The sequence below is a fragment of the Empidonax traillii genome, unplaced genomic scaffold, assembly GCF_003031625.1.
Source record: "Empidonax traillii isolate 1590-97213 ecotype Southwest subspecies unplaced genomic scaffold, ASM303162v1 scaffold72:size2462915, whole genome shotgun sequence".
In the NCBI taxonomy this organism is placed as follows: domain Eukaryota; kingdom Metazoa; phylum Chordata; class Aves; order Passeriformes; family Tyrannidae; genus Empidonax; species Empidonax traillii.
In genome coordinates this window covers 1,663,322-1,807,500 of record NW_020955265.1, presented here as the reverse complement: position 1 = coordinate 1,807,500, position 144,179 = coordinate 1,663,322, and the positions used below count along the sequence as shown (strand labels likewise).

Genomic DNA, 144,179 nt, shown 5'->3' with positions numbered 1-144,179 from the left:
GGCAATAAACACCACTTCACTGGACACAGACTTAGTGAAACTGGAGGGAACTGCACAGCTGTTCAGTCAGCTCAGTGGACCTACTATACTTTTTCTCAGGAACTGGATTAAAGCAAATCTTTTTAGCCTGAACCTTGCTTGAGGTACTGACGTGTCCTAAACCCTCTGCCTATTTTTAAAAACTGTCAATTTGCTACACCAATAGAAATTAAATCAGAATTCCAATTTTATTTTTGATGGTATACCACCAGTAAACTAGTGTTAAAAAGAAATCACAAGTCTGAATCGCCAGCCTATTTTCATAAGAAAATGACAGTACAACTGCCAATCCTTTGTCTTTAAGAACTGTTAAATCTCAAAAAAGACAATTCACAAAATATCATCGGTGAAGACTCAGATTTCAAATAAAAACTGATCAAGATGGGTACCAACATCAGTTAATGACACAGCAAGGGCATAACATTTAGGTATACATTTATATATATGTACATCTGAAATGTAAGAAAGTAAAATAAAGCAAGAAAGATAGTTTTTGGCTAACTCTTGGTTTTAAAAGGGATCTCTGTTTCTGACAGTTGATGTCAGACCAATGAACAATAGAGAAGTATACTAACAGACACAAGGCCTATGCCAATTGTTTTTAATGTAGGATCACAAAAACATTTTCTTGAATTATGATAACAACAATGAAGTGATACTGGTGTGAAACTCATCAAAATAAGATCTTGAGTGTGTTGATGTGTTAATGAGTTTTTATAAGTGACCACAAAGAGCACTTGTGAATGGAAATGTGCAGCATCTACTTAGAAAAGTCAGCCACTATTACAATATTGTGAGGGAAAAAGAAAGGATAATACTATAAGAGGTCCTGCCCCTAGATGAGGCTCTGTGTGAACTGATGGATGCAAAATTCTCAAAATTGAAGATTTGTAGCACATGAAGGATTGGGCATTGTAAAATGTGCTCATTCACACAGGTCCTGTACAACTGGGCACATATAAAAAGGGATTTTTATTTTCAAGTCTCCTTTGTCTCTGTCAGTATGTGCCAATCAATATCTCTTGAGTCCCATGGAATATACCTGGTACCTAAAACTGAATGATGGGCTTGAACTCTTGCATTTTGCCTGTGTGATGTGAAGTTAAATGGCTTAGTACAACACACTTGATTTAAACAATCAAACAGAAACAAATATGATATTTACTTACTGTAGGCGCTTTCAGTACATAAGGTTAAAGAGCCATCTGTTTCTCTGGTGTAATTCCACTGGTTTTAACGGAATCAGGGCAGGATAAATTTGATGCAATACGTTCACCTGGTCACCTAGCACACAGCAGAGATGTTCCCTTTGTGTGGAAGGCTGCACACAATCAGTTTGCCATCTAGTGGCAACTATTTTGAACACAGACAGCAATTTAAACCAGTACGTGATTATTTTAAATAGCCGGGTGTATTAAATCAGCTGAGGTGTATGAAAACTCACACTGTCAGGGAAAAAATGTTTTGAAACCTCAAAGGATAACTGCATGTATACCCAGCATTGTGCATTCAGACAGGAAAAATGTCATTACTCAAGCTGTCTAACAAAAACATTTCCAGTTGTGCTAATACTTTCTGTATAGCATGACTGAATATGTATCACCTGGAGTGTTTTAGATAAAAGAAGATGTAACAACATACTGATGATTAGATGCCTTCTAATTCACCCATCTCCTGCTCCTGTCAGTCTCTCTCTGGGATAAAAAGAAATGCTATTACTGAAAATTTTACATAGCCAAACTGTGGCCCTACCTGAGTAATCTCAGTGACTGGAACTGCAACTGTTCATGTGGAAAAGCAGTGACACAGCCAAGTCAGATTGTTTGTGTTAAGGTTATGAGTTACTAATAGAAAGGCTAGTCACAGCTAGAGATCACAAGCCATACCTACCTAAATCATCTACCAGAGTCTGTTCAGGAAATGCAAAAAAGGTGTACTTTTTGTTTCTGGGTGGCCTGGTAGTACTTATGCACTTATGTGAGTGGGTTTATTTTCCCTATTTTTCATGTTCATTTGGCTGTTCTTAAAAGTAACTGGACATTTATCTGCTTGTAATACTTAAATGATCTTTTTTACTATGCTATTCCTGGCTTGACTAATATTACCATATTTATCATGACACAGGAAATGTACCTGACATAGAAAAATGCTATTAGCATTTTATAATTGATTCAAACTTGAACTGGCAAAGACTTCTGCCCTTCCTTCTGCACAAGGATTTCCATAATTTTTATAAGAACCTCAAAACCCCATCAAAACCAGTGTCAGATTACAATGTCCCTAGACCTGATTTTAAGATAGCAAAAAAAGTATGAGTCCTGCATGTCTAAATTCTACTGTGAACCATTTCCATAATGATGGACATGAAATATTTGAGAGCCAACTGAGTTCAGTCAGTCTAGAAGACGTGCCAATAGCTAGCAGTAGCTAACATCAGTGAATGACAGGAACCAGAGAATGACAAAAGCTCGGCTATGAACACAGGTCCTTCAGTTTTAGAGTATCCTGAATTGGAAAGGGAATCCCCCAAATGCTGGAAACTTGAGCAATGGGATGAGACAAATTGGATTTACAGAAAATTTTAGGCTGTTGAAATTTATATTAGGATGTCATTAGCTATCATCCTGCAGAAAACCATTTAATAATGAAATCTATTAAACTGGAGCTGTACTAAAGAGCTGTTGAAATGCATTTTGGAGATGTCATAAATACAATTTTGTTAGTTTGTTTTCTGACAAATATCAGCTGGATCTGATGTCAGAGGAGCAGTAAAATTTAGTGAAAATTCTTTAGATGACAAAATTTATCAGATTTTAGAGCTTAATGATATGTCTTCTTACACTGTAGTAGTCAAAAATATAAATATACACACTGAGTATATAAATATAACTCACTGAGTTACTGAATGCATCTGTACTCATCCTCCTATTCAGTGATCACAGACAATTGCTCAATTTATTGAAAATATACTTTACCTCCCTTTGTGAACCTAGTTATGATAAAGTGACTTGCATTCTGTTCTGGGCCATGGATCATAGTCACAAGAGTTAATTAAAGTTCTAATGGTAGGGTCAACAAGGTCAAGTGAATGAGTTTGTCTATATGTAATTAGGGCAGAATGGAAGATAATGAAGTTCAACAGGTGTAACCGAGAGAAGAAGCTGTCTATTGTATTACAGTGCTTGACTTGAAGATTCAAAATTAGTTTTGAGTAAAAAGTTGGAAAAAATATCTTTTTACCTGTAAATAGAAGAAATTTTTCTCTAGAAATGACAGGTCTGAAAACAGACAATGTCCCAGTGCCATCTTTATTCTCATTTTCAAACCTGCTGAACAAAAGCACGTGAATAACACAACCGTTTCAACACAACACATTTTTATTTTCTAGGCAAATGCAGTGTGCCTATGACTGCAGAAAAATCAAAATAAATGAGAAAATTTTGTAGGTGGAAATTCACCCTGCATGTGGTTTATTCCACATCAGAATAGTTTTAGAATTCTTGTATTTTCCTGTATTAGAAGGATGAGTTCAAACTAAAGATGGCAAATAACTAAAATCATGAATTTGTGTGCTTTTCAGTCTAATAAGAAAATACATAATTTATCCTGACTCCTCTATACAGGCATCTCTTGCTGATGAGCTTGCTCTTCCTAAAACAATCACTTTCCTTAAGTACAGATAAACAGAAAAAGCATACTCCATGAACAGGACAAAATGTATGCAGAATAATTTACTACATAATCCTAAGGACCTAGTGAAAAAGCACTGAGGCAGGTTTATTTAAACTCCTTGTTTAGATAGCAAAGGGAAACGTGTGAACATCTAAGTGTCCCAATAGTTGTTCCCCAGCAATCCCCCAGCTGTATATTAACACATTTATGATAGCTATTGGCAGTGCAAATTTCTTTCTGCTACTTTGCCCACGCTGGAATCAGCCCTTCAATCAGAAGGGCCACTTCTGCAAATGAAAAAGGAGTTTAGTTTCCACGCCCAATCAATCCTGGTATCTCTCCTAAGAGCACCAGAAAGAGATGGTTAATTAGTGCCATGTATGACTGTGCTGGGGACACCTGCCTGCAATGAACAAAAATGAGAGCATTAGGTCATTTTGTAGAGGCTTTACAGCTACAACTATACGAGTAAATTAAAACAGTGACTGGGAACATTCCTGGGAAGAGAAATGGGGTTGCACATTGAATAAGATGGTGTCAGGAAAGGTTCTTGCCTGTGCTGGCTCGCACAGCCGGGGAGGGTGGCACAGGCCTTGGTCATGCTCCTCAGGCAGCTTGTGGGCAACCACTCTGTCTGCTGGAGTGAGGACACATCAGCCATGCCACGCCACATGGCCCAGGAGCATCCAGGGCATTTGTATGTTACCAGCACGCACATAGCGTGTGATTACTTGTTAAAGCTTTCACATACCATATAATACTTATAGCTGAATCAATTTTAAAATAGATAATCCCAGGCCCATCAAGGAAAATCACTGATCCATCTCTGCAAGACCAGAGGAGCACTGACATATAGTCACAGGCAGAAACACAAATTGCAGCCTCCTGAAAAGCAAACGCCTTCCAGGTTTTTATCAGGAAAGCCTCAGCTCCTTTGCTCCTTTGTGAAACCCATCAAGATGAGTCACTGGGAGCTTCTCTCTGGATCACCTTTCAGGCTGAGGGGGTCGGACAGAGGATGGGATGCAGGGAAGGAGCATTTTTGGGGATTTCCCAGTATTTTTTGTGAGATGTTTAGAGACAGAACCAAAGGAGGGATTTCATTCATGGCTAGGCTTCGCGAACGCAGATCTGAGAAGGGCTCTACCCATGCTTGCTACAAGCGCGCTGATGGCTAAAGAGGCCAATGCAAGATAGACAAGTCTGGCTGCAGAAGGTACAGCAGAAAGACTCCCCAGGTGGTATAGATGAGACGCGATTCTTTCTGTGTTGTCTTTTCTCCTCGAGAGTGATCCTGCGTGTGTTCTCAAAAGCAGCAGCAGTGTTATAGATGGTGTGTCTCCAGGCCTCTCGATTGGAGGCCAGGGTAGACCAATGGTGGTGATCAACATGGCCAGGGCTGAGGGATTGTTTCAGGGCTGAGGGATTGTTTCAGGAAAGGAGGGATTTAGGTGACTGGTGAAGGAACAAGTGTGGAAAAGTGTGTTTGTGTGTGACAGTCTAAGCCTCTCCAGTCTGTGCGAACTGGAGTGGGTTCGCAGCATGTCCTGGCCTCAGCAGTTGGGACCCAGAGGCCAACTACTGGGCAGACTGAGTGCTGACCCAGCTGCCTTGTCCTTGTGCATAAATGTGTCTTCTCTCTAATGGGCCTTCAACCCACTCAATGAGGGGGGCAGAGTGAGACCACTGGTGTTGTTTGTGTTTATGTAAGTGGTTCGTGGCCCTGTCTGTGATCTGTGTGGCATACATGTATGTATGTACATATATATGCATATGTATGATGTTGCACATATATGTGTGCTATGTGTGCATGTGCTGACTGGGAATACATTTCAATGTTGCTACAGTCTCGTCCTGGGGGCATGGAGCTGCAGCAGCCTTTCCTATCTCCAATTGTTTGATCCAGCATGATGTATTTTCCTCTAAATGTAGCAGTGATTTTTACAGCCCATTCCTCTGTTTTTGTGGGCCTAGTCCTAAAAACATTTTTCAGTGCTTCACTGCACTTACCAAAAATTCCCACTAACAATAGTGGAAATGTCAGAATATCTTCAAAATGTAGGCTTGTGCTAATCAGCACATTAGGCTTCTCAGCAGAAAGGCCAAATATTGATTTTTTTTTAAATACAGGCAATTAAACTTGCTTCTTAGACATACAGTGGGGCCAGGGTGGAAAGTTTACATTGCTGCAATTGTGTTATAGCTTCTCTCTGGATAAACAGAAGACTTCATTTTCAGTTCTATCAATCCACACCATTCACAAACAATAAAATTAATTTCTAGTTTGAATAAATAAAGCCCACTAAATTGGTTTCTTTGCCAATACTTTCAAGCTGTATATTGAACTTGTTCACAAAGCCAACAGTGTCAGTTAACAAAACAAAAGATGTTGTTTACTATTTTTGCTATTAATTAAGCCAGCTCCTTAGATACAAGTAGCTCATTGGGGTTAATTATCTCTAGAAAGAATCCAATTCATTTGCAGTTTGCTAATCAGAAAGAATTATACCAATTTTTGAGTTGAATTCTTTTAGTGCTATGAACATTTTAAATTTGTGAGCTTTTACACAGAATTCAAGGAGACAACTTTTCAGAAGCTGAAAGTCCCTAAAATTTACTCTTCTTTAATCAAGTATATTGAAAGTTCTTTTACAGTATAATATCAGGAATAAGGACATTGTTAAAAGCAATTGAACAAAATTTGGAACTAAGAATAGACTGATACATTCAAAGCACATTTCTGCTTCCAATGAATCTCTGATTTCCCATCCCTCAAAATTTATCCATCTACAAGAGAGGTTAAAGAAGGAAATAACCTAATTTCTTTAATCCTCATGGAGGTAGAGACTAGACCTCACATAATTCTGGCTCCTCTCATATGGGAGCCAAGCTGTCACATTAAGGCTGTATAATGCATATGTGACCAATACCAAACTCTACGGGCAGCTTTCCTAGGATACAACTAATCTATACTTGCTGAAGTTGTAATACTTTCTAAGTCAAATTGGTTACTTTCACTGCACTGATTGATTCATCCAGTCACTGCAGTATAAGAACAAAAACAGAGGCCACCATTTATTTTTCTAAGTTCTTCTACCCTTGTACACAATGTAAATGTAGTTCCTCCCTATCAGCAGATGGAGACAGAGTACACATGTTTTGATGTCATCATCCAGTTAATTAAAAATTTCTCACCATACAACCCAGTCAGCATCCATTTGGTTTTCTTTGTATTTTTTTTAAAGATTGCAGGATAATGAATGTAAGCTTGGGGTTAAGTAATTTCTCTGATTTAAAAGCTGTTTTTCAGGTTTTGAAATGACCTAAGAAATATGATTCTGGGTCTAGCCAAGTTTTAAGGCACAGAGTTCTAGTGCAAACAATCAGCATAACGAGCAACACAAATTCTGTGTTCTCTTACATGAGAGATATTCCTGTAATTTTGCTGTATGATATAGTTCTTCAAATTGTTGTTAATTATTTTTACATTGCTATTTGACAGCATGATAAATTGTGGGTGTAAATGGTAACATTCTAAAAAAAACCCAGATCCAAAAAACAAACCCAAAGTAATAAGCTTAAGCAGTAAATTTAGCTGTAAGATTTATAAAAATTTCCTCACAGTTCATTATTACATTTGACTTTTTGTTTTGGCCCAGGCAGCAGATAGGAACTAGGTATTGCCTTGGTGCTATTAGATGCCATGATCATATTCTTAAAAAGAGTTACTACCCTAGAGAAGTATTCTTAATTTTACTTTTAAAGGATGTTCTCCATTCTGCAATTTTCTGCAGTTAAGGTTTTTTGAATCTCTTGCATCTTATCTATTACATATCACTACAAAAGAAGTATATGTGTACAGCCAAATGTCAAATAACAGTTTTTATAAACTGTTCTCAAATATATGAGCTTCAGATATTGATATCCTACCAACATAACTGTTTCCTGTGTGTTTCTGTAAAGCCAACTAGCACAAACTCCTGGGGTTCAAAAGTAATGGAGTACTACTTTTCCTAATAGCCCTAATAAAATTCTATAGTGTAATGCTTCAAAAAATAGTGTGTATTTAAAAGTAGGGATTGTTGAAACCAAATTAGATAATTTATTTTAACTTTTATTGAAAGTTGTCTTCTGTCGCTCCGCTGAATAGTTGCCATTTTTCCTATAGCTAGCCCAGTAAATTTTGAGAAAATAAAAAAAAAATACAAAAAGTGATTATTCCATTATCTCAAGATGTTGTTAACAGCAATACAACATCTTTATGGTTAACATTAACTACTGAGTGATTCAGTCAGTACTTTGGGTCACACACAGTTTCTGCCACTTCCAAGTTTGATTTGCTCCTATTCACTGGGTTACCAGGTGTTTCCAATCTTGAATTGGAATTCAGATGTTTCCAATCTTGAAGCAAGGATGCAACAGAAATATTATCCATTCTGTCAGAGTATTTAAAGTTTTCAACTGTGCAATAGGAATGGAAGGAACTTCTTAGTCTCCCCAGCAAATCTGTGCCTACAGTTTCCATTACATTTCAGTCAAAGTTGGTGACTGCTACAGTCATCAGCCTGGCTACATTGACTCTTTGTGAAGAAGTCAGTGAATGTAAACTCTTGTTAGGTTTAAAAATGGTTTTAGATTAATGCAATCCATTAGTTTTTCAATTATCTTGCTACTTATAACTACTGCAAAAGTTTCTGTGGATTAATTTTAGGTCATGGCTGTTTTCAGATGATACTTTGGGGTAGATAGTATGCTCTTTGAATGAACACTTTTGCTCCTTTTCAAATAGTTTTTAATCATTCAAGCAAATATTTCTTCATTAATTTGCTACTTGTGATTATTTCAACCATTTAGGCAAATTAATTTGCAGGGGTTTATTTTTTTTCACTCTATTTCTTTGTCATCACTTCATCTCTTAAAATAGAACTTAACTGATGTACAGATTTTCATGCTAGTATTTTTGCACAGGAAGGAATTTCACACAATACTACTAGTAATTTCCCTGACAGTATTCACAATCTGGAGCTATCAAATCTATGACTGAAAGCTCTTGTTTGCCGAGCACAGACTGCATTTTAGAGCAGATAGCATTTATTTTGTATGACTAAAAAGGCATAAAAAATTCTAATGAAACTCACACATATTACGTTAGTGTCAGCAGAAAAAGAAGTTTTTCCTTGGTTCAGTTTCAGAAGTATCTCCTTTTTCCAAATAACACAGCATTCTGAATCATAACGTGCCTGTAAAAAGTAAAATTTGAATCCATTAAGGAACTGCTCAGTAGAAGTTGGATGTGCTCTAAAACACACTAAACTTCCTTCTACTTCCTTCACCTGATTATATCTAATTCAGTGTGAATTATACTTGATGTGATAAAGTGATAGTCAGAAGAAAAATATTAGCAAAGAACATTGTGAAGAATGTACCACTCCACATCTATAGTCAATAGAATTAATGCTAGAAAATGTAAAGCTAATTAAAAGTAGGAAGTTATAATAACCCCAAGGAACTGTGATCACATGAATGCTGAAAAAAAAAGCAATTAAAAGGTAGAAAATAATAATAATGTTTGTCTAAATAGCCAAGTTATATTACAGATATGCTTTGGCTGACTGTAGCTACAAAAGTATGAGCATTAAACGAGCTAGTAGGATTTTCTCTTTGCTCTTCAGCGGCTTATGGTTAACTCACAGATGTCTTCTGTCTGAATTCAGTTTAATCCAATCAACTCACCGCACTCTGCCCTATACTTACCTATAAGAATGTTTTTTGGGGTGAAAACCAGCTGCTTCTTCCTGCCGATGCAGGCATACAGAATATAGCAACAGCACTTCCTTTCACTCATCATGTGTCCATGGCTCTCAAGGTCAAAACTGCTGAAACCAAGGTAAAGGGAATTAAGTTTATTTAGTGTTGTATGTCACCAGATAGTATTTAGAGAATTAGAAAACTACTGCGGTGCTTGAACAAGCTGTTACTTTCATTCTTATCAATTGTTCTTTACTGTTCTCTTCTTAAAAAAAAAAAAAACAAATTAAAAGGACACTTTATACTGTAGTGCTGGTAGTAATTACTGCAAAGTGCTTTTTATAAAAAGGATTTCAAAATATGTGATATTGTTCCATTTATGAGATATGATTCTTGGAAGGGTCTAATAAAATTCTACATTTGATGTCACTAATGATTTCCTAAGATTCTTCCTGTAAGTTGTTTTGATATATAATAAATAACCCTATAGTTTTTAACTTGTGGGTTTTTTGCTTTGAAATACCAGAAGATCTAGAAAGGGGGAAATAGTTTGAAAATAGGAAGTATTCTGAGATTTTAAAAATGTATGTTTACATTTCTGAGGCAAGGTCAAATAATAAAATGAAGTAAAATATAATACAACTAGAATATTTTCAAAGTGTTTTCATTTTCATGTTAGTTGCATTTCCTTAGCTTACTCAACTGATCAAAGCATACTATACCTAATACCTCACTACCTCCCTAAGACAGGGACTGAGAGTATTCTGGGTACAAAGAATACAACTCCTGTGCCTTTGATGCCAATGAAAGTTTGTCACTGACTTAAAGGCTAGGAATTCACCTACTGTAATTAGAGGTCAACAGTTCATCGATTGACAGCCATCCTTCAGTCCTGTGATTCTTCCCTTCAGTCCTGTCTCCCCACTTTTATTACAGTAGGAATCTACATCTAGAGCAGATAAGGCTTCACAGAGGCAGTTGCAAGAGGAGGGGCAGTGAGTAAAGGAGAATTACACGAAAAGTACAACTGCTCAGAGCAGTGGAATGAAAATAATTCCCACCAAATATGTGCCAAAGATTAAACTTCCAGTGCTTAAAGTTACCTTCAGGGGAGTAAGAGGTAGCATGGCTGCCAAACTTGCAACTAGCATGTGACAGTGTAGTCAGTTAACATTACTGCAGTGATGGTGTGCTCTGTGGAAAAGAAAGGATCAAAAGGGAATATTTGGACAATTTTCATTCAGACTAAGACTACAGACAGTGAAAAGGAGCTGTATTTAGCCCTCAGACCAACCTGGCTGAAGAGATTAATCATTCTCAGTTTTTGCTTGGCTTTCTTTTGATGAATGGAAAAAAGAAAAGAGTAAGTCTGTCTTGGACGTTTTCTTATTGACAAATATCTGTTTGTACAGGCATGATGGCTTTCTCTCCTATATCATTAGAAAATAGAGCTCTTTACTCTCTCATCTTGTGGGACATAGATGCAGTATTCAATATTTAGCACTTTACAACATTTAGCAATATAAAGATGATTAGTTTGCTAAATTCACAGTATCCCCACTTCTGTCAGTGTTGGATGCTTCTGTAAGTTCATTAACTACCACATAACCACTCAAAAACTAAGGCCACAAGTGAGCGTTAGAGTTGGAGCTTCATCCACAGAGGCATCTTCTTTTGCTTTGTAGGATCTCTTATTTCCAAAGGTGGTTTGTTCATTTGGCTAATTGCCTTTACTGTTCAACATTTCCTTCATGCATCTTTTGAATTTGTCTAGCTAAAACGTGTAGCCGTTTACTTCTTGTGGCTTTTCTGATAGATTAAGGAGCCCTTAAGTACCTGGTATTTTCTGCCTGTGAAGGTACTTATCCATCATAATCAAATCATCCCTCAGAGATAAACAGATTGACCTCTTTAGGGCTGTAGTCCTACTAAAGAAAAAAGCCAAACATTTCTAGCCATCAGCTCCCCTTTGTGTCTCTTTTGTGTAGCTTCTTAATTTTTAAAACTACTTTAAAAATTGCTGGCAGAAAACAAAAACAAACAAAAAACCCCACAAGAAACCAACCAACTCCCCCAAAAAACCAAACCAAAAACCATCCACAAACAAACAAAACAAACAAAAAAAACCCACACACACAAAAAAAAAAAAAAAAAAAAAAAAGAAAAAAAAACACACACACACAAAAACCACAAAAAAAAAAAAAAACCAAAAAACACCCAAAACCCCAAACAAACAAACAAAAAAACAACCCAACAAAAACACCAAAGCCTTCGGGACTTTTTTTGTGTCTCAATATTGCAAGAGAAACTCATAAGTATGAGCTAGTATGAGCTAATGCTCATCTGCAGCCCTTCTCAGAGTCTCTGCCTCCTTAAATAAGGGCTCCACTTACCAGCATAGAACAAACTAAATCAAAATGGAAATTGCACTTTAGAGCTGGCTTATGTTTTACATTTTTCACTGCAATCTCACCTGGCCACTGTGTTTTATTTAAAACTGAAGACTCAAAAATATTTTATACCTTTAATTTTCTTTAAAAAAATTTGAATATAATGTGTCAAGAATATCACCCAACTTTATCCTCAAAAATCCACAGCAATAAAGGCACTCAATAACCAGTTTTGAAAAAAAAAAACTTGAATAAAAGTAAATAAATAAAAAGAGCGAGCCTCTTTCAAGCATTGCAAAGTGGAAATTATTTGTGAAACTTCGCAGTATCTTATACATTTCTTTTTTGGTTTCATTCCTTTAGTCATAGTTGTTCTCCAAATACTCCTTCTTGCTTTTACATGATTATGCAATTCTTGTTTCCCCTGCTTCGGTCCTTAAAACCAACCTACACACATAATTCCTATCACCTTTCTTCAGAGCTGAGTTCTATTCTCTATTAGTTGTTACCTATTTTTTCTAAAATTCATTCCTATTGTAAATATGGTGTCACCATTCAAAGGTAAATATTGTCTTCTTTTGCACTGATCCAATGTTTTATTATCTGCAGTCCACAGTCTTTGCTTGTCATTTTGATACAGTTCCCATTATTTTACTACTTCATTTATGTACAGCCACTTTTCATAGGTTTACTTCTGAATGAATACCTGTATTTGGTGCATTTCATCATCTCAGTCTTCATTGTTCTATTTTAAATTTACTTTTGATCAACATAGAGAAGAAGTTCTATAAAACATTAAAACTTTCAAACTCTTGCTGGTAGCTCAGTTCCATCGATCCCAGGGGAAATTCAGCATGGCATCTTCCAGAGCACACTAAAATATATGGGCTTAGGCCCCACATTTATACATCCAAATGTATTAACTTAATAATGGAATCACTGTAAAAATTATGTTCTCTTTAGATCGTTATTGTTTAATGGTTGATAGCTTGGAGATCTACAGAGGTGTCTTACCAGATGAGTCAGGTAAACACACATTGCTAGTTTCAAATATTTGACAGCCAAACTGGAGAGAGGGCAAGAAGTCTTAACTCATTACATGAGCTGTACCCGGGCTAAGAATTTATGCAATAGTCTACTTCTGAAACAAAACCTGGAATGCTTTAATATAAAAAAGCAAAACGTAGACACCCATCCTTCTGTTGTAAATCATCATGTAGCAAAAGAGTGAAGATGAACTATATGAAATTGGTATCAATTCTATCTACAAACACTGTCTTTCTCATGACCTCTTTCTATCTGTATTTTTTTAGAGGAAAGTAGATCAGAAGATGCTGGATGGAGGGAAAAGGCAGAGAAGAAAATGACCATATAGAAAGAGTGTAATAACTGTCAAGAAATGTGCTCATTTTCTGAAGATGTGTAAATTCAATATATAATGGGTATACAGCAATATATGATTTTAAAAAGCCGTACATTGTAACCACACATAGGAGCTGAACTATACCGAGGAGGTTTTTTGTACTTTTCTGTAATCAGCAACAGCAAACACTCTGCTTAAATATTTCATTTTACAATATTTTTTCGCATTATGAATGATGGAAATCTAGGATTGTTTTCTGACAATACCTGATGTAAACATGGTGTTTAGGTTTCCCTGTCTTATGTTGTCCTGCAGGTTGTTCTGGTGAACCTGTTGATATGCATAGTAGTTTTCTACACTGTGTACTATGTGGTCCTATCTGTGTGCTTCGCAGTATTCAAGTAAGATTTTGTTTTCTTTAGTCTAATATGCTGGCATACAGCAACTGGATATCATGGGTAGAGATATGCCTGTTTAAATGAAGCATCCTGACTGGAGGCATCCAATCCCAGTTATTCTGTGAACATATTTTTCAAATTCCATTAAATTTTTGTACCTGAACCTTCTTCCAAATGCACAGATTTGCAAATAGAGACTCAAAACTAATATAAAGTGTTCATTCTAATATACTTACACCATGTAAATTATTGAACATAAGAGAAAAGATGACATAAAAAAAGGAAAAGAAAGATTTTATAGTCAATAAAAAGACAAATTATATTGCCTTAGGAAGTTATTGATTAGCATGTATAGTGCCAAATGTCATAAATAAAGTGGGTGAGGGCAAAACCACAACTCAGAATGGGACTTGGATAGCTTGCAGAAACCTGGAGTATTCTGTTTGAAATCATATTTAAAACCACCATAATATGCTATATAGTCACTAAGACATTACTAAACTCTCTGGTTAAATTTATTAATTCTGTTTCCACAGGATTAAAATGTTGGATGGTTTGGCACCTTTTGATTTTAAGACAAATCCCTCATGGATTAACCCATATTATTTAGGTAACTGAAATTTGTTTCTCTTCTTTTTCCCTCAGTCGAGAATATATATTGTATCTGGATGTAAAGTTGTCTTCCAATGGACAGTATTTTAAAGCTGTTTTAACAATACCAATTATTTCTGTATTTTAAGTACACTGCAATTCAGTGTTTATGCATCTTGCCAACACTTTTCATTTCTGTACTGCTACTGAACATTCAAGTGATTTTTAGGTTTTTTGTTGAGTTCTTCTTCTGATCTCACATCATCTGAAGGAAACATTGTACTTTGCCAGGATGCTTCATTTTCATTGCAGAAAATTACCTATTCTCCATCAAATTCCTCCACAAAGTTGTTTAATTTTATTTTCTTACTGCAGCAAATTCCTTATGAATCTTTGGATCCAGATCTGAGAAACAGGTCTTGTTCAACAAATTAAAATTTTGCTTTGGTAATGCTTCAATACAGTGGGCATTAAAATATAAGGATTTGATTGTAGCTCAATCCCTAAACATATCTTGATATATTCTAACACAAATTTCTGCAGTTTGTCTGAAGCTCTCAAAATATATTCTTTTTCCTAAACTGTCATTCCTAAAAAATTACATGCATACATAAAATTTTACCAGATTTGTAATCTATTTTACAAAGGCAGACCTCATCATCCATCAGTAAAGTAGGTAAAGCTCAAAAGTAAATTGGTTAGATCACCAGGTTAAAAGAGTAATAAAAATGCATGGATGTTTGTACAGTGTCAATACTAATTTCAGATGAAGAAAGAACATCTCTGTTACAGCAGTGGAAAAGAAAATTAAAGCATATTCCATTAGAATTAATTTTCAGGGCCCTAAAGTAATTACTCTATCTCAATATTATTTTTTCCCCTAAAAATTTTATCAGTTAGTTTGATGCAACATGCCTACATGCCAGAGACAGCAGCTATGTCATGCAAACAGATTTATTTCACCCTTCTTTCTGTCCACCCAATCAAAAAACACGGAAACGCAAAACACAACAGCATCTGTTTAATGTCTAAGGGTATAGAGTCAGAATGAAGATCTCTGAATTATGTTGCAAACTGAGAATTAGTTTACTCAAGAGTTTCTCTCATGCTAGTTAAAAACAGAATTATGTCTTAAGACAACCTCAGAATAAAGATGGGAATCAGCTCATAAGTGAGGTATCCTTGCTGACCCAGTTTTGTAAGAAAGTTTCCAGAGCATTTGTCTACACTAAGCGTAATTTAAAGTAATACTATCTCATGAAATATAATATAGCAAAAAAAAAAAATCTATAGTACATTGTCAAAGATTTTCAAGTGTTATTTCCCACTTTCCACATGAATTTTTCCAGTTAAATTTTTCTTATTTTTTTTTACATTTTTTTAAACTATTAGATGAGAGATCCATAGTACAGTAGGAAGTAATAGACACTATAAATAAAAGAATAAAATTGAAAGGCCCAGAATGCTGTCAAATTAAATTTCACTGTATAAATTAAATATAGTGAAAAGAAGAAATATGGTTTCTCTACTGTCAGCTACAGTAATCATAGGTATTATGTTACTGTAATGGTAAGAAAAATAAATAAATAATTCAAATAAAATGTTGCTTTTATATGCCTGTGTGCTTAAAAAGAATAACAAATTACATTTAGATGGACATTTAAATGGATTACAACCTCGTAATTATGTTCTGTTGTATGGGAAATCAGGACTAGAGCTAGAAGAAACATCATGCATTTTCCATTCAACCCACTACTATCCCAGCATAAAATCAAACTTTGCCCTAGAAGTGATAATTTTTGATCCTGTTACGCACGATAGCAAGTAAACAAGCTGAGAGCTAAGCACCACTCCTTTGATTTGTTGAAGAATACAGGTCACCAAATGTCATGTGAAGTTCCTCTCTGCCTTCCTGCCCATGGGGCAGGCACAGCTTGCCTGTGCCATGACTTCTACAGAGCTACATCCCGTGTCAGAGGAGGTGGTCACCACAGGCTGGTGGCATGGCATGGTTCAACACACTATAGAAAGCATCAGGGGACAGAAATGCACCATTTTGTCACCTAGAGAAGGAATTTTCTTGGTCAGATAACTTTAATAGTCCGTTTTGGCAGCATAATTTTGTTATTATCACTTTGCTGGTAACCCCCATTCACAGTTTAACACAACACAGAGATAGCTGCTGAATGTCAGGCACAGTGACAGCATGATAGCTGTGGCAGCCTTGCTATCAGCACCAAGAGAAGCTAGGCTCCTGGTTGGAGCCTATCCTGGATGGATTGCCTCTGCTTACCTTCTAGGCTCTCTGCTCTCTCTCTCCTTGCAGGTCTTCTCTGTAAATTGTTGTGACATATATATATTCTGGTACATATAATATATAAATATATGATGAAATGAAGTGACAAACTATGAAGTTTCTTACCAAACATAACCCCTTAAGCACATAATTCTTCTTTGGATGAGAAAAATTTTACATATGTCAGTATCAACCAAATCTATTTGGCACCATATAAAAAGAGTGTAGATGGTTCCTAAGGAAAATTTCCATGAAATTTCTCCTCTAGGCTATATAAAGTGTGCTTAATCCTGTCAATAGACATAATCCTGTTAATCCTCATGTTTTTACATAAAATAGGTGACATTTTATAGTCTATAGGCAAATCAGGATACAACCCATGCAGATGTCTGTAGCAAAATTAGAAATTATTTTTGTAATGGAAACATAAGCATAAATTTCACAGAATCATAGAATCATCAAGGCTGGAAAAGACCTTCAGGATCATCAAGTCCAACTATCAACCCAGCGCTACCACCATGTTCACCATTAAACCATATCCTCAAGTGCCATATCCATATGCTTTTTTAAACACTTTCAGAGATGGTTATTCCATCTCAGAATGGAACTTCCCCAGGCAGTTCCAATGCTTTACAGTCCTTTCTGTAAGGAAAAAAAAAAAAAAAAATCCTAATATCTAACCTAAACCTCCCCTGATGCAATTTAAAGCCATTTCCTCTTATCCTGTCACTTGTTACCCGGAAGAAGAGACCAACCCCCACCTGGCTACAACCTCCTTTCAGGTACTTGTAGAGAGCAATAGGGTCCCCTCTGAGCCTCTTTTTCTCCAGACTAAACAACCCCAGGTCCCTCAGCTGCTCCTCATAAGTTCCAGTCCCTTTACCAGCTTTGTTCCTCTTCTCTGGGCATGCTCCAGCACCTTAATGTCTTTCTTGTAGTGAGAGGTCCAAAACTGAACTCAGTGATCCTGTAAGAAAATTTGCATAACTATCTCAGGTATATTAACATTGTATTGCTATTGTTTTATATTGCATTGCTATCATTTATATGAGAAGAAGCCTTTCAAAACTGTGTTTGGTGAAAATGTCCTATTTTCCTTTACAGTTCTTGTGATATCATTGGAAATAACTTTCTTCACTTGTGGTCTGCTGTTTGCTCTGGTTGTGGAAGAATGGGTTTGGGATTATGCTGTAACAGTTACTATTATTCATATCATCATAACTTCAGTTGGTAAGTAAGTTTACTGCTAAATATTTGCATAATATCACAAGAGAAGGACAAATCAACTGGTTAATCTACTGTATTACTGGACTAACTTAATATTCTTTAAAGCTAAATAAATATAGCTTTGTATTTTCCATCCATTTGACTCATGCCTGTATATAGGTCCTCCCACTGAAAATTTTAAAGCACTATTTTGTTATTTAAAAAATCACAGCTTTAGTTCATAGTCTAACACTTCATATGAAACAGGTCCAGCCTAGATACAATTTCAGCATCTGGGATGTGTTTTATTTTTCAAATCAAAAAATTAATGGTTGTTCATGTCCTGACACTTTAAGATCAACTCATTAACATTTTAACTCTAATTCAGAGTAAAAAGGAACTTGGCTTCAGCAAAGTCAATGCAATTGTTTTAAGTTAAATCATTTGAACTAAATCTCACTGAGGAAAATAAAGCATTTTATCATTTAAACTTTTTCCCCCTGAAACTCTTTCCCTCAAAGGAAAGAAAAGGAAAAGAATTAGCTGCTGTAAATGAGAACTCATCATCACTTTTTGCCAGCACCTGGTAACCTGCTCTCTCTTCTCATCCTGTTTAGCAGAATGCCTCTACAGCTAATTAGGAAATATATTTTAACTCTATCCTTGCCAGACCCCATTTGGGGATTCTTTTGTCTTATAAAAATGAGCTTAGTATGTTTACTCTAGAATTTAGAAAAAGGAAAAATATCACTGACAAATTAGGACTCCTTTTCTACTACATAGTAATCAATCTTCTATTTTCTATTGCTTTGTCCATTTGTCTTTTAGCATTTTAGACAGATGGGCATTCCCCAGTTCCTATGACAAATTAAGCCAGAGACCAACAGAGACTTCATCTTAAAAAATTAAGCATAATTTCCCATCTATTGAATTTGATTTTCTGGAATTTAAACAACTGTTATTCCTCATTAATAATTTCTGTATTTCAGTCAAGGAATTTACAAAAATGACAAAAGAATCTGCTTTGTACATAATTTATACGGGAAGATAGCTTCTGCCATTATAAGAGTTGATTAATTTTGATGTCCAAACAGCTGCAGATTTGTTATTGCTTCTTTCAGATGGCCGACCAAACGTCTGCTGGTTGGCCCCGAGCAGCGTGCCTCCCAGCCCACTTTACTACCTCTACAGTCCTGTCAGGTGTTTTTTTTTGGAGGCAATATTGAGACGTACAATGGCCCTGCAGCTGATCATGGAGTGGAGATGTGGGTCAGCCTGCAAGTGGCAAAGGCCAGGCCCAGGAGGGAGCATGCCATGCTATGGTGTTAGCCTGCAGTGTGCAGCCCCAGCTGGTGTGTCACAGCATCACCAACTGCACACAAAGTGTCAGGCTACTGAACTTATCTGGATTGTAACAGTATGCAGGCACTCTAGCAGGGAAATGGTGTCTCTGTAGTGCTAAACTGTGTACAGGTAAGTAATAAAAAAGGCATTTCTTCTGCAGGGTGTCTAAGAGGTTGGTTTAGCACACTTATTAGGTTTAGACTTGCCTTCCAGTGGGACCCTTTACATGGCTAAGCTTAATGGTATGGTCAGGTATCGGAATAATCAGGACCCAAAGCATGTGCCATTTCAATATACATAAAATATATAATCTATGAAACATAACTAAGCACACCTTTGATAACATAGTACACTGTTTACATATCCTGATCCTTGCAGTTTTAAAATTTACATTTCTACTTTTCTTCTTCTTGCAGTTATGTCTGAATTCCCCCTGATGTTACACTGGTGGCTGGCATTAGGTATAATTACATTCTTTAAAGTTTAAGTTGTTATAGTCTGTGTACTATTTATAGTATGAATTGTTTCTATTAACTGTCGCCTCACTAATCTGAGAATTTTTGACATTTAAAGAAGAAATATAGGCTTTTCATTTATATTGCTTTTAATGACACAGATAATTAATGCTGGACTAGCATTTGCCTCATCTTAAAAAAATCTCTATTAAAACCAGGATGTGCTCAGCTTATGTTAATCTTACAAACAAACAACAGACACATAATTTGAAATAAGTCATGATTAAGTCCTGAGTNCCTGAGGTTCATCTGCCGGGGCCAAGCACGCTTGGACGGTGGCAGCGAGGTCCTCAGGACGTAGATGGATTGCCTTACAGGGCTAACGAGCTCCATCTGCCCGGGGAGGGGCCCCGACCGGGAATCGAACCCGGGTCTCTGCAGTGACAGTGCAGTGAATTTTCCCCTGGACCACCGGGGGCTCCCGGGATCCTTTACATGGCTAAGCTTAATGGTATGGTCAGGTATCGGAATAATCAGGACCCAAAGCATGTGCCATTTCAATATACATAAAATATATAATCTATGAAACATAACTAAGCACACCTTTGATAACATAGTGCACTGTTTACATATCCTGATCCTTACAATTTTAAAATTCACATTTCTACTTTTCTTCTTCTTGCAGTTATGTCTGAATTCCCCCTGATGTTACACTGGTGGCTGGCATTAGGTATAATTACATTCTTTAAAGTTTAAGTTGATATAGTCTGTGTACTATTTATAGTATGAATTGTTTCTATTAACTGTGTGTTGCCTCACTAATCTGAGAATTTTTGACATTTAAAGAAGAAATATAGGCTTCTCATTTATATTGCTTTTAATGACACAGGTAATTAATGCTGGACTAGCATTTGCCTCATCTTAAAAAAATCTCTATTAAAACCAGGATGTGCTCAGCTTATGTTAATCTTGCAAACAAACAACAGACACATAATTTGAAATAAGTCATGATTAAGTCCTGACTAATCAAACTATCTCAATTCAGATGTCAAAAAGACAGTTGTCCAAACTAGTCTTCCTTGGTACCCCTTACAATCAATGGAAAAACCCCACACACTTTCAGAAGCAAGTTTTATAAAAACTATGGACAGGTACCTGAGATAGATGAGACAAATTCCAGTCATCACGTTTCTTCAAAGTGAATGGCAAATCTACATTTCTGAATGTTTAGTTTTCTGTAAAATTAAAAGCATAGATTTATACTTGAAAAACAGATTATCTTGAAAAATAGTTTAGGGAAAAGGACTGGCTTCTGTTCTTCTTTCTTATAGGATGGATAACAAAGATTGACAGCTGCAGTAAATTCCTAAATGATGGGGAGAGGCAAATAAATGCCCTGTCCTGCAACTCGTTTTGCATCAGCAGCTGCTGGGTCTGGTATTTTTGTAGGTAGTTAAATCCTTGAAAAAAATATTTAAGTAGATGGGCCATTTTTCAAAAAATTGAAGACAAAAAGAATGCCAGTTTGAATTTTTATCATAAACCTTGTATTCCACTATAAAAATTAATACAAACAGCCATGTCTTTTCTTTCAGGATCTGGAGTAATTTCAATGATTTGTGGAGGACAGATTTTGGCATACTACTTGTTCAAAGACAACTTCATTTACCCCATTCTAGATGATTTTTAGATGGAAAATTAGAACTTGCTTTTACATCTGTGTGATTTCTATGGTTTCATTAACAGTGTAATAAAATGAAACTAGAAACTGTCTTATCTTACCAGACCTCTTGTGTCTTATGTCTTTTTGCAATGTCAGTGTCATCACTTTCAGCTTTTGTATGTACATTTTCCATTAATCAAATAGTTAGATACACTGTCTCTTTTTTAAAAAACAAGCCATAAGGAGGATAAGAGCAATGATGCAACGCTACTGCAAAATTCTACAAGAAAAACATATATTTGAATGTTTTTAGGGTGCCTGTTATCTCTTGTGTTTTATGAAATGCTGACAAATTTAGTCTGCAGTTTGACCACTCATAAGCACTGCAAAACTTTAAAGTCACCTTATCTGGCATAAATCACTGTAGGTTTCAAGCAGTTTTTACTGGCAAACTCCTGGCAAAGAAGAATCAGTGAATGAGATGCATATACCTCTGCATCTCATTCAACCTTTAAGTTAAAGCTCTCACTTAAAAGCTGCCCAATACAACAGGAGGCAAAGGTACAATCCCTAATGTTTGGTTTGACCCTCTTCCTTCCAGGGATGCTACAGACAAATGTTTTCTACAGTTGCTTCAGGCTATTTTCTCTACTGCTAAGGATCCATTTATGATCAGGCTGTGCTGGAAGGAAGAAAAGCAAATGCTACTGAAAGGCACTTTTCTTCATATCCCTTTCTCTCTCCCTCAGCTGCCAGTGGCCAATGCTAAAGTGTGAGTTTATGTGTAGTGGTAATTAAAAGCAACAAACAAACCATAGTAGTGGCTTCAAGTTACTCTTTATGTCTTTAATCATAATAAAATTGTAACAGGAAAATTGCTAGAAGGCAACCTCATCTTAAATGTGAAACCAATGATTGGATTTCAACTGAAGTTTGCTTAGGAGAGCAAGACTAGATTGCTGTTTGCACAAGAGTGCTAAATGTTGGATTTACCTTAATCTCACTCAACAGATAATGCCTCTGAAGAATCAGTCCCCTGTTGATCTAATCAAACATCCTTAAATTTATTGCAAGTTTTAAAATTTTCAATTAGACTTCAGTACTGAAAGTATATATATAATGAGAAGCACATTTCAGAAAACTCCTCATAAAAGGAGTTTGTTTCTCATAAATGATAGACATTTAAGTCATTTTAGAGGCAAACAAGATATGTAAATCCAATGTACTTGATAGATGTAGACTTTAGAAGTTTTTCAGCATAATATCCTGTGTAATGAACTCAGAAGGGATAACTGGATTGTGAATTAACTGACCTTCACTGATCACTGGGCTGAATCATGGAGTTTTTAGTTTGTGGATTTGTATCTCCAGAAACATTAGTATGCAGATAACTGTCTGATACTATATGTTTGGAAAATGTTTGCACATTTCTTCTAGGTTTGTTTAATTTCAGAACTATAGAAATGGATGGGAAGGAAATAAGGTCTAATGTAAATTCATGCCTCTGTCCTCTTCCTCACAGAGTCTGTCTGTGTAGGTAGTGTGCCATGTGGTAAAACATGAGTGGATTAGATATAAAGTTAATCCGCAGGTGGAACATGTTTCTATTTTTAACCTGACAGGATTTTCCTCCACTCGTGTTAGCCCAGCTGCAGCTTGAACCCAGTCTTAACATTTCTAACTTTTATTTTCTATTTAAAATCTTAAATCACCAACAAGAGATACCTTCAGACTAGTATGAAGAGTGCTTCAGTCCAAGTATTTCTCCAAAGCACATACAACCAGGCCAATGCTAGAAAAACAATCGCAGCAAGAATTCTATTGAGGATTAAAAGCCCAAGTCCAGTTATTAAATGGTCATTAGGTTTTTGCATTACTTTCAGATATGGGATGGTGAGACAATTTCAACATGATTTATTTCATATTTTCCATCATTTTTATTGTTGTGCCCAATGATAAATATTACACATAATGTTCAAGTGTAGGCAAATTTTGTATTATACAAATAAATATTCACCCTGTAAGCAACATGAGCTATATCTGTGTGGGCAATACCTGGTTAGAAGCCTTGTTTCACAACGGACCTGTTGAAGATAGCAAGAAAAGACTACTACAGAAACCAAAAGGAAAACAGAGAAAACAACAGGGATACATATTTGGAAAAAAAGGCACAAGAAAGCAAGAAACGAGAAGACAGAAACAGACAAGATCAGTGAAAGAAGAAAAAATCTGCAGACTGAACTTGCAGCACTGGAGTCTCATGACCTAAGACTTGTATGCCTCTTATACGCCTCTTGTACACAGTAATCTGTTTTTCTGCTGATGTATAACTGATCCTAGAACAGGTGGTCTCCACGTCCATAGTTACAGCTATAATCTGTGGTGTAATGCCTGTGGCTCCTGCCCGAGGACTTTCAGAATTCTTTGCTCTCTGACTCAGCCAGTCACAGGAATATTGTCTGATTTAGTTGGTGTAGGTTTGGTGTTTCTTAACTGCTTGTGACAGTCTAATAGTCACAAGTTTACACAGGTATCAGTGGGGGTGTAATCAGTCTAGGAAATGTTACAAGAAGATGGAGACTTTATCCACTTCCTGGCGGAGTTTGCAGGGAAGAGGATTAGAAGTTGCAAACATCAGGTACAGAAATCAGTGGAACAGTACACAAATGACATACCTTAATAATAGCATATCTGGAGTAATTTTAAGATTTCTTTTCAGAGACAAGAAAGTTCCTTTCATCATATCCAACCACCTACTGAGACAGATTACAGTTCTTCTCCATTCAGCCCTCTCTCTAAAGGACTCTGTATTCATCCTTGTTCCAAATGGCAAAGCGTCTTTCTTGTAACAAAGAAAGTGAATGAAATGAGGAGGAGTTTTTTTGAGACTTTAATGCCTAGGAAAGTGTCTAATACCACTGCCTTCAATGTAATGTCAAAGAGCAAACTAATTCAAAAAATTGCTCTGGGTCCCACAAACTAAATAATGTAAAAACTGCCAAATATCAAACTATGGAGTACAGGAAACATAGTGGGTTTTAGTTGGCATTTTAGTAAAAATATAGGTTAAAATCCTTATAATTTCCTAGTGAAGTAAAGAGCTCGTTATTACAAACTAAGCCTGTCATTTTTCCAGCTCTGCAAATTGCTTGATCAACATTTCCATCTCTTTTGTATTCAAACTTTAAAAAGCAAGCAAAACAAAATCCTACAGTACTCATTATTTCTGTATTCCTAAAAATACCAACAACTGCATATCCAATACAGAAAACACAGTATGAATAACACTAGATCACCAGCAAGGTAGATGAGTCACCTGCAGTTTTCTACATTGGATATTCCTGTGGCCCATAGTCTTTTGATCAAGTGAGCTTCATTAAAATGAGAAAAAATGTAAAAGCCTTACACATTCTTTATTCCATCATCTGGTATGTATGTGGACACACCATAAAGTTAGATCCCTGTTAATCTCCACAGGTATTTAAAGTTTTATTTAAATATTTTGTATCTTCCAAATGTGACGTACTTAGAATACTTAGTTCTTAGCTTAGAATCCTGTGTAATGATCCATCTGCTCAGTAACGTCTAATACTCTAATCTCTCTTTATTTTGGTGAGCTAATCGTGGCCCCAGACAGCATGCACTCTCTCATTAGATGGCAGAGAGGATAAAGGTCTTAGGAATGGTTATAAAATTTGATGGTGTAATTAATACCTTTATTACTGGCTTTAAAACTTTTAGTGTGAGACTATGTCCCAACGTCTCCTCTGCTCAAGGAGATTGACATGGAACCCTTTAGACTCCCTCTTCAGATGTATCAGGAGAATTATGCCTGTATTGTAGGGCAGGCATGCACTGTGATGGACTTAAATCCTACTCCATCCATTCTCCGATTCAGGGCACAAAAGGATTACCTTGCAGTCCTCTCCCAGTTCATACATTCAGGTTTCCTCTGCCAGCAATGGTGAAAAAAGGGAAAGATGTGTGCTTAGACATTGTCCTGACATGTAGCATGGCATGGACTTGGACTGGGTATTTGATTTGTGAGGTGACACTATGACAACCATGGACAACCAAAACCCAAGGAAAGGCCTTGGCCAAAATCTTTTCAGGTTGCCAATCCCTTGAAAACAGTGGCAATCAGATAGAAGGATGGTGGTTGAAACTGGAGCCTGTAAGGCGGATGAAAATTACTTTGAGTCCTTGCTGTCCTTGTCCTAAATCAAAGATAGTCACAGCCTGGCCATTTCTGTTACAAATTTTTCAATGAAAATAAATCATAATACAAGAGTATTTGCTGCGCATTTGCAAAGTGATCTGTAAACAACTAGTCGACTCCTGTTTCCAAAGCACAGTTCCCCGTTATCTCTACTGGAACAATACTGTATGAAAGGACCATTTATATATTCCCAGACCCTCTCTCAAAGCAATCTTGTCACCAGATTTGCAGCATTCAAAGGAAAAGTGCTTAAAAACCACACATGGGTGATAGCAAAATGTTCAAACACATTAAGAATTACCAATTTACTAACAGTCTTCAGAGCTTTTCAACTCACATTAAATTTACATCAACAGTGTTAAAAGTACACTGAAATAAAGTGCTTTGATTCACTTTATAAACCTTGACAGGGTTCCACTCAAAGAGATACCATTGAAATTCACAAAAAAGATCAATGCATTTGATATCTCATATGGTATTAAATGAAAAAACTTCTCTGCTTGGGAGCAACTTTCCATTCTAATGGAAGATGCTCTGGCAACTAGTCCTAGCAAAACTTTTCAGTAAATCAACGGTACACAAAAAGCATTTTAAGACACCCAAAATCATCAGTGAACACAGTTTATTAAGTTTTGCTTGAAAAAGAAAAAAAGCGAAGAGTATTAATGCCAACTTGTTTCAGTCCTGTTAGATCTCAGTTGTTCAGGTCAGACTCACAAGGGTACCAACAAGAAGACAAGGTCTGCAATGACAGTGGAGACATTCAGATCTAAAGCAGTAAACTCCCTAGATAGAATTCATCAGTCAATTATTTGGTATGCCATATTTTCCACCACTTTTTTAAGCATTCAACACTTGCTCTAGAAATAAATTTTATTTCCTGAACATTTGCCATTGAAACATTTATAGAACAATGCAATTGAATGTAACTTGAATTGAAAAGCAACTACTGTTTTGCCATTGTCAGGAAACAAAAAATTGGGTCTTTGTGTTTTGAGCAAATAAAAATAAAGTTACATTGAATTAAATTTTTCTCACAAAAATCTGCTTAGACCAGAAGATATTTTTACTGAAAAAAAATATTTTTCACCCAAATGATAATGTTTCAGACCTTATTTGTTGTATGTATTTTTAGAATGTGTTAGTATCACTAGATAACATTTGCAGACTGTTCCAGTTGCCGAGGTAACTATGTTATTTTAATGATCAGCGGAGAGGATCATTATGTAAAACATTATGTTAATTTCAAACACAGAAAATTGATGTCTTGCTGTTACCTTGAAGCTGAACCTTTTTTTTTTTCCCATAAAGTGGCTTTTTCTGTGAAAATTAATGGTATAGCTAAGTGCTCAAGTGTCCTTTTCAAAGATATTCAGGTTGGCTTTGGAGGCAATAAGGCAAAAATTACACCTGACAACCAACTACTGGCAGACAAAAAAATTTCAAACCACCATATTTTTTCAGAAAGAGTATAGGGAAAATTGTTCCATATATTTTTAATATACATGGACAGTGGGTGGAAATTTTAGGAAAGCATATATTTAATTTTTAACTTTCAAATATACTATTGTTTAGTTTAGGAAAGTAAATTATAAAGCACATTTAAGTACTGATTATGATAAAGTGTGTGTATTGTCCATGATACAGATCATCTGATAAAGATATTAAAAAACTGACATTAAATTTTTGCTGCTTTTATTACATTATGTATCTACCAGATTAATAGATTATAGCAACAGTACAAATGCCACGCATTTATGATTCTGTTGCAATCACAAATGCTCTTTCTGAGCCTGAAGTGAGAACCTTGCAGATGTTTGAGGCTGGCAGTGCATTTCTGTTCTCAAACCTGCTATCTCTATAAAGAAAAAATAATTTCAAAATTATGCAAACTAAGTCACACAAATTCTAGAGCACACAATGACAATTGCTGCTATAGCACACTAGCCTCACAAAGGCAAATTGTCTCAGGCTACCAAACGCAACTCAGTTTTGCTACCATAGTCTTCTTTTTCTCTTCTCCAGAGTTCTGCCTGCAGATTGTGTTAAATTATGAACACTTCATTCTCCAGGTGGAACTGGATGCTTTTATGTATCAGAATATGATATGCTCAAGACATCTGAGAGCTCCTATATTCTCCTGACATTTCATCATAATCACCTGATCCATTTTAGAGTCAGTGAACTCTTCTGACAATACTCAAAGTGCATTTTGATGGAGTCTATATTCATATGGACTGTACCTCTTCATTCCACGGAGCTTACTCGAATCCTTTCCCAAGGATTTCCTCTGCAGGCAAAGCTCTGACTTCAAAAGGTGGTTGCTCTTTCTTAGATTCTTTACCCATAATTACGCTTATTACACTGGTCTTCTGTTTCAACCTCACTACCCCGACATGCTTTTCTGACATGCTGAGGTTTGCCAGTTTGTACATCCCTATAAGGACTGCAAGCAGAAATGTAAGAATGTGCAAAAAACAGAATTGTATTAAATGAACTAGGTACTGTAAAAAGAACATACGATGACACAGCTGGGAGTAAGCTGTCTATTAGCTAATAGGATTAGGAATTAATTTCCCCCTTCCAACAGCTTATGCCTCACTTGTCCACTATGGGCGACCAAATACCTTATCCTGAAAAGCTTGGCTTTCATCCCTAGCATAGTGAAAATAGCGGACTAAATTTTCAGTCCTTGGAATTATTTAAAACATTCTGATGGGTAGCTTTCTACTAAAAAATGCTAATTACACAAAATCTAAAATTTCTTTTTATAGAAATGTATTGACAGAATATAAGCAAAACACACGTTACCCTCTTGACTTCTGAAATACACCCAAACATGATACAAAATCCCCTGAAGTTAAACAATGGAATAAAGCAATACTGAAACAAAACACCCAAAGTGTATGTTTTACTCCAAACATTTTGAAAGGCCCTTTTAGAAATTGTAAAACAGACTTTTCAGAATTTTGGTTTCATGGAAAGTTTGAATTCTTGCAGGAGAAAAAAGAAAAAATCGAATAAGATCAGTTTTTAGTCTAGCAAGACAATTCAAATATTTTTGGGAACAAACAGTTTGAGTTATAACAGCATTTAAAGATAACAGCTACACCAGATTGTTATATGAATAAATACAAGCACGGAATTAGCAAGCAAATATTAGTTAAGGAACGCTAATGAGGGATAACCAGTTATAAAAAGAAATATGAAAGGGGGATCACGAAGTACAAAAAAAAAGAAGGCAGCTGTGTTAAACCTGCTAGAGGTAAAACAGTTTACCTCTGCTCCACCGGAGCAGAGCTGTAAATAGTGTAGAGAGCAGCACAGAGCATGAGAACAAGTTAGCAAGTGAAGGGCACATATTTTGGAACTTTAATTGACATGAGCTGAGAAATATAGGAAGTACAGAAAGAATTTATACAGAGTAAAATAATAATATTAATGAGGATGTGGGATGTAAAACCGTATGTACAATGGGACAAAAATATCCGACTTGCAGTATTTATCCGCTATGAAAAAACCCTTATTTTAGTTATTTACACCATCTCCTATATACTTATCAGACAGAATCTGTATTCTATCTGCTTCATTAAAAAATACCCAAAATTAAACGCTCTTTTTTTCACAAGTCTGATACTATTAAGAATGTGCAGACAAAGGGGATTAGAGACTACCACAAACTGTCTTAACATCCTTACTGTTTATGGGGATTTCCAAGCAGTTCTTTCTAGAAAAACTGAAATACAATTTACAGTAGCCAGCTTACTTTAAGAGGGTGTGGTACATGGTACAGCATATGTATAGATATGTACACTGAATATGGGTGTATGTGTGTATATGAATATATATGAATAATTATATCCTGCAGGTACAGCCTTCTAATTTATATCAACTATTTAAACTTCTTAGCTATCCATAGACATCAAATACTCCCTGGTGAACTGGAAATACTTCATGTACCGTGGCTTATCTTTGTTTTTAAGTTTCAGTAGTTTCAATGTTACCAACAAAGTGAAATCATTCAGTAGATTAAGTCATTTATTCAAGCATTCTGAATCATAAAATATGGAATACATTTTTATTTGTAAACTTTCTTCATACAAGCTAACGTATGCATTATGATAGCCTTTGAGTTACACTTAGTACATACAACTTTTTTCAAGACTCTTGTGTAGTTCAGTGCCTAGAGTGGATGCCAAGAAGGGGAGAATAAGGCTGAAGGGATATTCTTAATTTTGAGTGCACCAGAAACTAAATAACTAAAATTCATAGATTTGAAAACCTGAAGTTACTATTCTGATCACGTGCTCTGTGATCATATAGGTCAGCCTTCACAGCAATAAAGACCCCGAAATTTTCTCCATAACCCAAATCAATCAGATATAGAGATGACTTATACGTGGTTTCTATGAGGAGGTCATCCATCGTATCACTGAAATTTCAAGAGATCCAAAATTCAGTAGTAAATGATTTCAGCGTTTAAGTGCCCTTATGGTAACACTAAAGGTGTTCCCAGACTGAATTTTGTCTACGTTCTGCTTCAGTCCTTTATGTCTGATAGATTAAAGAACTATGGCAAATCCTCCCGTGTTAACTGCTTACACGCCACAATCAAATTACCTCCTCATCCCCGTCCTCTGCGTAGCTGAATGGCACGCAGGCACTGGTTTGGTACGGCGAGGTTGCCCAGACCAACACTCATTTCCCTTGCCTCTCGTTTAACTCTTCCCCACCAAGCCGCGTTTGAGGGGCACCCTGCAGGTCTCAGCCGTGCCGTACGCTGGGACGGGACCGGCTTCCCGCTGCCGCGGGGCACTCACATCTCACCTCCCCGCTCGCACTCCCACACACGCTCCCCCACCACTACCGCTTGGCCCGACCCCATTCCCGCCAGGGCGCCCCGACGGCAGCGAGCGGAGCGGGGCTGGACCACCCGCGGCGGGACTCGCGGCGCTCTTCCCCCCGCGAAGAGGCGCCAGGGACGCGGGTGAGCCACCCTCGCCCCTCATTCCGCTCACTCGCCCGCCCTCGCCGGCGGGGGCGGTCGCAGGAGGGGCGGCGGCCCCGCCCCCGGCCGGGCGGGGCGGGCGCGGGCAGGGCACGGCCGGGGGGCGAAGGCGCTGTCGCCCAAGGGCACTGAAGAGGGTGAAGCAGCGGCGAGGCGCAGCCGACTGAGGAGCCCCTGGGAAGCATCGCCCTCCTCGTCGCGTGTCCCTCCCGCGCCCGGGGCGGTGGCGGGGAAGGTGACTCGGGAAGATGGTGACCGTGGTGACGAAGCTTGTGCACTACCTGCACCTGAGGTAAGGGCGGGCGAGCGCGGCCACCGCGCTGCTCCTCCCGCCGGCTGCGGCACCTGGGCTGTGCCGAAGCCCCCGGGAGGGAGAGCGCGGCGCGGTGCGGGAGCGAGTGGCCGTGGCAGTGGCATTGGCGTGGGTGTCGCCGCGCGTGGAGCGTGTCCGCTCCCGTCGGTGCCTGACCCGCCGACCGCTTCCCCGCCCAGGCTCTTCCCAGCGGCTCCCCGAAGCGCGTCCTGCGGCACAACGGGAGAACAAGGCGCGTCTGTGGAAAACACCCGTTATGATTATTTCTAGTTTGAAAAGTTGGTGTCCCTACAGTACTTGTGTAGCGTAATTATAATAGCATGGATTAGACAAATTGAGTATTTTTCTTTTTTTTTCTTTAATATAACTTCTGTCATCCGTTTTTCCCAGTATCGTGCATTCTAAATAGCATTTAGCCGATAAATACGACTATTTTTGAATCGAATGGAGAGAAAGCAAAAAAGTGTGCAGTCCTGGTGATGTTCCACTTGTATTTTGTTGAATCACAGTTTTTCTTATGAGTATGAACGCTTTATGTGCATCAAAATACTTGATGGAAAATTGGCACTGAGCCAGAAATTTAATTTGTGAAAGCAGTGATATTTTGGAGCAGCATTTTCATTAGCTCTGGGAGCTGATTTCATTACCTAATTTTTTCCAAGTTAGCCAGAGGGTGGAAAAAAGGGCAATCAATTGTACTGTAACTTTTTGTTGGTATGATTTACGACTCAAGTCCTAGAATACCTTCAGTCTGTAGTTTTGCACAGGTTTTTGAAACAGTTATTAAGATAATAATGCTTTGACATGAATTACATGAGAGAAGTATGTAATGTAACCAGGTTTTAACCTGTTTTTTTCAATGGGATGTTTAACCACTGTTTAACCTATTCTGCGAGTCTAACCGAAATGACAACTCTAATTTTATACATTTGTCAGTTTTATGCTGCATTCCTTTGCTGTGGAAATAGGAACGAAGTCAAAAGGAAAAATCTCTGCCAATTTCTTATTCCTGCCTCTCTTCTCTTGCCCTCATCTGAACAGTGGTTATTTATTTAGAAGCATATTACTGCTGGTTTTGAACCAGAGGTTCATGACTCTATTTGCTTTTTAAACATCAGACGAAAAAACAGTTTTGGCCTCAAAGACTTTATAATATAACAGGAATTGGGAAACTGCTTAATGCAGAAAGCTGGATGAAAGTGACAAAGCAATAAAGTTGTGCTCTTTAACCAGCAGCAATCTGATCACTGTCAAGTGTTTTGTAGGTATGAGAAAAGATGCAAAGAGGCTAACAAGTTCAATAAACTTAAGCTCTTCTCATGCTAAATGAGCATCAAGAGACTGAGAAAGTGTGAAGAGCATATCTGAAAGTTTAATAAATGCATGGTCAGTGCCCTGTCTAAAGGCGTAATTTGAGTAGTTTAGTACCGGGTGAAAGAAGTCAATAAAGTTAGGGGAGATGTTAAAAAGCCCATCAATTTGCTTTTATAGGAGAAATAGAGCTACAGGAGATGTGGCTGGAAAGGGACTCAGTAAATGCAACATTTGAAGGATTGGAAGTTATTAGACCTGAATGAACATGATTTAGGATAAAATTCCATTTGTCAGTGTTAAATAAGGGGATAGCTACTTCACTGAGTATTGGTGGAGTGGTAAATAGTGGCAGTATTTGACAGGACATAAATGAGCAACAGTTGTTCCTAGAACCAGTACACATCAGCAAGTGGGCATATTTACACACAAAACAGATCAGGGAAGGGTACTCAGTCATCTTTAGTGAGTCTTGAGGCTTGAAGTGCAGATTGATTTTAGCAAATTCATCTAATACTTTTGTCCATTCATATCACAAAATCATGACAGATAGGGAATGGATGTTTCAATCAATGTCAGTCAGGCATAAACAACTACTGTTAGGCATTACCAGGTGCTTATTATTTGCCTCCCTTAGCAAGTGGCCAGCAATATAAAAATGAATTCAGAAAACTGTGTTGTAGAAAAGAGGGCATACGAATGAAATTGTCTGACATATTCTTGAAATACTGCGGTTTCTGATTAAGCTGTTTTAGTAGGATTCTGGCTAGCCATGCAATAATAGTTTTTTTACTATTCATGAGAATGGAAGTTGTTAAAAACCAATTAAGAGCAACCAAAAAGTAAGCTGTCAGACTGAGTTAAGAACAGTTAGGTAGCTGGTGTGCTGGGAAAAATGCTTATCATCAGCATTATGCTTTTTTCTCCCCTTACACAGAAATCCGAAGGGTCGGTTGCCACTTTTGTATTTCTTGTAAATTCTTAACCATTGAGGCCTGGTCCATGAATTGGATTTTAAGGTTATCCCACAGTTAAGTGAATAAACACTGTGCTGATATATAATAAGAAAGATGTATTTAAGCATTAAAATCTGTACTTAATGAATTTCTAAGACTACATTTTGTGACAAGATTAGACTATGCCAGTAAAATAGTACACTGGCAGCCCAAACAATTACTATAATCAGATCCTAAGAGAATAGTAATTATGCCCTTAATTCAGTACTTACTGAGAAGCAGATAATTAATTCAAATCACTTTAGGACTTGCGCAGTAAGCTGAAATGTAGACATCATAGGAATCTGTCTTTGGATTTGACACCTTGCCCAGTGTAGGATCCTGAAGCTACAGGAATAGAACTAAAACCTTGGGCAGTATACAACTATTCTAAAAAGTGCCCTTTCTGAAAATCAGAAGTAAATACATTGAAATACTTAGAAGAAATCATGTAGCAGTACTTGGTCTCTTATACTACGTCAATTAATTAGACCTCATGGGTACATGGTTCTGTACCCATTTAAGTCCCATTTAGCTGAGTCATAAACTTCTGATTAGTTTCAGTCAGACAAAAGCAGACTCACTGAATGGGAACAGATCAGCCAAGAAGCTAATTGTAGAAATACTAAATTAGGTTCTCAGCAAGGCGAGATGTTTTCATATAAATATACTTTATGTAATTATCTCTACATAAATGAAGATTGTGCAACAAGCAGAGCAGTGTACAAAAAAAAATGAGATGAGCAGTGATTCTTGAGAACAACAAACAAAGGAGATGGCAGCAGACAGAGCAGTTCCCAATGACAACACTGGGCAACACGAGCAAACTGAAGACAAAGACATAGACCTATGAATGTAAGACTTTCACAAGGAGAGTGAACATTCAATGCCACCAAGGCGATTTGCACAGTAAATTGTATTGCAGAAATTCAAACTGAAGCAGGCTGTGTTAGTTCCTCATTTTAGGAAATTTAAATGTTTAAGCTACACAGGTGTAAAATGGCAGTCCCAGGCTTGAAGTGCCTTTTTGGAAGTTCGATATTTTTTATCAATTAACTATTAGTTTTCATAACTTGTCTCTGAAAGTGGTCATGTAAAATGTAACAAGATTTTTAGCTGAAGCAGCAACTAATAAGGCTATTTTGGAGCTGTCTTGGGATTCCTGCTTTTATATGTGAAATTTTTATATCTTTAAGAAGTTGTCTGGCAGATAAAAGAACTTCTGCTTATACTGTCAGTCACTTCACTGCTCTGATTCCAACATCTTTACACTTACCAAGAGATCTTACTGAGGTTGTGCAGCTTTGGTATTTGCCTGAACTTAACTATCTGCTTCCTTAAAATCCATGATTTGCATCTGCATGGTTTAAGACTGAATCCTGCCTGAGGAATGTTTCTAACTGGCCTAGCACATTTTTCTCAAAGGAGTCTGGGTTCAAGAAGTTTGGATAAGACACTGTACTGTGACTACTCCAACTCCTCAGCATGTGGCTGTGCATGCTTAGCTTGAGAGCTTTTCTTATCCTCTCTCCTGAGAGGATGAAGAAGTAGAGGAAGGAGTACCTGCTTAGAGGTCCAGTAAAGGTTGAAGCTGCCGCTGTTGCTGTTACAGAAGCACACAGTGAACCTCTTGGTTCAGCATCCCTGGCTACCATACTTGGGCAAAGTATTTCCCTGTGAAGCTTCTTTTTCAGAAGTTTCTTGTCTCTCTTAGAGCATCCCAGGGAACAAACTGTCGTGATTTCTGAGTCCAGCTGGGTGTACTTGCCTCCCTCTGGGGGCTTGGTACCAGTCAAGTAAAGGATACAGGGTTCTGCTGAGTGCCACAGGTGAGGTTACAGAGCACAGGTATTATTTTATGGCTCCTTATGCTCTTGCACTAGCACACAAGTGTTCTGCATGGTCCATTGGCTGGTCTTTTATTCTTACCACCCCCTCTTCCTCCCCTCAAGCCAAAGGTATACTTGCACACGATTTTTTTTAATTTATAAAATTATAGATTAAAATAATTATCATATAAGGACATATAGGCCTGAAGTAATGTTGTTGACTTCTGAAGTTCTTGAGTTCATTTTCTTTTACAAGCTTAATGTGTCTTTAACATGAGATTTTTTTTATATCTAAGGTATCCACTTGTTTTTTCTTATGCCCATGTGTAGGAACACAGCACAGAAGGATGCCAGGTTGAAAAGAACTTTTCTGTCTCTCTGAGAGAGATAGAAACCTTATGGAAGGGCTACCATCTTTAATCCATTTCATGAACATACTGAGCTTTTTCTAAAGATTAGGTTTTTTGTCCTTCTTAATGGGTGTGCTAGAACCTTGCTCCTTTTGATATTAGAAATGGATTTCTAATTATCTACCTACAGTTGCCAGTGGAAAGTTTCTACATATTTCTTTTCTATTGACATTATCCGTTAAATGAAATTGATTTTCCCACCCAAGATAGCTATGTTTGTGAGTACTCACAAACAGCAGTTTTATTGTTGTTTCTTAGTTCTTCATGCTGAGTAGATTCTGCTCTTTCCCATGTGATTGTCCATGTTTGACCACCTTTCTTAATTATGAGTGATTGGAAGTGATACTATAATTTTAATTAATGTCTGATCAATGTCAGTGATTATATTTAAAGTCTGCTATCTGGTCCAATAATAGCTAGATATACACAGAACTGCATATACCTTTTTTATTGCTGTACAACACTGTGTTTGATAGTTGCCTTATGGCCAGTTAGTATATGTCATTTCAAATTGATGAGTCCCCTGACTTATAGCATGAAATCCAGTTATTAAGTCTATTAAATTCATACACTTCTGCATATTTTTTATTTTTCCAGTCCCCTTATTAATCTGTTTTTTCCTGTATAATATCCTGGACTTTCTATAAATTGATATCCCTAATTTCATTCTGTGGGTAAATTTCACGTGCTTCTTTCTGTGCCAGAGTTATGAATGAAAATGTTAAATAATACGATCATTAGTAAGAGAAAACCTTGAGAAATTTACATAGGAAGACTATCCCAGTTCATCAGTTTGCTTTTATGTATTGCTATGTCTTTTCAGATAAGACTTTCCACAGTTTACAAATTTCCATTGTTGCTAATCTCCTGTTTGTGTAACTGTGTATGTAGTTATGTTCCTTATGTGTTACAGTATCAAATGCAATACTGAAGACCATATAGGATACACCTGCTGCAGCCCCCCTCATCCTTAATACAAGTTGTTTTATTATCAAAATCTGTATTAATTTTGTTAAAGGTAAAGAATGTCTTGTATTTTATCCCAGGTTTCCATTTACCTCTGTGTCTCAAAATGTCCTTTCCTTTGAACTTCTTGAAAAAAGACTTGCACGTTATCTAGCTCAGAGTAACTGCTGTAAAGCTGCCAGTTTTTCTCTTTCTAAATTATATTTGTTATATTGACATTCTCTGGTAATGTGGCATCACTTGAGCTGATAGATTTTTGTAATTATTTACCACTGAATTCTTAGGGGAATTGTTTCAATATCTAGGGCAGAAGATTATCTATTCTACCTGCCCTAATTTTACCAAACCTTAAAGACTTTGCTTCCATCTTGAATGAAATTTAGTATTATCCACAGATTTTCATAGTTGTCTGGCTTTTGCTGTCATTATCCTGACGGAATATTGAGTCAGAAAGGTTTGGCACAGCCATGCCAACATTGTCTTTTATCTCAACTCCATTCTTACTGTGCAGCAACTTCACTGCCAATTGACTTCTCTTTTTCTCTTTACTACCAAAGAATAGTATACACAATTTAATTTGTATTGCTAGGTGTCCTGTCAGCTGTCAGGACTCAGGACTTTTGGCAATTCTCATTTTGTCCCTACACTTTTTGACTCTAAGACAGAGCTTTCTTGTCATCCCCTGCCATCCCTCCCCCCACCCCCATCCTTTCTTGTAGACTTTTTGCTCATGCCTTATACAGTGTGTAGATAAATTCATTTATTTTTTCAACCAAAGATGCTGCACACTTCTTAGCTTTATCTTTATGGAGCTGCTAGCTCTTTTTCTTCAGAGCATGCTCAACATCTGAGAAGCCCGTGGTGAGGCTATGGAACAGAGAACTCAAGGTCTTAGACTTTGAAATAATTTATATGTAAGCCTTAAAACTTATTTTTGTTTAAAAGTGCCAGCGATGAAAAAAGCATGCACTCAGCAAAATGCTGTTAGTTGTCAGTTCAGGTCATTTTGACTGAAAGGGATTACTAAATGATTGTATGTCAGCTCTGCAAAGAAGTCACCATCCTCCATTAGCACATTTGTCTCAAAAAAAGAATATTTGTTCATCACTGTTTTGAAACAGCTTAAACCACTTTCTGACCAATCTGTGATAAATGACAAAAAAAAAATCTCAAATTGAATTAAGAGTGCCAATCCAACAGTTTTCCCTCAATTGAACTTGACTAGATCTTTGACTAAAGAAGGCCATCACTAATATTTTGTAATCATTTATCATTTAATTTCTCACCACTGTGCTCCATGTGATACCTCCTGGAAACCTCACAAAGGAATTTTCAGAGCCCAAGAAACATGACCTGGGACACCCACCGTTTAATCTTTTCACCAGGCTTGCCAGATGCTATAGAAAGTACACTTGTACTTTTTGGAGGTGGTGGGTGACTCCTGCTACCAAGGAGAAGGCTGGATGGCGGATATTTCTCAGACAGTGTCTTCTCTTTCTGGTACTACCTGCCAAATCAGGCGTGGCCTTGCCTGGGTAGACAATGTGGTGACTTTTCTAACACTGGAAAGGAGATTGCTTCAAGAACTGTGTAGTTGTTTTCCTCATTCGGTTAGGATGTGGAACATACACCTACACTTTCATTCCGTTACTCTTCCTGCTCAGATGCTTACTTCCTTCAATCCTTCCTGACATACCTTCTCAGCAAAATTGACTGCAGTAAGTAATTGAAAACCCTAATATCATCTTTCCCTTCCCCCCCCATCCCCGCCCCGTCCCGGCAACACTGATCAATAGAATCAATGGATACTTGATTTCTATCATGTAATATGTATCAATTTTTATCAGCCTCATTCCTTCTTTGTATTTTCAAAACTTCCTTCATAATCTCTTGCCAAAAAAAGATGACAGTGTGGCCATCACAGTCCATCAGCTTGGAGAGAAGAGCTGTATCACTTTAATAATTTTTCTTTCTGTACCACAAAGATCAAAATAAGAAACAGTGCTATATAACGTAAGATTTGAGAGGTCAGAGATTTAAATCGGGAGCTTGAAGTACAGTGAAGAGTAAGAGAAAATCAACTCAAGAAGAAAATACAGGCATTTTAGAATGTGCTTACTAGAAGCCAGTAACCCAGAACAGCTCTTAGCCACTATGTGTCCTGCTGAGCTGTGGGAATTTGAATGGTTATCATATGGAGTAATTAGAAATCAAGACATTTTGCAGAATTACTGATATGTAAATCAAGCAATTTTATGGCAAGAACTTGGTGACTTTGTTAAAAAAAACCCCAGTATATAGTTGCAGTTGTGAAAAATATTGTTTCCATGGAGCATATTAACAAATAGAGAAAATGAATGCATGTCAATGCCAGTGACATTAAAAATATCCACCCAGACTGAAAAGCAGAATACAAGAGAAAAAAGTGTTAAGCATGACATTTGGAGGCAAGCTGAATGCAAAGATGTCCAGCAGAAATGAACTAGTCCTAGGCATTCAAGAAATTGAGCAGTATTAAGGGCTGAAATCCTTATACTTCATGTCCTCCCAAAAATAAACTTAAAGACAAGACAAATATTATTTATGGAGTTAAAAATTCAGTTTGTTTCGTCCTTATGGCCAGTCAAGCCTGGACAAAGATATTTTTTCTTATTTTGTTTAATTCTGTTTGTTTAATACTGTTTGTAGGTGGTAGAGTGCTGCATCTTCTCTTACTGGGGACAAGGGCATGTACTGACATCATGGGCTTCACCATAATTCCCGAGGCAAAACCAAATGGCCTAAACCAAGTTATGAGAGCCAGATCTACTTCCCCTTGCTTACACATATCTTTACCTTCATTCCCTTTCTGTAGGATTAGCATTTCTTCTTGCACAAATGAGAGGATCCCTTCCCCTCTCCACAAATGCAAACCCACGCCTATAGTCCATTCTATGACACTATCCAATTTTAAATTTTTCTCCAAACCCCAGACTTCTGGAGATGGGTTATATGTTATTGAATCTGAGTATCAGAACCTGCAAGGGAACATTAAAGCAGCCTGGGACAGCCTCAGCATTGTCTGTATATATGTCTGTATATAATTTGCATTGCAGCTGTACAGGGCAACTCGGCGAAGGAGATGGGTATCGAAATGCTGAATCCAAGAACTGTACTAATAACTTGGTATATAGTGCTGCATCAGATACTTGACATGAAAAGTCAAAGTCATAAATTTCAATAAAAGCTTAATTTTACCATGTAAAAGAAGAACATATATATAAAAATATTGTTCCTTTTCTAGCATTGAATAGTCAGATTTTACTTTGATGCTAAGAACTGGTAGTCATATTCAACTTTTTAAAAATACTAATTACAAAAATGGAGCATAGCTGAATGAATGTGGCAAAAGAAGCATTTGTGAAAAAATGTCAGCTTCTGCAAAGGAACTCAGACTGTTAGAACATGTTTTTTTTGGCACAGAAATTATGAATTCCAGAAATCAACATTCACCAGTGTGTTTATGAAAGTCAAATGCAAAGTTTAGAAAAACTGCAACAGTATGTACTCACTATTAAATCAAGCAGAAAACAGTAATTTCATAAAATAATGCAACTGACAGAGGAACTACAAAACTATGATTCTTGCCAAATATTTTGCCACATAAAGTTAGCAGGAGGAGTGGTTTTACAGTCCTTGGTTATCAAAAAATCACTCCTGACTAGTGTATTTATGGGAATATTTATTGTTTGAAACAAGACTCTGAAACTCCAGTATACAATTTTTTACGATGGAGCTAATATGAAAAAAGCCTTAAGTATCTATGGAAAGTTGTGCCAAGTGAGTTCATTAGATCCATCAAAATTTGTAAGAGATGGTCTCAGCATGCAGGAAAGTGAAGTAGTGGTTCAGTTCATGCTTTGCCAAAGTGTGACTTTGAACTAGTTCAATGGCTCGGATGATCACTCATCTGAAAATTGAGAATTGGGATCCTTGCTGGAAGATGACACTTATTCAAATGACAGCAAGGAGAGATGACACTCAGCTATCGCAAGAGTATAGTACATCAGCACTTCAATAAAACTTCTGTAATACTTTTGATTGGACACAAAAAGTGAACAAAGATTGTAAGTGCAAGTAGTATTCAGTGTAAAGAGGGCTAGACCACTTCTAATAGGAATTATAAACAAGATTAATGCTGTCGCAGCAGTATGTTGTATGTCCTCTTTGTATTGGACCAGGAGAATCATTTTTCTCTTCTGAATGCTGGTATGTGATACACATTTAACAGCTGTTAAGGAATAACAGAATTCCAGCACTCATTAGGGTTTGTGATTGCTGTGAATAAGAAATTAACTGTCTAGAAAGAAAATAATGTGTGTTATTTTTTTACCTCATGAGCCTTTATCTCTATGAGCCTCTCACTTGTAGAAGAGCCAACAACTCCTCTGGGTAGAGACATTCTTTACAGTCCAGGTTGCTCAGATGTGCAGATGAATGTACATAGGCAGAAAGACAATTACAGTTGTGACAACATCTGACAGCTAGGACAGAAATGATCTTTAGAACTGGTTTTGGTCCATCTCAGATGATTAAATTGAGTCTTTACCACAGAGGACCTTTACTCCTGCGTATCACTGGTGTGGGATCACTACAGCAAAGGCTGGATGCAAGAGAAGAACTGATCACCTATGTATTTTTTCCTGTAGGAATTTAAATTGTGTAAAAGCAGTTTTGGTCCTCTCTGCTCTTCACAGTAGAGAAACATATGGCCCCACATTTGGTGGCCAGTACTAGCAACAGATTAACATCTTAAATAAACACTACATTCTGCTGTTATGACAGTAAATGCTATTAGACCTGAGCATAATGAGACAAAAGATTCTATAGCCAGAGGAAAGCACATATTCTTTACAAATTAGGGACATGGTATTGATTTATAATTACACATATGAGATAGAATGTCTTATATCTCCAATAATCTTTAAAGGCTACCATCTGCCTCTAGACAAACTTAAGAAGGAAACTTAATTTGGATAAAAACCTACTTGGATAGTTAATTCAGTTAAGGGATCATTTTCTAATAAAGTTGGAGGACTGGGCTGTATGATAATCCTTTGAACTACCTGCAGCAGCAAATCTGTCCTTAGCTTTTGTTCCACACAGTAGCATTTGGCTTTCTGTTAAGTGATATACCCAGTATGGTCAATAAAAGCTGACTGAAACAAAACTGAAGGAATTTTAATAACTACTGCTATTGTAATATTAATAATAGTAATGAAACTCAGCAAAATACAAATGAAAATCCTAAAAGAACATTAAACATCTTTCCTAAATGCAGGAGGGATATGAGTTAAGTAGATGTTTTTAAGGTTCATTTAAAAATAAAAATTAAGAATGCATGCACATGTACACATACTTGTTACAGATGGGATCAACAAAGATCTTCAGTATTATGGGTTAAAACAGACATGAAATGAGGACAGCACAGGATGTTTAAGTCGATGTCAGTTTGAAGTGTCTTAGTCTCTCTGGACTGTGTTTCTGCTCCTAAGGAAAAGCAGTTTCACTGCAATGAAGTGCCTGGTATTTACTGACTCCCCCTGCACTCTTTGCCCTTGGCAATTTCCGTTGAACTCTCTCACACAGCAGAGTATAAAGTCCAGTTCTATTAGATAAATAGGAAATCATAATAAGCTGTTTATAATAGATTTAAGTGTAGTACAAGATGTTATGGTTTTTTTCAAGGTGTCTTTAGAGCTAATGCAGCAATACAATTTTAATGTTCTGGCCTTCATGATGTTGTTAATTTAACGGTTTACATCAGATTTGTCCTTTATGACATTTTTCCTTAAAGAAGTATTACTTTTATCTACTCTGCTGCTGACAACAGCACAGAGTTTTCTTAGGTAAGTGAGAAGTTCAAGCCAGTGTCAGAGCTTAGCTACATTAGCCATTTGCTGTGAAAGAAAAGCCTCTATTAATGCTTATGCACTAGGATTCAGATGACTTGAATGCTGTAATCCTTCCTGTTTGACTATTGGCATCATGCTACCACCTGACAACAGCTGTTTCCTCTTTAATCTGATGGAAAAAAATGGTGGTAGGTTGTTACTTGCACCATTACAAGCTCAGTCATTCCAATTTATGTTTTAGTAAATAAGCATATTGTATCATAATAAAAACCTCTTAAATGTATCCGTGTATTAATTATAGTATAGTCTTGCTTATTTCTGGCATCTGCTTTAGTAAGTACCCAAAGAACCATCGGACATTTTTCTGCACCATGACTTTATTTTTAGTTCTGTAGTTAGGAGCATGCTGTATGGAACAGCAGGATCCAAAACTTGTCATGAGGCATGTGGGGCATATTAAAAAAAAAAAAAGAGTAAGCATTGCATGTCATGAGACTTTGTAATCACCACTCTTGGCAGAAGGCCAGGCACAGAGTTTGCAGAATCTTTTGAAGCTATTGGAGCTGGAGGGTCTTGCCTTGGAACTGGGTATCAGGTTGATATTTCTGTATTTCCTGCTACTTTCAGGACAAAAAAATACGTTTGCCTCAACTATTCCCTGAACTTCAAGTTTTTGGGTGCTTAGGTGAATCTTGGAGTTCCAAAACTCATCCATGAGAATCTGAACACTGTTGGATCATAGTTCCATTATAGGTGCTGGTTTGGCTGACAGCTACTGGTACGTGCACATATATTGAATACATTTGGCACTGGAGATAAAATAAAAGCTTTCTAAATGACAAAGTATTCCTCAAAACAGAGGACTGAGCATTGGTATTGTTTTAACAAAAAATCTCCTTTTGAGTTGGTGATGCACAGAAGAGTGACCACTGTTGGTTGTGAAGTAGGAGAATTTAGCCTGAAGATCCTATCCCTCTTTATGTATGTTTTCTGAGTTTAGTTTGGGGGCACAGTGAAATGCAGACATGGATAAAGGGGAGTTAAAAAGGGTCATATTGAAAATCAAACAAATGTTTCTGTACCTTTCAAGATTATAAACTTCATTATAATTTCAGGTGAAGTCCTTTGAATAGAAAATGCAGATGTCAGTATTTACAAGAACAATGAAGGCTACAGACAGCACCTGGTTTGCACACACCATTGTTCAGCACTGTGTACGTGTGTTGTAGATCATCCTAAGGATACAAATCTCTCTAATAGATAGGAAAGGGGGAAAGGATCATGTGAGTGCCAGGTTGGGAACTATTATGCTCTGATCCATTATTGTCAACAATCCTAATTATTGACAGCAGAAATACTCAGAGTCAGCTCTGAACTTCAGCTGCAGAATTCCCAGCTTCTGTGAAAAATGGGCTTATGGCCAAGGTCTCCCAAAATCTGTCTGCACTAGCCCAATAGCTGTTGAGGTAAGTGAAAACAAACCTTCTGTTTATTTTGCAAAACACAAAATATTCCTAATAGCAGGATAGAAAGTTAAAGTGGTCCTACTCTGCCAGGAATAGTATCTACTCTTCCTAGTCGATACGCACTATAAAAACCAAAATTCCTTCATATTTGGGTTTGATAGTTCCACAGGCTGGAATAGTCCATGAACTGGCTGCACAGAGACTGAGCTTCTCATTCATTTCTAGAATCATGCTCAGGAATTTGTGCAATACTATTTTGTAATTCAAAGGATCTTTGAACATATTCTTGTATTAGTGAGATTCATGCTGAGATTGTTAACATAGCAAATCACTTGATTCTGCAGTTCCCCTTTGTATTAGCTGTTTCCAGTAATGAGACTTTGCATGCAAATACGAATAGTTGGGGCAAAATAAAGAACAGCAAAGCCTGATAGATGAAATAAAATATTGCAGGTATTTTCATGACGCTGCAGAATGTATGAATAGTGATCAAGTGTTTAGGAATGAAATGGAAGGAAACAAAATACAGAATTCTCTGCTTATATTAAAGATCTGTTGTGTAAACTGTACTTAGTACCATCTTTAAACAGATGAGTTCTTGTGAGTATTCTCAAGGGGATTTCTTTTATTTGCACCATCTACCTTGGTAGATTTACACCATCTACCTTAGTCTGAAGTAAACACAGCTTATTTCAAATTCATTCTTAGGTTTCAGCCCTACTGACTCAAACATAACACCAAAACCAAACAATTAGCAGGACAGTCTGTGGGCATAAGTGTGAGCTGGATTATGAGTGCTGGGGATGCATGTGAATGTAATTTTTTGAAGGACATAGGAGCTGATAATATATAGTGACATTTTATGGTGAGAACAGATCTTTTCTTAGAGAATATTCCAATCCAGAGGTATTCTTATTATTTTTACCTTTTGCTATTGCAAAATGTATTTGACAGTTTTAATTTTTTAACTCCAAAAAGTTGGAGTGATGCAGAGGATGTCTTTCTGTTTGTCCATTGACATTTTTGATATTTACATTTCCAGTCAGGGCATAAATGCAACAGTTTCACTGACTAAAATGCACCATTAAAATTTAAATGCATGTTTATTTTACGAATACATAATTTATTGAATTAAGATAACACCAAACATCCACTATGAGCTAAAAACTTGGCTTGCAATTTAGAAAGGAGCCTGTGTTCTGCAGATAAGTACACTGTCAGTGTTACTCTGTGTTTGAAATATTTCAGCTACAGGGGTTAGAATTGAAGAATTGCTTAATTTCTGCAAAGCAGGAGCCGGACAACCTGCACATCGCAAGATCGATGTTTAGAACTGAGTTCCTGAGAATTATTTGTGACTGCATGCTATATGTGATCCAGATGTCCATTAAAGATAATGTTTTTAAATCTAATCAGAAAATTGTATCCTTTAGAAAGTAAGTTCAAGAAATTCAATCAGAATGTAAACAGGATGTGTTACTTTTAAAAAAAGTTACTTTTTAAAATAATGCCACGTGATAAAAATATAGAATATGAAAATACTTTTCCTAGTGTTCTGTATACTGAATCATTATTTCTACTTTTTGTCATTTATAGGGATTTACACTGCTTTCATTGTTGCAAGGAACCAGAATTATTTTAAATTATGGTCTGTTTAAACAGAATAATAGCTCTACTGGTTGGGAAGAAAAAATTTGTCTACCTGATATCCTACAATACAAGAGTTTTAAAGAAGGGACAGTATTCCCAGTGCTTTCACCAGCTTGCAACCATATGTTGCCAGGCAATTCCTGAGCCACATGTTCTTTCTACGTGTTTAGTAATAGTCCATGGCTATCTTTTCTGCGAACATGTCTGGTCTTGCCAAGAACTTCTGCAAGCTTTTAGATTCACCAGCATCCTGTGGCAAGCAATAACACTGTGTAATGACACATTACTTGAAATGCCACATCTTTCATTTTGTTTTGAATCAGTTTTTTCATTGTAGTTATAGTTAATTTCCCCTAGTGCTGGTATTGGAAGAGACAGTGAACAATCCACTGAAATTACTCTTTGTTTTTTCCCCTTTGAGGTTTGTGTCTTAGTAATTTAGGTCCTTGTCTTCATCTGTAAACCACCTTCACTGCTGTCTTTGGGTCTTTTTGTGGTGGTGTTGGTTTTTTTTGGTTTTGTTTTGTTTGTTTGTGGACTCGTTTTTGGTTTTTTAGTTTTTGGTTTTTGTTTGTTTTGGGGTTTGTTTTGGGGGGTTGTTTTGTTTTGGTTTTGTTGGTTTAGGGTTTTTTGTTTTGGTTTGGTTTTTGTTTTTTAATTGATCCTGTAATTTTAGTAGCCGGCAGTCAGATCACTAAGATTACTTATATGAGCAAGGCATATCAACTGAGCCATGAATTAGAAATGGTATTTAATATATTTTAAATCTGAATATTTTTTAAACATTAACACAGCTCTCACTGTATTTTGATTGGATGTTTGGGACAATCAGCCTCTTAATGGGAAACCTGATCTGACTGTACAGTTTAGTCAAATACTTATTTTATATTAATGTTTATCATTTACTTCCATAAGAATGTGTTATGCCAAAAGAGTTTGCCATGTACTTTTATGGCTTAAAAGTCTTTCTGGCATACACCAAGAATAATAAAGTAAATGTTGTTGGTAGATTTGTAAGTATATTCCCAGTATCCTTCTGTACTTTGCAATATGCCAGTAATTTAAGAATGGAACATTATCATCTATTACAACACTTCTGTACTTTCAGTCCCTAAATATTAATAATACAAAATACAGTACATATACTGGGTCCTTGCAAAGCAACTGTGATGAAGCTTTAGTTTAAAATACTAGCTGTGCTTTTCATTGAAGTACTTATGTGCAGTCAAAAGAATGAGAAATTAGGTTGACTAAAATAGTTACAATATTCTGAATTGAATAAGTAAAACTAGGGAATTCTACTGATTAAAGCGGTGTACTTGAAGCATGGCAACATCCTACAGTTATTACTCTTTCACAGCTTGTTGGCAGACAAAAAATTATGTACCTGCTTCAAGGGGAAAAACATTCCAGTTTGGCCCATGTAACTAGTACTTCAGGCAGCACTTCAGACATTTAAGACTATTATGGTTATATATTGTAATATATTTTTCTCCATAACATTACAGCACACATTATACATTGTGCTGATTCTTTGTGAAAATATCTTCCTGTGATTACTGTAATGGAATGCATTTTGGATAGGTAGTAAACTGATGCTTCCACAGATAAATAACTCTGATACTGGGCCTAGGAAAAAGCAAAATCTTCAGTTTAAAAACTGTTCCTATGAGCATCTGCTCTTAGAATAACAATAATTTTTTATAGCAATTTTATCTTAAGTCTTAGTGATGCTCCAAAGCAACTGAAGGGACAAAACTAATGGGCTAAGAAAAGAAGAATGATTCTGGCAGGCATGCAAGTTTTCCCCCCTTAACTGTTTATTCATGTCCAGGATGCCCAAAACCAGTGCAGAGACGTGGTGTTTGTGCTGTTGCTTTGGTAAATCTAAAACTAATAGATATCTGGAGGTTTAATGGCTGAAGATTAATTTTCCTAATACTTGCAAGTGCTTTTTGGGCTTTTACACTCTCGAAAACCTGCCTATTTCAGTGAGAAATGGGGTTTTTAGAAACTATAGCTATACTAGTAAAAGCCCTACTCTGGCTGCAATAGAAAATCACTTCATACTGATACAGCCACCTAAATACCTGAACAGGTGTTAAATGTTACAAGTACTCCTATAGTGATAAAATTTATCTACTCTAAGGTGTTTTTTCTTTACCTGTTCTGGAAGAGTCAACTGGCAAAATTAAGGTGTAGAAGGCCACAGTGAGAAAGCCCCCATTCTGTAATTCCTCTAATTCTTTTTGGAAGTGCTCAAAACTTGGGTATTGTTGACAAGTGCCAAGCCTAAACTGTAAATGCTATTCTGAATGTGAAAGGGAGAGGGAGCTGACACATGGTAATCCCATCATTTTGGTGGGAGCCTTGGGGGGAGTAACATGAATCCTTGTGAAATTTCACATTGCTGTTCCCTCCTCCAGTCCGTTGTGGTTTTTTTCTTTTTTTTTACCCAAAGGAAAGGGTGGTCTAATCTTTTACCTTAGTGCTATTTCTCAAAAGACCTATATAGTACTAAGAATGATGTTAAAATAAATCAAATGGTGATCTAAGCAAAAAAATGCAGAAAGAAAGCAGAATAAGAAAATATTGGTTGTCCTACACCCAATGAAAAAAACAAGACCAAAAAAGTCAAGTCACGAGGAAAATATTTGAATATTGCAAATCTCTTATGAATCCAAACCCCAGAGAGCAGACAATTCACTCATGAAATTATTTATTTATTCCTCAGAAGGGAATTCCGCAGAAGGGATGGTGGTGGACCATCCAGCTCCAGCAGCACCAGGCCAGCAGCAAAGCCAGGGCAGGGGACTGAAGTCTTGGTAGGAGCCAACCTGGTGCCCATCTCTCCTGTATCCCCTTGGAGATGAGCATGAAAAAGCCCGAGTGTTGCAGATGATGCTGAGCTCACAGCACAGGAACTAGGGGCTGAAATATTAGTCCAGGAAAATCAGGAGAGGCCTAATGTCTGACTCTTGTAGAGTCACCATTTTACTTCATGTTCTCTGGCAGTAGAAAAGCTGCAGTATTCTACTGTCCTGTCATTTATAACCCCATTTCCCAAGTTTTTTCACCCTTTGATGAAGTAAGGCTACCTTCTTCACAAGCACTGGTGATCTCCACTATGGAAACCTGATAATTTCTTGTCCTACAATGTAGGCATTTTTGATATAATTTATCAATTTGCCTTTTATCTATTTATCTATTATTTACAATCTCTGTTGCCATAAAAATAGAACCTCAGACAATCTATGGTAATGCCAATTACACAATTAGAAAATTTGGAGAGCTGATCATTCTATATCTATATATGCAGACAATGCATATATAGATATAGAAGAGAAATAACATTTGGGAGAAATATATTTCTCCCTATATAACAATGTAGGGAGAAATAACATTTGTATAATAGTTGAGGCATGTTTGTTTGTGGCCTGTGTACTGGTTTTGCCATGTTTGTGATTTGTCCTTCAGCTTGCGGCTTGAGCTCTTAATAATTGAATTACTGAAAGTGCTTATTTCTTTTATCTCAATTTTAAAGATGGTAGAAAATGTGCCTGGAAGAAGTGGTGAACCCAAAAGTTTATACAGCTGATTTACTCTACCAGGATTGTTAAAATGCTTAATTACTGATAAAGAGAGGATAGGCTGTCTGGAAACAATGTGCCACTTCAAAAATGTTACCCTTCTTTAAAGCAAAATTCAATGCTCAGCTCTTTGCCTCTGTCTGTCTCTCCTACACACAAATTCACAGTATATAAAGTAATACTGCACTGCTGTGGTCTCACCTTGAGTAATGTGTGCAGTTTTGGGTACCACAATATAAAAAAGACAGTAAGCTCGTAGAGAGTGTCCAAAGGAGGGCAAGGAAGATGGTGAAGGGCCTTTAGGGGAAGCTGTGTGAGGAGCAGCTGAGGGCTCTTGGTGTGTTCATCCTGGAGGAGACTGAGGGGAGATCTCATTGCAGTCTTCAAGATCCTCATGAGGGGAAGCAGAGGGGCAGATACTGATCTCTTCACTCTCGTGACCAGTGACAGGACTCAAGGAAATGACATGAAGTTGAGTCAGGGGACGCTTAAGTTGGATATCAGGAAAAGGTTTTTCACCCAGAGGGTGGTTTAGCACTGGAACAGTCTCTCCAGGGAAGTGGTCTCAGCTCCAAGACTGTCTGAGTCCATGAAGTGCTTGGATAATGCTTTCAGGCACATGGTGGGATTCTTGGGGTGTCCTGTGCGGGGCCAGGAGTTGGACTTGATGATCCTGATGTGTCCCTTCCAATTCAGCATATTCCATGATTCTATGAAAATGTATCAGGGATAGTGTTCCCTGATCCTGGGAATAGCTTTCTGCCCTCGAGAAAAATGCGTGCTTCCACTGATGAAAGTTAGTACCACTGTTTCTATTGATTTTCAAGTGCCAAGATATAACCAAGGGCAGCCAAGGGCTGCAGATGGCTCCACATTAAAGACCAAACACCAGCGCAGCTGCACGTTGTGACTGCTCACTGTGACCCCAACTTCCCTGTGGCAGCCATATGGCTTGGAACCATTCCCTGGGTACTCTTCTTTCTCTCAGGGTACATGTGTGCATCCTCCTTTGCAAACCACCCCACTTCCCCAAATGGTTTTGTGTCGTGCACTACTGTTCTGATTTTGTTTGAGACTGTATTCGTTTTTCCCAGTGAACCTACGATTGTATTTGATAGATTGAAATTTCAGGAGACTTGATCATAGATGCCCTTGCAGTATTTACATTATGTATATGTTTACATTTATGTACATTTGCACTACTTTTCCACATATGCATGCTTGTTTAAAAGATACTTCAGCTTCTCTCTTTTTTTTTTTTTTTTTATTTCTTGACATATGGTGAACAGTATTGTACATAGCGTGAGTTATTAAATAGTAAGATACTATAGTAAATCAAAGTAAATCTACCCACTATAACATAAATACAATTTCTTGGGGGGTGAATATCTTCCAGATGAACTGCAAATGTTATGTTTTTCCTGCAGAAACTACACAGATGATATCCTGATGTGGTCAAATGTTAAAGTTTAGCCTTCTCTAACCCTAGCAATTGCTTCCGAAATACACAGCAGTGGTAATGTATTCTTGCCTTGTATTTCTGCAGCTCTATCTGAACCTTACTCTACAAACCTGTCTATCGCAATTTCTTTGCAATAAAAGATGAGCAAATTAGCTGCAACACGTGATTTATTAAATTTAGTAATTTGTGAGTGTCACAAACATAACCCTAGAGGACTGAGTCCTTACAGACTCCTAATTTGATGCTTTCTTTAAAATTCTTTGTGACTTGTGTGTGGCTATGCATCAGCCTATAAGTACTCAGAAACTTTATAGTTATTTCTTGGTACAGGGTATTATAGAACAGCTGTAACAGTGCTGTGAGGTGTTATTATTCTTGCTGCATCACTGGTATTTTTTTCAGCTTTCTCACTGGCTTTCAATCACGAAGAAACAAAACCTCAAATATTTTATTTGTTGTACAAATTTTTGCAAAAGTATTCATGTTAATTCTCCTTTTAGTTGTTATTCATAACACTTATTTTTAAATACCTCTGAAGAGTAAATAAAAACATCAGAAGTACTATCAGGAACAATTTTTTTTTTTTTTACAGTTTATATTTATAAATTTCTTGGTTCAAATTTTGGCCAATCCTTGTTACAATAATGCTATTGAAAAATAATGCTTCCAAATATCATATACTTACATTAATTTTTTTCAAAATTGTATGTGCTAAATGTCATTGTCAAAGCTATCTTATACAAAAGATGTAGAAAAAAATTTGGTTGTGTCTGTTGATGAATTTTTACAGAATGCAAGTGTAACAGAAACATGCCTGGTAAGCTAATGAAATAGGTGAGACAAGCAAGAATGTGGGAATTTCTATTCCTTCTTTCTGATTTGTCTCTGATATTTGAAAACATGATTTTAAGAGTTATTGTCCCATTAATGTGGTATATCTCAAACTGTAGTTAGGATCTCGTGTAGTCAAAATGTGGTACCCTTCTTTTGGATTTTAGTTAAATTTCGGGAAAATGCAGTTCTGGGTTGATGTGAACCCATTTTTAAAATTCACGTTGAATTCAAAAGATTGTCTCAATTCAAAATAGCAAAAATAACACTGACAGCTTGAAATATTCCATATTAAGGGTGGCTGAATTTGATTGAATTGTGTAAAATGTGAGAGAAGGAAACATTTTTCAATTATTTGTTTGCGATGAAAGAAGATGATGCAAAATGAATGTTTTTGTCAGTAAAAGAAGAACTAAGAATATTTTGCTTTTTGTTAACTTGAAGTTTTATTGGGTAATCTTCAACCCTTATAGAGAAGTGGTTTTCTTTCTCACAGCCCATGACTCAAACAATTATTCCTTTCTTTGTTCTGAAGCATTTCTTCTCAGTGCATAGTGACATTTCTGGATGGCTCTGGCTTGCTTAGCTTAGGATTGTGTCACAATTGTCATGAGCTTTTCTGACTGACTAAACTCTTCTCCTTTGTTGCTGCTCTGTGTTTTATTTGACCAGATGTTTTTGTGCTACAAATTCAGCTGTGATCAAATCTGCAGGTAACAGCAAAATGAGAAGGGTAGAGGAAGAAGCAATGTGCAGACTGACTTAGCATGTGTGGGAGAGAGCATGATTTCAACCTCCCAGCCAGATGTAGACTGAAAAAATTCTCCCAGCCCCTGCTCAGACCTGATCGAAAGTCGGGGGTGGTGGTAACGGACACAGACCATGAACCTGAGTGATGGATACAGCCTGTCTTTTAAAGCAGCAAATCATACATTTATTTTCAAGTATGTTCTCTGCACTTGCTAGCACTCTCTCCATCTTGCTTGATGAAACTTCAGCTACTCAGTTCATCCAGTGTTACACCTCAAATACTGGATACAGAGGTCTACCTCTTGACCTAAAGGAGAAGAGGTGTGGAGCTGTGGAGTTGTGAGCTACAGGAGTCTAGTCTTTTCCACTCCTGCCTCTTCAGTAGATCTGGTGTTGGTTGCAAAGTCCAAAAGAAGAGACAAACCCAGGGCTTCTGGCCTTCATGAAAGCAGCCTCACAACAACAAAGTGAATGCCCCCCTACCACTCAAAAGAGTAGTATCTCAGAAGACATTTCAGAAGGAGCTTCCTTTGTGTGCTTTGGTGTGCAAGCCATTCAGCGGTTCTGCTCAAACTGTATCAGACAATGCATTATGTTCAGATCAGTCACAGAAGGGACTAGAAGCACCGATGGAGAAGCAGCCATGAGTGTTTTCCACAATACCGTGTGATACAATCAGGAAAGTATCTGTGGTGTCGTACAAGGTCCCACTTGCTCTACAGAGTTTAGGGTCCTCATGCTCAGGAAAGATCTGTTCAAATTGGAACAGATACATAGAGTCAGGAGGATGGAAGATCTCCCTTTAAAAGAAAACCAAAAGCATGTAGTGTGTTTAACTCAGAAAAATTCTTTTTGAAGAGTTATACAGCTGCCTTGTATCAATGTAAAACAGGATTGAACAGGAATATGTGATACCATGCTTCACATTTTTTTCTCTACATTTTCATATGCTAGTAGTGTATATCTGCCTCTGCAGTGAATGCATTCAGTATTTATCACATCTAGATAACACTTTGGGAGAATTAAGCAGGGCCAAGGTCATTACATTCTGAAAATACAACTATTTTTTCATAATTAGTGGCTTATGCGAAGTCATGGTTTATAAAATCAGAATTGTATGAAAACTAGCTAAGAGAAAGGTGGCATTCAGAGTTTTCAGTGAAAATCCTGTAGTTCCCAACATTCATGCTGACTTTTTCCCTTTGCAAAAGTGGCATGAAACATCAGTTGTGGTATTAAGTTTTCTGCAAAAGTTCTGTACCTCAAGTGGAGGTACTGCAAAGTGTGTTAGATTTATCATCTGCTCTGTGTGCTAATGGATACAGAAATCCATGCCATTTTATCCCTATTAAATCACACACCAAATGAAAGTAAACGTAGTGATGTAGCAGAAAATGATGTGCTAAATTTTTGGTACCTTTCGATGTAATTGAACATATGGTGAATAATCCTCATAAATAGCTAGATATTATTAACCTTCTTAGTATGGATGGGGAAAGGGGAGCAAGAATAGATGTGAGGGTCTATGCAAGGTCACGCTACAAATAAATATGGATAAATTACCTCTACAGAAACAGATATACCTCTATGGGTAAAATTCAGCAGCTGTTTGACCATGAGAAAATTATAAAGCAAATGAGATGAGAACCCAGTCAACCCCTGTGCTGTGATTTACATAAGATAAGCAGATGGGTTGCAATGGACGAGATCTGGACGAGATCTGAATTTCTCCAGAGGATACATTAAAGAAAAAACAAACTGGATAAACTAGATTAAATTCATGTGCTTATTAGTTTTCATATGGTTAATCTCAAAACCAGTGTCAGTAGTTACTGTTTCACCTTTTGCAGTCATCGAATTAAGGATTACTGAAGCAGCCACCAGAGTGCACCAGATACATTTTAGAGCAAGTCGCAAGAAAAGCGAACAACCTAAGAGGTGTTACTCCCTTTTCTCTCTCTCTCTCTCCCTTTTTTTTTTTTTTTTCTTCTGTGAGAAATAAACCGGCTCTTTAAATATGTGTGTGGAGGACAGTGAGGAAGAAGGTGAAAACTCAGAAAGCTGGGAAGGTGTAACTTCTCTTACATTTGCCCATATCCTTGTAGTTGCTTCAGTGACAACTGTGTCTTGCTTGCTAAATTCCTCCATGTATGGAACTGCTACCTTGTAATACTGGACATCCTTTTCCATTAAAAAAAAAAAAAAAAGAAATTGAACATAGGTTACACATTAGCTCGTGGGATCAGACCATAAGAAATGTTCACCAGGTGCTGGCTAGCGAACATGTTACCAGATTTCTGTGTACGTTTGACTTAATCCCCACTTAATCAGGGATATATAAGCTGATCTGAAACACCTCCTACGTATCAGTACTGTACATTTGAAATACTGACTGCTCCACATTGTTTATGTCATGTGGTGCACATTGTAAATGAACACTGTGTCTTCCGTATTTTGAAGGTCAACATAAAAGCATTAAAGGTGAAACTTATCAGACAGATGGGCAATCCTGGAACATGATTCATCTTTATGTGCTAAAATGGAGGTCTAACATAAGGCAGAGGATTTTACCCTCTAAAAGTGCATTTCTTTCACAGACTTCCAGTGGAATGTAAAATCAGCTGTATGTCTGTACATCCAAGAGTTAATTAACCTGTAATATACATTTTTATATTATTCGTAGTATTGGTTATTAACAGCTGCAGAACACTCTTCACATATGTAGTTCCTTAGATAGTGAAGTGCTGCAATACATGAAGTGTGAAGCTTAATAAGGGTTAGATTTCATCTTACAGTATACAAACAACTTAGCCTGCTGGCTGGAACCCTGGAAACGTAATTTGGACAAAGGCAGTGCTGCCATTTTATTTCAGTGTGAATTAGGCGAGTGAGCTGGTGAGACATTTTCTGCTCAGTTTAAAATCCAGCTGAACAAAAGTTAGAATAAATAATGTAAGGAAAAGGTTGAAGCTCTCCTGCATTAAAAGTATACTTTAAAAGTTCAGTTTTTCTTTTACTGCAGCGCTGCATTGGTTGTCTAAACACCCTGGCATTGGTTCCAGAGGGATTTCTGCACCTCAGCAGGAATAAATCCATCTACTGCCACTGAAATCAGCCTGTGAATTCCAATTTGTCAGATGATCTATTACTATTTCCTCAAGCCAATTCTTCTCCATGGGTTGCATTTTTACCTGCTGATAATTAGCATATTATTAGGAATATGGAATGTGAAAAATCACCCAAAGCACTTGGAAAATGCTGATATATTTATACAAAAAACCAAAAACCCTCATATATTTATACAAAATACGAAAATAAATGTGATTTGTTTTTTTATTTGGGAAAATTTTAAAAAGGAAAATAAATTGTTCTGCAGTGAAGACTCAAAAGCATATGTTGAACACATGCATATTCAAACCCTGCAAAGCAGTGATGAAGGATGGCACTGCTGAGAAGTCATCTTTTTTAGCAATTGCTTTGTAATGAGAGCACTAAGCATGAGAACCCTACGTGATCTGCTTGGCTTTGGTGACTGATTGTATTGAGTGTAAAGGCACTGCATGACATCTTAATCTAAATATTTAAACTCTTTGAAGGAGTCTTGGATTCTGTAGCTAGATAAACTGATTTGCAATCTCCTTTCTCAATGATATCCTCCTTTTATCACATAAACAGAAATGCCTAAAATGGTGCATTTTTATCTAGTTGATTATAGAATCACAGAATAGTTTGGGCTGGAAGTGACCTTAAATATCATCTAGTTCCAACCCCTTTGCCATGGGCAGGGATGCCACTCACTAGATCACATTTCTCAGGGCCCTATCCAACTTGGCCTTGAACACTTCAGGGATGGGGCATCTACAACCTCTCTGGGCAACCTTTTCCAGTGCTTTACCACCCTCTGAGTAAATAATTTCTTCCTAAGCTTTCTAAGCTAAGCCTGCCCACTTTCCCTTTAAAACCATTGCCACTTTTCCTGTCACTATCTACCTGTATAAAAAGTCCCTCTCCCTCATTTTTATAATCCCCCATAAGGTTCTAGAAGGCCTCAATGAGGTCTTCCTGAAGCTTTCTCTTCTCTATGAACAACCTTACTTTCCAAATAGGCATGCCTGTACCTTATTAAGAACACAAATATTAACTTCAAACTCAGCAATTAATGACTGTTTATACCAGCAACAGAGACTAGTGATATTTTTGTCAGTTTACAGTAATAATATATCTGTAGGTCAAAATTGTTTATCTGGCTCTACTTTAAATTGGGAATAATTTAATGAAAGAAAACTATGCTGGTGTTATGCTGTCATAACAGGACTGATTTTGAGCCTATCAAGTTGTCAGACATAGTATAGAAAAAACCGTGTCTAGAGGTAAGCTCCTAAATCCACTTCTATGTTTGAAGCGTGTCATAATAAAGACACATATAAGGAGGGGATCAGTATCTCTGGTCAGTAATTTATCAGTAATTTTATCAGTAATTTAATCCCTATTCTCATTTATTAATAGAACTTTTTTCTTTCCAGTTCTTTACCCACCCTTCTCTGCTGGAATGAACTTCACAGTAGCTATAGGACAAGATTTCTGTACTGCTCCTGCTTGGCAGCTCTGTGCCGGAGAACAGCTGCACAGAAAGCTCTATCATCCATCCACAGTTTGCATGCAGCTTTCTGATTTAGGTGTACAAGTTTTAAATAAGTGAAGGTTCAGAACTTGACACTTGTGCTCCAGAACACCTCACATAGCCCAGCACTGAACTTTGCAGATTTTTAATTGCAAGCAAAGGAGTTGCATGATTTGTTTGTTTTAAAAGGGAAAAGTAAACACTGCAAGTTACACTCATATTGAAGTCTATCCATTCACTTATAAAACAAACAAATTCAGACAAAATATATGCTTTGGTGAACCTGGGCACAGATTACAAACCTAAATAGTTTGTGTACATTTACATGTTGCCATGGAAAAAAAACAAACAGGTTTGAATGTTGTGTTACATGTCTTGCCTACCAATTCAAAACTAATACCAAGGCAATGAGTCCGATCTCATCAGAGTCTGTGCCAAAGTGCAGCAGAGGTTGTGCCCACCAAAAAGTCCGACCCAACGCTGTTGCTGGTTGGTAGGAGTGTGACCTTGGAGCTAATGGCCCAGTTTCTGGTTTAAACCAGAGACACTGGTTTAAGGCCCAGTATCTCTGAGGCAGCTCAGTCACCTGTGTTCTTGATTGACGAAATCACCTGCTGTGATTTTTGTGACGACAGCTTGTAATCTAAAAACAAACAAACAAAACCAACCAAAAAAACCCCACCCAAACCCCCAGAACTTTTTTTTTTGTGTATGAAAAGTTAATCCACTCGCAGAATAATATTGGGATTCAGTGAAATGGATAACGTACAAAGCACACCCTGAGCACATTCCTTGCTTTTCTCATCGCCGTGCTGCCTTTGCCGCAAGGCAGCCCCGGCGAGCAGCAGCTCGCCCGTGGCACTCAGTACCTACGGCCCGGCCGGCTGAGCCGGGGCTGAAAGGGCCGCGACTTTTCTTTACTTGTCGGACTTGGCGATGCCTTCAAGCAGACTGGACCCTGCCCGGAGAACGCCGGTTTCTCGCAACCCGCGGTGTGTGGAAGCGCACGGAGCTCCAGAGCGGCCGGGGCGCTCCGGGCACCGCTCCCGGCAGCCGCTCAGTGCCGCCGCCGCCCGGGCTGCCCTGGCCCTTGGGGCGCCCGGGTGCCCGAGCCAGGAGGAGGGGCACGGCCCCGCCGGGCCGCAGGAAGCGCTGCCGTCACCCGGCCCTGCGCCGTCGGCGGGAGGCTGGGCCGCGCCGGGCCCCGCTCCGCCTCGGGATCTCCAGGAGGGATGCGACGGCGCACGCCATGAGCTGGCGGTCCAGCTCCCGCGGCGTGGTCCTCACCGCCTACCACCCCAGCGGCGGCGGAGGCGATGCCCCCGGCGGGTGAGTGGGGTTGCGGGGAGCCCGGCGCGGCGGTGGCAGGTGCGGGGGCGGCTCCAGCTGCGCGCCCGCCGCGGAGGAAGAGCGGAGCCGGCTCAGCCGAAAGCTGCTGCGCGGGAGAAGGTGTTTGCTCCGGGACCGGGGGCTAAAGGATTTGCCCGTTTCTGCGCCGTGTCCCGCAGCCTCCCAAACATTTATTTTTTTTCTTTTTTTCTCCCCCCCCACCCCCTCTTCTTTTCCACTCCTTTCTGTAATAAGCTCTGCCCGTCCTAGAAACCCCAGGCATTTTGCAGGTCTGCCGGGAGCCGAGTGCAAACAGCAGCCGCCGGCTGTTGTTAAGGTGCTGGTAGATGAGAAGAGCCCCGTGGCCACCGAGTGCGTTGTCGGTACTAAACCCAAACTGTTCCCGGTTGGTGCCGTTTTAGGCTCGGAGCGTGGAGGCACTTGGAGCGGTGAACGCTGCCCCGGGCCCTCGGGGGGGCTGGACCCCCGAGTCTTTGGGATCAGGCTGTGGGTGGGATACAGCGCATAGATTTTCCTATAACTTCTTTGCACTTTACTGTTTTGCGTTGTTATTAATTGTTTTTAATGTGATAAACGGGAGAAGGGTACAGGTTGAGGACGAGATAAACTTTTTAAAGTGTTTGCTATTGAAACTGATAATGACCAAGAAGCCAGTTTCACGTACTTGAAGGCTGAGGACCTCCTAGTGCCTCACAGCATGTGTTTGATAGAGGCAGAAGGCACTGCTGGCTTTTCCATATAATAACCAGAGATACTACTGTGTGAAAAGGACAATTTTGGTTTTGTGACCCATTCAGTCTTGCCTTTTCCTTGCTGAAAACTGTCAACAAAGGTCCCATTGATAAAGATGAGAGTTTTAATAACTTTGAGAAGCCAGCTGAAACTGGGAAGGTATTGAAACTGGCACAATGTTTCCATACGTCCATAGGAAGAGTGTGTGTGATCAAACAGATTATGATCTGGTTAAAAGAAGATAGAAGAAAGTACAGCAGGTCACCCTGGACAAAAGATAACTGATGCACCATGATCTGTCACGCCAAGAGTCCATAACAGAAGCAAGGACTGAACTGAGAAATACTGCCTGCCCCATCTTAGAACCACAAAGCTATGCCTCTCTTTTCAATGAGCGGCTTCCTTCTGCATAACTAATGCTATTTATCAACACCACTTTAATGCTGATGTCGCCTTAGCTACATCTGTAAGGACACTGCAAACCTGGTTATTTCCTACTGAATGTAAAATACGTACTTTTTTGTAAGAAATCATAAATTCCACAAACTTCTCAGTTATTGTTTATGGTGTTTTTTACCTCTCATAACTCTCCTCAAACTCCCCATGGGGGAGGAATAAGATAAAAAAACACCTTCCTTGCTCCTTGGGATGTATTTCTCAGTAAAGATCTGTGTGTCTATAGACTGTTTAGATTGGTTCCCCCTTTTGGCGCGTAGCTGCCGGGGTATGTGGTTCTAAGCTGCCAGACTCTTAGCCCCCAGAGGCCCTCAGTGCGTAAGTACAGTCCTGGGGGCCTCTTTGTGTCTTAGAAACTTGTCTCCTGAGCTCATGCCACACTAATAGGAGCAGCATTCTCATGAGATTCCCACTCCTCTGCAGCTGCTTCTGGGGACAGCCTCCTGGGTAACCTGAGATGTTGCCATGCAAGTGATAGTGATCCTTCACCAGTTTTTCTGTTTTGGTACTTAGAGATGGGGAAATAAATGTGAAAAGTGGTTTCATTTCTGTAATTATAGCAAATAAATGTGCATGCTTAAGCTGTGCAGAACAGAGGATTCCCACAGTTTGCCTGAGTTCCATGACAGCAGTATTACAGTTTTCCAGGCCATGCACATTTGCCACTTAGTTCATTAAACTAAAATCTTAAAGGATACCTCTCCACCTTTCTGCTGTGCTACCTGCCACTCAAAATTTGGACCTTAGGCCTGTATCTCTTGTTTTCATTAACCAGGATCTCAACTCTGTGGTCCTGATTCATCTGCTCCCTCCTGCCTTGCATCCCCAGTGTCTTCCCACTTCTGAAGTGAGAGAAATTGCAAGTATTTTCTTGAAAGCAGAGAGGGAGGAGAATGACCACTTGTAACTTTTTGGTCTTTCTGAAAACAAACAAAACATTCCTAAAACACTGTAACATTTCTGTGGGATTTCTCACTCCCTCATTATTCCAACTCCTTTCCTTCTTCATCAACATTCCTAAGATATGCAGAGATGCATAATAATAATAATGTCCAAGCCATATAATTCTGAAATACGTTATGGAAATAAGTTCTTCCATTTTGCTCTTCACAGTGTGTAAGTGCACCAGTTCTGCAGTCGAGATTCTGTACTTTATTGCTAATGTCAAATTGAGCTTACTTCGCCTTTTTAAAAAATAACAAAATGAGCGCAACTTTCAATATCTAGGTTAACATCTCTCTGCTAATTCAAAAACTCTGCAGTTTTTAAGAGGGGTCAGAACATTAGGAAGCCAATGTAATATAGTGCCAGCTGTAATAAAGCAGCCCTTTCAGAAAGATTAATAGAGAAACTATGCTGAATTATTATTTTCATAGGCATTCAAAACAGTTCATGTTAGGAATTGCTTTGTCTTTGGAGGGTTAGGGAAACATGGGCCTGGTACATCCTGGAAAAAGTGCTACATTGGTTGTGCTTCAAACAAAGTGACATCCTAGGAAAAGGCTGTACTTCCTATCCACTTTTTTTTCTTTCAGGCATATGAACAGTCTTCTTCATAAGACTTAAAAATTTTGCTGATCTAATGGATTGTTGAGCTACTTGTCTCTTCTGGGTTTTTTTGTGCTTTAAAGGCTCAATAAGCCTGTGAAATACTTACTTTTTGGAAAGGCTTAGCCTGCCATTGGTTCGGTAGGCTAAAATCTGGAACAGTCTCAATGTGCCTACTTCCAAGTTTGTCAGTTTAGGGATATTGCCTTAACAGTGGTGATACATAAGATGGCATCAGAGCTGTTGTCTTTGCCGTAGGGAAGTTTATTTTGCATTTTGTTTTAAAGTAACAGTTAAAAGATTATCTTCATATCGTGTAGATATTGATTGTGGGTGGCTTCTGTGGTATACCTAAGTATTTATCTTAAGAACTTTCTCAGAGAAATCAAAAAGGCAGAATGCCCAGTATCAAATTCAGTTTTAATTGCTCTCTTGTCCATATTGCCTAAGTTTTCTCACTTCCCAGTTTTAACCTGTTAGATACACTAATGCCTTATTGGTTGCCATGCTACTTGCATTTTGGAGTAATCTCTTTTTCTTTATAATATCCATGCACAAACTTTTAAATAATTCCTTCTTGGTCTTCCCATGGTACCATTTGTTGTTATGCGGCCTGTGGAAAATAAGAGTAAATCAGGTAGGTTTCAGTCCAATACTCTGTTTCAATGACTGCCTGTAGGTATGTCACCCTCATACGTATGAAATCCAAACTCTTATGCAGGGATTTCCAATACCATTTAGGTTCCTGGGGAGTTCTACCCCATCTACTCTGGCAGAAAGGACCCCAGGTCCTGTGTCATATTTGCCAGCCACATGTAGGTGTTTCAGATAACAGCAGTCTTCTCATGGGCTTACCCACAGGCAATGAAATGCCATCCAGAGAGTCTTCTACATGACTATTTCTGTCCTGAAGAATAAGCAAATGTGTTGCGTGTGTATGCAAATATATACATATGTAAAAATTTTTTTTGAGCGTGGTTGTAAAACCAAGCCTGGAGTATTGAATGCATAGGGAATGGGTTATAGCAAAAATACAGGTGAATGTGCATGAGGCAAATAAACTTCTGCTACACAGCATTTTCAAGAGCCAAGCCTAAAATGCAAACTGAGTAATAGATAAATGATTTTAAATGTGTTGACCGCTGGAAGTTGACATGATTTTCTCTCCATACCTCTGACCTATCTGGGATACTGCTGTTCTGTGTTTTCTCTGGTGCTGCACTAGATTGTCATGTGACAGCTGCCCTGTATCTCTGTTTCCAGTGAGTCACTGTGCTTGCTCACCAGCAGCCAGCATGTACACTTTTGCTTCCACTTCAGTGCACTGTATTAGCTTACACTGGAAGACCAGTTTGAGTTTTGAAGCTTTGCAAGCCTGTGCCTGTTTAACTTCGTATGCTTCCAAAGGGCCTGTGAATCTTTGTTTTCCTGATGACTTGTTAAGAAAAACTCCACTGTGCCATAGAGCCTAGGACATGGCTGCTCCTCCTGAGAGGCTCTGCAATTATATGCACTCTCCCATCTTTGCCATACTTAAATCTTGCATTTGGTTTACTGGTACTCAGTTGCAAAATGAGAACAGTAAGTTGAGTTTCCCTGAGATAGAAGTAAACCCCAGACCAGTTCAAGAAAGAGTTTTGTAACCCTCACTGACCATAAGAGAGAAGATTGCTGCTGCCCTAGGTCTCCTCTTTTGAGTGACACCTGCTAGGCAGGACCTGCAGCCCCTGAACTTCACTGTCCCACTTCATTACTGAATCTGCCTCTCTCTGGGCGAAGCCAGCTGAAGCTTGGATCTGCGTGGCAGTGAAACCAGGGGGTCTCAGTTGGGTTTTGTTGTAAAAAAAATGCCCCTTTATGTTGGTTACTGTCTAAGTCTGCATAAACAGAAACATTTATTTGTGGGTAACTGTGTAAGTCTGAATAGACAAAAATATTTATTTTTATATGACTTTGTAAATATGGGCTTTACAGACTTAGTAGTGGTAGCATCTGTATTTACTTTGGGGATGTCTGGCAAGTGAGGGACATAAAATACTTTGTGTTTTCTACAGACAGCTGTGATCTAAATCACTGACTCACTTTTTGATCTCCCTGAATAAGAAACCAGGTGATAGATGTCCTTTGAGCCTGGAAAAATGACAAAGACTTCTGCTATGACTCGCGAACAATATATGATTTTTTCCAACACTGACCATAATAGACATTACAAATCACACAGATAAGTGGAGTTTATTCTTTCCTTACCAGAATAATCTGCCTCATTCATTGTTCAAATGTTTGCTCAGTTTAATCTCTGAAGTCTTGATAGTTTGCATCTTAAGCCAAGAAGAAATCTAGTAGTAAGCATGAAATCATACCCTTTTTTCAAGGGCATTTTCCATCTCCATTATTTCAGAAAGAAAAATTCTTGTTCATTTCCCCTTCTTTTTCTGTGAGTGACTCACTCTTGGAATTAAAAACCAGACAAATCCAGTATGAAGGACTAAAGCACTGTGAGGGGTACATATAATGCTCAGTGTACAAGCAGTGAACTCAGAAGCTGATTAATCACAACTCCCTTAAGTTGGTGGAGCATTTTGCAATTTCATTTGCAATCTGCTAGGGCAGCACGGATTTCAGGTCCCCTGCATCATCCCAGCAGTTGTTGTTCCTAACCCCTGTAACCTTTCATGATGCCAGTATGGATGGCTCGACATGGTACCTTCCATGTGTTGCTTTGCCTCTACAAAAACAGAAAGATGCATCTGCAAAACAAAGATCTATCCCACTACAGCTGACTTTATGAAATCGTAGCAGTCTTTTTATCTGCTGCAGGTTTTGCATGAGCACAGTCTCTATCTGAATGTATTAGAAAAATCTTTTCTGTCTTGGGTTTGTCTGCTTATTTTAGCAGTGTTCATTGTCTGATGCTTCCCAACATCTTCAGATAGAGCTGACAGGCAACAAGCCACTAAGTTGCTTTATTTAGAAAAGCTTTTGTGTCTTTTGTACTTCATGCATGGATAAATATGTAGTATACAGCAGAGCCTTAATGTGTTGCTTAGATACTGGTATATTAATCCCAGTAACTTGATCTACTGTCAGCAAGATGTGGTATCTCAACATTTCCTACTTCCTTGATTCTGGGTTCCTGTTTCATGGGGTTCCCCATTCCCCAGTTTGCACCTTGTTTCTTCTATGAATTTATCTTCCTCTTGTCTTCAGTTCTTGCTGTATCTCTCCACTTGATTAAAGAGGCCTCCTGGTGCCTGTTACCTATTGTCAACTTGCTGCTCAATTTTATCTTGGTAGGTGGAACAAATAATTCTGTTTGAGCCTTTGTTTCTTCTGTCTGAAAATCCTCTTTGTGACACTTTTCTTCATCATTTTCATCATCTGTCTTTACACTTGCCCTGCTCCTTTTCTTCTACAACCTCCAGCCTGAATTACATGCAGTACTTCAGTGCCAGTCTCATGAGTGTCACCAACACAGGCAAAATCACTGCCTTGCTGATAATTACCACCTTAGCCTATTGTATATGCTGCAGTCATGCCATCTTGTTTCTCTAAGAATCTGGAACTCCCTTTGAGTTGCAGGCCTTTTCTAAGACCTATTTCTGCTGAAGCTCTTGCAGTGTTGTGTAGACATGCTCTCTGTTTCTTGAGCTTAGACATCCATTTACCATCTGTCAGTATGATAAAACAACATTATTTCAACAAGCCCAGTTCACTAGGTGACTTAGATTATTCTATGTCATGGGTGTAGATTTGATTTAATGTCCTTTGCTATCGGTGCCAACAGTCTATTAATTAAGTTCTACTCTGAGTCAGGCCCTTAAATAGATACAAAATGAGAATAACTGCTGAATCAGTAGAGCTACATAGCAAAAAATAGGAAAATCAGGTCTTCCTGTATATAGACTTTCTTTTTTATTTTAATGACATGGAGAGAAGGAGATGTCATGCTTGTCTAGCTATAAAGAATGTGAAACTTAGAGGCCTTTTGAATATTTTAATTATGGGCTTTCACTTTTTTACTTGAGTCTGTACAAATCTAGATGATAATAGAGCATAATACAGTATATTACTAGATGTGCTGTTAGAAGCATGTAGACTTTACACAAAACTGGAATGGACCTGAACTTTTGATGAGCAAAGTGCCAGAGGAGCTGTGTAAATCTGAACTCCAGCATTCACTCTATGTGTGGCATCAAACAAGTAGTTTTTAATTCCTTCTCTAAGTTTTTTTTCTTTGATGAGCAGAATTCTTGAACTTGTTTTTCAGGAAGACTAATGACATTTTCAGTCTGCTGATATTGGCACTCAAAAGTGTTGTAAACTATTATTATCGCAAATATTTTACTCCTTTTTCATGACTGTTACCAGCAAAGCTGGAGCTAAAAGCTGTGTTTTAAAAGGTTACTTGTATGTGTTTGGGTAAAATTTGCACTGCCAGCACTTTTCTCTATTGTTGGTGCTTTTTTCACTAGACCTTCGTTTTTTGTTTCTGAAATGCTACTGCAGAACGGAGGCTGTAATTTACAGCAAGTGATACAGTGAGGTTAGTGCTGTGACCAGCATTGCAGATTCCTGCTGCCCATGGGTCACTGACCATCATTCCATACTCCTCAGTAAATCTACTTAGCCAGGGGAAGAAAAATTCCCTGCTTGTAAGTTTTGAGTACTTGCAATGTGCCAACAATCTGTTCTGTGAGGCTGCTGATTTTGCAATGAACTTGCCTCTGCCTTGGAGTTGTGATCTCAGAATAATCATGTTCAGGCAGGGAATTTAAATATTTATATCAAAATAAATAGGAAAAAAGCGCACAGAGTTTGGTTTTTAGATGTGTAAAAAATAGTTTATTTCATAGGTACAATTTTAGACATAATTTTCTGAGGTGTATTTTTGATGATATCCTGAGCAGCATAGGGGATGAGCACTCCTGCATTCCCAAGAAATCTGATGTTATAAACTTATTCTATGGTTATTGTTTCATTCTGAGTCTCTTGTATTATAGCAGAATAAAAGCATTCACAGAAACAATTACTTACCTGGTAACATACCTTCCTGTGAGGGTGAGCTGATCAAAATTCCTTGCTTGTTCTGTGACTGTTCCCTGCCCTTCCTGATACAGCATCCCAGTCCTGTTAGCCTAGAAATGATTTCTTGATTATTTCAGATATTTTATCTGTCATCTTTCTGCAATAGCCTTTTTTTCTAGGGAGGCTTCTTAGGCCAAAAGATGATAATAGAAATGTGTTAAAACGTTTTCTCTGCAGGGCCGCCAATATGCTTGGAGGACTTAAAACTGTTTGAGGTGAAGTATTTGAGGAAGAGCAAATGTGAATGTTTTTATCATAATTAGAAAAATGGTTTGAAAAATGGTTTAAAAAATGAGAAAACACCAAAGTAAGAATAGTGTTGTCTTCAGCAAATAAATAAATTCTTTATCATGCATACTCAGTGCCAAAATGCAGCAGAACAGTTGACTTGTTTTGCTTGATTTAGCATCAGTACAAATCTTCAATTTCCCACTCCTCCAACTCCTTCTTCCAGTTCAGCAGTCCCTAAACCACCTAGGCAGATTTTACTCTGGCTTCAGGAAGTCAGATATTTTGACTTTTCATCCCTGTCTGAAAACCAGGAAAATACTTAGAATGGTGTGTGAGAATTGTTTGGTGAACGTTTAGCGATATGTGCTTAGTAAAGTACATTGCTCAATTTTCAGTATTTTTAATCAGTTGATTGTTTTTAGCAGATTTTTATGTAGTTGTCAGAACAATGGTGGGACTCAAGGCCACTGATGAAGCATCATTTTTATCAGCAATTCTCTGCCTTTAATAAAATAGAGCAGCAAGGTCCAGGAGTATACTGCATCCAGAGGAAACAGGGAGCTTTGTCCCTGGTTTAAGAAAGTGCAAGGTTAGATTTTAGCTGCACAAATAAAGCAGAAAGTTCCTACAGGCTTGTAGTAGCCCAGGAATTCATATAATAATTGCGGTTATAGCTGTAGTTATGAGTCTGTGATCCCAGATACAAAGCAAGAGGCTTGGAGCAGTAACAAGAAGCTTTGGCTACTGAACAGTGAGGAAGCCCTGTTGGTGCTGTCACACACCGAGCTGTGACTCACTGGCTGGTCACAGTGGGAGACCAGAGCTATAGTTACCACGGGCCAGTGGGAGATGTTTTCTTTCTCAGCAGTTGCTAAGAGGATGAGAGATCTAACAGCTCTGTAGTGTAGCTTCTAGAGCCTCACATCCTGCTTGCCTTTGCCACAGCTGGATAAGAGAACACTAGTAATGGTATTATTGTTGTGCAAATGGTCATTATCATCACTGTAACTTGTTCCAGGGGTGGGCTTTAATGTCACAGTAAACTCATTCTGGTGGCTTGGCTGTGTTATCTGCTCATGAGAAGCCTGTATTTCAAGTAGACTTGAGGAACATCTTCTTGTTCTGTTGAAAAGAGACAATATTTCATGAAACTTCTTTCCCCTCGGAGTGCCTCCTAAGGCTTGCTCCAAGCCAGCAGAAGTTTTGATGTGTAGAGGCAATGAGTGCAGGTCATGGCCATACTAGGATAAGTGTGAGCTGAAAAGAGTGAGGAATGCCACTGAAAGTAGAGTTTCTTTCCATCTCTCACACCTTCCTAATGTTTTTCTTGCCCAGGCATTGGCATTTCCAGGCTGACTGAAGTAGCCTGAGCTGGATTAAAAAAAAAAAAAAAAATCCTACTGAAAGCAATATTTTTTGCAAGTGTTGTTTTCAGGAGATTAGTTCCTTAACTGAGCTCAGCAAGTTACTGCATTAGTGATGGTGTAGGCACAAGGGGAGTGAAGGAAACACACAGTGAAGGGCGATTTGACAGAATCCTCTGGCAGCAGCTTACATCTGTGCCAGGTTAATGTGATCATTATGGGGCTGTCATGTGACAAGTTAACTCATTTTTATGAATTCTAGTAGTGACTGTGGCCACATCCTGTGAGAGGCTCATCTGATATCATTTAGCTCCATTGGTTCAGTTTTGTTAAAAAGGTGTTTAATGGCTTAACTTTGTACTGACAGGTTTTTAGTCAGTTCAGGTACAGCTTGTCCTTTGATAACCACTCTAAAGCTACCATAAGCTTCATCTCCAGCTCATTTAGTCCTGACTCATACCATTCAGTGATTCAGTCCTGTGCATGGCCTCTACCTGCAAAAGGCAGGCTGTGATGTGAGAGGAGATCCTTGGGATCCAGGTGCATTGCACAGCAGGGAACACCTGCACTCCTCTTACAGAACTGCTGATAACCTGCCTTCCCCTCACGTGTGACCATGCAGCCTGCCTCACCGAAAGAAATAAAAGCCCAGCTTGGATTCCCTTATACTTTAATGAGGTAAATTAAAGTGCAGTTTCTAAATTATGGTTGTTCGTCCGCTGATAAGCTCTTAAAAGCTTGCTGATTTATGCCTTGTTTAAACACACCTTTCTTTGCTCTGAACTTTGCACCAGAGAGATTACTTTGGTTTCCTTGTGCCCAAGGCAGTACATGGAAACAGTATAGGAAATGAGAAGTATAATCAGAACGGCTCATATGATTTCCTGTGGGAAACACAATTAACTTTTAACTTTAGTAGTATTTTCTGCTTTAAGAGTAAAAAAAGACTAAGGCATTAAATATCTAAGACATTTTACAAATATAAGTAGTTGATAATATTATGTATTAATGAAGATGTCCAAGCATGTGTTCAGTGGCCCAAATTCTGCCTGCCTTCTCCTTTCTGAGAAGGGTGTTTGCACTGTGGTACTTGTTCTCCTTTGAGGTGAAAGCTAAAACAGAGACTGTATTTTTTAGAACTTCTTATTGTGGATGGTACATAAAAGAACAAATGAAAACAGGATCTTTTTTTTTCTCCTATGAATTAGGAGCTGCTTATGAAAGTTTATGGAAAACGATGAGCTTCATGCTGTGAAAGCTGATATTTGGCACTTTGGACTTCAAATTAGAAAACAAATTATGAAGATACATGATATTAAAAGTCGTGATGTGTTAGAGTGTGTTGGTTTTTGGGCCTTGCTTGAGTTTTTGAAAAGGTTGTCTAAGAAAGCTCTACCATCCTGTTTTAGGGAGTGTAAGGAAGACATTAACATTGCTCACTGTCCATTTGGAGAACTATTTTATGTAGGTCTCGGTAAACACAGACCTCAGTTTAGGTTGTTATAATTTCTCCAAATTTTAAATATATGTATACACTTAATCTCTGACATTCGGATTAGGCATACATTCAATTTGGATTGTATGATCTTGAAGAAGTTGTTGAGTGAGATCCAGTTCATTGTATTTATAATTTTATTTTTTGGGGGGGATACATTACTCATTTTTTAATTGAATGATATGTTTATGCCAGTATATTCCTTGTAACATTACTGAATGATTTTCTGTCTGGTGTTTTGAATTTTTAGTCACTTACCTGTATTGTAATATATAACATGATTCTTCTGAAGACTGATGAAATTTATCTGAGTCAAAATATTAGTATGAAGTTAGATTTTTTTTTTTAACTCGAGGTGGAAAATCAAACTGTTCAGGGAAAGATACCCTAAAATCATAAGATGTCTTTACAAGTTGGATCAATGCTTTTTGCACTGTAACCAGTGAGGGAATTTTAGTATTTTAAAGCTTTGATTTTTATTGTTAACTTTTACTTTGGTTGTGGGGCTTGTTGTGAGCTAGCCAGAGATGATTCTTTGTCCCATTCCAACCTGCTGCTGTCACAAGAAGCCATTGCTAGTACTTTAAACAAGGAAATTACTTAAAATAACTCCCAAAGTGCTATGTCATCTTCAAGAGAAGAAGCTTATTGATATGTAAGCTGTTCCGTAGATGACTTCATTAGCTGTGGAGGTCAGAGTGTAAGTTTCCCAAATCTTCCTCCTGATCCCCAGAGTACAATGTATCCCTTACTGACAGTCGTCCACCAGGGTCAAAGAGCAATTTGACAGTTTTACCTCAGGAAGTCCACCATCACCAAAATGGTTTTCAAGCACTGTGAGCCCATGTGTCATCAAGTCTGTTTCTAGCTGGTTGCCATCTGAGAAGGATGTGAGAGTACAGCTACAGTGAGTTGTCCTGGGACAGTCAGCTGTGCCAGGCTGCTAAAAGGAGATACATAACCAATTGGTTTCTTAAGGAGGAAGCCTGTGACCTTATGAGCAGAAGAGGGTTTTGTTTTGTCTCTTTTCCGTTATGGAGGATCCCTCGTGCCAGGGGTTTAGCTTTCTCAGAGCACTTGCTTTGCATGTTTGTCAGTAAGCTGCTGCTGCTGCTAGGCAGGTGGGAGTTTGCCTGCTTGTTGTCCAAGTGAGCTCCTCATAACACTGAGGAAATTGTTTAAGGTAAGGAGATATGAGGAAGGTATCTTGCATGTTCCTTCAGCTAGGGACACCAAGGTCTGCTGACCTCTGATTCTCTGGCTTGATAGTTTGGAAGACAGGCAAGGTGTCTGGCATATCCAGTTATGGCAGGCTCACATGTGGATAACTATTGGACAGATGTGACTCTGAACACTCTGGTTCACTAAAGAATACCTTGCGATAGGATACATTAGGATACCTGATGAACTTGGGAACTAAATGGGATTAAGGAAGAGCTAAGGGCCATTCCAAATCGTTTGTAGAGTTCTGGGAATCCAAGTCTTCAGCTGTGTCAAGATTAATGAGAAATATTTTATGGGAAATGGCTTAACTGCTCAAAGGGTGACTGTGTTACTTTGAATGTCTGCTGGTGGAAGAAAGCAGAAGAAAGCCTAGTTGATGGCTAGAGATGCAGTGCTGAGGTGATGTGAGATGCTGATGCCATTTTCATGGATGCAGGCCCATCACTATTTCTGAAAAAAGAATTATTCTCTGCTGTGGCGTCAGAGAGCTGTCTTTTGCATTGGGCTGGCGAAATGGTTCAGTTGTGCTTTTAGCTTGCTCTGCTCAATGTTATCACATGATCGTCTGGCAGTCCTGGTAGCAATTTCCCATTTACTTTCCTAGTAAAGAGATACCTTTCCATGGATTGGATTGGACGTACAGTGCCTCACTGCTTGTGCTGTCTTGGGAGGGTTCTGCCAGTAAGGATGGGGAGATCCCAGGGTCTAGCACATGGTTGTTTTGGGGTGTGGATTTAGGCAGCTCTGAGAAGATTGCTCAGGGGTTAGTGTTGGCCTCATGCAAGGTGAGCTGGCCTGGAGGTGTTGTGCTTGGAGGCAATCTGAGGTTGCACTGGTGTGAAGCTTGTGTGAACAGAGAAGAAATTGGAGCCAAAGAGCACTACTTGGGCACTACTGGGGAAGAGGCAGCTTCAGTTATTATGTCACTGTTTAAAACAATAGCGTATATACTTGGTAATAAAAAGTCATATTTATTCTGAGACAACATTGTACAAACAGTTTTAATGGATTTGCTTCCAAGTAGGGTGTCATGAAACAGCTAAAAAGGGACAATTAGGTCAGTTGCTTAGAGGGCCCAGTCCATGAAAATATCTTTAAATTCATCATTTCACCTCCCTGACTTCCAAAGATGAAGGAGATTTGAGCACCTCCGGTGAAAACACTCAACAAGGAGGGTGGAAGCTGTAAAGTACACACACTGGTTTTGCATTTAGAGAACTGAGAATTAAGAAAGTAGAGTAATTCAAGTATATGGGCATTTGTTCTTCTTTGAAAGTCTCCTTTTCATCTTTATGTTAAAATGTGTTGTAAATTTCCGGTTACAGAGTTTCTACATCAATTGCTATTGCTGTGTTGACTTTCATTGTATGTTTTAAACCCTTTTCATGCTGACAAGTGTGTGATTCCAGTTCTGTGTCAGTCTGTCAGCACTTCTATAGCTCTTTATAAATGCAAGACTTTGTCCAGGTGCCTTTTTTTGGCGAAGGAATTATTCTTTATCCTCTGAGATAGAATTGGCTACTTGTATAATTAAATATTTCTTGTATCCAAGTAAACATTTAAGGTTGCGACTGTGCATTTTCAGTGCAGACAATATTAAAAAGGAGTTTATGTAAATAGCTCTGGTAGGAAGGGACTTTACCGTGTCACCCTGCCTCACCTCAGAGGATGTGTTTGTCACCCAGCTCGGGCCCAAAGATTTTCAGTCCCTTCATTGCCTCCCCAGCGGTTCTGCTATGTACTGGTTCCCTAATTTTAAGTGTGCATTAGAGAGCACTTCAGAGCTGGAAAGCCATTGGGATCCTGCCCAGCATGGTAAAGTGGCACGAGGGCAGAGTGGGCAGATAGTGCAGCTGGAAAGCTGGGTGGGACACGCTGCAGCTTCTGCCCTGGTTTGTCTCACATCTGGTTCCCTTTGCTATCTACAAATGTCTCTGCTCTCTACACTGAGGTCAGAGCCATTCAGGCTGCCTTTCCTTCGTCCACCCACGCCCTGCCCCTTCCCCCCAAGTTGCAGGCGGGGAATACTGTCATAGTTTGATATTTTTAATTTAATTGAAATGGGAGTTTTCATATATGACTTAATATTGCATGCAGCAAATGTTTTTTACTTCCCTGTGTACATATGGTATTCATTTGTAGATGTGTCTCATAATGGGAAGTACAGCTGTCTAGCATGAGGAATTCGGTCCTGTAACTAAAAATCATGGATAGCAATACTCAAGAGTGCATTAACATTGGTCTTGTTCTTCTGTGTGCTGTTTATGTGCATATGGCAAACGAAAATATGCGTTTGTATTTATAGAAGCATCTGCATATGGATTGGGCCTTATTTCAGGCTTAGTGTTACATGCAAAGCATTGTATTTAATTTTCCTTGATTATTACTGGGATCTGTAATCATAGCTACTTAGTGTTACAAGTAAGTGCTATTTTTACCCTGTTTACACATAGGAATATGTTTGAAGTTGAAGCTGGGAATATAACCTCTAGATACAAAAGGAAAGTTAAAAGAGTATAATGTTGTTTTTACTTGCATTTTTTGCTGGCATTTAACCCTCCACTGAGGTGTTTTGTTTGGGAATGCAGAGTAAGAGTTATGGCTAACATTAGTGATGCAATCATTTAAAAAAGGCAATATGTTTTATATAACTGATTGATATCTTTCAAAATAGAGTGGTATTTTTTTAGACAAATAATCAAGGGGAACATTATCAGCTGAAAAACCACAGGGGGCTCCTATATGTTAACTTAGAAACTGGTATCTCTCATGTTTGTAAGATGCTAGTAGAGAAAGGGATGTTGATTAGGAAAGAAAACAAAGGATATTCCTAAATAATTTCTATTAAGAATTATCAATTAGATAATTTATAAATTTGAAAAAGGACTTCTTTTTTTTTTTTTTTTTAAATTTACTACCAGTATTTAATATTGAAATTCCAGAATTCTTGCAGTCCTCGTCTGCATCCTCCTTGATGTGTGTTATTTAAATTAAAGTTGGTAAGAGCTCTTTTGGTCTTCTGTTTCTTTTTTTCTCGTTTTTCTAGTAGCAGATTTCACTTTCTGACCAGTGTTTTCTTGAACATTTCCTCTTGCCACCTTAATATATGAACAGCTTTCCATGACTGTGTTAAGTTCTGATAAACCGGCTGCCTGTGAACTCACACAGAAAGGAGACTGCTTACATGAAAAAGAATCACATCTGAGAGTAAAGAATAAAAAATCATTTGTGATCAACTAATAATAAAATACATACGAGTTTTTTAGCATTTATCTTTCTTTTAGAACAGTTGTTTCTTTTAAGCGATTGGTATTTAATTTGCTTTAATTTGGTATTTAATTTTGTTTACTTTTTCTTAATTTCCAGTGTTCATTTCTTGTCGTTTTCCCCCGTTGTTTGGTTTGTATTATGTTCTCTTTGTTTTTCCCCTCTTCTGGAACAAACCAAGACCTCTTTCAAATCCTTTCTGTTGAAGTTTTGGTTTTGTGTTCACATCCTGATGGCCAGCCCTTGTGGGCTAGTTAGCTTCCAAACTGCACATAAACAAATCTGTATATTCAGATTGGTAGCTGTACATCTATATGTTTAATTTGTAAATGAAGGAACATACCTATGCATACAAGTAACCAGTAAAACTTTGCAGAGGCCTTGGTTGAAAAAATCCACATTTTTATATCTTTTCTGCTGATGTTCAGAAAACAGAGGTGGTGTCAAAGGGGGAGTGGGAAGGAAAAAATTTGTGATCCAGAGCTGCTTTCTGCTTAATTGGTTGCTTACCAATATTTAAAAACTGCCAGAAAAATGAGGAGGGAGGTAATATATTAGTGTAATTTTGTGTTCTTTGCTTGGTCATAGGACCCTACATTTTTGGAAGCACTCGTTAGCATGTCACATTACAGAGAGTGCTGCAGACAGTTCAGCTGTTACACCCCAGGAACAAGTAACTCCCAGGAATATTTGCTTAGAAGAGACAATTTGGTAGGAAAGGAGACGCTGCAAAGACACACAGCTTTGGCAGTTGCCCTGGAGGGTAAAAAGTAAGAATTGTTACTGGGTGTCCTTTTCAGTCTCTTTTCTTTTACTGAGGTGACAGTGGACTTTTCGGCTTCCCTCTTTGTGTGGTGGGACTGTGGGGATGGGTTGTGAAGGAAACAGCTGGATCAGGGTGGATCTGCATTGCACTCTGCCTGTGTCATGGCACGCTCTGTCTGGCTTCTACTAGAGGAATTCCCCATAGCAGGTTTGCCTCGTGCACAGGCATATGCACTACTGTTGTGTTGGCTCCTCTGACAATAGGTGAAATTCCAGTGACCACTTTTGAAGCTGGTTGCAAACACCTCTGTGCTTATGGTAAGCATGAACTATAAACACAGATGGTCCATCTCTTGCAGCATCCTTGAGCTTTCCCTCTCTACTATTCCCTTGCCTTTAGGCATATCTGATGCTTTGCTTCTGAACAGACCTGTATCCCTCAGGATACCTGAGTACTGGCCCACCTTCCACATGCTGTTTTTCTCAGCCCTTTCTGTTTTCGCCTCTCTTGTCCAGCTTCTGTGGGAGCACTTTTTTCCGCTCTCTCTTGCTGGGAATTTGTTGGTGCTTTGTTTGGACAATAAGAACATTTTTCTTACAAAATGTCCTTAGATTCCTGCGTGGATTTCCTTGCCTGCTATTTGGGAAATGTCCATACAAACATTTACATGTACAATTCATTTACAATTTATTCTGAATGTAAGGATTATATTGTAATAAATTGACTATGAATGTGTGCCAATTTCCTTCAAGCATAAACCAAATTACTAAATTGTGCTGTAAGCCTTATTTTTGCAAGTAACGGTTATAGGCCTAACTAATAGGTCCTTTAGCATGCTAAGAACTAATGATTTTAGAGAGCTAATTGCTTTTAAAGACACAGAAGTGACTCGAGTATCATTTCATGGCTGTAACTGTACTTTACTAAATGGTCTTGGTATTTGCCAGGATAGTTAAATCGGGCTTTGTTGCCATGCTTATTTTTTCCAGTGTGAAAAGAAAAATAAATTATTTAAATCTTTCCTCTCTATGCCTCTCAATAATGGAATTACAAATACTGTATCTGTTTCACTTCTTGGTTTATTCTCTTTGATATTTGTGGAGCCTGAAGTGATCTCAGAAATGCTTTATTCTCTTCCTTGGGAGAAGATTAGTTCCAGTGGTTCTCTTAGAAGATTAAAAAAAAAGTGTAGTTTTAAAATGTGTATTGTATGCTTGAGTATTTTCCCAATAAGTAGCATGAGGGTGGTTACAGAAAACATATTTCCATTGACTTTTGTTATTGATATGAAGTAGAGAATGAAAAGAATCAAAACTGCAGAGGAAAACATCGTACCCATGTAAAGCCAGGTGATGTAGAGGGTGTTTGGAATCAATGAGAAAGGTAGATCAACTGACCATGGAAGAAAGGAGATTGAAGTGAGGCCCTTCCTTTCCTTATTTTCCTAGCTGTAGGCATTTTTTAAAACTATAGCTTTAAACCAAATTAGGGTTGAACATACTGAGTGTCTGTTGAATTTGGAAATTGACTTCTGTTTTTCATTCAGTGGGACTTGAGGTTCTGTAAACTTTTCCAGCTCTTCCAAAGGTCTGCACAGCTTGCAAACCTGCTCCTGACAGGTTGCCGTTCTTGTGATTTTACCTGTGTAGGCCACACATATTCCGTTGTCCCCTTATCTTCCCCTCTGGTGGATTTTGCTCTCCCAGGAATAGCTGTTTCTCTTTCTGGAGTGTTAGATTTTGAGCAGCAGTTGATATGTATGGGCAAAAAATAACGTGAATTCAAAGCCTTTGAGACTCTTCATTCAAATGGTATGAAAGTTTAGCTAAATTGTGATAATTTTATTGCAAGTATGATAATATGTTTGTTGTGATGTTTTGTTGTGATGTTTTAGAGTTCTAAAACACTTCCAAATCTGCGTCCATGAGACTTACCTTTCACTAAAAGAAATAAGCAGGCTTCTGTATTTTATGGTTGGAAAATAAAGCTAAAAGCATGCACTGAGTCAAGCAACTTGGATGCTGGAACACAGCAGTCCCCCAAAAAACAAGGAAACACAATTGTTGTAATCATTTTGTGGTGGACGAGCTTTATGGCTGCAGTTGTTAATCCTGAATTCTTTCTCACTTTGTGTGGAGTGGAACAAGGTCACGTTTTTCCTGAAACAGCCTAGGATGGCATATCAAATAACTCTTTTGGCAACTGTTCAAATGTATATATGTTACAGTTCTAACACCTCTTTTGATAATAAATCATTTCACATCATGAATTATACATGAGGGGGGGCAATGATCTATATCCTTATTTAAGATAGGGTGTGTATATATCAGTGTACAATAATTATAATGGATCTAATCAGAAATAGAAAATAGGTAGAGTCTAAATGGCTGTGTAGAAACATGAGGTCCTATTAAAGGAAATGTAATGAAATATTTTAATCTTCTTAGAAGTGCTGCATATAGTTCAGGCAGATTTAGTTTTGGCACTGTATCTGGAATCTCCCATTTCTTGTGCAGTGGATTAGAATATTAAGCGTAATAACTTGTGTCATTGCCACAATTTCCTTCCTGTTTTCTTTAGTGACAGGCTGGGGTTGGAAAATCAGTAATGTGCACTAAAGTAAAAAGAATCTCATATAAATAATAATGAGGATGTGGCTGGAAGCAGTGCAGTGTATATATATACTTCTTATAGTCTGGCAACCTTAACTTTACCCTGTTTTCTATTTGTTATTTATGGAGGGGTTTAAAATGCCAGTTGGTGTGTTTCCTTTGTTTTGTTGGGTTTGTTTTTCTCTGTTGTCTTTGTTCTTGGCTTTGTTTGTTTGTTTGTTTGTTGGGTTTTTGTTTTGTTTTGTTTGGGTTTTTGCCTTTTTTATTTGTTTGTTTTGTTGTTTGGGGTTGTTGATTTTTTTTAATCTCCAGAGCAGTTTGAACAGGTATTAACAGCAGCTGATGGAATTTAAAAAAATTCCTAAGAGACCTGATTCTCTTTGCTCAGCCTTTTTTATCCTCATTTAGAAAGTGAGTACTGTTTTATACCCTCTCTGCAATCACTTTGTACTCTTTGGAAAGAGAACAGAGCTTTGCCTCAGTTCATACTTCTCTGGCTTTTCTTTGGAGCTTAATGGGGATTTGGGGAAGATTGATTGCAGTTGATGTTCAAAATGTTCCATAAGGTCACAGAGCAGCCAAAATAAAATGATTTAATTTGGGAGAGAAGGAGTGCTAAGTGTGAGTTCACCAAAAATACTGGAAATTATGTTGCATCTTAACTGTTACTTTTACATGTTCTGCATGATTCTCTTGAAAAGACTGAGTTGCAGGAGGGTTTGCAGTCAGTCATGGAAGGAATAAATGTCACAAAAGGTAGAAAACAATGGGGGCAGTTGTTGCAATGAGTGGCAGGTTTTAGGAACTAGAATGAAAAGCAGCAATACAAGCTCACAGTGAAGATTCTTTAATGGCTTCTGAAAGTTGTGAAGCCCTTTAAAAGGAGTGAGAAATATTTTTGCATTGAAGACGTTTCCATTTAAAAAAATTGGTTTATCTTCATTTAGGTAGTGTCACTACTCTGTGGCTTTGTGCAGAATTTTAAGACAACCTGCTTTGGTGGGCATATCAATTCCAATTTGATTTTTTTTTTTTTTTGGGACAGAAGACTGAAAAAATGCTCAAAACTGCACTGCAACATCATGGATATTGCGTGAAGGGGTGGTGTGACAAAAATTTCTCAAACATTATGTTGAAACCGTTAGTATAAGTGATTTGGTAATAAAAATTCCTGATTTAATACAGCCTTGGAATCAAGGCCTTGCATTGTCTTTGGGATGCAGCTTTACCTAGAAACCATGAAAAATCAGAATGCCTTTTTGGTAGACACCATGGCTATAGGAGGATCTGGCAATCACTTCCCAGGTCAGTGTCCCAACGAGGAATGGGAAGCTGAAGCCTGGCAACTTGCTGTAGCCATTAGATTAGAGCTTTCTTGATTAATTCAGTTAAGAAGTTTTTGCATCTTGTGGTGCTGCTTGGCTTCTTGAAAGAAGGGGAGGGATGGGGGGAGCTTTGGGTATAGTAGCTTTACTATTCCCACACTTCTTGTAGCTCAACATTCAGGATGAGAAGTGGGACGGGAGACCACACAGTTTCCCTCTTCTTATCTGTTTAGTTGTTTTGATTAAAAAGGACTTAGAAGGTCCTATATTTTATATTTGAGAGCACAGCATCTCATTGATGTGATTACTTGGTAAATAGTTTTCAAAATGAGCCCCTGTGCTCATGGGCATTTTTAGGTTGTTTCAACCACCTAGCCTTTGTACAAACTTAAAATTATTTACACAGATTATTGAACTTTGTAACTCCTATGTCAACAAGATAATTCTGCTTTGAGAATGCTACTCTATGGCCACAGTGCTGGAGTCTATCACAAACTCACAACAGCAGAGCTTCCTTTTATCTGCCTTGCAGTATGCTATGGGGTCAGATCTCAGTCTTTGATACTCAGTGGTCCAGTGGTGAGAGACTCCAGAGATCTGAGAATTATTCTTGTTTCTGTCACTGATTTACACCGTGAGTTTGAACAACATACTTCACCTCCCTGAGCCAAGTACCCACCCCTTTTTTACCTCTTCTCACAGTCTTTGTGTGTCTTGTTTATCAGGTTAACCACATGTTGTTATGATGCCCAGAAACAGTGAGCCTCAGTATCAGCTGAGTTATGGCTGCAATAATACTGCTAATAGCTTTTATGTAAATGACCAAACTTAGACTAGCTTTGGGAGCAATGACTCCCTTTGCACAGGCATTTCAGAAGTTGCTGCTGTAATGCAGCTGTAGTCAGATTTTTTTTTTTGTCATTTTGTATAACTCTGGAAGTAAAATGCTATTTTATTGGAGAGCTGTAGAGTGTATCTGGAGGGGCAGCAGTGCTCAAGACATTGGCTGTACAAGAATTCCAATAGCAATGGTTAATGGCTAGGATTTAAAGAAGCCTCTAAGGCCAAACATTATATTTCCAGTGTACAGCTTAAGGACATGTAATAGTTCAGTTTGACAAGTAATTATATTGCTTAATGTTGTGGTTTAACCTCAGCCAGCAAACAAGTATTATCACACAACCACTCACTCCCCACCAGCATCATGGGGGAGAGAATCAGAAGGGTAAAGGCTAGAAAATTCATAGGTTGAGATTAAGACAGTTTAATGGGGAAAGAAAAGCTGTGCATGCAAGCAACGCAAAACAAGGAATTAATTCACTGCTTCCCATGGGCAGGCAGGTGTTCAGCCATCTCCCGGAGAGCAGGGCTGGGTAAGGGTTACTTAGGAAGAAAAACTCTATCACTCCAAACATCCCCCACTTCTTCCTTCTTTCCTCTCTTTATATACTGATCATGATGTCATGGTATGGAATATTCCATGAATCATGGATATTCTATGTATCAGTTGGGGTTGGCTGTCCCGGCTGTGTCTCCTTCCAACTTCCCATCCACCCCCAACATCCTCGTCACTGTAGCAGTACAAAAAGCAGAAAAGACCATAACAAAATAGCAATTAAAAAAGTATCAATAACAGAACCATTTCTATATTCTCAGTCCTGTGTTCAGTACAAATCCAGAACACAGCCCCATAGTAGCCACTGTGAAGAAAATTACCCCAAACCCAGCACACTTGATAGTGCAATGCATTTTCTATACTGTTCTCAGTGTTTGAAATCAGCTGATGCAAATGTTTGGAGAATTCCTAGTCTTGTAGAACATTGAATTAAAGACAGTGTTTAAAACTCACATGTGTTTTGTTTTGCAGCTGTGGAAAAAGGACCATATTTGTTTAGCCCCAAAGAATTGAATTTGAATTGAAATGTGACCCAGTAATTAAGCAGATGGCTTCTTCCCTTGTTGCACTCATGACACTTTTTATAGATGTGAAATTTTTTATTTAGGAAAGATCCAGGCCTGAATTTTGAATTCCAAGATTTGCCAAAAGTGGGTAGAAAAGAGGACCCTGTAAAGAAACGCCTAAATTGTAGGCTGAAAAGATGTTTCCCACTCCTCCATTTCACTTGTGTTTCATCTAGTGTTGCATTTTTTTTTCAAGAAGATAACAGATTATAGAAACTGGTGTCTTTTTGCTTTAGCTCATACAGTATCTAATAGCTGGACTTTGTCCTTTCCTAGAGTTGGTGTGCTCTCCTGCAATAATCCTGTTAGACAAACTGCACATCTCTTTCAGCAGTGTTAATCTTTTATGTTTGATTCAACAGTGTATTTATATTCCTTAGTTTTTATGACCATAAATGTCCTTGCATTTAGTATTTCTGCCTTTATACATCTATATGCATACCCATATGTATAGTCTATGAGAATACCATACAATTATGGAACATATACAATTATGATGTTTGTCGTGCTGTAGATAGATCATGTTCAGATCCAAAATTATTGGCTAGCACTACAAAAATGATCACTCACTGTTTTAGAACACAACATGGTTCCTAATTCTAAAGTGAGAAAAATGGAAGTAAGGATGAAATTAGCTTTCTGCAAAGTGAGTTATTCTGAAATGAGAGCAGAAGTGCACTTTACTAACTGATTAATCTCTAGCTCTTGTAGTTTACACATGACATCAGTTATGAACTGCTGAAAAGGCAGTGAAACAGACAGGGAGATTTAGACTTCACAGGAAAGAAAGTAAGGAATAAAGACAACTGAACTACTATAAAATGACTATTGTTGAAATCAAAATCAGATTAACAGAGCCTGAAAAAAACCAGCATTTTTGTTATGGTGTAAAATAGTGATTAATGTAAAGAGTCATATTTACTTAGAGGCTGAGAAGGGACATGGTTGGTCCCAAAAGGAAATGCTGAAGAAAACATTTGCACACAGTTCTTCTCCCTTAATTACTTGACAAAAAATTAAGCACATGAGTACTTAGTGAAATAACGCAAATCTGGTTTCTTTCCTTGTAAATGTAATGAATGGTGCTCAGTACAAGAATGGTTTTTAATGGAGCTCCTCTGGAAGAGCTGGAGTGTTTCATCTCACACTCTTGATGTTTCTAATAAATAAATGCATCTCTGGTGGGTGGGACAAGAAGATTAGGTCTGGTGAGAGACTGCAATGACTATACTGAAGAATGAGTTTTATACCTGGAGGCTCAGTTTTGTACTGAGATAAATAGGCAAAATCTCATTGGCTGTGAAGGCCATGTGTCTAAGTATGAGAGGTCAGAACTGACTGTGTCATTTGCAAATGAGAGTATTGCACTGCTCCCTGTAAAGCTATTTGAAGAGTAAACTATTTACTAATGATTGGGAATAGATGATGAGATGTGAATAGAGTTTGAGAGTGTTATTATTAAATGAGTTTTCCGGGGGGGAAAGAAACTGCTGGTGAGTAAACTTACTGTCTAGTAATCTGAAATGCTTGAAAATTACTTCAAGTAACTGTGTGTGTTAGCAGTACCTTACATTTTCCTTGTATCTCCTTTAAGATACTTGTGAAAAGCAGCTGCATTTTTCACATTTTAAATAGATAAACTGGACACCTGATAACAATGTACTGGAGAAGTAACTATTTACTGCAACTGCTGTAATAGCTTTTTTTGTAATGAGCTGTATTTATTTCCTACTGATAGTTTTTTGGATAGCAGTCTTCTGCAAAACTTTAAAGCTTGTAACGTGAGGCATTTGAAATACTTCAAAAAATTCTCTCATGAATATATAAATGTAGATTACTTATTTTTAAAAATATTTCTCTTGTCCAGATTCCTTATAATATTATTACTAAGACTGGTTGCTTTTCCACTTCTCCTCTCTGTTCTTCTTGGCTTTAACATGCTTCCACCTGTGCATTTTTATCGTATAATATGCAATTAGTGCTTCCTAAGCATAAGTTTGGAGAAGAATTGAATTTAGTGGAAGGTCACAGCAGAAACCCCATGTTCTTGCTCTTGTCAACAGATATCTAAAAATAAAAATCTTAATTGGCAATCTAATTTTCCATATGCTGTGAATTTTTAAAATTATTTTTGTTTTCTCATCTACACCAAGCCTATGGTATCTAGACTCTCCTCATTGTCCTCAAAAGGTCTGTCTTGTTTCTGCCTCTTTGTGCACAGGGAGGTGTTCATAGTAGAGACAGAGATGAAGATGCCTGGAGCCACTGCTGTGCAGATTATGCATGAAATACTGCTTCACCAATGTCTTTGGTGGAGTATGCAAGGCAAGAAACCTTGAACCAAGTGAAGTGAAAATAAGATTTGATTTGCTCTGTCAGCTAGAGCTTTAGTAGTTGTTTTCTCCCAGCCAGAGCATCTCTCTGTCCTAGCCCACAAAAATATGAACTGTGGCTGTGGACAAATGCAGATGGCTTTGAAAGGGTTTTCAGTCCAAACAAAAACTGGGGGTAAGGGTTGATTGAATCTGATGATGGAAGACAAGGAATCAAGTAATTGTTAAGTGGAGCGGGAGTGGTGTGGCACTTGGCTCCTGAAGAGACTGGGCCAGAAACAATATGTTGAAGGAGAGATTTGAAGATTCACAGCTGAGTGGTGGAGGCTTTGTATGAATAATTTTTGTCAGGATCCTTTGGTCATTCATGTCCTTCTGTTGCTCAGGACTTTCACGACAAGAAGTGGTGTTACTGCCTGCCTAAATTTGAGAGTTCCTGTATTGGTTTGTTAATGAAGGATGGAAAGGTCAGGCTGGGAGGAGTCTGACAAGAAAAGTCGTTTAAGTTTGTCGAGTAGAGCAGCCCTGTGACCAGAGACTGAAGGGCAGGGCTCTGTCTCTGAGAGTTAATGGAGTGTTTGTAATGTACAGCAAATGCTCACAGGACTCTGAAAATGGCCTTGAGTGCTCTTTGTGAGTGTCAGCTGTGAATTTTGGGACACAAGCTTCTCAGAGACAGGACTTAGCCTGGGGAAGGTGACAAGCTGGCTTTTACAGAGGGATTAGAGGAGCTCTGCCCTCTCAGTGTGGCACAGAGCCATGACATGCTGCAGTGTATCCCACCTCAGCCTGCCAGAACCCCCCCCAAAGTGCATGCTTTTAACTTATCCAGTCTGTTAGTTGTTTTTTTTTTTTTTTTTTTGCATTGTGTGCTGTGGTGGTTAAATTTCAGCTGAGGTGGGTCAGTGAGAGCAGGTTGTTCCAAAGGTAAAAGGCCACGCAAGAGCTGCCTTGCAGCTCCAGAGGGTTAAACCAAGTGACAATAAAGTGAAATCTGACGTCCCTTAGGCAGCACTTCAAGTGTCCAGAGTCTGTGAGAGAGACTCAGTCTGCTCTGAGCACCTCCAACTGAAGGAGGAAGGAAACCTGGACAAGGGCTGGGAAGTCTGACCTGCTTTGGCCGCACTCAGCACTCATGTTGCTTGCTGGGGACACTTCTGCTGTGTCTCCATGAACATCTTCCTGCAGTGATTAGTGTTGGATTCACAAGTAGCCCATGTCATAGGTGGTACACACCTGTCAAGAGAGGTTAAAGAGCTGAGGTAGATACTGTGTTTATTGGGTAACATGTACTAATACCATGATGGTGTTATTGCCATTGATGCAGAAGATAAACTCTCCTTTATGTTTGTTTTTTTTTCCCCTCTGGGCTTTCAAGTGAGGGCAGGTTAAGGAATGGTGTTGAGGTGCATATTATCTTGGTAATTAATTGTCACTTATTAACTTGCACTTGGAGCACAGAAGCAGGGCAGGTGGAAACTCATAGTCCTTCCATAAGGCTTTTTACCTTTAAAGGCAAAGTCCATATGGTTAGGATTTCTTATCAGAGAATCAAGCATGTGTGGTGTGAAAGGATTTGTGACTTGGACACGAGGGGCTTATCTTCAGAGAGAAAGGCATGGCTTTTTTTACTTAGGAGCAGCTAACAAACGTCAGTTGTCCTGAGATAAAATGCAAGGACGAGAGACTTTTGTTTCGAAACTATATGAACTTGCCAGGTCAGCCAAATGGGACGATAGGACTTGGTTTACTGTGTGTGTACTCTGATAAATCCACAATGCTTGATCTTTGATATGTTTTTGTCTTGGAATAAGTGATACTTATTATTAAACCCCAAACAATGCCTTCTTTTTTAGAATATGGAGACAAATTCAGGCATGAAAGACTCTGAGGCTCTTGCTGAAATACTATCGTACTATCTTTTAATACAAGGCAGAAATTTTGTATACTGTTACAACAGTAGAATAACTTAGTTTAGAAAAAGAACACTGGAGATCATCGTGTTCGATCTGACCTCCAATATAAGTAGAGCCAACTCCAAAGTTAAATCAGGTTGCTACTCATGTAATCCACTGATATGCTGGATCAGTTTGTGCTTTTGATTTGGTATATTTGACTGTAAGGGTGACCTGTAATTTCAGTGATACCATTACAACCTTTGCCCTTTTTGAGATGAATTCCCTACTAGGTCAGTGGTTATTTTTGCTGATGACTTAATGAGGTCAAGATGAGACTGGGAGGTTTCAGCTTATTGGTTTCTTTTTTTCTAGTTGCAGCTATACTTAAGATGAAAGATCCCTTTTGGAAGCCTTAGCAATATACATTTGGTGGGGTGAATCAGAAACTAGTGACACCAAACTATAAAAATGGTGAGGTTTCAGTCAAAGAGGCAGCAAGGTGGAAACAAATAGTTTCTGTGGCCCATATTAAACATTCTGACTTGCCAGTTTGCTTCACAAACTGTAATTGCAGTAATTCTACATTGTCCTTTCCCAGCTGTAATTAAGGTTATAGATACCATCGTAAATATTAATAAAAAAATAAAGGCAGAATAGCAAAAGGAAACACTAATTGTACTGTCAAACTATAAGGTTTTTTTCAGGCAGAAAGGCACTTTTGAAAAATATTTTTAAGTGGTGATGCTAGGAAGACACATACCATGAGGTTTGTGGAACTGACTGTTGTGAGTTGAATTAAAGGTTTGGTGTAACCAGGATTACTAGACCTTGGATTCATTGTTTCTTTTTTAAGACTGACTCCTCTGTAGTTCTGGATTGGAAGATATATATAGCAGAAACATTAAATTAAAAATATAATACAGATATTAAAAGTAATTTTTAATGTCTTGGTTTGCTTGTTGATAGTGGTTTGCTTTGATACTTTGACAAAATTCATCACCAGTTGCCTTCACAGATAAAAATGTATCTTAAGATGCTAACCAAGAATTGCTTTTGTGTTTATGTTAACGTTTATAGCCGTCGGTCTGGCCAGTACACAATGAACCATGACCATTCCAAGAAGATCCCCGATGGAGCATCGTTTGACCGCTCAGGATCCCAGGACTCCTTGGATGAACTATCTATGGAGGACTACTGGAAAGAAGTTGAAAACATCCATGAAACCAGAGGAAATAACCATGAGGAAGGAGTAGCACTTGTAGTGAAAGAACCAGATGGTAACGAAATCCGTTCCTGTGAATGATCATCAGTTTGCTGATTTAGGGATTTCTCTTCAAGTCTTATTTCAAGAGATGGCACCCACCAAACACAAATCAAAAAAAAAGAGGTCACCTTCCCGAATACCTACTTTGAAAACTCTGTTGTCTCTGATGCTTGTCACAGAAACAGGCAGTGCTCTGAAAGAGTTTTATTGAACATAAATAAAAGCATGATTTTCCTTTGAATGGTATTTGCAGAATATCAGAAAGGTGCCTGTTCTTGCAAATCACAAAATCTGAAGCTTTATTTGCAGTTTACTGTTAAACTAACTTACTCTTTCGCTCTCTGTGTATGTTGTTCGTTGTTGTAGCTATTGTGGATAGAAACCCCACGCTTTAGAAGACAAGCCAATGATTTACCAGTTTAAGTTTAGTGAGTAACTTTCTATGCTTGTAACTGTTGTGGTTGTTCAGTTGTATTATTTTGTTTCTCAGAAGCATCAATTATGGGCCACTCCTTAGGGCATGATCTTAGGGGTTGGGCAATTTCTTTTTTAGCTTTTTTTTTCTGTCTTCTCTGACAAAAAAAAGAGTAATGTCCTTAATTCCAGTCTTCTCTCAAAAATTATTTTTTAATAGAGCAATATCTGTCTATCTCCCATTCTTACAAGACACAGTATGAGTAAATTAAAATGGTGAATTTTGCATTTTGGTGTGGCCTCCACACGAGTGAGAAGAATGCGCTCCATGAGCTTTCAAAGGCATTTACACTTCTGCCTCCCTAAGCATTTTGAAATGGTGCTGCAATTTTTCAGTGCTCTGAAGAGCATAACAACATGGCCACTGGAGAAAGCAGCAAGGTCCCAACCCTTGTGCCCAGGGAGCAGGGTATCTGACAGAGCTTTGAGGCTTTCTCCGGAGAAGCAGAACCCCTTGTTCTGCAGTGCATGAGCGTCTTCTATTACTGCAGCTCACTGGTGTGGCTGTGCCTTTAGGCTCTGCACCCCATTTCCTTTTTTTTTTTTTTTTCTTTTTTAACATAGCCTTCTTCCCCTTAGTTACTGCAGCTGACTCTGGCATGAAGCCCATGTGAGTCAGCACAGTTGAGTTATAAGCTCAAGCATATGTTGCTGTGCCCTACCCCTTGCCTAATGTGCAGCACATTGCTTGGGTGAATGTGTGGGATGCTGCACCTGACTGATGGACCTGCGGGGGGCAGGGGCGGGGCGTTGCTTGAAACGTAGCCATGCAAAGGCAAGGCAGGGGACAGATGAGCTATACCTTGCTCACACCTGCTCTGGAGGATGGGTGTAGCCCCTCTTTCCAGCCCTGATAAAATCTGAGAGAGCTTTGTCAGAGGCTCAGGCCAGCCCTAGTAAAATCCATACTTAAAATCTCATGTCTGTTTTCTGAATGCTGTTAATATTCAGGTACCCACTTGGATGCGCACTGGGCACAGTGGGAAACTGCAGTCAGTAGTGAAGTAGACATGCCAGATTTGGAGTACTTTTAGATACATGAGTACTTTTAGATATTTTGATAAATGGAAATGTTGCTTGAACATTTGAGAGGGTTGTTGGCATTCAGCACAACCTCAGCTGCTACAGGCAGAACTTACTGTTTTAAAGAAAATTTCATTAGAGAGATGCAGGTTTCAGAATCAGAAGTTTTGCCATCAGTGACAGAATTCAATAGCTTTCTCATCTTCTGTGTGCAGTGATCTGTCAATAAAGGATACCTTATTGGCTATAAGAATAAAACAAAAATTGTTTTGTGGGCTGTCAGCAGGCTGGAGACCATGTCATAAGAACTGATGAAAAAATAGCATTAAGGTGACTCCTGTAGCCTTGTTTGTCCTTCATTAAATTGAGCTCGTGGAGGGCTGTAGGATTAATGTGTCAAGAAAACTGGGCAGAACCATGTCAGTAAAGGAGCAAAAAGATTGAGTATTGAACTGAAAATCAATGAGGCAGTGATGATCACAGTCTTTCAGACTTTCCCATACAAATTTATATCTAGGTACATTTATAAAATGGTATGTGATTTAATAGAAGTGCTGTAGATTATTATAAAGATTGCAACATAGCAATCTGTATTGGATTAACTATTTTAAAAGCTTTGATATCATATATCAAACCTTCTGAAGCTCTTCAGAAACAATAGCTTCTTTCCAAGTCATGATAGTGTAAGTAATTATTCTTAATTGTGTATACCCTTAGTACTTTCCCTGGGATAGTATTAACTGTATCATGTCATTAACATCCAGTGTGCTTGGCAGTACTTGAAAGCCAATTTTTTTGCCTTTTTTCCTTCGACTTGCTCAGAAGGAGAACTGGAAGAAGAATGGCTGAAGGAGGCAGGTCTGTCAAATCTGTTTGGAGAGAGCTCTGGCGACTCCCAGGAAAGCATGGTGTTTCTATCCACACTGACCCGAACCCAGAGAGCAGCAGTGGAAAAGCGAGTAGAGACTGTCACACAAACACTGAGGAAAAAAAACAAACATCACCAGATTCCTGATGTCAGAGATATCTTCAGGCTACAAAATGACTCAAAGGGAAAAGTAAGTTCCTGTCTGTTGTTTTGTTTGAATCTGGTGGAGAGAAGAGGGACATGCAGGGGTGGGAGGAGAGGAGAGTGACACACTAGAGGGGTATTTCCAGAAGATTTTTCACTGATTTCTTGGGGAATTTTTCACTAAATTTACAGGAATGGTGTTCGTCCAGAGTTGACATTGTATTAAGTGATTTTAGTAAGTAAAAAGAAGTATGTATATTGGCCTTGTATTACTTAAAGGTGATGAATAAAACCACCACTCCATGGTCAAGACATTAATCTGAATTAATTTTCATGTAGATGCAAAACTCATGACAACAATCACCCAGAGAGCTACCAAAAGCCCACTTTTACCTTTAGGTGGTAGTAGCTCTTATTTAGTAGTACTCTTGTGGGTTTTGTTTTGTTTTGTGGTTTTTGTTTTTGTGGGTTTTTGTTTGTTTGTTTTGGTTTTGTTTTGTTTTGTGGGTTTTGTTTGTTTGTTTTGGTTTGTTTTGGTTTTGGTCTTTTTTTTTTTTAAAAAAAAAAGGAAAAAAAAGGAACATCAACCTAACCTCCTCAGTTTTAGCTAGGTCTTTACGCCTATCACCTGAGGGCTTAAACTCCATACTAACTCCCAAGGCCTTTGTGTGTTGTTAAACTGTATGGGAAGTTGCTCTGACAGGTCCTGAAAGGTCCCAGTTTCCTCTCATGGGATATTGAACAGAGTTCCTCTCCCATATGTAGGAAAGGGAAAGGAGGGAAATGGAGACTATGATTAGAATTCTTTGTCTGTGGAAAAGGGTATACGTCCTGTCTGCTCCCACAGAGCACGGAGATCTACAACCATAAGAAGGGTATGACATGGTGGATATGCATGTCAAGTTTACCTGACCTCAACTCTGCCCTTTGTTGTCACTGCTGATGCTGCCATTCAGTGCAGCGGTAGTGGTGGTGGAAAGCACCGTGAATTTTGAGGGGATTTAACTTCCTCCTTCCCTCAGCGTCTTATTCTCCTTCATCAGCTCCTTTCAAACTCAGTCTCAGTGAAATGTAGTGGGGGGAATTTGTAACGTCAAAGGTGTGTTCTAGAGGCACAGCTTCACTTTCGTCTTCTGCCTTGCCTGTGGTTACAGAAGGGATGTTAACTCCATAAAAGCTTTCCAGGATCTGATTTGTAATTGACTCTACCTAAAAATTACACGATTTAATAGCAGAGCAATTGAGGTAAAATATCACATAGCTAAAAGCAGTATAATTTCTCTTCCAAGGATGTTATTTCAGTAAAGCACAATAAATACTCATGTTCCTAAGCTACTCACTGTAATGTTTGAAAATCCTATGTCACAGTGTTCAGTAGATTTCTGTATCTCTTAAACTACATGTTTTGATATTGAAGACATTCGTGAGAAGTAATGCAAACAGACAAATGATTGTAGGCATATAAGAAGCATAAAACAGAAGGTTAAAATAGTTCTTTAATTTAGAAATAACAGAAAATAAAAACTTTCTAAACCTACCTCCATAACAGAAATAAACTGAAACAAGGCCCTCAAACCTGCACGGCATTCCTTTCTCCAAAGCAAGGTAATTACTGAGAAATCATTGCTTGTGGTTATTCAATAATAATCTGTTACAGAAAGTCTGTAGTGAAGTAGCGTTTACAACCTCCCTAGGTAACTTGTCTCAGTACTTTGTTACTTTTCCATCATCAGAAAGCTTTTTATGTAACAAAAGAGGACTGAAGCCATCTGCAGCTGTGTGAAGTTATTCTAGTTTAACAATAGCCTCCAAAAATCCTGTAGCCTCCCTTCATCTGGAGGAAAGCAGGAGGAAAGGTAAAACAATAGTGTTGATGTTTTGCATCAACACAACAACTGCGTTGATGTGTCTCCTAAATTTCCTGCCATATTCCCAAAGAGAAGCTAGGCTTTTGGTACCTTGACAGCTTCCCAGTCTGCTTCTGCTGCTTTGTGAAACAGGAATAATTTTTTGGGCAGGAGTGCTATCTTCTTCCTCTTCTCAAAATCCGAAATTAAAGAAAAACGAAAGTGAATATACAGATCATGCTGGCAGAAGAAGTCTTTAAAACTTGAATATTTCTTCTTAGTTAGTATGGAGTTATAAATTGCTTGAGTAACATGCAATTAGGAATATAGAGTGCTAAACATTTGTTGTTAATTTGAGTTGCCAAAAAGACAATAAAAATAATGCAGGGGTAAAAATGTATATGGGTATATATATACCCATATATATAGGCATAGATTTTCTACATGTTCTGAAATATTTTTGTCTATAGTAGGAGCCATCCAGTTCATGGAATTTGACACATCTTGAGACTGGGTAGATCTGCATTGTAGGAAGGAGAGGATGGTTCAAATCCTTTCCTTTTTTGAAGTCTCTTCACAGTGTCCTGGTTTTGCTGTTGGAAATCTAAGCTGAAAGCAGAGATATTAATGTCAGGCTGCCCTGCAAAAGGGATGGGATTGCTCTGTAGGGCAGGTGACTATGTAAGATTTTGCACCAGAAAGGAATTTGGAGTCATTCAGTGAAGTCAAAATGTCTCCTCCAGATTCCCTTTCCATATCCTTTCCAGTGCAAACTATGACTTCTGGTCAAAGACTGCATTTTCTTATTCTTTGTCGCTCTGGAAAATTAGGTCTTTCACCCACTTAGTCTTCTAGGAAGAGGAGGAATTGACTTAATTACTTCTTTTTTAATTACCTAGATTTCAGATCCCCTTAGACTTTGGCAAAGGGTTTTCTGCTGAAACACTTCTGCTACCCCTGTATTGCAGGAGGGTGTGGTTTAATCCTATACAGGGTCAAAGGAGTTTCTACAATCGTGCATTTGGTTTTTATAGGCATGCACATTTATTGTTTCTTTCTTAGGTCTGTGATGGAAGTGAACCCTCAACTGTGAGAACAAGCGAAAACAAAACTGAAACACATGACGGAACAAAAGGTAATGCCAAATGACTTTCTTCTTTATTTTTTTTTCCTTTCTTTTGGTAGGCTTTAAACTACGCAAGCTACTACATGGGTCCATATTTCAAGTAACTTTTCAGTAAAATAAAATTAAATTCTGATGAGAAACCTGTTCTGGACTGCACCGTTGGGGTGTAAAATTTTAAGTGTGGCTGTAGAGAGTGTCCTTTGAGCCATCTGAGAAACCTGGTTTATTACCAGGGATCATCTTGTAATTGAGCTATCTGGGAGAGGTCTCCTCTCACAGCTTATGCTTAAGTCTTTCCTGATCTTTGATTTCTCCCTTCTGGTCTACCTCTGGTATACAGTACAGGAAATGAAGCACTATACATAAGCTCATCTGTTCATACAAGAGAATAAACTCAAATGAACTGTAATCATCAAAAACCAGTGACAACTGGCTATATATTTGCAGCTCAAATTAAAAGAAAATTTTGGGATGGAAGAAAAAAAGTTACTTACCTTCTTAAGGAAAATGGAAAGGAAAAACCATTCTCTCTGTGTAGGACTGGGTTGTGTTCAATGGCATGTGATCACACAAGAAGGGTGCAGTACCCATGGAACAGACCTTCCTCTCACTGCCAGGTTAAAACATCACAGAGGTCCTTAGCTGATTCTGCAGTTTCTGTTTTGAGAGCATGAATTTTGATGAAAGACTTTGATAGAGCTTTCTGCCGTTCTTCAGATCCAGTGACAAAAAGATGGCTGTCCTGCATCATCTTAGGTTTCTTCAAAGTAGAGGTTGCACTATGTCTGTTACACCACCATACCCACCACTGTAGAGACCAGGACTTTTATTGGCAGCCATTTGAACTTTAAGATACTGCGTTGTTATTCTGCTTTATTTATATGTTGGGGTTTTCTATTCTTCTGGAGGACTGGATAGCACATAGGTTTTAGACTGAACCCTATAGACACTTAGAACAGGCGGATCAAGCTCCCTACTGCAAGTTAGTTATCCGTAATTAAGCCACCAAATAAAATTCTGCTCCAGATCTAGAATACTGATCAGTAGTGTTTTGGAAAAAATTTTGCTTTAGGATTAGACTCAGAAAACAGCAATGAACAATACAGGATGTGCATGGAAATTGAAGTGGGAGAGATTAATATGAGCCAGTCCTGAATAGCACCAATACTGTGTGCTTCCAGAAGTGTGTATTTATTTCCTTCCTTCTCAGCAAAACTCACTCCAGTAAGAATAGTAAAAAACTGGGAGGACTGCCAGACGGCTGGTTCAGCACAAGGGAAGGAAGATGCCTGGTGCTTGTGTCAATAAACTTCACTGTAGGATTCAGAGCTGGAAAATTACCAAGCAATTATTACAGAGTTTTTATCACATCTGGTTCTTTTTTCCCCAGTGGCCCTGATGAACCCTTCAGAAATGGGAAGTTCTGAGAGGCAAATCCCATATGCTAGCTCTTCTCAGCACAGATTGTGATGTGGATGGCAAATGCAGCCTGCTTACATCCTGATACACTTCTGCTCTTGTCAACATGCTGAAATGGGCTCTGCTCCCAGGATTGGAGCAGGAAGGAAAAATCAGTTCAATTTGCAGTCAAACTGTGGAAGTTTGGTGGTGTTAAAAGCACCGCACCTGTTTCAGTGCTGTGCTGTGATCTTTCCTCCAGAATGATGAGCAAATTAGTGTTATACAAACAGTGAATGAATCTAAGGCAAAAGCTAAACAATGCCTGATGTTTCAGAGGTACTAAATATTTATGAAATCCAAATCCAAAGATGTTATCTTAAAATGGAAAACCTCTTTGGTAGAGAAATAGTCCCAGTTTTACCTGAAAAAATGTGAACATCATCTCAGACATTATTAAAAAAGCTTGAATTGAGATATCTTAAAACTATGGCAAACACTCTTTTTGGCTATAATCCAAAGGTGATGACTCTGTTCCTAATTTGGCAATTGAATGCTGCATTCCCAAGTGCTTCTGCCAGACTGAAGATGTTAGTTGTTTGCCTTTAGAGCATACCTGAGCTGTGTGAACCTGTGTTCACTTCTTCTTTCTTACCAGTCCGACACACATTGTTTCTTGACCAAATAATGTATGCAAACTAATAGAATAATACAAAACCACTACATTTTTGTTCTTTGCTGCCTCGTCCTGCTCAAACAGAACAGTTTAATGAGCTCCTTAGATTTTTTTGTTTGTAGCTGCATATCTGAGGTTTTTTGGAAGGACGCTCATTGGCTTTAAGTGCCTTCATTTCATATAGGTATGGAGTATGTCTACAAAAGGAAAGCTCAGAATCGTGTGTTAAGCTCTTAAAAGACATTATCACTTCAACAATCCATGACACTCACTAAAGGCCTGCAAAGCTAGCAATATGTTCAACAGATACAAAAGAAAAAATGATCATGTTGGTTGAGACCTCTCAAGAAATAAAAAGGAAAGAATAAAACAGATTAAAAGCTAAATATTCATTATCTTAAATAGGGTAGCAGCAAATACCAGTTTACTGTGAGACTGCAGTTGTCTTTCTGAACGCAGGATTAGCTCCAAGGGAAGAATGATGGATAAAACCTTTGTATAAGGGCAATTTCAAAGCTTAACAATCTAGAAAATGGATAAAAGAATTGCGTGTACCATACGTAATATGAGGGTAAAGAGCTGTGATGTTTGCTTCTTGGTAGGGAAGAAGACTAAAATGTGGTTGTGTTTTTTAATTAAAGGGTTTATTTTTGCTTTTCATTTTATGTGATAAGTGAGGAACCTATAGCTGAAGTGGTAGTGTCAATGAAATGATTAAAAAGGTTTTTATTTTCTATTTATAATCATCTATGAACTGCCATTTTAGAGAAATGCTTTATTAAAAAAAAAATTGCTCTACCTTTCCAATTATAAATTAAGATCCATCAGCATAGCTCCATTGGGGTATACTCTAGATTCTCTTGCAAAACTAGGAAATAGCAAGGTTGACACTTGCAATGTTTCCTTGTTTAATTCCTGAAGAATTCCCATCATTTTATGTGAACTTAAAATAGCTCTGTGAACCAGGGAAAGGATACAAAACACATGCAAAATATGGTTTCCACATCCCCATTGACAGTATTTACATTTTATGTATCACATTTACATTTCTCTCATGAACTATTGCATGTAGTTGGCAGGTTGGCAGAACATCAAAGCTACTTCCTCTTGCAGCTGCTGCCTGGTTAAGGAATGCACAACAATAGGAGCAGAGCTATACAACCAAGAGGAAACTCCCCACAACAGCAGCATTTCCAGACCTTTAAAATGTGCACAGCATTACCAAGACATCTGCTTTACACAGCACCTTGGTATGACCAGAGTACTGAAATAGGAGCTACTGCCTTTTTGTTTGTTAACACCAGATCCCTCCTAGGCTGGTAGGAAGTATGTAGGTCACGTATAGGCCACATTAGCATGACAAAAGTCTTTGGGGGACGGGGGAGCTGTTTTCATTCAGTTCAGATGCATTAAACAGTTTACATGATATATACGGATACACACAGGGAGGCCAAAGATTGGAGTCAGGGATGAATTTGACCTCGGATGTGTTTGCTTACTGAGGACTCACGTATCTCTTTACCAAAAGGAGCAGCTCTGGTTTCAGGATCAGCTTAATCTTTAGCGTATGCCCTAGGTAATTTGGGATCTATGGAAAGTGAGCAGAAGCCCCACTGGAAAAAGCAAGTAATGAGTAGCACACACAACAGGCAAAATTTGGAAATGTTTCTTAGGCTAAATTGCCTTTGATGCTTTGTATTAAATAGTGTTATTTAAAATATAATTTTCTTCGTTTTAATTCAGACTGAAAAGCAACGGTTGATTTACTGTGAAATTGGGCAGCTTCTTTTTCTAAAAGCAGAACTGCCTCTCCCTTTTGTTCCTTCTTTATTTTTTTTTTAACAAAAAATGTTCTGACTTTGTCTAGTGTTTGATTTCTTTAAGGAACAAAGAAAAATAAGTAAGGCCATTGTTGTGTACTTAGTCCTTCCCTGTATCATGGAAACATGCCCAAACAGTTTTGAAGAATCTAGACTTCTCAGACTGAGGTGAGGACAGGAATGATGGAACAAAGATATGATCCGTGTAATCCCTGTTACTTCCAGATGTTAATGCTTTGGGTCATAAAGGACACGTTCTCTTTTGCTTTTGAAATTTTAAGAGCAGAAATATTTGATGATGTGGTTGCAGGATGTTACAGTCTTTGAGTCTAGAAAGTGTTTGATGGCAAGAAACATCTGAAGTCAAAGCTCTTTTTGGCTCTGCAAGATTCTGGAAGTCTGATGTTTGTTTGAGGTGGATTGCTCTATCTTTTCCTGACATATAAATAGGGGAAAACCCCATGCCTTGACAAAATTATTGAAGAAAATCTACAAAAGCTGAACACTTGTCAGAAGCTGAATTTTCAACTGACATAAAAATTGCAGAAAACAGTGAATTTGCTAAAGGAAAGTCCATCCCTTACACAATATTTACTTCTTAAAACTTACTCTTATGCACTGAATGATGCTCACTGGTACTGCTGTTCATTTACGAAATTTTTTTTTTAAATGATGTTTTCAGGTCCAAAGTTCAATCTTGGAACAGATGAGCAGAAGAGCCCGCTTGAAGTCATGTCACCTTCAGACACTGACATCAATTTGGAGATACCATTTGCAGAACAGGCAGCTAATCTCAAAGATAGCTCAGTAGGCAATATGTGCAAGGGTGGAGGGGGTGACACTCTCCTCCCGGTAAGTCTTTCCCATTTTTAACTCTTTGTTTTTATTAGAGGTACTGTTTGGGCGATATTTATCTGATAGTGAGTGAAATAGATTTAGAGGAATGTTGACAGATTCAGTTTTGTGGAGATAGAGCTTCTCAAGATAACTAATCTTTTGAAAAGTATATTCTGAATAACATGGAAATAACTACTTTGATGCCTACTTATATCATTGTATAACAAAATATGCTCTATATGTAAGCAGTGATGAACTGGTAATATTAAGCTGGAGTAATGGCTTAGTGGTAGTTGTACACAACTGTGTCCTTGCTTCATTTGTTTACAGCCCTTTTTTCCTGTTATCTGGGGAGAGATCATTTGTCTCTGTATTAAAAAGCTCTGTTGTCAATTAAAAAGGGTTGGTGGATGCCCGTGGAAACCTTGTGCAGTTATCCTGTGCAGGTAGGCGAGAGATGAAAATGAAGAACAGAATGGTCTAGGAAATCAAATGGCAGAAAATTAAGGATTAGTTTGAACTCTTAATAAAAAATGGCTCTTTCTGAATGAATCCATATAAATACAAAAGAAAATCCCCCAAGGGATTTTGGTTTTGATCCTCAGAAATCTCTCAGCCTAACAGTTCATGAAGGTGCAGTTATGTATGACCTGTTAACTACCGACTGTGTAGAAAATCCTCTGGTTTGTTTTGTTGTGGATTTTTTTTTCCTAACATTGTATGCAAACATCTCTGAGTAAACACAGTTTCTGAAGTAATGTTTCATTGTTCTTCAAACACTTAATTTAGATAAGGAAATGTGCAGTTCTTCAAGTAGTAATTACCTAATGTATCCTAGTTTAAACATTATAAACCAGATGCTAATGGATACTTAAAAATGGATTCTAAAGTGTTTCAGTCACGTTCCTCTAATGCAGCCTATAACAAGGAGATGAAAGCTCTACTTTAACTTCTGTATTTATGTACATATGTGTAATACATACATTAGCTCTACTTCTAGCTAGGCTTGTGAAGGATTGCTCAAAGTCATGGCTATGGGATTTCTTCTTCAGTGATAAAAGGAGCGACAAAATGATAGGAAAATGAAGAGAGTTACCTATTTAATTCTACAGTTTGTATTTATTGCTTGCACCTTTGTCATTGGCATCTATTTTTAAACAGACATGTTTGTGCAAGTCAATGAAAGCTCAAGGTGGGAAACAGCTACGTATCTATGATTTGTAAATTACGTTTATGTTTTGGTATCTGCCCTTTTAGTCACGTACCATAACCAGCAATCATCTGTGCTATTGCTGAGTTTGTATAGGATGATAAAATAATTCTGGAGTATAATATGTCTTTCCAAATATAAGAAAGTCTTGCCAACCTTCCTGCCCTGAGTCATGCACACTGATAATATCAGGCACAGGCAAGAGTCTTACTTAGAAACCCTCTAGTGAGAGATGGGTTTAGAAAGCTCAGTCAGCTGGGAAGTCCCTCTCCCTCACCTTTTCAACTAAATTCCTTATATTGATCTCTGACTGCAGCCTCTGAGCGTTTAGCACAGTAGAAATGAACTGTAATTAAGTATCCCCCTTCTCTAAGAAGAGAAACCTTTTATTATTATTTATATGGCAGCCAAATATTTTATTTTGTGTGCACAAGTGCAGAGGAATTTATCTTCCAGTTGTACATGCATGGGATTGTTCATGGTAAGACATTTCCACCACTATAAATTGAAAAATGATGCAGAATTTGGAGGAGGGGGTAGGTGGCATGAGAAAACCAGACTTTCCTTGGAGGTGCCAGGTGAAAGGACAAGAAGTAATGGACACAAGGGACTAGTGGAGAAATTTTGTTTTGCAAAGTAAAGAAAGTCCCCTTGAGAGCATTTAACAGTGAATCAGGTGCCCATGCGAGTTCTTGTGAGTTTTCAAAACTCATTTGAAACACAACAAACAACTCAATGAGACTTTGAATTTAGCCTTGCTTTGACCAGGCAGTTGAATTAGATGACCTCCAGAAGTTGCCAGGAACCCGAATCTTCCTATCAGTTTAAAATCATCAGCTTTTCGATCTATTTGAGGGATTCTCCTGTGATTTAGTCAGTAACAGCAGGCTTCATGATGAAAGGTTGTGCCCTGAAGGAAGCACAGCCTTTGAGCTAAGTAATTTGTCATGACTTGGATTATTCACCCTGCTGCAAATCTCTGCTTTTAGAATTTCAGACTGCCGAAGGACAAAACAGGTACCACAAAGATTGGTGACCTGGCCCCTCAGGACATGAAGAAAGTCTATTCTTTAGCACTGATTGAATTAACTGCTCTCTATGACATACTTGGAACAGAATTCAAGCAACAAAAAGCTGTAAAAATCAAAACCAAAGGTGAGTCGATGTTTTGTGTTCTGAACCAAATGCATCTGTTTTAGTCCAACAAAACAAATGCTTGTTTTATCTGATTCAGAGAATCACAGAATTTATATTTAGTATATGAATAGTAATACAGGTCCTGAGCAGCATTTAATTTTACATCTTAACTCAAGGCACACTCTAAACAAGTTCACTGACGTAGTTTCTCCAGCTACTGGACCCTTGTTTATTGTTTAAAGTTAAAACTCAAGTCAGTCACTAAGCAGATAAGTTAAGGAGTGAAAAAGGGTAAGTATCTTAGTAGCTTCCTCTGCAGCAAGAACTGCTTTACAGAAGTTTGTATGTGCTGATTTATTCCCAAAGAGCTCTTTGGAATATGCTCTTTGTGGATATTCTTTTTTACCTTTCCTGAAGGTGGGTATTCGACTACTTACACAGTTTAACTCAATGGTCTTAAATGTCTTTTCCACTCCTAATAATTCTGTCATTCTGTGAGTCTACCTGACTTTTGCTTTCATTGCTGTTGGCAGGAGATGCTGGGAGCCTTTGTCACCTACTTTCCTATTCTGTTTGGCACGAACTCTCTTGTGTCATGTAGGCCTTGCCCAACCAGTATTAGGCTATAATGCAGCTTGTATGGTGAATGGCATCATATTAAGTGGAAGATTTAAGCTGTAGCAGAGGATGCAACTCTGCATCAGCAACAGCTGCAATACGTCATTTTGCTCTGCAAGCGATTGGAGCATATGCATAATCACAGTGCTTTTCTTGGGAACACAGAAAACATGGAAACCAGTTTCAAGATGCTAGAGGTTTTCAGTGCTGTGTTTGGTTTTCGTATTTTTGGCTTCTGCTAAATGGTTTACAAGAGCTTGAAATGTGTCACCAGTTAATCACAAGCCTGCTTTGGCCATAACTCTGTTGTCAAGGTTCAGTGAATGTGATAGTGCAATAGCTCAGTTTAAATAATTGAAAGCAACAGAGAGCATTGAAAGATATACAGCAAGGTACAATAGATTCTTCAGAATACACTCTTCGCTCTACAGTAGTAGAAAATAGCTTTTTAAATGCAAAAGGCATACACAGAAACATCTACAAGAACTTCATCCCTTAAATGAATTTTCTTCTTGCAGAAGATAGGTTGTGGTGTCATTAGTAATCAGACACAAAGCACTTTCTTCTCATGTATTTTGGGTCTTGATTTTAACTGCTTCTTCTTCTTACAGAATTTATTGGTTGAATTGCATTATTATCTGAATGACAGCCATTCATAAAACGTTGAATTGATTAAAGGATTTTTTAAAAGTTAGAAAAGGTGGGCTAGACTCATGGAAATGTGTTGGAAATAGACAATGAATGACCTGTCACCTTTTCTCCCAAGCAAATCTGCTTTTGCAATATACTGTGTTCAATGCCTTCTTACTCTACCTGACCCTCACCTCATCACCCTTAAAGTGTTCTTGGGCCAACTGATTCATACAGTGGTGGGTTTATTGGCTGTTCCCCTCTGTGCTTAAGTATGTAAAAGATGATGAAAACATAGTTCTTTTGGGGAATACTGTGCTGTGCCCAGCCCTGCCTTTCTGTTGGCCTTCTGCAGTTTGTTTTAACTTTTATTATTGACAAGATCTTCAAGATAATGTTATGAGGTATGGATATTGACTGTATGTGTGAGTCCCTTGTATTTTATAGGTAGACTTTTTATGCCCACAGAGATACAAGAACTTTTTGATTTGTTGTTGAAACTGATCTTTCTTTGATGTATATCACATTTCTTCAAGGGCTGACAATTTTTTTTAGTAATTACAGCTGTTCTGTGTTTACTATTGGCATGGCATCATACCAAGCAGCAGTTTTCAACTACATGTAGCGTTATATGCTGTTTCAGAAAAATTGCACATACAGCAATTATCAGTACTTCTGACAGAGAAGTTGTATGTCAGCAGACTTTGGGTTAGTTATTACTAGTGTAGCTCTCTTTTAATGGTCATTTACTTCTGGACCATAAATACATGGAGTCCCATTTACTTGAAGAATAAGGGTGGTTTTGCATCAGGACTAGATTAACTGGCACTAGATTTATTCTTTTTCTTTTTCTTTTTTTTCTCTTTAATTTGCATTGCCTTAGCACTATTGTAAAGGCTTTTTTCTTGGCAAGAATTAACTGTACTTTTGCTTTTTTAAAAAAAACCACAAAAGTAACAAAACAAACCTTTGGTGAGTTGGTTTTCTTGCTCTTCTGCCGGTGTTGTATAATTCAAGAACACAGAAGTTGAAAAGCTCCTATTTCAAAAGCCTCATAGAGCAAAGTGCTCACAGTAACTCTTGAGTGATAGTTGTATTTGTCCCATATTAGTAGCCAAGTCCTGGATATTTTGCTCTTTCCATTTGCATCTTAACTATAATAACTTGCATTGAGTAATGAAGATCTGCATTACAGGGTCATCATCACACCCATTCTGCAAAACAGAACCACGCAGATGGTTCATTTATGCAGTTTACTTCACTGTGCTGCAGAATATGTGGATGGCAATTTGAAGTCAAAACAGAAGACTCCCAAGGAAGAGATGAATGAATCCTTTTAGCCAGAATTCTTTGTGTAATAACTTGATTGACAAAGACATTAAAACACTTTGAACAAAAGATCAATAGCTCTGAATGTATTGAGTAGACTTACTGCTTCAGAAATATCGTTTTATGTCATTATTACGTGTACTGGAACAGATGTGAATTATATATCCATTTTTTTTTCTTTATTCTTCAGACTCAGGCTTGTTTGGTGTCCCACTGTCAATTTTACTGGAACAGGATCAGAAGAAGGTTCCAGGAACCAAGATCCCACTGATTTTTCAAAAGGTAAATAGGCATGAACAAGTTAACTTGTTACATGCCTGCAGATGACAAGCATAACCTTTTGTCCTGGATTTATTTGCTTCCTGTAGCAGTTTTCAGTATAATACTCTAATCTATTAAAGTTATTGTAAATTTTATTTGCAAATTTACTTACTATTTCAGTAAATGTGATACCTTGTTTTGTATCAGACAGTTGAGTCAAAGTAATAAATTTCATTTTTTATTACAACTGATCTTCATGATTTAGTCTAGTTTACTAAAAGCCTGTGAAAACTAAAAGTCAGTGTAGGAAGCTGCTGCAGCCAAATTCCATTTCATAAAGGTGGTGCCACTTCCATCATCATTAAGGCTGCAATTTTTTTTTTAAAATTTATTTTTATTTTTTAATTTTTTGTTCGTTTGTTTTGGTTTGTTTTTTTGGTTCCCAGAGAAACTAATTGAAATTCTGTAGAAATTCTCAATCCACTAGGCTGCACCTGTATTTCTAGGAAGTGGTTTTCTCCTCTCAGAAATTATTTGGGCCACAAGACAGGTGTTATAGGGTTGGGAATCATGCTGGATAACTGCCTCTGGTGTTAACAGAGTCCTTTTCCAGAAGACTTGTTGCCTTAGTAAATGGAGGTATGTTTTGGCCCATATCATCTTGTAGTAATGGGGAAGATAAAGGGAAAGATAACAGAGACCCTGGATTTAGTGCCCACGCGTGGCAGATCTCATTTCATGAGAAGAAAAGAGACCACAGTGTGTGGAGCTGTCCTAACACTGACAGAAATTTAGTGCCATCTCATCACTGTTTCAGTACATTTTTGGATGTACTTGTTATTTTTTGAGAAACAGAAAACTCAAAGTAGTTTTGCATCATTCTCTGAAAACTATTGCTGTGTCATTCATGCCAGAAATTACTTCCTCAGGATCATAAAAATGCATTTCTGGAAAGGAGGCTATCTAGAAAATAAGAAATCAAATTGAAAAAAGTGATTGATCACTGTGCTATCCTAGCACCGTCATAAGCATAGTTTGGCAGGAAGAAAATTCTACATAAACATTAATAGCTTATAGATGTGATTTGTTTTGCAAGCTGCAGATGTCATTTGGAATACAGTTTTACTTTAAATGAGAATATGAAAGTAAAAAGTTTCCCATTTTTTCTGCCTGTTCTCTGCAGCAAATGCTTTCCAAGAATGGGAGATTTATATAAAGTGCAAGAAAGAACATTTTCATGCGTTCTTCTTTTTAAATGTACCTTGTGTATCACTAAAATGAAACAAAGCAAGCTAATAGGAATGCTGCTTAATTAAAACCAAAAATGCACTTAATTTTTATTTAATTGAGGAATTTCAGTTAAAAATAATGACATAATATAACCTAGGGGGTTTCTGACTGGAAAATCTAAGGGTAATAGCAATACATGTATCTCCATCAGAAGGTTCTGTTGACTAATTCAGGTCTCTGGCCTGCTAATGAAGCCTTGCAAAGCAGACCTGATAGAGGTGAAGAGGGGATTTTCCACAGGCAGGAGGTTGGTGGTTACCAGTGGCCACGTCCTGGTGTGGGCCAAGGGGAGGCTCACTGTGTGTGAAGGAGTCGTGGTCACCAGCAATGCCACCAGACCTCGCCTCGCCCAGACGTTGTGATGGTGGCAAATCACAAAATGCCCAGAGCGTCTTCGTGTTCAACAGATGGGAGTGGCAGCCACTGATCTGGTGTAAGCCAGATACAGTGAGAATTTGATAGGGCCAGTTAGCACTTGTTTTTTTAACCCTGGAAAGTACACCGGCATGACACTTTTAGTGCTGTTTTCGAACTTTGTGGTTTTTTCTGTCTGATCTTTTTTATGGCATTTCTGTGCTACATAAATATGGTGCTAGGTAAACCCCCCTTTAAATGCTGTAACAGGAGAAAGGACAACTGTGTTGCATAATTTTTCTTATTCAAGAGCTGGCACAAGAAGTCATGTAACAAAGGCACTGCCCTAGTTAAACATCGTGAGAACTATTTATACTAAAATGATGTCATCAGCTTTTGACGTTTACAGATTTCTTTTGTATACTCTTAAATCCATCCTTCAGTGAATGCTTCTAGGCATATCTTTTAGAGAAAAAGAATTTATGGTACCTGTTTAAAGTACTTCTAGAGAATTTTTGCAAATTAGACGTGTAGGATTGGAAACTGTTGAGTTTGTTAGAACATCAGAATTTGCAGATCAGAGGCTTCTTTAAAGCCTAGAAATTTTTAGTTCTTCTTGAGTAAAGTCCTAAAGGAGAGTATTTGAGAGAAAATTTGTATTGCATCTCTAATGTTACCTTAATTGTTTTGATTTGGAGACATTTTACAAGGGTAGTAATTGAGATTTGATTTTGAAGGCAGAGTATTTTTTGGAAAAAAGTCTTCTGTCTTCAGAGAAGACTTGAAGGAGGTAAAAAACATACAGTTTTCTTTTTTAATAAAACAGACAAACTCTTCTTCAAGAGTACTCATAAAAAAGGTAAGAACCATGTTGAAGTTTTCTTCTACAACCACTGTAATCCATTTACAAACTGTTCCTCAACTTGTTACATATCTATGTTCACACATGCATGCATGCACATACACATACAGAGATACAAGCATAAAGGCTCCAATATATCAGAACTGTCTTTAGTAGTTTTTAACTGGCATCTTCATTCATGCAGTTTGGTTTGTGTTTGACAGCTGATTGCTCAGATAGAAGAGACAACTCTGGAAACAGAAGGGCTTCTTAGAATACCAGGAGTCGCAACAAGAGTAAAGGTAAAACATTGCACAGATTTTTAACGTCCCCCATAATATATCTGTATTTTCTGATTTTTTTTTTTTTTGGTCATACAAATATCTTCTGACTTCACATTTTTATGAAAATCTTCAAAAACAGAAAGAAAATCTCTTTACAAAGAAGACTGATTTATATTAGCCAGAGAGCTGATGGTTTCATCCCGGGTAGTCTTGGGGAAAAGACTGGTGTCCAGATTTGAAGGAGAGTTCAAGATACATTTCAAATTCAATTGTGCCAAAATATAATTAATTCTTGGCAGAAGCTTTGCAGCCTTTTGCTTTTTCCCTGAACTGGCCTAATCATGTGAACAGTTCCTTACACAGTCTTTCTACCCCAGGAGGAGGCTTTTCTCTGGCATTTTGAGCCTATTTTCATAGCTAGACTTAACCTATGTTGTAGGGCAAGGCAGGCAGCACGCACTGAAGAACTCTCACATTTATTTTTACGGGCAGCAATATAACTACTCGGCTCACTAAGTGCAGTATTGTTAGGCACGTCTGTGCACACCGACACTTGCCGAGTGAGTGCCAATTACATGCAGACTCTTCCCCAGTATTTGCCTTAACGCAGGAAACCAAGTGCACAGTATGATTCTTGCCAACAGTCAATGTGTTAAAAAGACGGTCTGAACTGGCCTTAAATTCCAAACAGAAAGGACCATTTAAGTGGATTCAGCTGTCCAAAGACGTCTGCCAGCCTCTGTTGTGTAGAACTTGGTCCAGCAGCTGGTTCATTAGATACATCTGAAAGAAAGGAATATTATGGAAATCGGTTTTCTTTATTTACCAGTAACTAAGATACTAATTTTTTTCTGTTTTCCTCCTTTCTTTATTTTCGACTTCTAATCAATTCCACAAACTGGAATGATTTCTGAATGATTTTGTTTATTTAATTGTTTATTTGTTTATTCTTTGATTTTATTAGCTTAATGTGATTTCCCAGTGAGGGGATCATTCACTATTTGGCTTTCATTAATTTTTTTAATTGCTCCTTTAAATCAAGTAATCGTTTTGTTAGCGAAAATGTTCTTTTACTTATCCAAATAGAAAATTTTAAGAAAAACAAAGAATTTATAATACTAAAGGATTTTTTACTTTGTTTTTAACTGGAAAAAGAAAGTATTTTCCTCATTATGTAGTTTTATACAAAGACCCAGAAAAATATTTTACTATCATATTCTATAGATTTTAGCGTTATTGTTAAAAAATGCATTGAATATAACCATAGTTAAATACATGCACTTTAGGCATTGGATCTTTAGGACACAGTTGAAATTTCCGCTCTTGCCTCTCATATAAAACAATTCATTTTATCAGTATGGCTAATACCGCATTTGCTGCAGTGATTTTGTCTGAATGTGGATGGAGGAGCTGAAGAGTCGCAGGGGGAGAATTTTCATCTCTGTTTCTAAAGCCTGCTTTTTTTGATGATCAGGAAATCATACCCACTTGACTTTAGACATCTGAGTTACAGTCATTGCATCTTTGAACTCTCCACATAGTCAGTGAAGACAGAACATCTCTCTTGAGGACACTTGAGAACATCCAACTTTTGCATCAACCTAAGTGTTCACATTTTCTTTGGAAATAGATCCATTTTCCATTTTCACAAAGTTAAATTTAATAAGAATGATATCTTAAAAATGTATCTAATATTGTCTCTCTAATGTGCCCTTCTTGTCCAGATTAATAATTATGGCTATATTTTTCTATAGCACATACTTTGCAAAACAAGCCAGTGTCTCTGTCCTCCTTTTCTGTCCAGAGTAACTGAGGCTAGAAGAAGGGAGGGACCTGTGAGAGGTGCCTCAGGGTCCCTGCCCCTATATGGTGGTTACTTCCTACTCTGCCAGTCTAGGAAATAAATGAAGTGGATGTGAGGCCTGAACTAATGCCTAGCAATAGACGAAGAAGGTCTTGGTCTTTGCAGCGTGTTCCCGTTTGTACATCTCTGAAAGCCCAGTTGTAGTACTGCCATGGGAGCAGGGCAGGCATATGTTGATGTCTGCTGCCAACAGTATTTCACCCTTTCCCAACACTTAGTAGACTTTCAGTACTGTTTATTCTGCTGCATAACCTCGTGATTTGCAGTACAGTCCCCTTCCACGGAGGGCACATTTGACACGTGCTGTGCTAGGCAAAGCTGTATGTTCCCAGCAACATGGAGTTCCCTACAGATGGCAAGACCTCCAGCCATTCAGTCACATCTTTTCCCTGTGTTTTGGAAAGAGAACCAGCCTTACCTTACTATGTGTTTGATAGGAAACTGTGTGCCAGCACACATAATTGCCTTATTTTTTAAATGAAAATGTCCATGCATACATTACAGCAATATTTTTGGTAGTAGTTTCAGAATTGGTATATATATCAGACATGTCTTATTATTTGTGGGGAGGGGAAGTCATGACCCTTACATGCTTGAGTGTGTTATCTGTTTCTTATTCTATATTCCATATGGCCCTGAGGCAGGCCCTTGAGATTCTTCCTATATGATTTGACTGCTGCCTGTTACTACGTGTTTGCTTGCAGTACTTCTGATCCCCAGTTTATCTTTTTTGTAGCAAAAGATCAGTGGCAGCTGGAGTTAAATGATATTTCAGATGTCCTTTCCTCCCCCTGTTTCAAAGTATAGAAAGTATTGCTGCTGCATATGTGATGCGTGACTTCCAGCAGCCAAGTGTTACTGGTGCTCTCTCTATCTCTGCCTTTCAGACTCTTTGCCAAGAACTGGAAGCAAAGTTTTATGAAGGGACTTTCAACTGGGAAAACGTAAAGCAGCATGATGCAGCAAGTCTTTTAAAACTCTTCATCCGTGAACTGCCTCAGCCACTCCTCACTGTAGAATATCTCAAAGCATTCCAAGATGTACAGAGTGAGTAGTGTCCTTTCTGTCTCAGATGAAAGAATTGATACCCGTGCAGATAAGGTCCTCTATGCTGTGGCAGTATTTTCACTAATAATATGTGAAACTGAGAAACAAATTGAGTAACAACAATGTGAGATCTCCTGAGAGAAGACTGGCCATATTTTTACTAATGTACAAATAGCATTTTTCCTGTAACAACAATTTTAATAGTTAACACATACAATGAAAGCACATTGCCACTTTCTGATGTTTCTGATAGTTGTTAGCAGGTGTATAAGGGTTGTAAGGAAATCGTGTATGACAGTATCAGTTTATAAATAGTGTTTGCTTCAAAGGAAAACAACAGCAAAGGTACGTACCTCTGCAGAAAATGTAACAAATTGTAATTTATATTGTTTAGGGTCTTTTAGCCATTTACAATGGGAGAAGTTAAAGCAGAATGGTCAGAACTGCTGATCATCCATGGTCCCTGGAGATCAGCAAGTTCCAGTGCAAATGTCCACCTTGCCAACTGGTCACAAAGACAGCAAACATAGCAGCTGTAATTGAAACAGAGTGGCTTAGGGATAATGAATCGGGAGTGAGAACCCATATGCTTTAACTCCCCAGTCAACACAGGCATGCAAGTTCTATTCCACTTGTCTACAGTCAGAGCAATGGCTCATTCCTAAGAGACACTTTCACAGAAGCACAAAATATTCTGAGTAGGGGAGGACCCACAAGGATCATGGAGTCCAACTCTGAGATGAATGACCCATACAGGGCTCACACCCATGACCTTGGCATTATTAACACCATGCTCTAACCAACTGAGCTAATCTCAGGGCCAGGGAATTCCCATGGACAGGCAGACAGATGAATTTTTTTAAAAACTGTGGCCTGTGTCAGTCTCCCGGTTGTGAGCTGCTTTTCAATGCCTTTAGGTTGATGGGAGTAGAAGGTTGGTGTTTTGTCCTGCTACACGTGTTGTTGATTCTGCAGTTCTTAGTGGCAAGCTAAAACTGGCCAGAATAATGCTGCCAGCAAATGACTTCACAAGATTGTTCCATACTGGATGGTGATTGGAGCCAAGAGGGTTTCTGTGTCTCGCTCCTGAGCTGTCTGAAGGGTTATATGGTTTTATTTACCCAGAAATACTCAGGTGCCAGGATCCAAACTAGTTTCTACATTGAAAGGATTTGATTCAAAACAGACACAGTACTTCATAGCCTCCCATTGTTTAAATTGTCTGCCTGTCTTGTTGGTTACATGTAATAAAAATAGGTGGTAGAGAAAGAGGATATCATCTTTGTGACAGTAATCGGTGTTTTTCATGATACTGTGACTAAGAAGTGTGGTTAGAATTAAATATTTAAACAACATAATTTAAACTATTTAATTGGTTAATTTAAGTAACATAAGCAACTAAAATTCAGTTGTTATTTAGGTGAGCAGACAGAAACCCCCAATTTAAGTAATGAATTTTAAGGTTTTGCAATTATATTTTTGCTTGCTTTCCTAGGAAAATGTTGATTCTCATTGCTTTTGGAAGAATTTAAGCCTTACTGAATTTAAGCCTTACTTTTTATGTACGTCTTTCTAAAGCAGGTAGATACACTGCTCTCACTACTTGATGTTTTAAATGGCTATACCTATATAGATCCTTCATTTTTATCATGGTATAAAGTAGTCAGTAAGGGTTTGTTTTTTTAATTTCATCAATGAACTTTATTATTTTTGCTGTTCTCCCAAATTGATTTGGGTGAAATGTATTTGAAATAGCAGTTCAGTTGGAATCCCAGGAGGAAGCATGAGAATAGCCCTGTTGAATTTTGAAATAATGTGATAAAACTATGTCAAGTGCAGGTACCTCGTTCTTCACTTGTTTTATGTATGGCCTAATTCATTAGGAGTCTGCTGAGAAGACTTGCCAGAGCATGTCCTCTAAAGCATGACAGGAGGAAGTTTATCACAAGTGACAAGTATGAGAGAGTTGGGGCTTCCTTCTGCCCAACACTGCCATAATGTAGGAGCTCTTCTAGGAGGTGGAGGAGCGTAGGGATGCACTCACTGTGCATCTTAGGTCAATGATGCACCACTGAGCAATTGGTAAAAGGCAGAACTAACGTTAGCTTTCTTTAATTATAGCTTGCATCATTTGGTACAGCATTTACTGCTGTAGAGGAGTGTTAAGCTTCTCTGCTCTTGGCTTTATCCCCACTGCCATTGCAGCTGCTGCTGCTTATGTCGCTGAAGACCCGCCTTATTCCATAACGTGCGATATTCATTCTGTAACTTGGGAGACCACGCAACTGTGGAGGCAATCAGAGAAACTGTGAAAGCAGTTTTGAATATACCCTTTCATATGCTGGGGCACAGGCTCAAAAAGGGAGGAACCGTTAGCTGACTATTTCTTCTTGTAACATTGCAAAATAAAGAATCACGAGGCATCTAGAAAACATTGCCAGAAGACTGCTGAGTCATACAGCAACTGAATCCTAAAAGAACATTTGGAAATGAGTATCAGAAAACCAAGATCTGCCAGTCCTTTCTCATACTATGACAATTAGCCATGTGTATGCATTCAGCGTTTTGTAAGAGGTTTCCACTTGGAACTTATGCTTTTTGAAAAGTACAAATAACAATTTCAAAATACTGAGGTTCATGTGCTTCACTGGCAGATCTTCCAACGAGGAAACAGCAGCTGCAAGCTTTGAATCTTTTGGTTATCCTTCTACCTGAAGCAAACAGAGACACTCTGAAGGTTAGAACTGTTAATACTATTTTCCTGCAGAAATATTTTGTCCGCTTTTATGAACCCACTGTTATGAATGCTGCTGTCTTTTTAACATTCTTTTTTTTCAGTTCAAAGTTAGTGCTGAAACTAGTGATTCTTTTTTTTTTAAAATATATATTTCACATAACTTAAAAAAAAAAAATACCCTTAGGACCCTAATTCCTCCCAAATGGCTTTTAAGAATGTGACTTGAAATTTTTCCAGGAGATTGCAGTAATAATCTCCCAGCAAGCAACCTTTTCTCTTAGAAGTTTTGCTCCTTTTTTTTTCAGCAGCAGTCATTATTTCCAATGCAAAAAATAAACAGAATATTATGGATGTGAGTTTGCTTTTATGAAGTGGGTTTAGCTCTTGATTTTTGTTCCCTACTTTTCTCTGTGCTGTTTGTTTCTGCTCTCAATAGACAAAAAAATTGCTTCCTGTTGCTATTTATAGCACATTATGTGGAGTATTCCAATTTGTGCTTGTCCTTTTGTAGCAAAGCTAATAATCTTTTTTTTGAGAATATGCTTACTATTAAAACTGCTATGATCAAAAACAAATGCAGGATGTGTGTAGATGGAAAAGATTATCTGTTACAGGCAAAAAAACCCTACTAGGTCTTACTGTTCATATAAGACTTTCTTTTTGAATTTGTAAAGAGGACAGTCAAGAGGGCTCCTGAGCTGAGCTACAAATATCTGGAACTGAATTAGTTGAAAACTGCCAATCGTTCACAATGTTTACCTTACAGAACTAGCCACACCATGTTTCCATAACCATGACAGCTGGCGCTACTGTGTTCACCTTCAATTTAAGAAAAGCCAACAGTAATGTCTTCACAAGTATCTGTGGGATGCTACTTATGCACCTACACAGTAAGGGTTTTGAAAAAATATCTTACTATGCAGTGCTTCAAAGTCACATGAATTGCTTTTGAAAATGTTATCTACGATAATAACAAGAACATTTTACTTCATTACATGAAGGAAACAAAACTTGCTTTACAGTCCTCTGAATAAATATATGCACATTCATAATATTGATTGTTTTTAATGTGGTTGTATTAGGAATTAAGAGCTTTTTCAAAAAAATATGTAACATCATGTTTCACTTGTATGTTCATGTTCAATTCTGCACGTTTCACTTTTCACATGCAGAGTTGACCTGTAAGTTCTGCTCTTATTTCAGGTACTGCTTGAATTCCTCCAAAGGGTAATTGATCATCGAGACAAAAATAAAATGACGTTAAAGAATGTTGCAATGGTGATGGCCCCAAACCTTTTCACGTTTCATGGGTTTGGCTCAAAGGCTATTGAACAAAGCGAGTTTGTTATGGCAGCTGGAACAGCAACTGTCATGCGTTTTATGATTCAGTACCAAAAAATTCTCTGGACAGTAAGTGTATTTTTAGGCGGGGCGGGGAATAATGAATTTCACAAACAAAGTATTTGAACAAAGAAGTAATATGGAATTATATCTGTGATTTAGAGAAAGATCAGCCCCATCCAGCTGGGTTCTTGCTTATAGGTAATTCTTGTGGGAGCGATACAAATCTGATGTTAAGCTCTGATGGTTAGAGTTTAATATACTGTGTACTATATATATATCCTTGGGGGATATTTGTATTTGGTCTACCAGTATACAGTGTTGTGTACAACTCTTTTGGGCTTAAAGATACTAACAAGAAATATTTTAATTAATTTCCATTTTGGGCCAAACTTAATATTATATAAAACATGTTTTGATAAAACATGAAGTTGTATCATGGTCTTAGGCAAAGCTCTGTTTTAGATAGACTGGAGAAGTTGAAGCTTTGTTGTCCATTAGCAATTTGAAACAATTTTGACCTTTGCTGCATGTGAGAAAAAGTAACTATCACCACTGTGCACACTAAGTGTCGACTGAATTTTGTTGGCTGAGAAAAGTAAAAACACTGTATGATTCTACCTCTTTTCCCCTCCACACAAATAGCTTGGTTTAACACTCTTTCAGTTTTATATTATTTGAATCTGTAATTATTATTGGAAATAAATGCTGTTTTTTGAGCTCTACCTGATAATTTGTCCATTTACAAAGTTTTGATAACTTAGTTACTTAAAAAAATTATGTAGCTATTCATACTTACTATCTATATTCACCTAGATTCCTAAGTTTATTGTTAACCAAGTGAGAAAACAGAACACTGAAAGACAGAAGAAGGAGAAAAAGGACAAAGCTATGAAGAAACTTCTGAAAAAGATGGCATATGACCGGGAAAAGCATGAGAAACAGGAGAAGACCCCAAATGATGTAAGGAAGCATGCATCTGAAACACTTTATTAATAAGACCATAATGTGTAGTGAAAATGGCAGAGAGGATGTCTACATTTATTTAACTAAGAATTTTAATAGATTTTAATAGATAGAAGGTTAATGTGGGTTTCATAGTTTGTGGGTTACCAGCATGACACATTTAGAGGACTGTACAGGGTGTTTTTTTTTTTTCATTTTCTCAGATTTCTCAAAATATTTCTATTCTGAAAAATTATATCCCAAAGGTTGAAAGAAAAATATAGGAGGTCTGTATCTGGGGAGGAAGTAAATGTTGTGACAAGACTCAGTATTACTCTACCCATGTTTAGGTGCCATGCTGCACAATAGAAGTCACAGCAGATCTTGTGTTTACTTAAAAACTAAATATCTAGATTTAACTATATTGTATTTAATAGTATTTGGAAACAAATCTATGTTTTAATTATTCTTCCATCTACAGAAGTTCCCCAACCACTGAACTCTTTGTCTCAATCTTTAGCTAGAACACACACAACCTGCCCAACCCAAGAAACCCCAAAGAATGAAACAAATGTAAAAAACTGATAAGCTACCTCTTATGCAGCTATTGTCCAAGTGTCTACTGCCAGCTTACTCCAGTGTATATAATCTACAGTTCAAAATCTCTCCATTAGGTAATTAACTTCTGCCAGACCCATCAGTGATGTCAAGGCAGAAGTTTCAGCACAACACATTTCACACATTCTTTAAAATAAAAAAAAAAAAAAAATCCTATGGCATTATAATGGTAATTTCTCCTGTGGTTCAGAAAGATATTAGTTGATCTGTTCCTACTGACATCAAAAGCTTAAAAAATACATATCATGTACATTGAAATTATTTATGATTTTAATGGGGTTAGAAACTACAATTTTTTGAAACTTATTAGCCTATAAATTAATCCGAAGTTTGTTTAAATACACAAACAAGTATGGAAAAATACGTGTATCCTAGTAACATAATGAATACATATCAGATTTGGGTGGTATGAAAATACCCCCTTCAGGGTTGGAGTCACAGTGAAGATTCTGGTGAGGTAGAGACATCTTGTGGTCACTGGTAGAAATTCAGCGCTATGAGCAGTCCGCGGCTTTCTTATCATGCGTGTATATGTCAGACTGTTACCAAAAAAAACGTTGTCATATTCTCATAAAGGCATTTTTTTAAGCTTTTAGGCAAAAAAAAAAAAAAAAAGCAAATGAATATGCTATGTTATCCCTCAAATCTGCTATGCTGCCTTCCTTTTTCTTTTTTTTCTTTTTAACGTGTACATAGCTGGATTATTTGAACAACTATATCCAGAATTTGCTGGAGACTTACATTTCAGTGTTCCGACCTCATTTTGTATGCAATATTTGACACATATCTCAATGTCCAACATTAATTAATTCCCCAGACATCACTTTGCCTTACTTTCATATCTGTCTATTTGAAGGAATCTGTATGCAGAATGAAGACTTGCATAAAGCTCATTAAACACTGGTATTTGTTTTTCTCAGTCTAATAAGAAAAGAATTCTTTGAATTCAGTTCAGTTGAGTTATGATGAGATGACACTTAATGCTGCCATCCTGTGTTCATCATAGAAATAACAGCAAATACACTGAAGTAGGAAAATGCTGTTGCAAGTTCAGATACTGGATTTTTTTGCAATTCAGTGCTGTTGGTCTTCTAGAGTAAGATATGCATTTTTAATCCACTGGGGAGTTAAGGCTGAGGTCTTTTAGAGTAAATTATGCCTTTTCAGTCCACTGGGGAGTTAGAACTGAAGCCTCATGTAATACATTCTTACTCAAATGTAAATGTAAAGTTACTATTCAATAATTTTCTTTAAGCTGTAGAATTCTGTAGGGATTTGCTTCAAAATTAAATGGTACAATTTTTCACAAATCCTTTATGCTTATTTGAAGCATTCAGTCATTTTGGGTGCCTGGGAAGATATTACTCTTAAAATCATATTAACAAATTGATTATGCTTCATTGTAAATGACAATTTTATACATTCATTCTTTAAGGAAAATTTGTCGGGTTTTCCCCCCCACACCCCAATTTCCAATTAAAGCAATTAAATTGCTTTAATTTAAAATTGAGGTGTTTTTTCCTGTGCAGTTCCTGAACTGCATTTCACTATTAGATGGCGAGGCACCCAGACTTGGGGTGAATCCCTGCTCCAGTGAAAACTTTGCAACTTTTGAAAGGTAATTATCTTGTGTGCAGCTGAATAAAATCTAAGGAAAAGTTGCCATGTTCTACCACTTGCTGTGGCACCCCATATGATTAAACATAGATGGACAGAGCTTGAGTCACTTCTATACTTTCCATAAATAACTCAGTATCTACCTTCTTAATAGCAGCTCATTTGGATAAAATTTCATCTTATCTCTGATGAGGCCTCTCTATCAATCACATTTCCGTCTTAAAGACTGAGGTTAAATAGCATTTACTGCAAACTGCAGGTGAGATCTCTGTACTGTGCTGAGATTGGTTAATATTAGAGAGCTTGTGAGGGTTAATTGCTTTTTGAGATACCTGTGCATACCTATGGCTCCCAGTCAGTGTTAGGGATTTTTTCTGGTGCTGTTGGGCTGCATAATGCTCAAAGAAAGATGCCCTCAGGACTGGAAATTTACCCACTAGCTTTAGCCTGATTTATACCATCTGTCATTGTATTTCTTTGTATGTTGCAATTATTCCAAAGAAAGGAGCAGTCATGTTAACAGCACAGTGCAGTGCTACTGGATTTAGCTGCTACAGGTTAGTAAAACCATTGTATCCCAAAACTTCTATACTGACAGATTTGTATAACCTGTTTGCATTTACACAGAATAACATCTATGACTCTTGCTAAATTTGTTGCTCACTGCAGTGCCAAATTATTTACTAAAAAAAAATTGCTACTTGCTAAATCATTTCTCTTTGTATAGTTTTGCAGTTTTTTGTCCCAAAATAGGTGCAGCATTTTGCAGCTCAAAGAGAACAACTGTTTTGCTTTTTTTTTTTTTTTTTGGACTTTGCCTCCCATGTAGCAAGATCCTTTTGAAAATCAGTTTTGTTCTTCATAATGCTCATGTCCCATTCTGGCTTGGTATAATTCGCACAGTTAATAATTATATATAATATTCCATCACTACTGAAAATACTGCATAGTCACTTAATTTCTCTCTTCATCTAACCTGATACATATTTAAGTGTGTCATGCAAAATGTAATAGGAGAATCTGGAGGAGGCCCACTCCAAATCCTATAGCCAGGCAGCTGCTGTTCTTTTGTGATTCAAGTCCCTTGGACAAGAAGGGGTTTGAAAGAAGATGAGTGCCTCACAGGTGACTGCTCTATCTGCTGCAGACGAAGCATTGTAGGCCAGTATTTTCCGTCAATTAAGTATGTACCTTCTTCATGTTTTTTCTTAAGAAGAGTTTTTCTAATTCAGCCAGAGGCTGCAGTGTTTTAAATCTCATCCTGAAAGAGCCTGTGAGGCAGCAGAGGGAACTGGTGAACTGAACAGTGTAGGTGACCACTCTTTAGTGTATTGTCAATGATCTAATAGGTACATGGCTTATATACCATGATGTGGAGCCCCTAACTTGGATGTTTTGAGCTGTGCTGTGCAGAGAATAGGCACTTCTGTGATTCTGTTCCTAAATGTTACAGGCCACTTTTTTTTTTTCCCCGCTAACTAGCACAGTGAATGGGGTAGGGGATGGTCAGGTTCTGTTCTCTCTCTAGTTTGGCAGCATGAACATGTTGTGCAGCTGAGCATGATTTCTTCTGTAAATGAAGGAGGTGAAAGTGGCAAAATGCATTCATTAGCTGAGCTAATAATGATTTTGTCTGAATAAACAAAGTAATTATTCTGTTTGATCTGTGACTATAATGTTAGAGCTCTGTGGACATTTTTTGGTCTTTCTCTCATGTACTCAGGTTGTTTTTTAAATAATTTATCATATGCCTGCTATATATATATTAAAAAAAAGTTATCCAGCTGAAAGTTGGAAAAACCTCATTAAAATCAACTGAGACAAAATGTTAAAGGCCTGTATACAAAAATAAAAGCCAATTTAAATTTACTCTGCTGAATTTGGTGAAATACCAGCTAGGGATGTCTGTGAGTAACCATTTCATCCATAAAAATTTCATTTTGCCAGGATCCCTGAAGTTTGGAAAGAGGCAAAAAAATTTTAAGCGGGAGTTAGCTTCCTAGTGGATAGCTAGAGACACTTTTTCCATCAGTGGAGGCCCTGAAGAACAGATTTGACAAATTTAGGGATGAATCCAGGGGAGATTTCGTGGAGATCTCTTGCAGTCTTATGAACCTTTGATTCTACGATTACTACATAGCAGATTCTTGGTATGATGTTTCTTAATGCTTTAGACAAAAATAAGGTCTAGTATTTTAAAATCAATAAATAATAAGACTAGATATAGAAGGATTGTTTGGTTAAAACTACTTACCATGACTCCTCATTTGTATAGTAATGAGCCTTCAGCTTTCTCAGGAAGCTGTCCTTCTGATTCTGCTCACGTTTATGCTTGTTCTATATTCATTTAACACTGATGGCTTCAGAGAAGCTATTCTAGATTCACAGGTGCCCAGACTTGTTCATTGCTTATGGAAGAAGAAATGTTCAGCTTTGCAATTGAGTAAATGGTGGGGGGTGGGGGGTGGGAAAGAAGAGAATGAACTGTCATAATCAACCTTGAGTACTGAGACTCTTACTTTCTTTTCCTATCCAAGTGAGTACATTTGGTAAATGATAATGTAATATGAATGGAAAAATTACCTTGAGATTTCCAGGAACAGAAATTAGGACCTTATTCACAAATAAATTATGCCTTTTGTAACTTCAAATGTCATGTACCTGCAAGTTGAACAGAAAAACTGTTCTTTGGAGCCCTCCTTCTCTGTAGCTAATATGATTGATATTCATCATCCAGGACTTGTGGGTTGAAATAAAATACAAATCTATTATATAGTCAGCCCTGCAGGTTAGCTAGCTGAATATATTCTAGAGAATAAAAAACAGGAAGAAGAAGTAGTGAATATCTGGTGTTTTTTTTTTTTTTTTAAAAACTATGAAGAGGAAAGAGGAATCACCTAAAGTATCCTGACCCATGAGTGCTTTGTGATTTCTTTTATTTTGGCATGAAGTTCAGAGTAAATGAAACTGGAGAAGTTTCTTCTGGAAGTTTTATCAGAGGGGTGGTGCAGAGCCATTGCCTGGCTTTCATGCCTACAGCAAGACTTTTCCATGTCTATCTCACATGCTTCTTATCATACCAGAGTGTGTTCTTAATATAGCATAATTGTTACTGTTATTCATAATGTCTTTGAAAAACAATTAAGCACTACTGTTCTTTTGTTCTGAAGTTCTCCCTGTTGTTAAAAACAGCTTTGAAGGTCTGATGTAATCTACTGAATTACTGCGTAGTTATCATATTTTTGTAGTGAAGTGTAGTAGATAGTGAAGTACAGAGCACTGTACTTAGTTACTTATTCCATACTGTATTTGGAGGAGCTCATCAAAGCCAGCTGCTAGCAGCTTTGTTCCAACACCATTATTTCTTTGCAGACTGATGTTCCTCAGGGAGTGATACGGGTGCAAGCGCCTCATCTTTCGAAAGTTTCCATGGCAATACAGCTGACAGAAGAACTGAAAGCCGGTGATATAGTAGCTAGGTTTCTCAGCCAGAAAAGGTATAAAAACATTTTTGTTTTGTTTCGAGAAAAGTGTCTTTTCATTTATGCTATCAAGAAAAAAGTTTTAAAGTACTTCAAGTCCTGGTCAGTTCATGAATTTTTTGGCTGAATGTAGCCATCAGAACACATGCTTGAGGAATTAACTGAATGCCTCTAATGTCATTAAAGCTCATGAAGCCTCAAGGAATACATGACTGCTGTTAGTAAAAAAATTCCTATTTAATTTGATGGGTCAGGAATAGTTTTGTAATTTTCTGGGAACAAGACAGAAGGGAACTCCAAGAAAAAAAGTCTAGCAAACAAAGAAATGAGGAAAGGAGAAAGTAAATATTTTGTAAAATAATGCATTGATATATAGCAATATAAAAGGCATTGAGGTATAATGATGTGCAAATGTCATGCACATGCAGTGATATAAAAGGAAAGCTAAGTTTTAGTCATCCAAATCCATTTAGAAGGGGAGTTTTAATAATAATAAAAAACATACATGTATATTTTATATATATATCTCATAAATATCATATATTATCATATGTAACTATTTAGCTAAAGCAATAATATGGTGCACTAGATGAGAATAAGAAGCTGCTTTTTCCCAAATGCTGTTTTTAGGTTTACATTTTTGTCAGAAAGTTATTTTCTGGCTGTGCCTTAGCATATATTATTACTATTAAACAGTGAGAACAATAGAATCCTTTTGTAGTATAGGCACTTCATTCTTCCACTGTCTGTTTTTTACTTCTTTCAATTCAGTACAATTAAAACAAGCAAGAATGTGGTTTCTCCCACCCAACTATAAGACTTTTTCTGAAATATGGAGTGTTTGAGGGGAATACTTATTTCTGCAGTAGCAGTGAAAAAAAAATCAGAGGATAAATATCAGGCTACTTGCTGTTAACAATGAGATTCTTTTCTAAACCCTGCAGTTTCTTCACATTTATCTTATTTTACCCCTTCTGTAGTGTATTGCTCATTTGCACTAGCAATTTGTGACAGGTACACTGCTAATGTTAATTAGCATAACTTTTCCCAGACAAGTGGATGATCTACAAGCTCTTTTGCAGTATTGTCACTCACTGTGCTTTTTTCCTTACAGTGGAAACGTCCAAACACTCAACAAAGAAGAGGTCTTTCTTTATGAAATAGGAGGAAATATTGGTAAGAATGGCTTCTGAACAACTTACTGATAGTCAGGGAACAAGAATACCCTTACAACTTATTTTGCTACAATAGGATTCCTTGGCACGTTGTCCACAGGCTTCACTGTGGTTGCATTTTTATTCATGTCCCTAGTTCTCCCTGGCACTAAGGCAGACAGTTAACCTTGTGGAGAAGGCAGCAGAAATGTTGGTGTGATCATTATATTAGTAGTAGCTTATTATCTGTCCCAGAGAAAGATGGCAGCTAAAACAGATGTTCCTAATATGTATGTACAGTGAAGAAGCACAAAAACGTTGGGTAGAAAGGTACTTGAAGTTCATTTTATTCATCTCTTTGTTTCAAGGGATAATAAGTGAACTTACACTCCTCCTTGCTGTGCATTTGAGCATTGCTTGCAGGTTCCTTTGGGGGAAAAAAAGCTCAACCGGAAGTATGACCTAGTGATAAAATTTTCCAACACTTAGTCTTTCCTGCTCTGTCTATTCCGGGCTCTCTTGATTAAAGTAAGTAGCAGATCGGCAAGGTTAATGCCAAGGATAATTCTGAACACAGTTCTGAAATTTTCTTTGACGAATGCAGGAGAATTTTTTCATTAGGAATCAGTTCCTAATCACAGTATTTTTCAAATGCTCAGGAAAAAGTGCAAAACCAAAACCAATATTGGATTGGACTTATATTTACTTTTCTGTTGCTAACTGTGACCTGCTAAATTTTATTTGAAGTTATAAAATTCCATGCAGTACTTCTGTACTCTGCAAGTTTAAATCCTGTATGTAAATTGCTACTTCTAGCATTTTTTCTTTTTACCTAATCACTGTTATAAATCAAGTTTTTGTATCTATGTCTTAACCAAAAGACTCAATTAAAAACAGGACTTCCCTTTTTTTCCTGCAACAGATACTTTTCAGTGTTTTTACTAAGTCAGATGGTGAAAAAGAAGTTACTAGGATAGCTGGAGGCCAAATTAATGTATTGTATGTTCTCTTGCATATCCAGTACGTATGTGCATTTTCTATGCCTGTTAAAGGAGGTTGTGATCCCAGATGTAAGAGTTTTTTAAAGCAGAGGAATATCTTGTTTATTGTACATAAGCATAATCATTGCAGAAAGAAAGATTTTGTATAGGAATTCCAGTGAAACTGAAACAACATACTGTTACTTTGAACATGTGACAGAAATTGTATTTCTCTTAGAGAAAATACATGGCTAGTCGCCGACTTATTATGGAATAGGTTAGAAAGCTTAGATGTTTTCTATGTCTGAATGGTTTACTTCCAGACAATTTAAACTTTAACCATCCCTTACAAATACCAGTCTTTATTAATACTCTCAGTTGAGATAAGAGAAACTCCCAGACTTTAACTTGCTGTATAGGCTTAAGTAAACCAGCTGTCCTGACCTTTACCATTTGTCTCTCTCTGCTCAATGTGACTGACTCGTGCAGAGGAAGCCCAAAGTGAGAAGACTCGATGGGCTTGTGATACACTCAAACATCCATACACTTAGGCTCATAATTGTAACATGCACAATGCTGCAATCCTGTCCTTTAGCAGATGGAGCCACTCAAGTCTCCAGACATTTTTTGAGTATTCATACACTGTAGGTTTTCAGGATACTGAACAGGACTTCTGCCCCTGCTTTGTGACTGGGACTGGTTAGATAGGGACCTGGCAAAGCACTGTCCTTGTGCTGTCACTGCCTGAACATGCTGCATGTGTAGAGGAGAAAGCCCAGTTTGGTAGTGTGGGCAGTACAGGTCACATAGGTTGGTATTAAAATCCTAGAGGGACCAGTGAGACTGAGCCTGGTTGAGCAGGAAGTTTTGCCTTCCTGAGTGCCCTGCTCAGGGAATCCAAAGAGCTGGCAGACAAACTCAGTTGCCAGCATTGCACCTCTGCTTGCCTTCTGTATCAGGAGTACACGTACCGGAAACATCTGTCTGGCACATCAGCCATCTACCCCAACCATCTGCACAGTGGAGTAGAAGAGAGGCTGTGATGTAGAGCTGCAGATGCATGACATAATGCTTTGCCTGTAGGAGAATGGGAAGAACATGCAGATCTTGATGGATCAGCATATGCTATTTTCATCGTAGCCACTGTGCATAAATTAATTGCTTGTAACGTACCAAGAACAGTGTACTACTTTTTTTCTTCTAGGACAGACACTATTACAAGTGCTGTGCAGAACAGAATAGCAGGACCAGGATGGGGAGGAACACCTTCTTAGCAAGGACGAACCTTGCACAAACTTAGCACTTAAAAAGGGAAAAATAACCTGAAATTTTAATGGGCTTCTATGCAAATGTGAAGCTCATATTTGCCCATGAGAGGATCAGGGCATTGCTCCTTTTTTCCTAAATCTTCACAGAGGGGAGCTTCCATCTATATGGTCTGTGTGAAGAATCGGACCTAGAATGTGCCACAGAGGTGGCACAGCCCCTACTCTTCTTCCTTTTTCCTCCTATCCCCCTTCTTCCTGAAGGCAGATGGGTAGGGTAAGATTACGTACAGCTTTTACATGTGTTGTCTTTTGTTTAATACCACAGAGACACCTTGAAAACCTAAATGAAGTAAAACAGTGACAGGACCGTTGAAAGTTGATTCCTTTTTTTTTTTTTTTGTACTGATGTAACCACATCTCTCTTATATTTCTAGGGGAACGCTGCCTTGATGATGATACCTACATGAAAGACCTATACCAGCTCAACCCAAATGCTGAGTGGGTTATAAAACCTAAGCAGAGCTAAGCTCACGACTAACGGCAAAAAAAAAACAACCTGTGGACTTACGTTGTAAGGCTGAATGTTTCAAAGGGATAGTGTGTCCTTTCAGCATTCAACCATTATTTATATTAATTGAACGTTATCTAGTTTAAAAAAAAAAAAGTGATGGAAACTCAGCAGTGATAACCAGTTCTACTTGCAGCAAAATCTTGGAGATAGCACAGTTTTCCCACTCATATTTGAAACAAGCATAAGTACCTTAAATATTTTAATGGCACTAATCTACCTCCCATCTGGTAGTTCTTATTGCAGAAGAATTTATTTTTCAAACAGATGTTTATCCTCTTTATATTAGAGATTTACAATCTGTTTGTGTAGAATTTTGCATTCACATAGGTCTTTTCAGTGCTAGTACAATAGAGGACCAAATTGTGATCAGCACTTCTGAATGGTACAGTATTAAAAATACCTAAACCCAGTCATATGGATTTCCCAAATAAGTGTGAATTTCACAGGAGACAACTACAATGCAATATATTTTGTCTTTGGAAGTCCTAATTTTAAAGTTTGATGAAAACCATTTAAAAACAACTGTGAAAATGCTTTCTGTGCAGCTTTTTTTGCTAGATCTTTAAAATAATGTTATTCTGGTTGATTGTACTCTTGAGAATATTTTAAAAAAAAAAGAAAGAAAAAAGAAGGAAAGAGAGAAAGGATCATGTGACAAGGTGAGTAATTTTTAAAGCTCACCACTCTTGGCATTGTCCTTTCTGGCATATTGTCATGTGCTAGAAAGACTTTTATGTTTTTCAGCAGTGATGTGCAGCCATGTTACATACCTTGGTTTCAGGTTTTTTGGAAATCTGATAGACTCGATTTTGTGAACTGCCAAAATTTTTCGATTACTAGCACAATAAAATCTTTCAGGAAGAAGAAAATAACTGTGGGAGGAAACTGTAGTCTAAATTTCATAGGTAGCAAACCACTATACCTTTCTCTCAAAACCAGTCTAAGGGTCTACTGTGGAGTTCACGTAGGTTTTTTGGATGTTACCTACCATCAGCTGTCTGTCTGGTCTGTCCTGGATGAGGCTAGAAGTCGAATTCTGATTTCCCTGATGCTGATAGATGCTGTCTAAACCACTTCCAAAATTAATAGTCCAATGGAGAACTATTGTAAATGCATCTCTTTGCAGGGAAGGACTGAAAGCTCCCCATGGAATGTAGTGATAATGAGGTATAGACTGATGTGGCTTGTTGCAGCACAAAGAGCTGTGGCCTGGAGCTCCAGAGCCCCACTCCCCCAGCAATACTTTGGGCTCACTAACTTGTGTACCGCTTTACAATTTATTTGTAAACTAGCTCAGCTGTGCTTAAGTGCTTACACCTGCGTGCTGACTAACTGAAATAACTACTGTGAAATTATATCCTTGGAATTAAATATGTTCTCTCAGTGCACACACAGAATTTATATTGACCTCATAGGGAATATTCTACATACAATCAAGGACTGAATTACAATTTTTTTCGTAATCAAAGATGATTAAAGAAATAAAAGACCTTTCTGCTGAGCTTTGGATATGGGCCCTGACTGTGTTGACAAAGCAAACACTGGAATTCTCCCTTTTATATACAAGCAGTGAAACAGAACTCTGAAAGGTCATAGAAAAATTAGACCTCTGCTGATTAGCTATCCGCAGCATATGAACAATTTTGGGGGCATGAGTATTTATTGTTTTTTAAAGCCAAAGTCTGTCTTCATATGAAAAAGAAGCACTGACTGATTCTGAAAAGCAGGATGAGTAGAATAGAAAATTGTTTTAATGTGACTGTACTGCCCTCAACGCTCCATCTAGTTGGATACTTCTACATGGTGTAGTGCTGTGCCACTATGGGCAAATCCACTAGGACAAATCACTTTTGTCAAAAGAACAAGCCACACTCCCTGTTCTTCAAGTGTAAGGACTAAGTAGAGTAGAAAACCAGTAGAGTGCTTAGGTAAACATTTATAAATCTGATGTAATAAATATAAAGTTTTTTGTCATGTATTACAAAAATGAGATGTGTTTTCATAGTACTTTATAGTTCTGTAAAAGATTACTTGTTACTGGAACTCTAGATGTTATTTTAATCAGGAGCAAAGTGCAGATGATAGGAACAGCTGTACAGTTTCAGTATAAAATTGCAACTGCCCTGTGGCTATGATCTTTTAAATAACTTTGTTTCTGGTTTAGTGCCATTATCTCTTTTTTTTTTTTTTTTTAATTTAAAAAGCTCTTTTATAATTAAATGTTGTTTTTTCTGACTTCTTTTCTCATTTGAATTCTTACATTTGTATGTGAAACATATCCAATTGACACTAAGCAGTGGTTATTTTTTAATTTCACACTTTACATCTGTCTAGATAGCTTGTAGCTTTGTGTATGATAAGAAACATTGATAAGTTAGAAAGAGTCCTGCAACATAAATGCCTGCTGAAAAAGGAAATAACTACCTAGAAGTTCTGAACTTTTGGTGCAATCACGCTACACCTTAGCTAAATACATAGTATAACAATTACTGGGTATATGTGAAGGAACAGCAGCCTTCTCAGCATTTATCAAGAATGATGGCTCTTAATTCCTTAGAATTAAATTAGGGCACAAGGGAGAAATCCAAATCACATTCAGGTAGGTTGATAAGAATCTTTTATAATTAAAAAGACAGTGTTGCTGGGTTGCTTATTGGGGTAATTTGGCAGCCCATCATCGTTTGGCTGATGACTTGGGAAACACATACACAAGTTTTTTTCACACCGTTAATGATTTGCACACTAAGTGTGCAACTCTGTGCCTGCAGAGCAACAGAGATGGCGGAAAAGAAGGAGTTGAGAAGCAGGCAGTGCCCCTCTTACCGCTACCTGAATGTGGTGGAACGTGTAAGGATGGTTTTGTGCTCAAAAAATCATCTTCTGATGTATATTGGAGGAGGGGGGGAGGGAGGGGAAAGGTCCACAATGCTTGTATGGAGTGTAGACACCTTTTTTGCACTTCTTGTTTGACTTCAAAGACTGCAGAGTTTGCACTTATTTTCCATAGCCTCCTATACTTCCCCACCTTGTGTGAAGCACAGGCATATCCCTGGATATTCATGGATGCCCGGAAGAAAGGTGTCATCCCAACCACCTGCCTCCTGTGTTAGCAGCAGCAAGGCAGGAAGCAGCATGGCAGGTTTATCTCACTTTGCAACTCAACAAGCAGCATCTGTGAGCGGACCAGTGAGGCATCAAGAAGGCAGTAGGGAGCAGAAAGATGAATGTGTCTGGATGTGTTGGAAACAGTGGCTGAGTTTCCATTGGGCTTTTACTATGCAGTGCCATGACTGAGATGAATTCAAGGGTAAGGAGATGCACTTTTATGTGGTGAGCACCAACAGAAAAGGAGATGTTTGAGAAAGGCTTGCTTGAAACTTTTTCCAGTCCATTATTTCTTTGTCAGACATTCCTAAAAGCAATGGAACTGTTTTCCTAAGTTTTGAGATAAATTGCAGAAGCAAGTTAACTTGGCAAAATATTACTAAATGAATGATTTCTTCTGTATCACACATTATGCTTCTGTTTTTGAAAGATTTCAGCCATTCAGAACCTAATTGCTAAACTTACAGCAATATATATAATAATTTTCTTTTATGTACAGCAATGCTTTAAAGATTTTCAGACTGGTGTTTGTGTTTTCACACAGACCACATCTGAGGCAGGTAAGTACTTATCATCCTCATTTAACAAATGGGAAAAATGTTCATAAATGACTGGCCTGTGGCTAGAAGGGGTGAAATCAACCTGATTTGTAGAAATCAAATATGATCCTTCAAAAATAATTTTAAAAATCTGCTATATTGCCAAGAACATCAATATGGCAATCATGAATATGACTACAGGGGACTCCTTTAATAAATATGATGCTGTAATTTTTAGCTTGGTTTCCAAAGGAAATTTATCTGGGGTAATATTGCTGCTTTGTGTGTGTCTTCCTCTAATTACTTTTGAGTCTGTTGGCAGACTGCAGTCATTTTTGGCAAATGGAATGGGAGGGAGGGAATGTCTCAAAAAAAGAAGAAATCTTCTACGAGCTTCATGAAACTAGGTACTATGAGTCTGTGGTTCAAAGGGAAGATAACAGCGTAAGCTCCACTTTACTTAGGTACCAGAACGGAATCAGGAGAGACATACACATTCTCTGGCCGTGGAGGAAGACTGTGCTTGGAGCTCACAGCCAACCAGTGGGAATTGACAGTGGGTATTTAGGGGCCTGAGGAAGGATTTGCTTGTGTTGCTTTCTCCTTTTTGAATCTTCTTTGCTGACATGATGTGGGTGATTGTTGCTGAAGCTGTAGTTGTCCTCCTCGGCTGGCTTTTGTGGTGCAGCTTCTCTGTAATTTCTGGTTAGTACAGCTCATCTCCATCCCCTCCTTATGGACTGAGCAACTAACTGAGCACCTTCCCAGCCTGACCTGTACCCACAGCTGATGGCATTGATGCAGGTGAGGAGGTAGGTGGAAGTACCTCCCTTCTCTCAGCTTTTAGGGCTATTGGGAATTACCTTCATCTATTTATAATCAGATCAAAAACTGGACAGTATCAAAGGACAGCCTTCACATGCAGGTTTCAAACTGTTGTGGAAATATAACTTGTCATTCAGAGCCTCTGTTCTGAATCGTACGGAGGTGGTCGTGGTGGTTCAAAAGCCCTGCAGATATTACCACTGTGATAGTACCTTTTGGGATTACTGAAAAGATCCTTCATTCTCCCTCTGGCACTGTAAAACAAATAGCCAACGCCCACTGGCATGAGAGCAGCAGTCTCTCTGTTTTTCCCTGCCAAATGAGCTTTGCTCTCTATGTTACCATTATGCCTCTGTAATGCGGTGACTCTTGAAAATGAGCTGGCTGGCTCGGTTCCCGTGAGCGGTCAGCTCTCATGCTGTGTCACTAGATCAGGTCGTGCAGGTCAGTCACTTCTGTGCTTCTTTCCCGAGGGATGGATTCGCTGTGCCTTCAGAGCGGTGCGACTGCCACCTGGCTATAGCGTGGGCGTGTGTTTGCCCTCCGGTGTCATTCGCTGCCCGTCGGGGACAGGCGCAGGGTCAGCCCTACAGCACTCTCCTCTCTATTCCGTGTCCGCAGGCCACCCTCGCGGGGGTGAGATCCCTGGAAGCTGCCACGGGCGGCTGTACCTCGGTGTCCTGGCCTGACCCCGACCTGCCGCAGCCGCGCTTTGTCGCTGTTTCTGTTCCCTTGGCCGCGGCGGGGCGGCGGTAGGTGGCGGTGCCGGGCCGCGCTCTGCTTCGCTCCGCTCCGCTCCGCTCGGAGCGCTCCGGGCTCCCGGGCGAGACCGCCTTCCCCGCGGAGTGCGGGCTTGCTGGACGTGGGGCGGCGAAACGGAGTATGTACTGTCTCATCATCTCTTGGCAGTCTTAATTTTCTCCTCCCCCCCATATAAAAAGTAGTAAAACTGTACCTTTGGTACTCCCCAGGGAAGACCTTATCAGTCTCTGTAACTAAATGAATGAAGAGAGATGAGGATTGGTCTCTTCTCCCAGATAACAAGCAATAGGTCAAGGGGAAATGTCCAGGGAAGGTTTAGATTGGATACCGGGAGAAATTCCTTCACTGAAGGGGTGGTTAGGCATTGGAACAGGCTGCCAGGCAAAGGGTAGAATCGCCACCTCTGGAAGCACTCAAAAAACATATAGATGTAGCACTTGGGAACAGGGTCAGCATGAACCATGTTCATGTGGTGAACATGGCAGTGCTGGGTTAAGAGTTTCACTCAATGATCGTAGAGGTCTTTTCCAACCTAAACTATTCTATGATGCTGTACAGCACTCTAACTATATATACCTGTTCTATACTAGTGGTCACTCATGTGTTCCTGTCTGCTTTCATGCCATCCATCCTGTCAGCTGCACTAAGAGCTCTTCTGCTTCCTGAAGTCATGCATTTACTTGAATGTGTTTTTCTCATGCCTATGGCTGGTCATGCAGTATGTACCTGAGGTATCGCTGGACACAGTGGAACTGTGAGGATAGAGAACTTTGCATAATAGAGAATCACAAGCTTGCATGGATTACTGGAGTATCCCCTTGCTGATTATCAGCATGCAGATGTACAACACACTCCAAATGATCCAGAATAAACAATTGCTTGGAATTACATGTCCGAGGTTCCAGATCCTGAGCTGTGTTGGATTAGCAACTGGAATCTGGTTTCTTGCTTATTAACTTTCCCCCATGACATGAGAAGAATTATTTGTTTTAAATCTTGCCTTCTGATTTTTTGATTGGTTGAAATTTACGTGTGTCTAACCTAATTTAGTTGTCTTGATTATATTCTAGTATGTTCCCACCTTGTAAGTTGTAAGGCAAACGAGCTTCTGAGCCCTTTTTCTGATTGTTCCTCCTCTGCTGCAGTCTGCCAGAAGCTCATTCAGCATGTGCAAATGGAGTTTCTTCCAGCAGGAACCAGAGCCTGAGTAGGTGAAGTAGCATTGAGACTCTTGTCAGGCTTTGCATGTCTGTGAAAGGTAGAGCTGAGAGGTGCCCACTTCAGTATTCCAGCCTGCCTGCTGTGTATTGGCCTCATTCAGTGCATCATTTTGCTTTCGTGACTGCAGCCAGGTGACATGCATCTGGAATGCTGTTTTTGTTTAAAATGCTTGATCTTGAAATAAGCATTTTTTTTTTGTGGGCTATGATAAGACTGAAACCTTATTATGTGTAGTATTGGAGTACTGGCAAAAATATCTGCTGATGCTTTTAATATGCCATTTTGAACAGAAAAAAAAAAGATTTTTCTTCTCGTGTTTAGCAATGAGAGAGCAGACAATTCTGACATAGTTAGGAATTCAGTTGTGTTTTTGCAAAAAGTAGTTCAGAAAACATACTATGCAAAATCTTTTTTAATTGTTCCATTTTTTTCCTACAAAGATGGTGTATTTTTATTTTTTGTAGATCTCTGCCGGGAGGTGATGGTGATTTTTCTTACATTTTTGACTTAGCTAGGTGGTAGAGAGAATTGTGAGAGAATTACTCAGTTCATATTTTGGATTTTTTTGGTTAATAAAAATCTAATTGTTAAAAGTATTGTTAATGATAGGCTTGTATGTGAACATGAAATTGAGTATTTCAGAAGAGGATTTTTATTTATTCCAGTTCTCTCCAAGTTGAGAAAATGTGACAACCAAGTCTTTAGGCCACGTATTTCTGTCATTCATGCAGAACTGTTTCACCTCAGGTCTTCTAGGAAGAATCTGAAGGAAATACCCACATTCCCAGCCACAGCAATGAGGACATGTTTTCCTGTAGGTGGTGTTACCAGCACTCAAGGGCAGGCATGAGAATTTTGTGAGTTTGAGAGGGTTTTTTTCTTTTTCTTGTTTCTTTTTAAATTGGCTAATTTTTCTCTTTGAATGCTGTTGCTGTTGGGAATAATGAAAATATTGTGAAAGCTCAGCATATTTAGATTTTTTCTGTACAACCACAGTGTGGGTGTTTTGGGGGTATGAATAGAATACATGGGATTGCAATATTCTGCTGTGAACTTTTTCCAAGTAATTTTTAAGTCGCTTATATCAAATCCTCTTGGATCATTGTAAAGAGGAATTGAGATAGTAAAGAAGTACTTGCTAAGCCAGTGATACACCATTGGTAAAGCTGGTGTTTTTCTCCCAATACACTTGTGGCTGTGGCACAGTAACATCTAAAAGCACTTACTTGGTTCTAGGAAAAAATAATTAGTGCATAAATTGTATAACTAAACTGCATAATTACATATGCTGATGATGACAGGACTGGTATCCCAGGTCTGCCTATTAGGTGCTGTCTCAAGTCTGTGCAGTGGTGAGACGTCCTTAAAGTTGCAAAATAACTGCCTGAAAATTCCTTTAAAACATGATGGGTGTGAGCAATCCTTTTCAGCGTGCCTATTCTTCATTTGTCTCCACCCTTACTTTTAGATAATTTTAACCCTCTTAGTCTTTTAGAAAGCAGTTGGTAAAAACAAAAGATCTACCCTCTATGGTGTTTCTATCTGTGCCAGTGTGCTTCATCTACATTACATTTGGAGGAAAAGGCCAGAAATAATATTCATCTATGTAACCCCAGAAGGCTTAGCCGTTCCAAACAAATATGTTTTAAAGAGGAGCTGGTGTTCTCAAGGGATGTTCCAAAAGCCATTCCTGAGCACAGGGAGTCTCTACATATGTGTAGGAGTTGGTTGTTGCTAGAAGTGTGCATGCATGCTTTGGTGAAGGATGATGCACTGCTTCTCAGGCTTTGTTCAGTGATTGTGAAGTGTTTGCCTGCTTTTGGAGTGAAATGACCTCATCCATGCCATTAGCAGAATTGACAGAGTAGTTAGCACTGGCTGCTTCAGCATGATGTTATTGGACTTGGAAAGCTTTGATGAAGCTCCTGTCTACCGTCTCAGCTTGTGTGTACACATGCGCGTTGACTTGCCATCTCAGCCTCTCACCACTGGTCTTTGAATCAAATGTGGAGTTTTCCAACAAAGTGTGTAGGCAGTAAGAACAAATGCATTTGGCTAGATTGAAGGTCTCTTTAGTTTTATTATCTGCCTGTCTCTGGTGGTGGTCAATAGCGGATGCTTAAGGAAGGACCACAGCACAGAGTCGTAGTTCCCTAGTATGCTTTTCCAGTAAGCTTGTCATTGACATGTGACATCCTTGCGTTCAGTAGCCATTACAGAATCACAGAATATCCTGAGTTAGAGGGGACTCACTAGGACCATCAAAGTCCAACTCGTGGCCCTGCATGGGACAGCCCCAGGAATCACACCATGTGCCTGAGGTTTACTGAGGTAATGAGGCTTAATGAGGTTTACTTTCACTATTTTTCATAACTGCTTTTGAACCCCTATAAACTCTTGGCATTCACTACATCCTGTGGTAGTAAGTTTCAAAGTGTAACTGTGTGTTGTCCCTTTGGAAGGGACTTTGCCCAGTTAACATATTTACCTTTGCCATGCTACCTATGGGGTACTTTTAGGTTGTCCCCTTCTCTGGTCAGAGACTGTCTTATGTGTGGAACCCATTGCAGAACACTGCTCGTCTTTGCTGCCCTTCATGAACTTATTCTGCTCTATTATTCTTCTCAGGTTAGGGGAAATCGGAAACATACCTTGCACTCGTATCTTACCAGAAGGTGCAACAGTCTGTTTGGTGAGACAGTAATTTTGTTGTTTCTCTGTAGCTTTGCCATGGTTTAACCCCAGCCAGCAGCCAAGCCGCACGCAGCTGCCTACTCACTTCCCCACCAGTAGAATCCAGTAGAGAATCGCAAGGGAAAAAGCTGGAAAACTCATGGACTGAGATAAAGGCAGCTTAATAGAGAAAGCAAAAGCCATACAAACTAGCAAAGCAAAACAATGAATTACTTCACTTCTTCCCATGGGCGGGCAGGTGTTCAGCCCTTGCCAGGAGAGCAGGGCCTCATCACGTGTAAGGGTTACTTGGGAAGACAAGCACCATCACTCCAAATGTCCCCTCCTCCCTCCTTCTTCCCCCTACTTTACATACTGAGCATGGAATATCGCTTTGGTCAGTTTGGGTCGCCTCTCCGTGCTATGTCTCCTCCCAGCTTCCAGTTACACTCAGTTTCTTTGCCCATGCAGCAGTATGAGAAGCAGAAAAGGCCTTGGTCTGTGTAAGCAGTGCTCAGCAATAGCGGTAACATCTCTGTATCATCAACCCTGTGTGCAGTACAAATCCAAAACATAGTCCAAAACTAGCCAGTAGGAAGAAAATTATTTCTACACCAGCCAAAACCTCGGCGACTTCTGATACTCGTTTGGGGGTTTGGGCTGTATAGTTTTTAATGCAGTGATCTTTCATTCCTAGTGGCAGACAGTTCCGATTCAATCACTGTGAATGCAGTATGGGACTTCTTATTTTCTCAGTTGCCGTATACTCAATACTGAATTTCATCTTCCAGTTTTTGACTAGTCGGTCATGAGGTCACCAGTATCATGAGGTCTGTCTGGAGCTCTCTGCAGTTTGTTTCTTTAAAGCCTTCAATAATTCAGTATCAGTAACCTACCTTATCAGTTCTGTGAGATCACTTGAGATCAAGTGTATGTTGAACAGCATGAGCTCAAGTGCTACACTATGACCTGCCTGCAGTGAGACAGTTCCTAGCTTTTCTATCTTATCTTTTCAACTTTTTTATCCACTTGAGTAACTTTTTTTTCTTTTTTTTCTTCCCTTGCAACTTAATCAAGAAATGTGATGTTTATTTGTATTTTTTGTGTCTTCGTTATGCACATACTTATAAACCTCCTCAAAAATCCATTAGGTCCAAGAGTCATGACTTTGTAAAAGAATGGTGCTATTTTCAGTAAGGGGTTATTACAGTTAACAATTTGGCTGTGTCATACTTGAGCTCTGTTTAATTTGCGGGTAAAGACCATCTGGTGCTGGTAACTAGCCAGTGTTAATTTTCTCTGTGTTAATTTTGTATTACAAAATTTTACTGAAATTCAGTTTGAGATAATTCCTCTGGAGTTACTCCTGTAAATCCTAAAGAGATAATATAGAATCATAGAATAGCTTGGGTTGGAAGGGACCTTAAAGATCATCTAGTTCCAACCCTCCTGCCAAGGGCAGGAATACCACTCATTACACCAGGTTGCTCAGACCACCATCCAATCTCATCTTGAACACTTTCAGAGATGGGGCATCTCCAGCTTCTCTGGTCAACCTGTTCCAGTGCTTCACCACCCTCTGAGTGGTTGTTGTTTTTTTTTTTCTTCCTAATATTTCTTCCTAATATCTATACTAAACCTACTCACTCTCCATCTAAAACTGTTAGCCCTTGTCCTATCACACTGTATTTGTGCACATAAAAAGTTCCTCTCTCTTGTTTTTATAAGCCCCCTTAAGGTACTGGAAGGCTGCTGTAAGGTCTCCCCAGAGCCGTCTCTTCTTCAGGTGGAACAACCCCAGCTGTCTCAGCCTTTCTTCATAAGGGCTCCAACGCTTTGATCATCTTGCTGGTCCTCCTCTGAACCTCACTCTGACAGGTCTGTTTCCTTTTTATACTGAGGACCCCAGGGCTGGATGCAGCACTCCAAGTGGGGTCTCACAAGAATAAAGGGGCATAATCACCTCCCTTGACCTGCTGGCCATGCTGCTTTTAATGCAGCCCAGGATGTGGTTGGCCTTCTGGGCTGTGAACACGCAGTGTTGCAGATGACGCAACAGTGTGAAAGAGAGATGCAGAGAATTTAGTTTTTCTGTTGTGATCTCTTCTTTGGTCACTCCATTTATGCATTAATTAATGGTACTACCTCCTACTCCTGAGAAAAGAGTAGCTGCTTTTATGCCTGTTCAGCAAGTTGTTCCTCAAAAGCCCTTTTTGCTGCTCACTATCATCTTACATAAAATATGACAGTGGGGGATGCGGGGAGTGGAGTTGGTTTGATTTTTTTTTTAAATATATTTCCTAGATGGACATGTTTTTAAATTACCAAAGAATTTTTTTTTTGTTAGAATAATTTAATAACAAAATGTTAAATATGAATTTAGTGACCCTTCACTATAGTGTTCTTGCCACCTGCAAACACTTTAACTGTTGACTTATATCTTTGGGGTTTATTTTTTTTGAATAACTACCTTTTTTTCTTTTCTTTCATCTCACTTAAAGAAAACTCAATTGTATGCAATAGGAGATGGTACCGCTGCTGCTCCTGCAGCTTAGTGTATCAGGGGCATGGCAGAATGAATCTTTCCAGTGTTTGAAACCAGATTCTGCACATTCCTCAGAACGAACTCAGGAATTGCTTTGCCTCTTGCACATTTTCTGAGTAATTGCTTTGCAAGGCAATTATTTGTGTGGTTAAATGTGTGGCTTCATATCTTATACAGCACATGCACATAGGGATAGTTGGCATTCTTCGTTGTTCAGCTTGCAGCCTCTCTGACCTCCTAGCCTCTTTTAGTGTGTGTCTCTCACTGTTGTACTCATGGCCGATCCCCAGTACCACATTCTTTCTCTCTGCCTAGAACTTGCATCCAGTGGGAATCTATGTTTCTTACAGGGAATCTGTTGTTTCTTTGTGCATGCATGTCTCACTCCCTTGTGTATATGGAATTTTTATCTATTATTGCTCTGCAGCCTATCAGTTCCTACTTCCAGGTGTTCAATGTACCCGTCATAGAAATATTCTTGATCAAATCCCTATATGTGTGCAGGCACATGAATAGTCATCTTCTAGTCATCTTTATAGAGTGCATCTCTTTTATCCTCAAGTTCCTCTCATCTTGGCCAAAGAGACTCGTATTTTTGCCTGTGTGCACATGTCACTTGGCCACAGGATGGACAACTATATGTGTGACAGTCATGCCAATGTCTGGGAAACCTTTTATCTCTCAATGGACTTTCATCATCGTTTTCTTTTATGTGATGTCCAGCAGATCTATTCAGTTTCTTCCTTTCCTTCACCATATCGTGTCTGTGGCTTATTCATGATGGGAGTGGCTGAAATTGTGGTGACTTCATGTATTTTTGTTAGCATTCAGCCGAAGAACACTCTCCAAGCACCTCAGGTGGACTCTCAGTTTCTAGCACCTGGGTAGGCACAGAGCTACTGTGAGACACAAGCTGCTGCCTATCTAAATTTTTTGGTCCTGGGCAGGTTGAGCTAGGGAAGTTGCTGGTGCTAACACTGTTGGCTTGCCCTGGAGCCAAGCTTTATGCCTAGCCCAGCCTCAGCAGAGTACTGAGACCCTTGAGGAGTCACTGATACTTTTTGCCTCCGAGCTGTGCCTCAGCTGCTTTTCTCTCTTCTACAGTGTACAGGGTATGTGTTTTGAGGCTGCAGCTATAATTGGCATTTTGGATATTGTTTATAGAATCAGCAATGTTGGCCTATTCCTTTGCACTATTATAGCATGTAGAACACAGTGAAGGGAGTTAAAGAGGGTCCGAATCCCTGTGGAGTTTGCCTTTGAATGCAAATGCCTCTACTGCTACTAAAAATATACGTGTGTAAATTTTGCTTCAGCCACATCAGTGCAACTCTAAGACCCTTCTGTTCTCTTCCAACACCTTCCCTGTACTGTGCTACTCAAAAGGATCTGACTGCCACATGTGGGCAGCTCTGCTTTTCTTGCCTTTTAACTATTTTTCTTTTAGGCTTTGCTGCTAGTCTCTGTTGGGCTCTTTGCTAGAGTAGCTTCCACTTCACAAAAGCACATTAATTCTCTCATGGAATTCAGGTAAAGAGAAAGTGTCTGGGGTGCTGGCACCGTAACAACCTGACAGTTTAATGTCACAGTGTGCTTTGGTAAACCAAGGCAGGACGATCGGTGCTTTATGGATAGCATTTTATAACCATTTATAATGGTTAGCAAAGTACTCTTTTTTTTTGTTTTCTTCTGATTCCCCCAGTTGTGCAAACACTTATGGTGACTCTGGAGATGGAGGTTTTTCTGCTTTAAAGGCTGCATTGGAAACTCCAGTGCAAGTTTTGAAGCGCTCGCTCCTTTCTCTTCAGTTCACATTCAGGGCTGTAGGTCACATTTGAAAGCGCAGAAAACATTCCCATCATCCCTCCCCCTACCAAGAGCTTGCCCCAAGGGCTCCTGCTTAAGAACCAAATGAGCAAGAGTGGGGTGAACACCTGTTTTCTGGCTAGCTTTTAAGAGAACTGAGTGTCTCTGCAGAGACATTATTATGCCCAGGAGGGCCTGTACTGTGTCCCTCCAAGGCATGTGTGTTTTGATGGACTACTTCAGAGCAATATTTCAGAAATTGAGTCTCATTGGACTGTTGTTTTTCTTGTCAAGGTTTTGCTCTTACACTGGTCTGCTGCTTCTTCATAATTTAATTATTAATTACTACTTTAAAAAAAAAGAATAGTTAATCTTGATGGAATACAACATTTTCTCTTGGACTGTTAGAAGCCTAATGTCGTATTTCTTTCTGTCTCTCCTATTTAGAAACAGCTTATTTTCTTTCACACCTGATTCTGTTTTCTCTCTTTCTCGTCCTTCCACCCCTTTTGTTGTCTTCCGGTTCATCCATGCTGTTCCAGCATTCCAGTGGCATGGCAGCCACGTCAGGTGAAAAGAAGAGGGGCAGCTGTTTTGTCTCCACTGTTAAGCTGCTGCAAATATTCAGTGGATTCAGTGGGTGCAAAACAGCAGCAGTCTTCTGCCTTTAAGCTGTATCTTCATTCTCCTAAATGATCATGCAAAGACCTGCTTAGAAATGTTAAACAGCTGCTGTAATTACAGTAGTCTTAAATCTTTTTTTCGTCTGTATCACAGTTCCCACAAATGCCATTCATTTCTGAATGAAACAGCATAGGTACAAATGATCTGTTCCTGAGATTATTTTTTAAATTTATTTTTCCTCTGACCTTCTGTACCACTTGTAAGTATTTACAGTGCCAGGAATGCCTTGGCTCACCTAGCTTTAGTGCAGCTTTTATCTGCTTTTGGCTTCATTTGCTTTAATTGGTTCCCTATTAATGCACTGCCTGTCTACCCTCTGGCAAGGATGTAGGAACAAGGAAAATGGTAGCTTTAAGAGCTGGGTCCAGATCCTGCTCTCAGAAGTTATGGTAATGGCCAGGTCTCCAACACTGACCCCTAGTTCTGCCCCCTGGTTTAGTGTAGAGCTCTGGTTTAGCTGGGAGATGTGCAGCAATTTCAGAAGACTGAGGGCAATTTGATGCAAAGTTTGAAGAGAATTATTAATTCTATTTCTAAAGTGGAAATCCCTGCAAATTTACCCTAATATAGGAATTCCTTGTGTCTCCTCTCCCAAGAATAAATTGTTTTTACTCCCCTTCAGACTGGCCTTAGAGTATAGCTAGCTGTCTCTGAAAAAAAAACAACAACCAACCAGAAAAAACTGACTAATCTATGAGAATATCAGAAAACACGAAGCAGAATTATTCAACCTAGTTGTTACTCGGATCCCAGTGAAGTTTATTAAGGAACAGAAGGGTCAGTTCTAGCTTTTATGAGTCAGATTTTCTCAAGAATTCAGTATATTATGAGCTATCTTCTTTATTCTGGATATGCCACACTGGAAACTTGGTTCTGAGTGTATGGTTCGTTCCTGTTTTCCCCAAAAGCGTGATCCCTCGCGCTCAGTAAACAGTGACACCTAAACAGTGAGAGACTGGTAGGCAAGTAGTCAATTAATTATTCTTTGTAGCAATGAACTTATGGTAATGGCAGCTTTGGGGGGGTGAGGTTCTCTCTCCTTGCATTTAGTAAATTATTTGGCATAATTTTCTATAAAATTTTCACAAAAAAAGTTTAAATTTTATATTAGTTTGCTTTTATAGTGGCACTATGGAAAATATTTCTGTTTTGAGCTGCATTAGAGTGTCTTTGGGAGCGGCAGGAAACTAACTTGAGCACATTTTTTAATGGAAATGGTTACTTTTTCAAAATTTCTGTGCCCTTATCTCTAAAGCTGCCTTTTCATTTTTGGAGTTCACATTCTAGCAAAATCTATTAAAAGCAAATGAAAAACAAACCACCCACCTGTACTGATCAAATACCATCAGTACCCTGCAGTCCAGAAGTGTGCATTTTGAATAGCCTGCATCACAGAGTGAGTTTCTTGTTTTCTTTGTTCAGCATAGTAGAAAATGAGATTATGCCTCAGTTTTGTAGGTCTGAAAAAGATTTCTGCTGTGAAATGTAATCCAAAATGAAGCATACCCATTCCATGTTTTATTATATGGGCAGAAAGGAACCTTCAGTGAAACTGAACACTGTGAAATCAATATCAATCAAAATCAGAACTTGAATATTTATATAAATAACAAGGCACTGATGATGTGGCGAATGAGGGAAAATTTAAACTAGCTTTTACATGGTTTGGACTAAATGTTAGTTTGTTCAGCTGGAAGTGACAGCCTGATGTTGCATCTTGTTTTCGTCAAGCTGAATGAGGTTGCCTCTTCAGAAAGACATGTAGAAGTTGGAGGTTGGTGTACTTTGTTCTGTTAAGAAGAGGTCCTTCTAGCTCCCTCTGAGCCTCACAGACATACAGGGTGCCCCAGGCTGGCAGAAACAACTAAGGAGGAAGTCTTGGATGAAAGCTTTGGGGTAATGAAAACAGCTGCTAAAGTGGGTGTGTGTTTTCTTCTGTTTTTATAAACTCTCCTGTGTTATACATATGCCCCAGTGGGAATAATCCTTTTCCTGGGAGACTAAGGCCTTTATATATAATTTCCATATCTTAGGAAAAAGTGGGAGTGAGGCCAGTTTGTGGGAGAGAGTGCTGTGTGTGCTGTGTTGAAGCTTCAGATCAGAGCTCCTTCTGCTTAGTCAGCCAGTATGGGCCTGTAAGAATTGATAGATGCAGGTTAACCAAGGTTAACCAAGATGCATGTTAACCAAGAACCACAGCTACAGTGTGAAGGAAAGATTTATTCCATTATTTGCTGGCAGACAGGGACATTACACTGCAAGGTAGCAGCGGGCTGAACAACAAGTGCGGGGGCTGTTCCTGGGCTCTAGGTAACAACAGCCATGGCACATGCACATTACCTCAAGGCTGTGTTCTCCCCTGTGCTTCTCCCCTCTCTCCCAGCAGGGGCCTCAAGGATGTCTGTGAGAAAGTGTTATCTCTACTCAGGAATCCTACTTCTCAAAACAGGCAGAGGATAAACATCAGTAGGTGTAATAAACGGGATTTTCCCACACTGATCTTTTCCTCCCTAACATTCTCAGCTGCAAAAGTCTCTTGAGTGAAATCTACTGCCTCCTTGCCAAATCTTCCACTTTTAACCCTTTCCTTCCAACAGGGCCATTCTGCAGTTACCAGAGGTACTACTGAGTCAGGTCATCCATGAAGACCCATGAGTCCCTTGTCAGCCTTTTGCACTGTCCTTAAACCTAACATGGTTATGTCAGTGGCTGCCTTCTATGTCTGTCTGTAGATGGAGCCTGACTGAAAGTGACAGTTCCTGTGTCCTAATGAGCTGCTGATGCCTCACAGTCCAAGAGGCTGATAGAAATTTATAAACTATATTGGCAGTGATGTCAAGGAAAGACTAGATCCTTTAGAGTAATATGACCTAGGTACATCTGTGGTCCTTGTAGGGCTCTTGAGCTGTTTGCTACCAAAATCTCAAGGTTATGATAGAGAGAGAATCAGAATATAGGACTTGCAGCTTAGGGAAAAACATTTTCCTCTCAAAACCCTTCCCCCAATGCTGGAGCAGTGTTATTATCAGCGTGACTCAGAGGGATAATCATTCAAGCTCTCAAAAAAAAAAAAAAGGAAGTATCCTGTAACAACATGATCAGTCTGTTCTTCTGCAGACAATAGCAGCAATATACATGAAAGAAGGAAGTTTTAAGAAATGCAAACTGTATAGAGCTTTGTTGTATATTAGTAGCACTTTTCAGATTTTTATCATTAGACTGGATCAAGCAGCAATAATACAGAGGACACCATCGATAACATCCTTCCTATCAGTAACATGGTGTCTTGGTTTAATGAAAACATGTTTGGCAGGTGAGACCTCTAATGACATGTGCCTTCCTTTTTTTTCTCTTTTATTTCCTTTCCCCCAGTACAGAGAGGGTAAAAAATTATGAGGAGTCTGAATGAAGAAAGAAAAATAACAATTTTACTAAAAATGGAAATAAACAACAACAAAAATCCCCAACAATAGCAGAAAATATTACCTAGCTACTCACCACCCCTACCCCACCCCCTAGGTTAAAACAAAACCTGGAAGGATATTTCATCCAAAGGACAGTCCTAAGCCACTGAGACAGTAGTGTGGCTTCCAGGTAGTGTGGGTTCCGATGTAGCAAAACCATGTGGAGTGACAATGGTGGAGCCAGGATGACCTGGGCCATGTGGTGGCATGCTTTGTTGCTTTGTGCAGCTTCAGAAAGAGAAATTCCCAAGGTATCGGTGGTGACTGGTTGTGCCGGGATGACTCAGCTGGGGCCAGGTGGTCTCAGTCTGATGCGAAAGGTGGCTGTGGCAGAGACAGCAGAACAGCTGTAGCTGAGGCAGGTTGGTCCTCAGGCAAGAGGCTTCGAAAGCCTGCAGTGCTTCAGTGAGCAAAAGAAACCAGGTACCAAGAAAACAGAGTTCTGGTGCTCGCCTGTTTTTATTTTCCGTCTCCCAAGTTTCTGGGATTCTTCCCTTCAGGGACCCACCTTTCCATCAGGTTCTGAGGTGCTGAGGGCAGTCTTTCCCTGATCCAGCTCAGACAAGGGCAGAGGTGGTCCCCCACTCTCCAAATTACTTGGTGGTATGAAAAAAATCACTAAAAATCTTTCCCATTTAACTAAAACTACAACATAAGGTCTTGCTTGCAATTGCAAATCCTCCCCTCCTTCAGGGAGGATTGAATTGAAGATTTCTTGTCATGCAGAAGAGCTGAAATGCAGATTGACACCCAAAACCTCTTTCTGCAAAGATTCCCAGACATTAGCTTGCTTGGAAATGAATACAAAAGAGTTAGCCTGCTACAGTTATTCAGGCTTTTAAAATTTCCCTCATGAATACAATATTTGCCAGTGTCTGCCAACTCTGCACCTTTCATGGCCCTTTCAGCTCCTTACAAAAAAAAAAAAAAAAAAAAAGTGGGAAGGAAAAAAATTCTATTCATGTATTTGGAACTCATCCACACAAGGATTTGCTGTTTCTTTAAAGAGGTGAAAACTGTGCTAGCCTTTAGTTCTGCGTCTGAGATGTCCTGACTTGCAGCAGAGAACAGAAAGGCTGTATAGTTCGAATTATTTGTTAATACGGATGTTTCCACCTGATGCCACTGAGCAACAGACTGAAAATCAACCATAATACATCTTAAATAAGGAGTGTCAGTAAAGGATGTTTCTGGTAAGATATTAAGTGGAATTACTTAGAGTTAAAAGTATACTGTAAGTCAAAGCCATTGAGGAGGCTCTACAGCATTCAAATTGCTTGCCTTTTCTTCTCGATGAAGTCAATGCTATCCTCTTATTCTCTATGGGTGTGGACCCATAGTGAACTTCATAAAAACCCTTATTTCAGCTAACAATCTGGTATGTTTACGCTACGACACTGAAGTGAAGCAGATAACCCTGTTTGCTGCTTTATATGTTAATTCTATTGTAGCAATGAAAGATGCGACATATAAAGACTTCTAGTAGCATCTGGCACTTTCCAAAAATTGGATGGGGAGACAGTTGGAGAAGAGTATAATTAAATTATTTGTACAACTGGAGCATTTAATCTTTTTTTGCTGCACAAAAATGTTCCTGTCTTTCTTCACGTGCCCCATAGCTATTTGTATAGCTAGAAATATGAAGTGTGCTGAAGTGGGTTTTATTTCAGTAACGTCTGACCACTGTGATTTTTCTTACTTTGTGTTTGTCTCGTCTCCCTGTCATGAGATAGCAGGCAGTTATTATGCAACCCTCTCCACAATGTCTTTACACACATTAAAGGTAAGATGGCATGAAGTTTTGCCTTCTGACCACCATTCAAATGATGTTTTCAATGTATTAAAAAGAAAATTATTTTCACTTGCTCAAAGTAACTTACAGATCAAAAAGTATTAAAATTTATATAAGAAACATGGAGAAGATACTGCTTACAAACTTACTTGCTGGTTTGTTTTCTGCTGTTGAAAGAAATAGATCTTGTTTTTTGAAAATGCATTTATATCACTTTTACTAGCAGTATTACTGCCTAGTCAAGCAGATCAACTTTCTTCCTCATCAGAAAAAAAATTTAAATCTCTTTTACCTGAAATATATATGTGAGGACTAATGAATTGCTCAAAGCTCCTGCACATATATAATCCAGAAAATAGTTTGTTATTTGCAATTGTTATTGTTTTGGTTCTAAGTAGCCCTTCCACTGGGCTTGTGAGTATATTTTGGCAGTCTGTTCGCAGAAATATTGGAGAAATATAGCTAATTAATGCAAACTGACATGCACAGAAATTTACGTCAGAAAAATTAAACAGGGGACCTTGCTATGGGGTTATATGGCAAGAAAATCCATCTTTCCAGCTATGGCTGAATTTGCAAAGTGTGAGTTATGATTGCAGTTGGCTGACTGGTCCCCAAGACAGGGCACCTCAGAAGGACTTGGCTTTTTAGGAGGGCAGGGCTGAGATGACTGTGTTTTGTTTGCTGTTAATTTAAATTTGCACTTCTTGCTGTACTGCAAGCTGGGCATCTAGAGGCAGTTACAATCATTAGCTGTTTATGAAAAGCCTTACCCAGTCTTGGATCCATGAATAAAACCAGTGTAGATGTGCTGCATTGTGTTTCTTTCGTGACAGAGAAGGTGGAAACAGCAGAAATGTCAATGGTTTTGATGCTGAAAGATAAATCTTCTTCATAATAGGCTGGAATAGAGAGGTTTAAGGCACCCAGAACAAGCCACTCCCATATCACCTTTATCTCCCCCCATTTCCTAGCCAAGCAAGACAGCTTTCCAAGCAGTCAATCCAGGAGACTTTTCTGGAGTCCCAGGCTGTGGGAAAGGACAGAAGTGTGCCAGTGGTGGCAACAGTGCAGGCTCTCTAGAGGGCAGGTCAGTGGAGGGGCCTCTTGCCCTTTTTTCCCTCACACTGGTACCGCTCAGTTACAAACTAGAAGCAAATAGCCTGGTCCTGAGCATCTGTGGGAGGGACAAAATGATGTTTCAGTCATGTCTTGTCTGTTGTGGCCTCGTCTTTGTAGCAGTGCATTTGTGGAAGTGCCTGTGTTTTGCCTATTCCCTTGCTCCAAGTTTGAGCAAGTTTGGAGAAGCAGATAATTCTTACATTCTGTATATCAGACATAAGATAAATTACCTTCTCCTTCTTAAAGAGATAAATAGTGTTTGACTTTTTATTAATAAGAGGGGGAGAATGGTCTAGCAACCTCCCCTGTCAGGGCAGAAGAAGCCAAATTGCACTTCTTGCAGGTGGGCTAGACTGAAGTCACACAGTGCCCAGCTGCACAGTTCCATCCTGATCTGGCCTCTGACGCTTCCTGAGAAAGAAGCACTGTGACAGTCTTAACATGGGCTGTACATAATTACGCTTTAGTCAGTTGGCATTACTTTAAACAAGCTCTTAGAACTAAATAAGAGGAATTGAATAAGGGGTCTGATAGTGAACTGCAAGAGGACAATTTAGAAAGGCAGTAATGCAATGGTTGCTACTGGCTGGAGTCATGCTATCAGTGAATAAATTCCAATATATTTGCCTCTTCCAATTCTACAGTGTGTCCCCTAATTGCATCATTGCCTTGGAGGGACAGTAGTTCTTCATCAGCTCATTCAAATTTGGTCTGGAGGCCATGTGACAAAATATTGTTTCATTGTAGTGAAAGAAGCCAACTAGAAAAAAACACCGGTTCCTTAATGCATTGCTCATTACCCATGAAGGGAATGATTTTAGCTGTATTGCTGCAGTGGTTGAACACTGCACGCCTTTGTCTCTCCAGTCACATTAAATGGGCTTCAAGGCAAGGGAGTGAGTGATGAATATTTATTCTGTTTATTACTTTGAAACAGCACTAACCATAAGCAGATCAGCAAGAGACAGACTGACAGTGTGTGTATGTCTAACTGCTGTGAAAAATGAAGAACATGCACCATCGCTAAATAAGTTTGTTCTTGTTTGTTGATGTAGACACGGATGTCTGGTTTTGAAGGAAGGCACATGGAGAAAGAAAGGGGTTGAATTGGATTTAATTTATTTTGTTTTTTAAGCTGACATCACTATGTACTGTGCAAGTGTAAGAGGGCTTTCAGTATATGTAGGCTTCTTTATAGCCTATATATATAGGCTTCAGTATATAGAGCCTTCTTTAGAGACATGTGGTTGGCAGCTGTCTTCCCACAACTGCAGAGGGGAATGTGAGGTTATATTTAATTTTTGTGTCATATGAGGTTACATTTTCGTGAGATGTCCATGTGCTTGAAGAGCCTGTGTAGCTGATGACAGTATGGTAATCACAGTGTTGGCAGCAGTTCAGAAGGAAGAAACACTACACTCTCCCACCCCCACACACAACCCCCGCTCCCTGGTTTTAACAACCTCCTGAAAATATCCAGCTATATCATCTCTTTGATGAGATGGTGCTTTTTGAAGATGTACTTGAGTATCTTAGATGCATCACAGCTACAGCATGTGCACTGTTAGCAATTTCCAGCTTCACAAGGTAGTCGTAGATCACACAGCACTTTCTTTAGCATCTAATGGGCAAGGTAATACCAGTGGCATACACTCTCAGGTAGAAAAGAAAGTGATTAGAACACTACAGTTAATTTTTGGTGTCTAGATCTATAGCACTTCTTGTGCTCCAGGTGAGCTGGTTTTGGACAGAGTGTCTTCTGAGTGTGGTAATTGCTTTTCCATAAAGGCTGTAATAACTGCTGATGGATTTCAATAAAACTCTGCCTGCACTGGAATTAAAGCAGTAACACTGCTGTGGCTTTCTTTATGGCTTCGCTGATTCTTTACATCACTTATTTCCTCAGGATACAGCAAATTAATACAGGAAATTCCTCTAGCGCCCAAGCTATCCTAATTGTAACCGGCATATACCCAGAATTGAAAGTCTTTGAGACTGAGGGCTGTGAAAGATGTGATTAATCCTGGATCTACTCCAGTGCATATATCCTAGTATGCTATTTACTGGACTATAATTTCCACACAAAGACAGAATAAAATGAAGGCTCAGTATAGAAAAGGAGTACGTTTTCTAAGAAGTCTTAAATGACTAAAGATACCAGGACGAAACACAGGAACTTGAATGTATTCACAGTATTTAGAAATCCTCTTCTCCCTCATTTACAGGGGAAGAACCTTGCTGAGTAGCGTGACTGTGATTTATGTGCCATTTATAGGCAGGGAAAACATAGCAAATATTAACTATAAACTTTGTAAACAAACAAGAAAATGTGTTCAAACTTCCTACTTTTCATGTTTAGATATCTACAATTTCAGTCCCGCAGACGTAATTCCCTCATTGGCTGCTGTTCGAAGAAATTCTTAAAGTCTCCTCTGCTGTCACTCAAAGTTGCCTACCC

At 38.4% G+C, this 144,179-nt stretch overlaps 1 protein-coding gene across 5 annotated transcripts; it reads left to right on the top strand.

Moving 5' to 3' along the window:
* The first annotated feature begins 30,525 nt into the window (after window positions 1-30,525).
* Window positions 30,526-123,352, top strand: ARHGAP18 (Rho GTPase activating protein 18). 5 transcript variants are annotated; one of them, XM_027880564.1, is made up of 15 exons: window positions 30,526-30,684; window positions 85,206-85,405; window positions 87,712-87,947; window positions 90,811-90,883; window positions 95,451-95,620; window positions 97,805-97,970; window positions 100,720-100,811; window positions 103,500-103,577; window positions 106,311-106,470; window positions 109,125-109,207; window positions 110,411-110,617; window positions 111,365-111,511; window positions 117,101-117,225; window positions 118,325-118,386; window positions 121,047-123,352. In XM_027880564.1, exons 1-15 carry the CDS (start codon window positions 30,641-30,643, stop codon window positions 121,136-121,138), a joined length of 1,935 nt encoding a protein of 644 aa, XP_027736365.1. In that variant the 5' UTR covers window positions 30,526-30,640; the 3' UTR covers window positions 121,139-123,352. The 5 variants fall into 5 exon arrangements, with proteins under 5 accessions (XP_027736365.1, XP_027736363.1, XP_027736366.1 ...); XM_027880562.1 differs by lacking the exon at window positions 30,526-30,684 and adding an exon at window positions 57,683-57,809; XM_027880565.1 differs by lacking the exons at window positions 30,526-30,684; window positions 121,047-123,352 and adding exons at window positions 57,683-57,809; window positions 118,440-118,690 and having other exon boundaries at window positions 118,325-118,403.
* Window positions 123,353-144,179: the final 20,827 nt, after the last annotated feature.

Bases quoted from the DNA above. Each gene is read 5' to 3' on its own strand.
- ARHGAP18 (XM_027880562.1), top strand. From the start codon at position 57,730: ATGAGCTGGCGGTCCAGCTCCCGCGGCGTGGTCCTCACCGCCTACCAC. The intron at 87,948-90,810 runs GTAAGTTCCTGT...TTTCTTTCTTAG, and splicing joins AAAATGACTCAAAGGGAAAA to GTCTGTGATGGAAGTGAACC. The intron at 95,621-97,804 runs GTAAGTCTTTCC...CTCTGCTTTTAG, and splicing joins GGGGTGACACTCTCCTCCCG to AATTTCAGACTGCCGAAGGA.